The sequence below is a fragment of the Podarcis erhardii genome (genome assembly GCF_964252035.2).
Source record: "Podarcis erhardii genome assembly, chromosome: 1".
NCBI classification, from domain to species: domain Eukaryota; kingdom Metazoa; phylum Chordata; class Lepidosauria; order Squamata; family Lacertidae; genus Podarcis; species Podarcis erhardii.
The window spans coordinates 45,078,957-45,194,427 of NC_138497.1; the positions used below are offsets into that span (position 1 = coordinate 45,078,957).

General features: G+C 42.1%; 2 protein-coding genes across 3 annotated transcripts; both read right to left on the reverse strand.

Moving 5' to 3' along the window:
- Window positions 1-4,210: 4,210 nt before the first annotated feature.
- Window positions 4,211-43,403, reverse strand: LOC309340952 (cytosolic phospholipase A2 epsilon-like). Of its 2 annotated transcripts, none has more exons than XM_081860242.1 (20): window positions 43,241-43,403; window positions 39,827-39,899; window positions 38,290-38,426; window positions 37,031-37,159; window positions 34,839-34,879; window positions 34,137-34,179; window positions 32,662-32,719; window positions 31,612-31,754; window positions 30,698-30,784; window positions 28,536-28,573; window positions 27,883-28,018; window positions 24,421-24,557; window positions 23,478-23,700; window positions 22,188-22,302; window positions 20,572-20,709; window positions 16,032-16,139; window positions 15,427-15,618; window positions 14,217-14,386; window positions 6,844-7,027; window positions 4,211-4,969 (listed from the first exon to the last, which is right to left on the reverse strand). In XM_081860242.1, the coding sequence occupies exons 1-20, from the start codon at window positions 43,268-43,270 to the stop codon at window positions 4,752-4,754; spliced, it is 2,400 nt and encodes a 799-aa protein (XP_081716368.1). In that variant the 5' UTR covers window positions 43,271-43,403; the 3' UTR covers window positions 4,211-4,751. The 2 variants fall into 2 exon arrangements, with proteins under 2 accessions (XP_081716368.1, XP_081716369.1); XM_081860243.1 differs by having other exon boundaries at window positions 43,189-43,249.
- A 12,922-nt stretch (window positions 43,404-56,325) lies between these two features.
- Window positions 56,326-92,254, reverse strand: LOC309341030 (cytosolic phospholipase A2 epsilon-like). Its single transcript, XM_081860431.1, has 19 exons — window positions 92,183-92,254; window positions 86,110-86,246; window positions 84,174-84,305; window positions 83,087-83,127; window positions 81,636-81,678; window positions 80,173-80,230; window positions 78,289-78,455; window positions 77,860-77,946; window positions 75,511-75,548; window positions 74,179-74,326; window positions 72,717-72,853; window positions 71,846-72,068; window positions 70,200-70,314; window positions 67,626-67,763; window positions 62,655-62,762; window positions 61,364-61,555; window positions 59,900-60,066; window positions 58,224-58,410; window positions 56,326-56,734 (listed from the first exon to the last, which is right to left on the reverse strand). Exons 1-19 carry the CDS (start codon window positions 92,208-92,210, stop codon window positions 56,529-56,531), a joined length of 2,352 nt encoding a protein of 783 aa, XP_081716557.1. The 5' UTR covers window positions 92,211-92,254; the 3' UTR covers window positions 56,326-56,528.
- Between the last annotated feature and the right edge of the window lie 23,217 nt (window positions 92,255-115,471).

The window sequence follows — 115,471 nt, forward strand, 5'->3', positions numbered from 1 at the left end:
AGCTGTAACCAACAAATTTATGGGAATGTAATGAAGGGATTTAAATGGGTAATTTGACTAAAGGGTTGCTAAAAAATTCTTTTTAAAATAAGGATGCAGCGAAAGGGAGGTATGGGGAAGTCGACTGAAAGAAGTTACAGGAAAATAAGATTATGAAATTATATATGTTTAAATGTTTTGTATGTTTTTGTTTTGTGTTTTGTTTGTTCTTATTATGTGTTTGAAAAATGAATAAAAATTATTTAAAAAAAAATGTAAAGAAAAACCCTGATGGGCATGTTGGCCCCTCAAAAGAGGACATGAGGGCATGTCTGGGATTTCTTGGACACATGGCAACCCTACTCCAACGTAATCTTTGTAGAAGGAATCATATGCATTGCTGGGTTCAGGGCTAATAGTCTTTTCAAAATCGAAGAAGAAATGCATCCACCAGATTTAATTAGCAGATAGTAGGTGATGGGCATCTGCCAAATTAAATTAGGAAAAGTTGAGCGATTGAGTAGACATTTGTCCTGGGTAGAAAGGCTGAGGTGATACTGATGGATGAACATGAGACAGAGGCATGATTCTGTTGCACAACTGGAAATGGCGTCCTGAGAATAATTAAGCATTCTTAATTGGAAACATGGCTGCATCCAAGAGATTTTATTGACTTCCATTTTATTTGGCAGTAGTTATGTGATAGTACTCTGAGTACTCCGAGTCAGCTTTCAGGTTGCTCTGTTACTGCAATTGAATACTTGAAGAAAGCTGCTAGAAATATACTGCTCATAAGAACATAAGAAAAGCCCTCTTGATTCAGGCCAGTGGCCCATTTAGCCTAGCATCCTGTTTCCCCAGATGTTCATGCCCAAAAGCAGGAAGAGCATTTCTCAAGTCAGAAACTAGATACGCTCCATTACGCTCATCATTATTATAAAACTGAACCAACAGGTTTTATTTTTCTAATCTTACAAATAATAACTTGAGCCAACAAGCGTGTTTTCTTTAATATTGATGAATTAACCACAAAAGCCGAACAGAGCAGCAGCAGAAGCACAAGCCACACTGCTGAGTTCAGGCTGCTGTCAATAAATTAAGTATTAAAATAATCTAGTCGCGTTGACTTTGGAAATGCCATTTGCTACTTATAGATACAGAATTGTGTGTACAGTGCCAAGCCTTCCATTTTTCAGTTATGTGTTTCTAAATCATTACCAGAATTCACAGGATGTTCCAACGTTACAAACAAATTAGTTTTGTAAGATTGCCACCTTTGTTCTGGCAAAATACAGGATAGGGCAGGGCAGGATGGTTGGCGGCGATTCCCCCCCCCCAACCTGGTGCTGAAGTGACTCAAAAGCAATCCATTACAATCTATTGCAGCCTAAGTGGATGACCCCTCTGGAATTTAACACAAACGTACACATGTATGCACGCACATGCACATGCACACACACACACAAATTTGTAAATCTGTCTGTACACACACACACACACAGAGAGAGAGAGAGAGAGAGAGAGAAGACCTGAAATACAGGACAAAACTTGAAGGAAAGTATTTGTTTCTGCACAAATCGCTCCAAGCTGAAATATTCCTAGGATGTTCAGTTCACAGTTAGTTCACATAAACATGGCATTCTGACCTGTTCTTAATGCATAGTTGATCACATCTATGGAACGTGATTGATATGTCCTTTTAAGTCTTACATTATCAATCATTAAGTAATTGAACAGCTTAGAAAGGAACAGCAGCTTGAAGCAACCCCTAATAACTTGCTTTTGTGTCTCATCTCCTGTCTTAATATGAATTCCATGATAGTGCTCATTCTCAGTGTTTTGTTTTTGCCCCTTTCTGCTTCCGCTCCTAATAGCGGTGGTTCCACACCAATAAATGTGTGGGAATCTTTTGCTAAAACCCTCAATGTTTCTTCCTTTTGCCTAACCCAGCAGGTATCAATAGGTGAAATTCTTGGTTCCTGCCTTATCCCTGTTTGTCATGACCCCCTTGGCGTGCAAAATGATACCTGGTTTTATTCATCCCTACCCCAAAATGATTCTCTCCGCACCCTCGGTTATTCCGGTTACCATAACTGGGGTAACCAAGTGCGCCGCCGCCCATCTCTAGCCATTGATCTGTTGACCCCATATGTGGCTTCCTTTAATGTCACTTGTGCCCGTATGGTCAATTGCACAAAAACCAACTGTGTGGAGATGGGTAAGGATAATTTTAATTGCTCTAATTATGTAAATATTTCCTATGTATATAAATACACAGAGCTGCCTGAAGGCTGGTTCTGGTCGTGCCCAGGCTATACATTCAATTATATTCCAGCAAACATCAGCCATGGCACGCCCTGCTGCTTAAGCCGTTTGTCCATCATTTTACCCAAAAAGCAGCATTTTTCCCGCTCTAGATATCGCCGCTCTGTGGAATTGACTAATGATTGTGACGATTCTGTTTCTCTCCCTAGCAGATCTGAATATATTTCTCTAGCTGTCTCTCTCTTAGGAGTCCCTGGATTGGCTGTACGGAATAGCAGGAATATTAATTCTTTAGCTTGCTCTGCAGCAAAAGCCTTGAATACTACTTCACAAGCTCTTCACCTTTTGAATAAAGAACAGAGTGAATTGCGTCGCGGACTCTTACAAAACTGCGCTGCAATTGATTATTTACTAATGCTTCATCATTATGGTTGTGAACAAGTAAATGATATGTGTTGTTTCAATATTACTGATAACTCCAAAGCTATTCATACGCAAATCTCTCATCTGCAAAACCTCACACACCACATTAAACAGGACGTTGGATTTTCTGGCCTCTGGGATTCGTTTACCCAGTGGCTCACTAGTTGGTTACCAAATTTGAACTGGCTTCATAATCTTTTTCAATATGCTATTGTCGTAATATGTATATTAATTTTGTTATGTTGCTTCATCCAATGCATTCCTGGTCTCATACGCCTTTGGTCTCAGTGTTTTTCTCCTCCTTTGCCACCCAATAAAATTATTGCTGCCTACTTTGCGAAATGGCAACACCAACAGTAAATAATAGGGGAAAATGTGGGCAGACTTATTTCGGGCATGCGTTGGCAAACCACGTGTCCTGAAATACTTTTGTCCCATTCACCCTGAAGTCATATAACAACATCACTGGGCAGATTTATTTCGGGCATGCGCTGGCAAACCACGCATCCTGAAGTATATCTTGTCCCACTCACTTTTAAATAAAAGAAAAGGGGGAGATGAAGGAAAGTATTTGTTTCTGCACATGTTTCTGCACAAATCGCTCCAAGCTGAAATATTCCTAGGATGTTCAGTTCACAGTTAGTTCACATAAACATGGCATTCTGACCTGTTCTTAATGCATAGTTGATCACATCTATGGAACGTGATTGATATGTCCTTTTAAGTCTTACATTATCAATCATTAAGTAATTGTTTTAGGTCTTGTTCTATTAATCACCAGTTATAATTTAATTAGGAGGTTTCCATGCCTGTCTAGTTCTGTGCTCCCTTTCTCAGCCTTTAATCTAGCGGTGATTAATACCTATATGTAACCTTTGCTTTGTACTTGCTTTGTACTTGTGTTAACCAATCAGCAACAAGCACATATGTGGCAATGTTGTAATATTCAATAAAAGGGACTCCCCGAGACATGCTCAGGAGATGCCTCCCAGATGACACCCACTACTCGTCTGTCGTTTATTTCAACCCAACAAAAACTGTATCAATGCAGGACACAGCATTTTACATTGAAATACAGGGAAAATCCTGTATTATACAGGATAGGTGGCAACTCTAATGGTGCCAAGCACTGTGCATTCCCATGCAAAACACTGCTTTTCATGTGGCACAGTCTGAACCTGCCACTTAAAAGCCTCCTACAAAGCAGCTGCAGCCTCACATTGGCACCCAATTCCTTTTGTTATTGGACTATCTCAGAATAGGCAGGTTAAATAAACGCCACATCTATAGCAGTTGTTAAGGACAGGCTGGATGAGGAGGAGGGGTGGGAGCCTGCCTCCCAAAAGCCCCCTAGGAGGGCTCCAAAGATGATACCTTAGAGTCTCGAGCCTGGTGGTGGGATGAGCTGGGAGCTGCTAGAAACAGGAGACTTGAGTCATCAAGGGACCTCAGGAGAAGGAGGGCCCTCCAGGACAGGATTAGAAGCTGAGAGTCACAGCATGCACACAGACAGTCCCAGTCTGCTTTCTTGGTATGGCACAAGGATGTGCTGGGAGATCACTGAAGGTTGCTTTCAAATGTCAGCACCTCCCCTGTCCAATAGTAAATGCAAACCCAGAAATGAAATGTAACAGATGATACCTGTTACATAAGGGATCTGGAGCTATATTATAAGTTTTGCATGACAATTGGTTTGTTCCTGAGATAAGAACATAATAGTAGCCCTGCTGGATCAGAGCCAAAGTCCATCCAAGTCTGCCACCCTGTTCTCATCTTGGCTAACCAGATGTCCATGGGAAGTCCATGGACAGGATACGAACACAATAATCCTTAATCCTGCTAAGTACAGATAGATTCACAGCAACCAACTTGGGAGAATCAGCACAGCTGATGCTGAGTTTTCAAATAAGTGACATGCTGATTTAGAATCTCAGTCACTCAAAAAAGCACAAGCAGTCTTGGGAAAAGATAACTTTTGTTCACATCCTGAATTGCTTGGCTTATCCCGTAGGGCCCCTTGGTCCAAACCAAAGTTCAGTGAGATTTACGAGTGCTTAGAGAGCTTGGGTCCATATTCCAGCATCTCATTTCGTGCATTTCTTCAGTTTTTTTCTCTGTTCCACTGCCATATGCAAAGCTTCCAGGATCATATGTTGGTTATTCAGAATATTGTATTCACTCAGTTTCACTAGTTGATCGTACTCTTCGTCAGTGAATGTCAGGGAGTAAGTAGAGTAAGGGGTGCAGTTACTGGAGACATCGACTTTGCCTTCTTTCATTTCTGATGGAGAGCGTTTAACACCTATGAAAAAATTGCAGTAAGGTAGTGCTGTAAGAATGGGATTTACCAAAATTAAGTTCATACATGCATATTCAACAGCTGCTAAGGCACACAGATTTCCCGTTGAAATTGTTCTGTTTGACTGAAGACATGTTTTCTTCTCTGTGAACTGCCCTGAGACCTCCCAGTATAGGGTGGTATACAAATTCTACTACTACTACTACTACTACTGTTTAAAAACTGAATTTCTTGGATTGTATGCTACTGGTACTGTTATTGAGGCTTGATACATCAATGCTAGGAAATTAAGACCCTTCATATATTGTACAAGGGGCTTTTCTGCAGTGAATAGCAAGCAATTATCTCTCCCCCCTCTACTTATATCTATCTATCTATCTCTATCTATCTATCTATCTATCTATCTATCTATCATCTATCTATCTATCTCTATATATCTTTATCTAGAATTGTCATCAGGACCACAGCGCACAGGGAGAAGAGGTGTATTCCTTCCATCTTCAGCTACGCTCTGGACCAAAGTCCTTCTTGGCATGGCTATGAAGCTTAGGATAAAAATGGGAGCTTTCCCCCAAAGTCTTATAGACATCCCTGGGGGTGGGGGAAGGTTGTGGATTGTGGCTGAAAAAGGAACTGATGATTTGATGACAATCTGGGGTTCCTGTGCCTCTAGTTCATTAAATAAAGCAGGGGAAAGAAACCAGAATTAGTTGCACACTGTGCATTTTGTGAAATAACTAGTTTGGCCATTGCTGACAACCTTGAAGAAGAGGAGGTCCCATTCACAACTCTGCTATAGTGTTAAGAGAACAGTTTTATTCAACCAAAAACAAAACACAAAAAGTTGAAAGACAGTGAGATCTTGATGAAACAGCATGCCTCACCTCTGATCCAAGGAGATAAACAAGGCATTTTCAGGAATTGATCAGTCTAATGAGGAACTGAGGAGGTTAAGGGGTTCCATGAACCAAGTTTATGAGCATTACAAATGCAGAGTTGTTGAACAAGACGCCTGGTGCAAGGTGCCTGAGAATTATTAGTGTGCTGGTGGCTGACCAGCCACCACTATCAGATGATGAGCAAACTCTGCCACCTGCCAGTGCCAACCATCTGACTATCACACTGCCTCATGAACACAGATTTAACTTATTTATTTATTCAATGTATTTCTAGCGCACCTTTCTCCCGAGCTGGGATTCAATCAAGGTGGTTTACAACATTTTAGAAACATCCATTATAAAATACAGAATAATTAAAACAACAGACTAGTTAAAAACGATAATTAAAATACATCACAACATATCTAAAGCTAGCATTTTAAATATAATTTGCCCTGACAGCAGCCCAATGATCAGCATTATCTGCACCTTAGTTTCCAAAGGCCCGACCTAACAGGAAGGTGTTAGAGAACAATGGTGGGAAGGATTCTAGGAGGCAGGTCCATTCAACTTCAAAAGGCCAGTTTAAGCTCAGTCAGTCAGCTAGACTTCCCAGGGTAAGGCTGGCACTGGCAGTACTTCCTTTGAAACTAGACTTCCTTAGCTGTGCTAAAGAAGATGCACAACAGTGGGTCCTCATAAGATATATAACTGAGTCCAAATTTGCAGATTTTGTGATTTCTGAGGACAGACACTTGACTCTAGTGGTTTTTAGAGGAATTTATTTGCTTCCAAAATGTGTGTGTGTGGGGGGGGGGAATGGGTTTTCTGTGTGTCTCCCTTTCCTCTGTTATCCTCTTTCTCCTCATCTGTAAACATGTAGATAATAAACTACTAAACACAGAACTTTATAAGTATAATGTACAAATAATAGTAATAATAATAATAATAATAATAATAATAATAATAATAATAATAATAATAATAATAATGGCATACCGGGTGCTTTGTAGTAACGAAAGCTATCATTCACTTGTGGGAAAAATACTAATATTGGTGCTTCTGGATTCTCTGCATTGTCAAACAAATAGCATTCCTTCAAGTGTTTGTCATCTTCATGTATCACAGCTTTGGGAAATGGGATTCCTTCTTCTGCACAGTACTTGCATGTCTGTTCCAGGGGCTAGGTGGAAAAAAGTAGTTGTAGTAATAACTATTATTACTTATACTCCACCCATCTGACTGGGTCACTCCAGCGACTCTGGGTGGTTAGTAATACAATAGTATGCTAAATGTGGAAAGGCTTATTTTAAATTCAGTACTCCTCATTTCTCTGTACGATTTCCTTCCAAGAGCAGACACCTACCAGAACTCTCTTTGAAACTCCCTGGGCAAATGTTAGCTATTAAGAGGTAACACAAAGGACTCATATGTAGGTGAGGGATCAGGGGAAATTATTTCACCTTGTCTCTGCATAGCCTGTCCTACGAGAAACAATGTGTTCCTTGTGTCCTTAGGCTCTGTGTTAGTAGTTTCTACTGAACATTCTGTGACATCATAGCAATTCAGATGTCAGGGCAGGATGATTCACAGTCAGAGACATTTTTTTTAAAAGAAATATTTATTGAAATTTTACATAATGAAACAAATATTCAACATAGACATTTAAACACAATAAAAGGCATAACAGAAAAAACAAACAAAAAAACCATAAAAATCCAATTTTTTACTAACCATCTTCATAACCCTCTTTCCTGACTTCCTCACATCTCCCTTTTCTGCGTTCCCCTTTACACAATCAAATTCAGCAGTTCCTTACCCTCTTTCCAATCTTATTTAATATTATACATTTCAACCTATTATGTCTTCGGTTTTCCTTTCTTTTTAAATCCATTTTTACATGTTCTTTATAACTTAATCCCTTATATCATTTGTTTAGTTTCGACATAATTTTACTCTGGTCTTTTCACCCTTTTTTCTTAAAACATTTTTGCATACTTCTTTTTACTATGTCACTGATGCCAAATTATCTTTATGTCCAACATCATTTTAACATTCAAACATTTTACATTGTTTTTGGAGATATTCTTTGAACTTCTTCCAGTCCTCTTCCACTGACTCTTCTCCCAGGTCTCGGATTCTGCCAGTCATTTCTGCCAATTCCATATAGTCTATCACTTGCATCTGCCATTCTTCCAGAGTGGGCAAATCTTGTGTCTTCCAATACTTTGCGATGAGTATTCTTGCTGCGGTTGTTGCATACATAAAGAGTATTCTATCTTTCTTTGGCACCAATTGGCCGACGATGCCCAAAAGGAAGGCCTCTGGTTTCTTAGGAAAGGTATATTTAAATACCTTCTTTAGTTCATTATAGATCATTTCCCAGAAAGCCTTAACCCTTGGGCATGTCCACCAAAGATGAAAAAATGTTCCCTCAGTTTTTTTACATTTCCAACATTTATTATCAGGCAGGTGATAAATTTTTGCAAGCTTGACTGGGGTCATGTACCACCTATAGATCATTTTCATAATATTTTCTCTTAAGGCATTACATGTCGTAAACTTCATATCGGTGGTCCACAACTTTTCCCAGTCAGCAAACATAATGTTATGACCAATGTCCTGTGCCCATTTAATCATAGCTGATTTAACTGTTTCATCCTGAGTATTCCATTTTAACAGCAAGTTGTACATTCTCGAAAGTATCTTAGTTTTAGGTTCTAACAATTCTGTTTCTAATTTCGATTTTTCCACCTGGAAGCCTATTTTTTTATCCGAATTAAAGGCCTCTCTAATTTGATGATAGTGTAACCAATCTTGCACTTTATCTTTTAGTTTCTCAAAACTCTGCAATTTCAATGTGTCTCGATCTTGTTCTAATATCTCCCAATATTTCGGCCACTTGGCCTCCATATTGAGTTTTTTCAGAGCCTTAGCCTCCATAGGTGATAACCACCTTGGGGTCTTGTTTTCCAATAAGTCTTTATATCTTGTCCAGACATTAAACACAGCTTTCCTGACAATATGGTTTTTGAATGCTCTGTTAGCTTTTACCTTGTCGTACCACAAATATGCATGCCACCCAAAAGCATTGTTGACCCCTTCCAAGTCCAAAATGTCAGTGTTCTCAAGAAGTAGCCAATCTTTCAGCCAGCAAAATGCTGCTGATTCATAGTACAACTTCATATCTGGCAGGGCAAACCCCCCTCTTTCTTTAGCATCAGTCAATATTTTAAATTTTATTCTGGGCTTTTTGCCCTGCCAGACAAATTTAGAAATATCTCTTTGCCACCTCTTGAAACAGTCCATCTTGTCCACAATCTGCAAAGTTTGAAACAAAAACAACATTTTTGGCAATACATTCATCTTTATAGCAGCGATCCGACCCAACAAGGAAAGCTTCAATTTTGACCAAATTTCTGGATCTTTCTTAACTTCTGATCAACATTTCTCATATATAAATTCAAATTTTTAGCCGTCATGTTAATCCCTAGGTATTTCACTTTCTTAACCACAGTTAAATCTGTCTCCTTCTGAAACCTTTCTTTTTCCATTGTTGTCAATTTTTTCTCTAAAACCTTAGTTTTTTGCTTGTTCAATTTAAATCCTGCCACATGACCAAATTCTTGAATCAAATCTAACACCCTTTTCGTACTAGATTCTGGCTCCTGTAATGTTAAAACCAAATCATCTGCAAAAGCCTTCAGTTTGTATTGTTTAGCTCCGACCTTAATTCCTTGGATCATATTCAAGAGCACCTCCAGGACCGAAATAAATAACAATGGAGAGATAGGGCAGCCCTGTCGTGTTCCTTTTTCTATTCTAAATTCTTCTGACACCACATTATTAACTATCAATTTTGCTTTTTGTTCTGAATAAATTGCTTCTATACCATTTTCAAACCCCCGTCCCACTCCCATTCCCTTAAGATTTTTCTTCATAAAATTCCAAGAAATATTGTCAAAGGCCTTCTCTGCATCAATAAAAATTAAAACTGCTTTTGTATTAATGCTCATTTGCAATAACTCCAAAATGTCAATGATATTCCTTGTATTATCCGACAAATGTCTGCCTGGGAGAAAGCCTGCCTGATCTTTATGTATCACTTCATTTAAAACTCTTTTTAATCTATTAGCTAAAATATCTGCAAAAATTTTGTAATCCACATTTAAAAGGGATATGGGACGGTAGTTCTTAAGTTGTGTCTTTTCAAATTCAGATTTTGGTATAAGTGTGATGAAAGCTTCTTTCCACGATTCCGGCACCTTCTTTCCCTCCAGAATCTCGTTGCATACCTCCTTTAATGGTTGGATTAAATAGTCTTTCAAAGTCTTATAATACTTGGAGGTTAATCCGTCCGGCCCTGGAGACTTGCCCAATTGCATGTTCTGAATGGCACCTTCAATCTCCTGTTCTGTTATTTGGTAGTTCAATATTGTCTTGTTTTCTTGAGATATTTTTTGTAATCCATTAGTTCTTAAAAATTGGTCTATCTCAGTCTCTTTCTGTGGCCCCTGAGTGTAAAGTTGTTTGAAGTATCTCTGGAAGCATTTTCTAATCTCCACAGGATTCTGAATGTTTTTCCCTTCGACCTCAAGATTTGTAACCGTGTTCAACTTCTGTCTTTTTTTCAACTGCCACGCTAGCAGTTTTCCACATTTATTGGCTGATTCAAAAGTCTTTTGTCTCATTTGTTTAATTTTCCACTCAACTTCCTGATTTATCAATTTCATATATTGTACTTGATATAATTTAATTTCTCTCAGAATCTCCTGTGACTTTGGTTTCAATCTTATTTTTTTCTCTCCTTCTTTTATTTTCTCCAAGATTTTATCTTTTTTCTCATTTTGAGTTCTCTTTTTTATTGCATTCTGTTGAATCAGAAACCCCCTCATGACCGCTTTACTTGCATCCCAGATTACTTTTTTTTCAACTGTAGTTTTCAGATTTACTTCAAAATAGTCTCTCAAAGTCTTTTGGACCTTCTTAACAATCTCTTGATCTCTTAGTAAGGTGTCATTCATTTTCCATTTGAAGGAACCAGTTAATGTTAGTTTCATTTCCATCTTTACAGCATTATGGTCGGAGAAGGTTTTGGGGCAGATTTCCACCTTTCTAGTCTTAGGTGCCAGTCCTCTAGTTATCCATATTTGGTCAATTCTAGTCCATGTCATTTTGGCTTCAGAGAAGAATGTCCCTTCTCTTCCTAGGGGATTTTTTGTTCTCCAAATGTCGATCAAATCCATATTGTCAGTTAGATCAAAGAAAGTTTTAGGTAGCCTGCCCTCTTTTGTTATGCTTTGTCTTTGTGCTTTGTCCATATTTGTAGATACCACCCCATTCATATCGCCCATCATGATGATATTGTTATAGTCCATATAGTCCAACATTGTCTCATGCAACTTCTTGTAAAATTCCGACTTCCCCTCATTTGGTGCGTAAATTCCTAAAATCAGAAATTTTTCTCCTTGTATTTGAATTTCAATTGCCAAAATTCTTCCTTGCTCATCTTTAAAAAGGAACTTTGGTAATAGGCTTTCTTTTGCATAAATAACAACTCCTCTTTTCTTCACTCTATCCGATGAGATAAATTCTTGGCCCAATCTTTTATTAATCAAAACTTTCCTGTGAAGCCTAGTCACATGCGTTTCCTGTAAGCAAATTAAGTCTAATTGCTCCTTTTTTAATATATGAAAAATCCTCTTCCTCTTCTCAGGGGAGTTACAACCATGAATATTCCAACTTAATAGTTGCAGGGACATGTTGAAGTCAGTCTACTTTCCTCCTACAGCTCCCAAAAGATCTTCTCCCTTTGGCGGTGGTATCACTTTCTCCGGCTCGTCAAGACCCAAGGGTGTATGTAAAGAACTTAATGGTCCAGACCCTGGGGCTCTTGATTCTTTTTCAGTTTCCTTCTGAAGGTCTTCTCCGTAGTCACTCAAAAATTTTTCCTTATCTTCAACTGTTTTGATTTTGACTTTTTCCCCTCTAAAGTTGAAAGATAGTCCCTGGGGGAATTCCCATCTAAAGATGATTCTGTTGCTTCTTAGTAATGTCACCAAATCTCCGTAGTTAGATCTAAGCTCCAGTAGGTGTTTCGGGATGTCCTTGTAAATTTCCACTCTAAAGTCCTGAATCTCAAGAGTCTTTTGGAAATGCGCACTCAGAATCTTGTCTCTTTCTTCCTTCGTTCTGAGGGAGACCAGGCAATCTCTTGACCTGATCTTCCTCCCTCCCTTTCCAAGTCTGAATGCACTTATAATTTTAAAATCTTTATCCTCTTCCAAAAGCCAAAATTCTGCAAACTCTTTTGTCAGATACTTGATTAGATCTTCCTTTTCAAGTTCTGGAATCGACCTCAATCTTAAATTATTTTCCTTACTTTTTAATTCCAACATAGACAGATATGCCTGGTGTTCGCCAATCTGCTTGCGCATAGGTTTGATTTCCTCTTGCACGGCCTCAACTTTCTGTTTGGCCTCCTCAGCTGTCTTACGATTTATTGTAGTGGCCTCCAGCAATTTCCCAATAGATTGTGCATTTAAACCAACTTGTTGAGTCAAATTGTTAACACTGGCTGTATTTTGGTCAATTTTAGATGACTGTTCGGCCACTTGCTTGCTCAGGCCATCCAATTTTTCAAAGATTTTATCTAGCACTGAGGTAAAGTCTCCTCCTGCGGCCATTCCTTCAGGCCTTATTTGCTCCAAATCTTCCTCTTGTGACACAGGAATAGCAGGAACAGATGATCTGCGCAGCTGTGAGATTATGCTCGGCTGTTGTGTTTTGGCTTTACTTGATCTTGTCCTCCCTCTCATTCCACTGCTGTCTATGTTCCAAGGTCGGTCTCACGGTTTACAATTCCAATGGAAATCCCCAGATTCAGGAGTGGGAAAAAACCCCAGTAGTTGTACAACTTCAATATTCCACTAGAGGGACACAATGTTTTTCATAGAGAGACACAGTTTATAAAGTCTTATAGGATATAAAGTCTTTTTCCAAATTACAAAGTGTCCCCCTCCGATCTATAACAGTTACAAATCTCCAAAAGACCTTACAGATCCTTTACTTTGCAGAGTTGAGCATAAAAAGTTACAATATCTCCAAAAAGTGCTGGTTACAATGTGACAGTTCATGCAGCCTTAGAGCTCTAGTTACTTGGCAGCCCGATTGCCGGGAGTTCAATATATATTTCTTATAAGTCCACCCGTGGAGAGGGAAAGCCAAATTCTTCCTCTTCCACCTTAGATTTCAACAAGTTCTCTATCTGATGTTCAGATAGCAGTCTTTTAAAGCGCAATTTCTTAGGCAAGAGCAAATTGAATGTCGTTGCTTTAAATCTTTTAGCAGAGCCGGGAGACGGACTTCCTGGTTGCGTCTCCCATTTCAGTGTCAAATTAAGGCTTCTTTTTCAAAGACATAAATTCTTTAAACTTCACCTACTCACGGGTAGTTGTTTCTTAGCCAAATGATCCCAGGAAGAAAGGTCAGCGCTCACCGACAGCAGCTTCGCGGCTTCACTCCACGGAAAGAGTGATCGACCCACAGCACCACGCCAACCCCGTCACTTTCCGGAGCCCCTTGCGGGGTTCCTTTACAGTTTCAGGGGGCGCTGCTGGTGCCCGCCGGGTCCCACGACCACAGGCTTCGACTGCCTGTGGGTTTTCAACGGTGGTCTCCACTTCGCCGTAGCGGACGACCCGTTTCCGCGGAGCTCCCCCTTCACAGCAAGAAGAGGGCAGCCATTGCCGTTCGCGCCGCCTCCGGAAGTGACACAGTCAGAGACATTTACAGTAACCCCAGCCTCCAACTTATTCGAGGGCTTTCTCCTAGTTTTTTTCTTACTCCTGCAGTTTGTTTCCTGAATCAATCTTGCTCTCGTCTCTCAGCTTCCTCCCTACCTTCTTTTCTAGACCTCCTCTTTCCAGTACTTTTTCTCTTCTCTCTCCTCCCCCCACAACTGAAACTTGCCTTAGATATGTCCGAAGGAAGATAGGAGTTGGAGGGAAAGGATACAGGGCCCTTGGACTGTGATATAGGGACTGTGATATAGGGTACCTTGGAAGTCAAAGAGAATCCGTTCTGGAAGTCCTTTCGACTTCCAAAACATTTGGAAACCAAAGCACGGCTTCTGATTGGCTGCAGGAAGCACCTACAGCCAATCAGAAGCCATGGAAGCTGCGCCAGATATTCAGCTTCTGAAAATCGTTTGAAAATTGGAACACTCACTTCCAGGTTTCAATCATTCAGGAGCCAATTTGTTTGGGAGCCAAGGCATTTGGGATCCAAGTACGACTGTACTTAGCTATAGCCATCATTTATGATACTCATCATAAAGAGATGGGCAGAAATGGGAAAGATGCATTTCTCACCAACTTCTGTGATCCTGCACTGTAATTTAGATGTATGATAATGTCTGCCTTCCGCTCTTTTCTCAGTAAAGGTGCAACGCTTGTATTGATGAAGAATCCAGTATCTACTAGTGACAAGTACTCTTCTGTTTGAGTCAGCTGATTGGGTGAAGAAGCATCAAGTATAGTACCTAAATGGCAAAACAGAATCAGTTTTAAGTGGAACAGAGTAAGCTCGAGTTTTCATTGCCACAGAGGCAATCTGCTCCAACCTGGAGTTTTCTTTGTTCCTACTCAACTTTAAAGAGCTGTACTTAGAAATTTTCTCCTACAACTTCTCTTCTTCAGTTTCAGATGTTGAGTACTTTACAAATATTGTCTAAAGTTTCAATTATTTGCCTAAGGGTGGAACTATGCTTTGCTTTAATAAACACAGGCCCCCAAACTAGAGCTGTCCAGTAATGACTCCTAAAAATTCTCCACCTATTTTGGGGCAAAGAACTTCTCCAATGGTTTCTTGGGTGTGGGGGCTAAGCATTGGCAATTGCAATAGCACAGCTTCTATCTTTTTTCCTAAGATTTTTTGCTCTTGCGTAGATAGCAGTGGCAGCAATTGCATGGCAGCCTGGCCACCATTTTGCATCCTACAAAATGCCCTGGACCTAGCATCATTCCAGAGCACTGGGGTAGGAGGGAGATGGAGACTATTCAGAGAAAATTCTGCAAAGTGGCTATCCATTTCTAGAAGAGTGGTGGTGGCGGCGGGGGCGGGGGGGATCTCATTTATTTTTGAGAATATTTATATGATAATTACAGCTCTGCTCTTCATTAAAGGAAGCACTATAAGGTATATGGCAATTAAACAAATAATCAAAGAGGAACCACTAACAGCAGGGACAGCCAATGTAGTGCCCTCCAGATATCATTGGACTACAGCTCCCATCATCCTTGACCCTTGACCTCTCTGCCTGGGGCTCATGGGAGGGGCACAATAACTAGGCAAAGACCCATTGAAGCTCAGTTACCACACAGCCACTGCCACCTAATGCATTCAAGTCCATAGCATGATCTAGCATGTGCACAAACAATAACACGACATACCCATGGACTGGACATTTGGGTGGAATGTTGAGTGAGGAGCCTTGGCAAGCAGTGTGCTTATTCTAATTTCAGACTGAGCTCAGGTAGCATGTTTTTTACGTTAGAATATATATATCCCAAATGATAATACCATTCCATCTATGGAAACTGTCATTCTCAAGGTAGCCATTGTCCAGTTGGAGACCTCTGAGAAAATTGTGGTACTGGGCAACTGATAGGCGATCAGTAAGCACATCTCTAAATGCACTGGATAGCGGTCCAGCAGGGGTGTACAGATGTGTCTTTTGCTCATGTGGTCGAGGGGGTAGATGAGGCTCTGTATCTACAAAGGAAAAGCAGCAACAATGAATTTATAAAATGTATAAATTTCTGAAACTACAATCCTTTCCAAAATACAATCCTTTCCAAAAGAGAAATATTTTGTGGAAGTGTCTACTCAATCAGCAAAAGCAGAAAATCATTTTGAGCCCTCATTCAAAATCATCGTTTAACATTAAATACACACACACACACACACACACACACACACACAATTTAGAGCTTCAGTTGTCTAATACAAGGATGACTAAATCTGAAAACATTTAGACAAATCTGAAAACATTTAGACAAATGTGCTTACAAGGAGCCAACACTAACAATATACAGGCAGCAAAGTTCCAAAATATTTGTTCATTGCTCACAGATCAGTTTAGAACACAATCAATAGGTCAAAAGCCACTTAGGAAAATAACTAACCAATGTCAGCTATTTGGTCTTGTGTCCACTTGTGCCAGAAGTCCTCTGGGCTTTGAGAATCATTCCAGAAATACAGCAAATTCAGGGAAAATATACTACTCCACATGCCTGTACAGTGAGGGATAATCAATAACAATTTAGCATTATTCTACTGAAAAAATACTATTTATTTTTTGCAGTAAATTGAACTGTTTAATCAGAGCACACATTTGCAATCTCCATGTTCAAACAGACGCATGCTTAAGAAACTATGATGAAGGCAGAATGGTCCTTGCTTTTAGGAATTCCATTTGTGCCATTGTAGCTCATGCCCCAGAGCAGGCAGTCTGGCAGGCCCCCGGCAGGGCCCTCTGTCCAGCTTAGCCCCCCAAGACCTGGGGCAAGTGTGCACCTGGCTACCCCCCACTCTTCACAGGCCTGCCCTAGAGAACTGGGGCACAGCAGGAAACCTCCGCCACCATGTGGTCAGAAGAAGAGATTGATTGTGGGCTGCAAACTATTTGCCAAGGGTCCTGGAGGGCTTCTATACACTCTGCCATATGTGCTGTATCTTCTATGCACTGTGTTCAGTCTTCTCTTTGCATCACACAGCCACCCCTGTAGTAACCTCAGGCTAGGGTGGGGAGGCAGTTCTTCCTCCTCCGCCCTTCCAGTACTGCAGTCTTGCTCAACTCTGGGCATCTCCTTCCTGTCTGCAGCCTCATTGGCCTTAAATAGGCTACCACCGGCTGCACATGCTCCATGTCTTGAGACACCCAAGTCTTCTGATGCCTGGCATTGTGCTGACAATGTATCAATTGCCCTGCCACCATTTGCCTTTGCTGTACCTACCCTTGTGTCAGCAGATTATTTGTGGCTGCTTGCCCATTCTGCTTTAATGGGTTGGCTAAGGCAAGTACAGGGTGTATTCTTTCAGTTGTGTGGGTGTGTAAACTCAGAGCATGTTTGCCTTTCTTTCCACTAACCAGGGGACTCTGTGAGTGCTACTGTGATTATGAATCAGAGCCACACACCCACACAATTCACTGGTAGCATTGGACAAATCATTATCCCTTCGTAGATTATAAGCATTGTTTCAATCCTTACTTCATCTACGTTACCTTAGCATTCGTTACAATGGAAGGGATCCTGACATAACATATGCAAAGTTATTTTAACACTGAACAAATAATGCCAGACATCAGGGTGGTGGCCCAGAGTAGCTCCTGGTATAGGCCTCTGTCATGCACAAATACTCAGTGACTGAAGCTATGGGAGATTCTCTAGCCATCAAAAGCACTAGGCCTGCATCTCTTCTTTCTGCTGTGATATCATTGCATTGTGAATTTCCCTGCATCCAGAAATGCCAACCAATGAAGTTAGGTAGGGATAGAGAAATTCACCTGATGATATCTTGTTGGGCTACAAGGCAAAAAAGAGGAGCAGATTCAAGGCTGCTGTTTTCAGTGGCAGAGAACTTACTAACTAGTTTCTGCTTCAGTCTAATGAGGTCAATAGGGTTAAAGGCAGCACAGCAATCTTAGTGAAGTAGTCAGAGGCAAGAAAAATGAATGTGCTATGGTGAGTTAATGCTCCTCTCTCATTGCTTGTGAGCTATGAATTACAAAGCTCCTGGCTCTAATATCAGTTCTGCTATGAACTCACTAGGTAGTCACTGTTCTTCAGTTCCCAGTCCCATAGGAGGACAGCAGTACTGGCCCACCCTACAGTGTTGTTGAATTACTGAGATAATCTCTGTGTAGCATCCTGAGTGCTCTAAGGAGCTCTTAAGGATTACTTCTTCTTCTTCTTCTTCTTCTTCTTCTTCTTCTTCTTCTTCTTCTTCTTCATTTGTACCCCGCCCATGTGGCTGGGTTTCCCCAGCCACTCTGGATAGCTTCTAACAAAGATTTAAAATACTTTAAAATGTCACACATTAAAAACTTCCCTGAACAGGGCTGTCTTCAGATGTCATCTAAATGTCAGGTAGTTGTTTATCTCTTTGACATCTGATGGGAGGGGGTTCCACAGGGCGGGCGCCACTACCGAGAAGGCCTTCTGCCTGGTTCCCTTTAGCTTTGCTTTTCGCAGTGAGGGAACTGCCAGAAGGCCCTTGGTGCTGGACCTCAGTGTCCAGGCAGAACAATGGGGGTGGAGACACTCCTTCAGGTATACTGGGCCGAGGCCGTACAATTGGGGTACAATTGTATAGAGGTACTTGAACTATAGAAGATGGAGAAGCTCTATACAGTCAGCAAAAACAAGACCTGGAGCTGACTGTGGCTCAGATCATCAGCTTCTTATAGCAAAATTCAAGCTTAAACTGAAGAAAGTAGGAAAAACCACTGGGCCGGTAATATACAATCTAATTTAAATCCCTTATGAATACACAGTGGAAGTGAGGAACAGGTTTAAGGATTTAGATTTGGTGGACAGAGTGCCTGAAGAACTATGGATGGAGGCTCGTAACATTATACAGGAGGCAGCAAATAAAACCATCCCAATGAAAAGGAAATGCAAGAAAGCAAAGTGGCTGTCCAATGAGGCCTTACAAATAGCGGGAGAGAGAAGGCAAGCAAAATGTGAGGGAGATAGTGAAAGATACAGGAAACTGAATGCAGATTTCCAAAAAATAGCAAGGAGAGACAAGAAGGCCTTCTTAAACGAGCAATGCAAAGAAATAGAGGAAAACAATAGAATGGGAAAAACCAGAGATCTGTTCAAGAAAATTGGAGATATGAAAGGTACCGTATTTTTTGCTCTATAAGACTCACTTTTTCCCTCCTAAAAAGTAAGGGGAAATGTGTGTGTGTCTTATGGAGCGAATGCAGGCTGCGTAGCTATCCCAGAAGCCAGAACAGCAAGAGGGATTGCTGCTTTCACTGAGCAGCGATCCTCTTGCTGTTCTGGCTTCTGAGATTCAGAATATTTTTTTTCTTGTTTTTCTCCTCAAAAAACTAGATGCGTCTTGTGGTCTGGTGCGTCTTATAGAGCGAAAAATACGGTACATTTCGTACAAGATTACCATAATAAAAGACAAAAGTGGAAAGGACCTAACAGAAGCAGAAGACATCAAGAAGAGGTGGCAAGAATGCACAGAGGAACTATACCAGAAAGAAATGGATGTCTCATACACCCCAGGTAGTGTGGTTGCTGACCTTGAGCCAGACATCCTAGAGAGTGAAGTCAAATGGGGCTTAGAAAGCACTGCTAATAACAAGACCAGTGGAAGTGATGATATTCCAGCTGAACTATTTAAAATTTTAAAAGATGATGCTGTTAAGGTGCTACACTCAATATGCCAGCAAGTTTGGAAAACTCAGCAGTGGCCAGAGGATTGGAGAAGATCAGTCTACATCCCAATCCCAAAGAAGGGCAGTGCCAAAGAATGCTCCAACTACCGCACAATTGCACTCATTTCACACGTTAGCAAGGTTATACCTAAAATTCTACAAGGCAGGCTTAAGCATTATGTGGACCGAAGTGCAAGCTCCCAGAAGTGCAAGCTGGATTTCGAAGGGGCAGAGGAACCAGAGACCAAATTGCAAACATGTGCCAGATTATGGAGAAAGCTAGAGAGTTCCAGAAAGACATCTACTTCTGCTTCCTTGACTATGCAAAAGCCTTTGACTGTGATGTATAGAAGTGAGAGGTGGACCATAAAGAAGGCTGATCGCCGAAGAATTGATGCTTTTGAATTATGGTGCTGGAGGAGACTCTTGAGAGTCCCATGGATGGCAAGAAGATCAAACGTATCCATTCTTAAGGAAATCAGCCCTGAGTGCTCACTGGAAGGACAGGTCGTGAAGCTGAGGCTCCAATACTTTGGCCACCTCATGAGAAGAGAAGACTCCCTGGAAAAGACCCTGATGTTGGGAAAGATGGAGGGCACAAGGTGAAGGGGACGACAGAGGACGAGATGGTTGGACAGTGTTCTTGAAGCTACAAACTTGAGCCTGACCAAACTGCGGGAGGCAGTGGAAGACAGGAGCGCCTGGCGTGCTCTGGTCCATGGGGTCACGAAGAGTCGGACATGACTAAATGACTAAATAACAACAACAACAACCTGAACTATTGTACAAAGATTGTTGAACTTAACATTAAAGATAACAGTCTGTTATCCTTTCATTTCACACTGTCTTGACTAGTTCTACCAATACTAAACAATGACTGTGGAACTGGTTGAGTGACAATTTGGGCTACAGTTGTAGCTTATTGATATTTCTAGTTTCTGGGAATCACAATTGAGGAGAGTGCAGTTGTCCTCAGGTCCTGGTTTCAGGTTTTCCACAGGCCACAGTTGGCCACTGTGGGAACAGGCTGCCTCGTCCAGCAGGCCCTTCTTATGTTCCAGCTAGCATTTATGCCTTAAACTGACCTATTCATATAAAAGGTAATTCATTACAGTTTTGGTGTGGGTTTCAGATACCCTACATGCTCATGTACATCAATACGATTTTAGACAGGTCATACAGCTTGGTTACTACACATACTAAATGGACTTGATTGCTAAATCGGTTATATTATTGCTACTTCATTATTAAACAAAAATAATAAGAACCTTGCAGGTAACAGATCCGAGTCTCTGGAATCCTCTTCATCAGACGCCCCATAAAGAATTCACTTCCAAAATCTTCAGCACGGACAAAAGCTCCATATTTTAGTATCCCCACTTCATAGGGTGTGAACTCAACCCATTCTGCAGTTACAATCACATTTAGAAGAACATGAGCAAAGTTCTCTCTCCCTCTCTCTCTCTCTCTCTCTCTCTCTCTCTCTCTCCCTATCTATGAATTAAGACACATTTTCTTCTTTAGCTTAACTTATAGCTCCCCCTGTCCAAAGAGATCACAGTGTGCAGTAGCAAACTAGGTCATGGCATTATAAGGGCTTAGCCACAGTTACCTTTCTTTCCTCTGTGCTTTCTAGGCATGGTCTGTGGTTTAAAGCTCCATGTCCAAGCGCTCTATTTTTTAATTTTATTTTTATTTGCTTTGGAGCTTTCCCTACGAAAACCACTCTTTACTGCTCTACTGGAGCAAATGGCAATCCGCGGAAAGCCCAAATTGCCATTCGTTGTGCTCCAGCTTTAAAGAGCAGGTTTTTGTGGGGAAAGTTCTGGTGCAAAAAAAAAGAGATCACTCAGACATGGAGCTTTAAAGTGTGGACCTGTACCTGGAAAATATGGAGCAAAATGTAAGTGTGGAGAAGCCCCAGCTCTGAAGCAGACCTGTGGTGGAAACTGCAAGCCAGCTAGAGCAAACCCTCCAACATTCCTCAGATGAAAAGAAGGACATTTCTCACTCCCCCCAACTGACCCTCCTCAAGCACCCATTTTTGTCATCTCCACCACCACCACACCAAAGGAACACAGAACACATGCCCTCCACTGTCCTGAGACAACCCCTTAATCCCAGTTTTATTTTATTGTTTGGTAGATTTACAAAAAGAAAAAACACACATAAATAAATAAATTTTAGAAAGGGGCAAGATTAGACACAGACGCACAAAGCATCATCATCATCATCATCATCATCATCATCATTATTATTATTATTATTTGCTCCACTCCCCCTTTCTTCCTGCTCAGGGCAGCCCTGCCCTCGGCCGGCCCCTCAGAGCCAGCATGTCACACAGGGCTGGGCCTTGACAACAGCAGCAGCCTCTCCTCCTCCTCCTGGCCTGCTCTCCAGCAGCCGCTACAAGCTGTCCATGGGAGGAAGTTGGCAGCAGCAGCCATAGAGAGGCAAGAGGATGCTCCCCTCGCAGCTACAGCTGCTGTCGCTTGGCAGGAGGAGGTCTGGCTCACCCTCCTCTTTGAGCTCAGTTGCAGAGGAAATTCCGGGATCAGATCAGAAACTGGGATGGTTTTCAAAATTCCAGGATTGTCCCTTGAAAATCTGGGCAGTTTGAGGGTATGCTAGAGTGATCTCTTTTATGATTGCAGTACTTGTTTCTACGCATCTGCAGGGACAGCATTCTCAGTGGGGTTATGATACCCACATTGCCTCTGGACTTCATGTATTTATTACATTTGTACCCAACTTTTACATAGTTGTTTAAGGTGGCTTTCCAAACATGAGACAATACCAAACTCCTACTCCCTCATTTTTTCTCTCACAAAAAACAATTGGAGATGAGGATCTAGTGACAGATTAAGAAACAAAAATATCCTACCATTGAAATCCATAGTGCTGTACTTCTCTTTCACATTGATTGCAGTGTAGATTGGTAAAGGATTCTGCCCCTCATTAATTGCTTGCTGCTGATCAGACAGTTTATGGTTGTCTTTCTGTGTTGATTTAAAGACATATAAGATTGGCTCAGGAAAAAGAAAGTGGTCTAATGCAGAGGTTTTCAAACTTTTTGAGTCCACGGCTCCCTTAACCAACTACATTCTTTCTGCGGCACCCCTGTGGGGCTCAGGAGCCCAGTTTGGTCACCCCTTGGCTGCAGAGCTGGCAGCCCCTCACCCTTTTTCAAATACCCTCATGGAGTGTTTTCTCAGCCTCATCTCCTCTCCCCTCTTTTTGGGAGTCCTCCGGGCAGCCGCTGCTGCCATCCCTGGTCTCTGAGCTCGTCCCCCCCCCCTGCTCCAAGGAGAGGTGCCTCCTCACATTGCCCCACAGGGGCCTGGGACTTGTCTGTCCATTCCCAACATCAAGGGCTGGCAGACTGGCTGGCTGGGCTCCCTCCCCCACTTGCTTGCTTACTCCAAGGCCACCTCAGCTTCTGGCAACCAGGACCCCCCCCCCCCCCCCGGCCAGCTCCAGAGGCACCACTCCTCTGAGGAGCTTGTAGGCAAGGCTGCTGCAACAAACAACTGTGCAAGCCTTGAGGAGGCAGGGATGTGAGAGGGCACCAGAGGAGGGAGGCAAGGAAAGAGGGACAGGGGCCAGTGTTGCCTGTGGCACCCCTGGCCATCATTCAAGGCACCTCAGGGTGCCATGGAGCTCAGGTTGAAAACCACTGGTCCAATGTGATTCTGGCATCACACTGTGGGCCAAATAGACTGTTATACTGAGGAGCAACATCTCTGAGCATAATGAAGGTTTCATTTAAGCATCATATTAATTTGTTTATTTGTAGTTGTTTTTAATGCTGAGCCTGGAGGCAGATTATTTTTTGAGGCTGTTGAGTGCAAGGTGAAAGATTATTGTTCATGCCATATGCACTCACCCTACTTTCGCCTCTGGCACAACAGGCTTTGTGGGTTGGTTTTTGTTTTTTTCCGTATTCCGTATTCTTTCAATTATTCACAAAATTTATTTGATCACAAAATTGTGAGTGTACTATGATGGCAGCAGTGACCCTCTCAAACCCAGTTCCTGTCAGCCTAGCTTATCCACACTAGCATCCCTCCCAACTCAAAGGCCTAGATTTATAAATGTCTAAGTTATATCCAGTATGCCTGGATGATCTGTGCTATTTAACAGGCTAAAAATAAATGTAACAAAAGTACTGTACCCCATCATGTAACAAATATTCAATAAGGAGCCCCCATAGGTCTATACAGGATGTCTTTTGTCCCTCTTCTTTCCGCTCGCGCAGCTGTCTGTTGTAATATTTCAAACGCTCTATGGAAAAGCCATCCAGCTTGCACTTGGTCACATGTCTTTTCACCTCTTTGATTTGCTCATCCAAATCTTTTTTGGACCAACAAGCATCTCTGTACAAGTTCCCCATGGTCCTGAGAAAGGAAAGACATGGAAGGACAGTGTGAGAACATAAGCTTATACAGCTTGGTACCTTCCATTTGTTTTGCTTGAATGAGGGCTGCTATGGTGCTTGATCCTGGAATCCATTTGGATGTTGTTCCTTCTAGCAACACATCCTGTTTCCAATAGTGGTGCTAGACAGATGCCTCTAGGAAGTCCACAAGTCAACGGCTCTCCTATTGTACCCTAATGGTATTCTAAAGGTATGCTATCTCTCAACATGGGATTTCTATTTAGTGATCATAGCTTCTAGCTATTGATAAAGAGTCATGGAAAGAGGAACTTTCTTTTGTCTATTCCAAACCTACAAATACATTTAGTTGGCAACTTCAGATTCTAGTCTTATTTGCATCACTACAGATTCTTGGGGAATTGATGGCTTTTAATGAAAGGGCTGGTGCCATGCTATTTTTTATCACATTTAACTTCCAACATTAATTTCAGTGGGTCTACTGCAAGTTCACTGCAAATAAGTCTAGATCCAGCCAAGTATGTAAATGACTCTACTGGCTCCTGTGTCTTCAAGTTAGAACAGCACTGGAAAAGGTTCACAAACAATAGCAAGCCAGAGCTTTGATACTGATACAGATCAGCGATTCCGTTTTATGTTCAGCCAAGCAGTTAAGTAACCTACAGATCAAACAAGGCTAACTTTTATAACTCCACATAGAACCCAGTGTCTGTGTCCTTACCATGTTGTGCCAGACAAACCGGTTAAGTATGTAGCACAGTCTAAGAGATTTAACTTCTGAAGACCTCGTAGGCTTCCATAGAACGCAGTCAGTGATCTTGTACTGCCCCCTGTCGTCATAATTGCAACTACTGGAACCTGCAATGCATAAACAAGCAAGCTAGAGCACACGAAGATGCAGGGACACTTCACATATGGACACCATTATGACCTCTGTGCAGATGGCGGCCCCATGAACCCATGAAGGGTCTGGCCTCCCTGCTGTGGTATGATGGGATCTGGCAAAGTAAATCTGCAGCTAATCTATTTCTGGATTAGAAGAGACTGGCAGCAAGAAAGAAATGTGCTGTTAGGACCCATCATACTTGATGATGCAAAAGTGGAAACTGATAATTCACTGTTAATATTTTCTACTCCACAGAGCCTTTATAAAGGTGGTAATTAATTAATTAAGCAATATAATCAATAATAGAGATAAATTACAAACTGCAAAGAATGAATCAGCTGTTCTTCATTATTATTCAGGCAGTTATTCTGCCAGTTTGTGATATTAGTAAACAGTTGCCTCATACCCAGGTTGACAGCTAGCCTGTTTTTCTTTTAGACATTGCATATCAGTTCAGAGCATTCCATAACCAGGCTAACTGAAAATACGATCTCTCTCACATCCCTCTCATTCATTTGTTTTGGTCAATGCCTTCTTTAAAGTCTCCTCCGTCTCACAACTTCTCCTCCCCAACATAAGCCTATTTGCAGACCACAGTTTCATACACGTTTTACCAATTTGCATAGAAAATCTCATCTATGGTAATGTATGAAGTGTGGCATGACTATACATATTTGGACAGCTGTCTGAAATATGTAATCATGACATGCAACACACATGTCACACATCTCATAATATGCATGCCCCCTTTGAAATTAATTTGCATGTAAGCAATATATTACTTTAAAAAACAAACAAACTAGAGATGACTGTGGAAAAGCAGGCTAATGCACAAGAAACTGAAGTATTTTAATTATGGCTGTCAATCAATAAAATAAATTGCAGAATCTGCTTTTTAACCAGTGAACTGATTATTCTGTTTGAAGACATTTGCACATTACGAACACCTTAGTAGGGATGGGGTTTTTTAGATCCTGAAGCAATCTAAACTTGGAATATAACTTGTAATTTTGGGAAACAACAGCTACCACTCCTGAATGGAAGGTCACTTTCAACAACTTCATTCTCTGCCCCACACCCCAATCTGGTCCAGAGAGTTGGGGGTGGGGGAAACAACCCAGAACAGATTTAAGGGAGGAGTGGGAGAAGGAGTGGGGAGAAACTTCCATTGCCCAAGTGTATATCCTTGTGCTGATGGGATGTTTACTTAGTGCTCCACTGGTTTCGAGCAGTCATGTGCTCTTAAAAATCTCAACCCTAGTAATCATCACTGCTCCTTCCTGCACTGATTAAAATTCAAAGAGAACACAGTTGGCTAAGCAGTATAAAAGTATAATGAATCAAATAAATAAAATTGCTCTCTGTGCCACAACTGATGAAAACTTTAGCTGACTACTGATTTAAACCCCTCATTTTTAATTAAGTCTTGCTGATTTCAATGGGAGAGTTTAGTGCATGCTTAAGCAATTACTTTAACAGCTGCTTTACTAATTGCATGCTTAACTCATTACTTGGGTCTGAAGCCTGGGAAACCTGATAGATAATAACTATTATTAAACGTCACCACCACTGGTGTTGTCGAGATCAGCAGAACATGCAAAGGAAGGGGCAACAACAAGAAGCCGAAAAAGTCAAAGGAAAAATGGGAAGCCTCCAATTGATGCTAAAAGTGGAAATGTTTATTGAAACATTCAATATGCCCAATGTGTCAGGAATATCAAAACATATCAATCATTGGAGAGTCCCTGTCAGTCAAGGTAGAAAATACTGAGCTCAATGGGCCCATGGTATTTCTCTCTGTGGTTTCAGACTGGGGACACTCCCAGTACTATTTGTGGAATGCCCTTCCCAGATAGGCTCGCCAGGAACCTGCCTTGAATATTTCTCAGTGCCATGCAAAAACGTTTCTCATCTACGCGGCTTTTGGCTGAATAACATTCCATGGCTTTTAAAATGTGTTTGTGGGAGGGAGGTTATTGTTTCATTTTTATTATGTACTGTATTTTTCGCTCTATAAGACGCACCAGACCACAAGACACACCTAGTTTTTCGAGGAGGAAAACAAGAAAAAAAAAATTCTGAATCTCAGAAGCCAGAACAGCTAGAGGGATCGTTGCGCAGTGAAAGCAGCAATCCCTCTTGCTGTTCTGGCTTCTGGGATAGCTGTGCAGCCTGCATTTGCTCCATAAGACGCACACACATTTCCCCTTACTTTTTAGGAGGGAAAAAGTGAGTCTTATAGAGCAAAAAATACGGTATTTTGAATTCTCATTGTGTATTTTTCTGTTGTGAACCACTGTGGGATCTTTGGGATCTGTGGGATCTTTGGGATCCCACTGTGGGATTTATTATTTATACTCCACCCATCTGGCTGGGTTTCCCCAGCCACTCTGGGCAGCTCCCAACAGAAAATTAAAAACACGATAAAGTGTCACAAGGCAAAAAAGAGGAGAAAAAGAGGAGCAGATTCAAGGCTGCTGTTTTCAGTGGCGGAGAACTTACTAACTAGTTTCTTCTTCAGTCTAATGAGGTCAATAGGGTTAAAGGCAGCACAGCAATCTGAGCGAAGTAGTCAGATGCAAGAAAAATACGTGTGCTATGGTGAGCTAATGCTCCTCTCATTGCTTGTGATACTACCGAGAAGGCCCTCTGCCTTTGCCTTTGCCCAGCAAAGCGGGAGGAGAAATGGAAGGGGCTCCATTTCTCCTGCCACTTTGCTGAAGGGGCGCTGCGCAGAGAGGGAGATATTTTTTTTCCTTGTTCTCTCCCTCTAAAACTAGGTGCGTCTTATGGTCCAGTGTGTCCCATACAGCAAAAAATACAGTACTTGGAAATGCCAAGGACTGAACCTGGGAACTTCTGCAGGCAAGCAGATGTTGTACTATTGAGCTACAGCCCTTTTAGCCTGCATTTTATTATGCTCGCCTTCATCTCAGAGGATGAGAAAATAGAACGGGTGACAATTTCAGCAGGGCACATGAATGAATAATGGCATGAATGTGATACCGCTTTGGGCAGTTGCTTGGAAAGTTCAGCGCTCACTCAAGCCTTGGAAAAGATGGCATTGTTGGTGAATTCTTCCTCGTGCGCACAGTGGCCAGTTCAGATGCAGCACTCTGACAACGTAACACTAAATCACTGCAGAGAACAGGAAAGCAACTTTGTATGGGAGGCTACCACAGCGCTGTGCTGACCATGACACGCATTATTCTTGCTCCCAGACTCTCTCTGCAATTTCCGTTCCACATATTGTGATAATTCATACAGCAGCGATAGCCAGAGTTCTGCATCACGTACCTCATGATCCTGCAGATCCTTTTCTAGTTTGAGGACATTTTTCAACGCCCCAGCAACAATCTTCTGCCTTTTGCACAAGAAATCTTGCTCCTGTGTACAAAGGCCATATCCCAAGCGCACATCTAGGTCAGTCTGGCTGGAATAGCCACACAGAAGGTGGTAGGGGGAACACAGGCATATTGTATCTCAGAATCTGTTTCAGAACTTTTAAAAGGTGCTACTCATCCAAGAGTCAAGCTTAGAGACTGCTTGCCAACATCCCTGAGCTGACCAGTTAACAAAATGTGTGGCAGGCGAAGCCTCACGGGGCATGAAGTCATTTGCTTTCACAAGGCAGCAAGGTTTATGTGGTGGTTTTTACACAGCAGTGATTTCGATTAAAAAGACTAAGCAGAACGACACCACAAAAGTGTGGCTTACTAGAACTCTAAAACTATAGGGTACATCAGCCCTCTCTGTATAAAATGTGACTCTTGTTATATAGATGTAAACTCTGATTATTCAATAAATGTTAGGTACAGTGCTCATACTGCATACAAATGACTAATATCCTGAACACATGGCTAATCTCCTGTAAGAATATTTCTCCGACAGACAGACAAGTAGAAAAATAGTTAAGATTATAGCTATCCAACACAGGAAGGATCTCTTACCAGACTTCTGTTTTCACATGCAATGCAATTTTTTTATTCTGAAAAAACAAAAACAGAATACAAATGCAAATTTCACTCCTAGGAATGCTTTGCCTCCCTTTGAAACATGGTACATAGATGCCCTGAGTCAGTTCTGAAGATGCATGCATGTAAACAGAATTCTTTTGGAAGATTCAAGAAAGAGGGAAAAAATACATATTCAGTATGACATTCACTCACACATGATGTAGTGATGGGCCACCATCAGTGCTATTCTTTTAGAAAAATAGGCACCAGAATTCACCAACATCCTGTGTGGCTTTAAAAGAGGATTAGAGAATTCCTTGAGAATAAGCCTATCACTTGCTCTTAACCATGTTCCATCTTCAGTGTACCAGTTTCTGGGCATCACAAATGGGGAGAATGTGGTTGCACTTAGGTCCTAAGAACATAAGAAGAGCCTGCTGGATTGAGCCAATGGCCTGTCTAATCCAGCGTCCTGTTTTTACCATGACCAATCAGATGCCCGAAAGCAGCACCTGAGCACAACAGTGCATTCCCCACCTGTGAGTGGGCTTCCCATCAGAATCTGGTTGGCCACTGTGAGAACAGAATGCTGTGTTCTTTGGTTTGTTTCGGCAGGGGTTCTTAGGTTCACACGTTCCACTTACTGGATTGGAAACCTTGGGCGTAAATCTTAACACAAATTCAGATAAATAATGAAAGGAGGATACAGGGGTGAGGAACTTTTTCCAGCCTCAGAGTCACATTGCCTCATGAACAACCTTCTATATGGCCTAGAAGCCAACAGCGGATGCAGCAATTGACATAGCCTTTGTACAGTAGGCTACATTATGCAAAAGTGAACCATTTACACCCACACACCCCTCTCTGTCCTTCATCTAGATAAGAGGCATTACCACAGTTACAGAACACATTCCATACAAGAAGATACTGTACTTGAGGATAATAAGGCCTGTGAGGTGCACAGCCTGGGGAGAGTCCCACAGGCTGAACAGAGAGACCTGGAGGGCCGTACTTGAGATTTCCCATCCCTCTTCTATACAGGCTATATTACTTTGAATGGGATACACATTCCAATGCAAATCCCCTTCTATGTTCTCAAGCAGCTAAGCAAACGTTAGCATCTTGATTATGCATGACTAGAGCTAGATAAAGGGTGAAAGAAATGCTATAATTTCTAACAATTATTTCAATTGGCTAGGCAGCCCACTTTATGACATAACAGGGATGGATCAGTCTATTGCTGATCTGTGTGAGTATCCCATGTGGTTAGTCACAAATCCATTCCATCCCATTTCCAGATTAAGATGCGATCCCCTCTTAAAATCTGCATTGAAATTAATATTTAAATATGCATTTTATCACAAAATACCTTTTTGCATACTCCCCCCCTGCCCCCAATGTACACATTTTAATACATGGAAGTGAGAAAACTGAAGGTTAATTATATTCTGATCAGTGCATTAATCCAGGAGGTGTAAATTGGTTTGGTTTCCTTAATATTGAAGACCAAATGAAACCGTACTACAGTGTCTATCAACCAATTAAGACTGTAACAATCAATAAACTGGCTTCTGGGTGACTCATGAATTAATTGATTAAATTTATATTCACCCCCATATTGAAACATGTCGATAAATTTGCCCTTCTGGGAACCATAAATAAAGGGGAAGTTCTTCCTTCTTTCTACAATTTCTACTCAGAATTTAGATTTTTTTTTTAATTAAAAAAAGGACTTTTATCATATTTGTTAGTTAAGCAATACTGTATGTTAAAAGATTTAAAACTGCCAGAGCAAAGATGCATAAATAGTTATAAATAGTTAGATCCTTTTACATTGTTTCATTATTCCTCAAAAGCAACAAAATAAAAAGCAAGTGATTCAATAAGCCATAAATCAATAATTGATTCAGACTGAAGGATTTAGATAGCTTTGGAATTTTACTTTGGAATTGAAATCTTTTTTACTGCGTTGTACATATGGCCTTGTCCATGATGCAGAGGCCACAGTCTACCTAATCATTATATTAACAATTAACAATGACAACGATAAACTGGCCCCTTACGCTGTAGATTATGGAAGCAAGCAATGATGGCTATTTCTCTTCCAAAAGAATCCATTCAAAGCAATATTCAGGAGGACAGCAACTGATTCTCACCTCTGCGAGCCCTATTTTCTTGCTGGTAGGAAGTGAATTTATATTGACTCTGAGGGATCTTTCTTTCCTGTTATAAGAGCTTGGCCCCTGGAAGAAGAAGAAAACCCACATGTTTCTATGAGAAAGAGTGCAAAGTTGCATGTCTAGGATTTTATCCAATGCTGTTTGCACCTGAGGAGAAAGAACTTCCACATATGCAACAGGATTTCAGTTTCCACTTCTCCCTCCGGTAGGGTGGTCAATCAGTGTCTGGGTGAAAATCGGTAAAATGTCTGGGAAAGTCCATATGGCAGGCCATGTTGGCAGTGCTCCACAGCTTTTCTGTCTGGATTTTCACTGTTTGAAATATGGCAACTCCACCCTCCAGCGTCCTTCTGCACACCTTTATATTCTGCTCCGGAGGGTTGGGGGAAGTCCACTCACAAAGTCTGCTCATCCGTATCTTTTTATTTTAAAAAAACTGTATGCTTCTCCCTTTAGTATACACATTATATATATTCTCAGAGTGGCTTTCACAATTAATCCCCTGTCCTCCCCCCTCCCGGAAATAAAACATCAATGAAAAAAAGGAACCTTTTTATCATTAGGGTTTATGTACACTTACATTTCCTCCTCTCTTTCTAGGCATGGTCTGAGCTCCATGTCTGAGCACATCTCTCCCCCCCCCCCTTTTTTTGCTCTGCAGCTTTCCCCATTAAAACCCACTCTTTAAAGCTCAATTGGAGCAAATGACAATCCATGCAAAATCTGAATGGATGTTTGCTCCAATTGAGCAGGTTATAATGGGGGAAAGCTCTGGGACAAAACAAACACAAAACCACTCAGACACAGAGATTTTAAGTGCAGGCCCAGAAAGAGTGGGACCAATTGGAAGTGTGGATAAGCCCTTAGTGTTCAGCTGATGAATAACGTACAAAGGCATAATCTAGATCCTTCTTCGGTAGTTTAACATCCATTGTTGGGTGCTTATATTTGGCATAGTGGAATGAGGACCGGCCTGAACTAAGCTCCTGGTATCCTTCATGGGATCCTTTCATCATAAGGGATAGTTCACGTTCTGAAAGAAAGAAGGGAAAATGTTCATGACAGGTCTGTTGCTTGCAATAACTTTTTGTGCTAAACTCAAAGTGGGCCTCTGCAAAAATCAGATTTCTTAATGGCATCCACATCACTAATTTATATATTACTTGACTTGCTCCGTTAGTTAACTTGGCCTTGTTATTGCACCATGCTAAGACTCTGAACAAAAGCTATACTTTTGAGGAAATCAAATATGAACAGTGAAATATCTATACAGTTCCTTATTGAACTTGTCTTGCTCATTGCATTCCCATCCATCATAAATATTCATCACCCAGCAGGTAAGCAATACTCTTTGAATGCAAAGGCACATTCACAGCACAATCCTCTCCCTGTATACTCAGAGGCAGTGATCTTTTTCTAAGAAAAATATGTTTAGGGGTACTCTCATTTTCCTACGCATATTGAAATACTGCCCCTCAATGAGGCCAATCTTGGATTCATAAAATGTTTAGGGGTATGCGTACCACCATAAAAAAAAGCTCTGCTCAGAGGTGTCAATGAGTTCAGTGGGACTTGATCTCAAGTAAGTGTGCATAGGTTTGTAGTCTTAGAGGTGAATCTTCATTTGTGCACAGCCTGTATATACAAAGCTCCCTTGCTGGATCAAGAGAAATATGTATGGGATATATTAGCCTTGCAAAAGTTGGAGTGTGTGATGTGGCTAATCAAGGAGAAATGTAATGATCAGAATATATTGATGAAAGATACAGTATGAAGAAATATCAACTTAAGAGAACTAGGCTTTATATAAGATTAGGTAAGTTTTACTAGGCATTCTATATATTTAAAACAATGGTGTTAATTCATTTTAAGCATTCTTCAAAATAATTATTACTGGTTGAAAACTAGAGAAACCATTATTACTATGATGAAAATCTTACTTGATTTCTGTCTTTTTTTCTTCTCTACTTCAAATTCCAAACAACAAACTTCACGAGCCTGTAGGCATACAAGAAGACAGAAGAACATTGAAAGTTTAGAATCTAGTTGAAACTTCCTTTTATTACTTTCTTTGCCATCTAAAAGTTAGCATTTGGAGGGGGGGCATAATAATCAATCCCTTTCAAAACTGAATGACTGAATCACAAATACAGTACAGTACAGTACAAAAATACAAGGATTCCGAAATAATTTTATATAGTGTTTGATTACAATTCAGACTTAAACGTAAAAGTAAAGGTACCAGTCACAGACGACTCTGAGGTTGCAGTGTTCATTTCGCTTTACAGGCCGAGGGAGCAGGCGTTTGTCCACAGACAGCTTCCGGGTCATGTGGCCAGCATGCCTAAGCCACTTCTGGCGAAACCAGAGCAGCGCACGGAAACACCGTTTACCTTCCCGCCCAGAGTGGTACCTATTTATCTACTTGCACTTTCAAAGTGCTAGGTGAGCAGGAATTGGGACCGAACAACGGGAGCTCACCCCGTCGCGGGGATTCGAACTGCCGACCTTCTGATCGGCAAGCTCTAGGCTCAGTGGTTTACACCACAGCGCCACTTAATTAAACCCATTTTAAAATTACTATTATTTATTAAATTTGTTAGTCACTTCATCTTGCCCAAGGCTAGCCAAAGCAATTTACAACCAAACTCATTGAAATTAATGAGCCTACACACCTACAACTTAGTTTGGATCCAATGTATTGATTTAAGTTTTTTTTAACAAGAAGAGCATTTTTTTAAAAGGAAGCAAGTAAGAAAGTTGTGGCCATAGGCTTGCCACCTGGATCACAATTTTTATGGAATGTTTAATTTCAGAACCTCAATCCATGAAGAACAGACAAATGTATTATGGATGGTATTTATATTTGCCCATATTTTAAATTCTCAAAGGAACAAAAACCCAATGTCTGTGGTTAAAGCAACAGGGAATACATCCAATAGGGCTAAGCTGGGTTCTTCTGGGACCTATTCAGTCAGGCTCAAATCCAAATGGACAGTAAATTTATCAGGAATGACAAATGACATATTACCTACACTTGACTGGATTAAAAATAATGATTGGATTTATCAATATATTGTCACATTTAGTAACCTGTTTCTTAGATTATATATTTTTACTAGGGCTGCAATAAACCTCTTTCAACTGGACTTATTCCAGAAATAAGTATCCATAGGGTTTATCACATGCTTGGAAAGGCCATGATAACTTCAACTGAACCCTCAAGTAATTAAGCATCCCATACAGGAGAAGATGCCTGATGGCTCAGTAGGAAAATTATGTTCAGTTTTATACTATTCCTGTCTCAGAGAGTATATAATAATTCATTAACTTTGATATAATTTAGAATCTCTTTGTTTCCCTTGCACTGTATATCTAAAGTACAAGAAAGCAGACAGAAAATAACAAAAATTACCACAAGAGTTCCATTCGTAACAATGGTTTCAGGAACACTCAAACTGAAAAATAAATGGAATATAAATGAATATACATTCATGTAATAAAATGTTTATGTTCCTCTTGAAAATGGAACTATTGCTGAGGTGCTGTCAGTGTTCAACAGCAGAGAGAGCAAGAGGGGTCCTTGAAGGCTGTGAGGGCAAGTTTGCTGCCATACTTATTTTCCCTTCAGAAAATCTTTTTATTTTCAATGCTGGCAGAAGGAGAAAAAAATAAAGAAAAATACACTTTCCAGTCCTGTACTGTTGAAACGGCAACGAGACCACACTGGCCTATTTATTCTGTTTGTATTCTGAATGTTCCTATGTGATGCCAATAAAGGTTACTTGACTTGACTTGACTTGACTTTCCAGTCTGCTGGCATGAGCTTTGAATTTGACAACTTCTCTGCTTTTGATTCTCCTTCCCCATACCAGATACCATAGCTTTGCTGTTGTAGCCTGGGAAATTAAAAAATACAACATTTCTTATGGGGCTTTGTCAAAATGCTGGCCAGGCCTAGAGCATTAATACATGTTTCTTTTGCTGTCATTGGGAGAAATGTTGACAATGTTCCCTGAGTTCTAATAATTAACTTATTTTTATGGATTTACATTCTGGTTATCAGAAGGGTAAGGCATGTTGCTTTAAGTAATCTGTAGTATCTGAATTTACTCACCTGTTTCGTAACTCAAATTCCACCTCCAGCTCCTCTTGATCCTGAAATAAGAGGGTGGTCAGTGAATTAAACCCTTTTAATAACAGATTCTGCACTGCTAGACTACAAAATACTTGGTTTTCGAACCTTGGTTTTCGAACGTCTTGGAAGTCGAACGTTTTGGTTTTCGAACACTGAAAACCTGGAAGTAAATGCTTCTGTTTTTGAATGCACCTCGGAAGTTGAACGGCTTCCACTGGGGGTCCCCCTCCCCAATTTTCTCTATTAAATTTGCAGACCGCCCTTTATGCCTTGGCTTTTGAACGTTTCAGAACTCGAATGGTCTTCCAGAACAGATTATGTCTGAAAACCAAGGTACCACTGTGTGTAACTGCAGACTAGTGAGACCTGACATATACTGCCAGCAATTCCTCATAGCCACACGTGTGACAGTTGTCATGGAAAATTAGAAGGGGGAATGATGAGGTTGGGAAAAGGCATGGGAATTATAATCATGTTTTCCTCTTTTGATCACCATTTATTTTCTATATACCAAAATTCTTTAGTTTGACAATGTTTCCTTTCTCACCAACTTTTTAGGTGCAACCTAGTTCCATTAAAATCAGTTAAACTTTCCCATGGGTTACTTTGGCTAGTATGTTGTTGTTGTCGTTTTATTAGATTTATTAAATTTTGATCTTCATCAAAAGATCTCAGTGTGGTTCACAAGAAAAAAATACAAGATAACCCCCCCTCCCGCAAACACATATTTTATTTAGTACTATGCACCCCTGAACTTCCCTGATTGCCAAGGCCCAAATCTCTCTATCAGTTCTTGTTGGGGAAGGAGAGCTGTGGTGGATGAAGGACTGAATCCAGTTCTAGTTTTCTCTCCAGAACAGCTGATAGCTGGAAATTTAGCTTCTTTAAAGGTATGCATGCATACAGCACAAGACTCTGGATTAAAGAAGAAAACTGCATGTACCTCATCTTGCTTGACAAACTGTTTCTTATCCAGCTAGGAGAGCCAACTTCCTTGTGAATGGTACCAGAGCTGGATTGGGGCAATGGGTTTTGTGTGTGTGTGTGTGTTTTGCATTTGTATTGCAAGAGAGCACTATAAAACCAAACTACATGTAGTACAGATATGGATGTACACCTGTTCATAAACATGAGAAACTCTTATGTTTACTTTGCCCTATTTCTGTATTATCCTGTGATTTTTCGTTGCTGAAAATTTGTCAGCGTTGAATTTTTTTCAGCATTTTGTATGATTTCTCCCATTATACATATTTATGTATGCAATTTTACCCAATATACTCATCTTTGTAAGCAATTTCCCCTAATACAACCCATTTTTGTACATTATTTTCACAAATATAGGCATTTTTATGCCCCCTTTCCCTATATGCACATTTCTGCATCAATATCTTACTGGAGAACTGATTCACAAAATTCTGAGAAGTGTGAATTTCAAAGGATAGGTGCATTTTGGTTCAAGTATTGTTTCAGAAAGTGCCAATTAGGTGGGTTCATATTAAAATACGATCCAAATCAAAATCCCTCGTATCCCTAAATAACACACACATTAAAGGTAAAGGGTAAAGGGATCCCTGACCATTAGGTCCAGTCGTGACCGACTCTGGGGTTGTGGCGCTCATCTCGCTCTATAGGCCGAGGGAGCCGGCGTTTGTCCACAGACAGCTTCCAGGTCATGTGGCCAGCATGCCTAAGCCACTTCTGGCAAACCAGAGCAGCGCATGGAAACGCGGTTTACCTTCCTGCCAGAGCGGTACCTATTTATCTACTTGCACTTTGAGGTGCTTTCGAACTGCTAGGTTGGCAGGAGCAGGGACCGAACAACAGGAGCTCACCCCGTCGCGGGGATTCGAACCGCCGACCTTCTGATCGGCAAGTCCTAGGCTCTGTGGTTTAACCCACAGTGCCACCCGTGTCCCTAATACACACATTACAGCTAAGCTAAGTTACCTACCAAGATTGTGAGTTCTGGAACTTAGACATTTCAGGCAACAAATACTATTCACATCACAGTACAATCTTAAACATGTTTACTCAGAAACAAGTTCCACTTAATAATAATACTTCCTTTCTCATTGGGCTAAACCAGCTTATTGGTGAGTAATTTTTTACTGAACTTCTGAGTGAACATGCATAGGATTGCCCTGTTAAACATTCTTTCTGCTTATACAGACCTTTGGATTGGACTTAAAGGACAAGAGCACTTTTTCACTTAGTGGGAGTCCAGCTATATCAAAGCGAATCGTGAAAAGTTGTTCGTCTTGGCAGACATCCTCATCGAAGACACTCAGCTCCAGCATGTTCTGATAGGAGAGAAAAGACCTATAAATAAATGCTAAAAGAACTGTACAGCTTTCCTACAGTTCTGTATACCCCAGACCGAAAAGGAAAACATTTTACAATGGCATGGAATTCCATGCAAGAAGAGACCAAACATGTTCAATTTAGAAAAGAGTTGGATAATTGGGAATATAAATTAGGCATGGGGTACATTTACCTTCAATTCCCTGCTCTTTCAAAAATAGGCATGTATTCCATCAACAGCTTCATTGCTTCTGTGGTCTTTGGACCTTGGGAAACTGCTGACCCACGCCTTCCCCACTTGACCTATGGCATATCTAAGGACTGTTCTAAATGAGGTGGCAATCATGTAAGGTGGAATTTCCTTGTGTACTGACTCATCCCATTCATATGCAACAGTCTTGCACTAATGATGTATAATGAAGTTGTGTAGTAGACATTTCATGCATGTAGCCAGTGCGTGGGATAAAGCATTTTAAATGTTAAACCAACTGTGTGCATAACCTGAATAAGTACTTTTGGGATCTTCTTTAGGGCCCCTGGTAGAGGAAGAGGAGTGCAGGGGGAGTGCACTGCCCCCGCAGCATGATCTCGGTGGGGTGCCATCGCGGCTGCCACCCCGCCCACGCTGGGCGCCACACTCCTGTGGCGGCGTGCCATGCCCCTGGGACGCAAGCCAGCCCCGCCCCAGCCTGCATGAAGCTCCGCCACTGTTTAGGGCTACTGTCAAATTTAAATCAGTCCTGGAAGCAAATTCAAATATTTATGTGAGCCTATGTGCGTGAGCGACTGCTCATCTGAAATCATCCATGCATCCAAATTTCCCTGCACATGGAAAACTCACACATTAGGGAGAAGACTGATGATTCTTTCAAAGAAGCAATCATTTGCATACAATAGGATTTGTGGAAGACTGTATGCATATATTAGAATTGGCGCAAAGCCGCAACAGGCACAGCAACACCAACTGCCCTATTGTGCCAGGTTGTGTCATGACACTAATGTCGGAACTCTACTGCTCAGTTCTGTGAGCTGGTGATCTTCTACAAATCAAGGCATGTTTCAAATTCACAAGAAATCACTTTCAGTGAGATTATGATATAGCAACAAGGAGTGACCATCGGTTTCTGACCTTCACTTTGCTCTGGACCATGAAATGGAAAGTTTCGTTCCAGACTGGGTCTTTAGAATTTTGAACAGTCTTTGTCTGGAACCTTTCAGAAGAAGCCGTTGGCAGCCATAGGGTCAAATAGCAATCAGTATGGCTTACTGTTGGGAGAGAAAGTAGCACTTTAACTGTGTGATAGCTGATATAATACAGTGGTACCTCGGGTTACGTATTTAATTCGCTCCAGAGGTCCATTCTTAACCTGAAACTGTTCTTAACCTGAAGCACCACTTTAGCTAAAGGGGCCTCCTGCTGCCGCTGCGCCGCCAGCCAGCGATTTCTGTTCTCATCCTGAAGCAAAGTTATTAACCCGAGGTACTATTTCTGGGTTAGCGGAGTCTGTAACCTGAAGTGTATGTAACCTGAAGCGTATGCAACCTGAGGTACCACTATATACCTTGCAACTATTTTTTTAACAGGTATATATATATCACTTTGTGCATTGGGCTGATATCTGTACAGAATTAATTCATACCCAATGTTGGCAAATATCCTTTCAAAAAATTCTCTGTTTGAACACGGGTAGGGATTCTGTGGCCTTCCAGATGTCACTGTATTACAACTCCTTTTTATAGGTTTTTTTATTTATACTTTTCAAATTTATACATTTTATTTATTTTACAATTCATTTAACATTTCAAAATTTGACTTCCTTCCCCTTCTTTCTGCGATTCCTTAAATTTATTTTTTAGTATCTTCTGCAGATCCAAATTCATTTAACTTGCTCATTTAATTATCTACTGTAAATATATACTCTTATAAAACTGCAGGTTATTACAATATGTAATCCTGCTAATGTTTTTATCTGTTTACAATTTATATGCAAATATTCAATAAACCATTTCCATTCTTTTATAAAAAGTTTGTTATTTTGATTTCTTATTCTTCCAGTAGGTTCCACCATTTCTACATAGTCCATAAGTTTTTGTATCCATTCTTTGTTTACTGGGACTTCTGTTTCTTTCCATGTATTACACCTCCTATTATCCCTGATTATTTAAAGTGCAGCATGCAGATTTACTTAATAAGAATTTGTAGAAAATTCACAACATCATATTAAGTGAAATGTCCAGTATCAATATTCCAACACAGGGATGAGGAACCAGTGGCTGTTTGAAAGTTGTTGGACTCCAGTTCCCATCAGCCCCAGCCAGCATGACCATGGGTCAGGATAATTGCCTTTCCTTTTCAGTACAGTGGTACCTCTGGTTAAGAACTTAATTGGTTCCAGAGGTCTGTTCTTAACCTGAAACTGTTCTTAACCTGAAGTACCACTTTAGCTAATGGCTAAATGGCCTCCTGCTGCCGCCGCACGATTTCTGTTCTCATCCTGAAGCAAAGTTCTAAACCCGAGGCACTATATCTGAGTTAGCGGAGTCTGTAACCTGAAGTGTCTGTAACCTGAGGTACCACTGTAAAAGACTGGCCTGTGAAAGCCTTACTGGGCACCATAGTCTCATTGCATTCCAGCCCACCACAAAGGAATAGGAAAGCTACTTACGGGTATCTGCTCTCCGGAGATTCTTTGCTCTGATCACTCTTACACTAAGCAGACAACAAGGTGATGTTTCTACCTGCATGCAAATCGTGTACAAAAGTCAACATGAAAATGTGGATTGAAAGCAGGGAAAGAAGAACTGAGCAGGCGAAAACCATAGACGACTATTAAAGTGTGCTTAATGGCTATTGGGGGAGGCATACAACTGCCCCATCTCTGGCTAGAATTCAATGGTATAAACATTAATGGTCTCATCCTCTGTATTCTGAGAGCAGGTATGTACACCAATGCAAGGAAGTGGGGCATTGGATGTGAGTTATCTTGAACAGTGAATGGTTTGGGCATAGTTTTGTCTACAACTCTGGGGGTGAATCATAGAGTCGAAGGGACCCTGAAAGTCATCCAGGCCAATCCTCTCAATATAGGATCCCCTCCAGCTTCTAGCCATGTCCCCAGTCTGTTCCACTGCTGGTCAGCTTTTACTGTTAGGAAGCCTCTTGTAATGTTAAGCTGAAATTGACTTTCTTGCAATACCTGACCGATCTTTCTAGTCCTGCCCTGGAGCAATAGAAGACAAATCTCACTCCACCTACTTAGTGGCTGACACCTTTTCAGATATTTGAAGGCAGCTATTGCACGCAACATGGTTCCCTTCTGATGTTGTTGGACTATAATTCCCATCATTCATTGGCCATGCTGCATGTTTGAATCCAAGAACAGCTGGAGATCATGATGCAAGCTACCCCTGAGCTAGGCTGTAGAAATCTCACCCCTAGGAGACGAGAGCCCTGCTCATGAGAGCAAATTTTCCTATACAACTGGGGATTACATGTAAGTAATTTTCTTCCCCTAGATTGTAATGCACAGAAGCCTGTACTAGTGCAGAATAGGATTGAAGTGCCCGTAGTCTGAGGGCTTACCCACACTTACATTTTGCCCCATGCTTTTCTGGCACAGGTCTGTGCTGTAAAGCTCTTTTCTTTGCCCCAGAGCACTTATTGCAAAAACCCACGCAACAAATGGCAATTTGGGTTTTCTGTGGATTACTTTGATTCAGCACTAAAAAGAGCTCTCAAATAGGGAGCTTTAAAGCATGGACTGTGCCTGGGAAGCCTCCAGGAAAGGTAAGGGTGGATAAGCTCCAAGTCCCTGCTAAGAAGAAAGTGTATCCACTTGTTGCACTTAGGAACAACTAGTGCCTCAATTATGAAATAATTATAAAATTGCTAGCATTTAGAGTAAGACGCAGGAGTGGCAAGTGCAAATAAAAGTGTAATTTTACTCAACAGATCTTTGCTATTTGTCCCCAGTGGCATAATTCAAAATAACGTTTTTGAAACATCTTTGACCAGGGCAAGCGCAACAACAAATGGTCCTTGGTTTGAAATTGTTGCCACTACGTTTCACTCATATATTTTCATCAATTAGGGTTGCCGTGTGTCCGTTTTTTCCTGGACATGTCCTCTTTTTCAGGGCTAAAATTTCTGTCCAGGTGAATTTTTTAAATTTGGCAGAATGGCCAGGGTTTTTTGGTTTTTTAACTTAAAGAGAAAGGCAGCACCCAAATTAAACATGGCCCCTTTCCCTGTTCCTCAACTAACCGTCCCACACAAGCACTCCTTTGTGACAAGGACACTACATGCATCTGAGCATCATGCCAGACACCCACTCATGGCTGCTGCGGGGAGCCAATCTGAGTCTGTGAGGTAGCAACGTTAGCACGGCCCCCTTTAGCGTGAGGGCCTCCTTGAACTTTGAAGCAAACAGACGCTGGGGATCCGGCCCTCCTCCGTTCATCAGAGCAAAGGGAGCTCACTCTTGTTCTTCCTCCTCACTCCTCACCCCCCTCTTTCTCCCAGATCTCCCTTTTACTGTTACCGTGAGTAACAGTACAGCACTGTTCGGCACGCATGCTAATCCTCTTGTGCGCGCCCCCTGCCTCGCCAGGTTCCATCCCCACCTCAGGGAAGAGCACCATGTGGAGCCACACTCTCTCACCCTGCCCCATGCCATCCTTCCTCAACGCTTCCCCCTCACCCGCCACTGCACACAGCACTGGACAATGTGGAGCCAGCGGGACAAACCCGCCACTGCTTTAGGATATTTCAGAGACAAAGGGGCTCTTAAATATGCAGGATTCCATTTCGTCAAGTAGCCGCCTGCCCGCCTGCCTGCCTTTCTGGAGGATTGTGGAGGGCCTGGCCAGGGAGTTTTGGTGCTGACCCTCCTGTCTTGCATTGTGGCTGAGGGCTTGCGACAGGAAAGAGAAGCCTCACGAATGTTGCTGCTCTGAGACGGCCTCTCAAGACAAGAGAAGGGGCAGCAGCTAGCTAATAATAATAATAATAATAATAATAATAATAGTAATAATAATAATTTATTATTCATACCCTGCCCGTCTGACTGAGTTTCCCCAGCCACTCTGGGCGGCTTCCAATCGAGTGTTAAAAACAATACAGCATTAAATAATAAAAACTTCCCTAAACAGGGCTGCCTTCACAGGATTCTTTTTTTTCTTTTGCAGGAGTGCTTTAAATGTATTTTGTATATGTAGTCTTTCTCCTCCCCACTCTTCTAAAATGTTCTAGAAAACAGCCTCTGATTTTTTCTTGTTTTTGATGTCATCTAGAAAAAAGATCTCAAAGCTAGAATGGTCTACACAGAGGAGATCCTGCTTCTGGCATCCTAGGCTCAGACCATTTAGCAGTTTAAACGCCACACTCAAAGCCAATACTTTACGTACTTTCTATCCAAGGGGGGGGGGGACCCATTCCCCACTATCCTAATTTATTTATGATTTGTATCCCACCCTTTCACACACAATGCCTAGACTGCTAATGACTTTAAAGATAACAAAATCGCAGAATCAAACATTTGGAAGGGACCACGAGGGTCATCTACTCCAAACCTGAGATTAAGAGTCTCGTGTCCTCCTGATTGAGCTGAGCAGCTGCCCCACTATTCAAAGAAAATACAATAAAAACTAAAAAGAACAAAGACAAAAGAACCAAAATAAAAACAAGCATCTTCACTGTGAAATACCTTGAGACTTAAAGCATGAATTGGTTGAATAATTATTTTCTGTCCCCAAGGAATATTGCAAACTGTAATCTGGGGGGCAGGGAAACGCTCGTGGAACAGAATCCTCAGCCATAAGAAGAGCCCTGCTGAATCAGACCAAAGACCAGCATCCCATAATGAAACATGCCTCTAGAACACCATGCAGGAGAATGTGAGCACAACAAGTTTCTCCTGCTGTCATTCCCTAGATAATTGGTACAAAACCAATGTCATTTTGTAGTGTGTATATGCTAACAAACAACAACAAATGCACCACAATTTTATAATGAAAGAAAAGAACATACACAATCTGCTTTTTGCTCCGCCTAGCTGAACCGGAATACCCATGACGCTTACCAGATGTGATAAACTTCCACATGCTTCCATTATTGTTTTCCGTGCAAGTTTGTGCAGGCTAAATGTTCTCAATGGAGCCAAGGATAAGACTAAATATTCACACACATTTTTCAGGCTTTAAACCGGCAGAGGTGGATAAACACCTGTTTCAAAAGTGATTCAGAGCCACACACCCCTCTCGTTTCAGAAACAAAAAAATATTCCCTCCCACCTCTTTTGCTACGTTGCTATGCGGAACAAGTGTCAGCGTGAAGTGTCTTTAAATGTGCTAGAGCTGGTGCAATGAAGTTGCTTAGAACAGGTGTTCCTTTTCCTTCTAAACTACGCTATTGCATCTCCCTCCACCCTCCAGTTTTCTTTTGAAATACAATATGCATGTGTTTTCCTAACACAGATTTGGATCAGAAATGAATGTCCTCTCTCCCGGGTTAAACTGGCTGAAACTATGTCCTCAAGAGCTGTCCTTTTTATTTAAATATATTTGTTTATTATTGCATGTCTCTTATATGCCACCTTTCCTCCAAGAAACTCAAGGCGGCTCTCTCCATCCCCATATCACCCTTACAACCCTGTGAGGTAAGTTAGACTGAGAGTTGGCAAGTGGTTCAAGGCTCCCCTGTGAACTTCATGGTGGAGTGAGGATTTGAACCCTAGATCCTATTCTAACTCTCTAACCACTATGCCATACTGGCTCTGAGCAGCAGGGTCTGGAAGGGTGAGCATTGTTAGTCATGTAAAAAGGTAAAGGGACCCCTGACCATTAGGTCCAGTCGTGGACGACTCTGAGGTTGCGGCGCTCATCTCGCGCTATAGGCCAAGGGAGCCGGCGTACAGCTTCCGGGTCATGTGGCCAGCATAACTAAGCCGCTTCTGGCGAACCACAGCAGCGCACGGAAACGCTGTTTACCTTCCCGCTGGAGCGGTCCCTATTTATCTACTTGCACTTTGACGTGCTTTAGAACTGCTAGGTGGGCAGGAGCAGGGACCAAGCAATGGGAGCTCACCCTGTCACGGGGATTCAAACCGCCGACCTTCTGACTGGCAAGTCCCAGGCTCTGTGGTTTAACCCACATCGCCACCCAATGCTATAAATGAACACCTCCCCTGGCTCTATGCATGGATTTCCCTTGCTGGAGGGTCATCTTTCCATGTCAAAGTATCTGTATGCATGTGCCAGGCAGGAGGAGGGAATCTCTTAATTCCAGTCTTATAATAATAATTTATTATTTATACCCTTCCCATCCGGCTGGGTTTCCGCCATTCTGGGTGGCTCCGAACAGAATATAAAAAACACAACAAAACTTCAAACATTAAAAACTTCTTTAAACAGGGTTGCCTTCAAATGTCTTCTAAAAGTCAAATAGTTGTTTATTTCCTTGACATCTGATAGGAGGGCAATCCACAAGGCAGGGGCCACTGCTGAGAAGGCCCTCTGCCTGGTTCCCTGTAACCTCACTTCTCACGGTGAGGGAACCACCAGAAGGCCCTCGGAGTCTTCTAAAATATGTTGTTCAGAACCCATTGTAAGTTCTGGGCAGTGGGCATGGTGGGAGAAGTGATATCCCCCCTTTTCCCTATAGCCTTCCCCCCCCATCCCTGTAGGTTGGAGATCCTTCCAGTATAGCTGGTGGTATCAAAGGATGCAAGGGGAAGGTTAGACTGGGAAAAATGGCCTTTCCCACTTCCGCTGGAAGGAATCTCCACTAGATAAGAGGCGATGGTTTTGTCATAGAAGAATGTATTTTTGAAACAAATTGATTGAGTTTTGAAGATTTTTGTTCCTGTTCTATCCTGTATTTTATGTTACAGAAATTCTAGCAGGATAATATGCATTACTGGCAAGAATAGTTGCGTGTTGAGGTCCCCAAGCCACTCCTCAAATAACTTACAACTCACACATGATTTTTGTTTAAGGTTTTTGGCATAATTTTGGCCACAACTTTATTAAAATACATATCTGTGAGTGGTTGCTTAGGCATTGGTTAAGAATATCTGTCCCCCCCCCCCGCCTGGGGACAGAACTGACCTCCAAACTCCCTTATTGGGGAGCAATGGAGCTGAGTCACAGGCCCTCAGCACTCACCCGCATGCTTCCCGGGGCTAGCCCCATTCCAGGGATTCGGACGAAATCGTGGCAAGCCCCTGGATTCCTTTAATGGAATTCCATTCCACAGCAGCATTGGAGGGGCAGGCCCAGCCAATCCTTACCCCTCCTCCAACCAATTTGAAAACCAATGCCTAACCGCAACCTTACAAGTTGTGACGATTTGCTACGCAGTAGGCAAAAACCAAATGGCCCAGCCAATCGGCCAGATGGACAAAATTCCTACCAGGCCCTGCCCCAATGGCAGATGACCCCATGACAGGCATAGCAAGGTCAAAGTAAAACCCTCGAGACACAGGGCGGGTGCACAGGTGATCCGGTTCACACGGCAAAAGAGAAAGCACCAAGCTGCGCACCCAGAATTTAAAAGGTACGATCCCTTCCACCAAAATTGCAACAAGTAAATTTCCCCAGCAATCCAGCCAACCAATCAATTGCCAGGGGGCAGTTTGGGCCACCCTGCCTGGCAACAGAGGGGTGACTCAGCGGACCCCACCGCAACACATGCTCTCCTTTCAGGGAGAACATGCTATGTAATTAACTGAAACACACCTATGTCCTGCTTGACTAGGAGTTACTAAAGTGAGCAGGACATAGGAACAAATAGGTGTACGTTAGGAGAGTGGGCAGTTGGCAAATTCTACATGAAACTAGAGAAGTAGGGTTTGTTAATCATTCAGATCACAAGGCCAAAGAACTGAGTGTGTGGAAGATGATGTACCAATCTGAGTTTGAGTTCTGCATGCACAATAACTTCAAAATGAGAAGAATCACCTGCTTCAGATTCATCTGTTAATACCTGTATAACAGGTTTGGGGCACCTCAAATACCACAATAGAGACATAATCTTAGTGTGTTCTCTAGACATGCAAGCAATTGCAATTACAGCTTACTTTTAAAAGCTAATTTGAAAAGAGTGGCTATAACAAAGTCATCCTGGGTCACAGGAATTGGAAAGGAGAGTTTAGACACATGATGGAGAAGGCAGAGATGGCTCAGGCCAGCATGTGCCCAACAGAGCCATCTCTCTATATGAATGGATGGTTCTGATGCTAGAATTGCCTTAATTTTCACAATCTGTTTTGCCTTCAGCCTTTGGAGTAATATCACAGCAAAGTAATCTATGTATGGAAGTGCATCACAGGTTGATGTGGCTTTGAAACACAAAACCTGGTTAAAATCACATCACTTGTTTTATTCTCAGTTGTGCCTGAGCCACAGTACCAGTAGGCATACCTGGAGATTTCTAAAATCAGACTTAGCATAACTTCTTTTTGATTCAGGGTGCTTCTGTTTATTCATCCTGATCCCCCCCCCACCAAGCAGCTGGACAATGCTGCATCAGAGTTTTGTCACACTTTCCACTGCATTTCCCAGCTGATTTCCTTTATTTCAAAAAGGCAAATATTAGGGGGAATTGAATTTGCTGCACAAGACCTCCCGTAAACTTTAACTGTACAACCTAAGTTTACCAGTATGTGATTGACTCCCACCCATAGGAGCCAACTCTTAGGGGAGATGGAGGTTTAGGCCCCCACAATAAAATATTTGAGGGGGCCAGGCCCCCACATACTTAATGGGTATTCCCATTCAAATGATGTGTGTGCACTGCATCATGTGAACGATTATGTGGGGCGGGCCTTACCTGGGCCCCCACAATATTTTATTCAAGTTGGCACCCCTGCTCCCACCCCAAAATAGAGAGTCTGGAAAGTACCCTAAGGGGTACTTAGAGGTAATTACTATAGGAAAATCAGAATGATGCAGGCTGAACGGTAGTTCGTGCTCCATAAGGTCCACAGGATCATTAGAGCCCCAGGTTTTCTCTTCTTATCTTTTTTTAAAAAATCATTTTTATTAAATTTTCCACTTTAACAATCCAATCAAATCACATTAAATATTCCAAATTATACATATACATATCAAATAATCCAAATATTCTTACAAATTATAAATTTTTTAATGGGACTTCCCATGCTTCAAGTTTGGAGGGTTCTGATCATCTCATATCTTTACTGCTTTTCATAGTCATTTCCGATGGTTCCTCTAATTCTTCCTGTTGTTAACCTTCCTTCTTTCACGGCCTCTGAGTTGTTCCCACAAGCAAGTTGAAACAAACAATGATGTATTTCTGTGTGGATTTTATGTCTATGATTCCCCTCTATAAGTTTGCAGCATCTCCTCACACTCTGGTGTTTCTGCTGAATCAATCCAAAAGTCTTTTCGCTGCTGGCAGCCGCCATCTTCACTCAGTTCCGATGAAATCAAGTCTAGGCATCGGCTCATTAATTTTCCAGACCGGTTGCATCAAACATTAGCCTTTCCAGAGGAGGTTTACCAAATCAAACTGGAAATACAAATATAATGTCATATTAAAGGCTCATCTCCCCCATGGCTATTTATAATTCTGCAGTTCGGTCTTGACTTCCATCATGGCAGATTTCCAAATTAAAAATGCGACACAGCTCCCACACAGTTCTAGGGAACCGTCCAACTGGCAGGAATCTTTACGAAGATTTTTAACCAGTCTATGGCACAAGCCACTGTTCCACTGTCTGAAATCCGCTACCATTATACCCCTGCCAAAAACATCGAAGATAGACAGTCTGAATGATTTTCGTCCTGTGGCGTTGACACCCATTATAATGAAATGTTTCGAAAAACTGGTGAGGAAGCGCATCTTATCTTGTCTGCCAGTGGGACGTGACCCTTACCAGTTTGCGTACAAGGCAAAGAGATCCACAGAGGATGCTGTGGCAATGGCTTTACATGCTGTCCTGACTCATTTGGAGAAGCAAGGGAACTACGCGAGACTGTTATTTGTAGACTTTAGTTCTGCATTTAATACTATTCTTCCAAATAGATTGGTGCCCAAATTCTTAGACCTGGGACTTCCACCATGTTTGTGCAGGTGGATACTAGATTTTCTATCAAATCATTCCCAAAGGGTCAGGTTGGGTTCCCACGTCTTTGCGGATCTCATCACGAATATGGGGACGCCGCAGGGGTGCGTGTTGAGCCCGCTTTTATATACACTCTATACAGCTGACTGTGGCCCCAAATAGGTAAAGGTAAAGGTACCCCTGCCCGTTCGGGCCAGTCTTGCCAGACTCTAGGGTTGTGCGCTCATCTCACTCTATAGGCCGGGAGCCAGCGCTGTCTGCAGACATTTCCGGGTCACGTGGCCAGCGTGACAAGCTGCATCTGGCGAGCCAGCGCAGCACACAGAACGCCGTTTACCTTCCCGCTGGTAAGCGGTCCCTATTTATCTACTTGCACCCAGAGGTGCTTTCGAACTGCTAGGTTGGCAGAGGCTGGGACCGAACGACGGGAGCGCACCCCGCCGTGGGGATTCGAACCGCCAACCATGCGATCGGCAAGTCCTAGGCGCTGAGGTTTTACCTACAGTGCCACCTGCGTCCCCGTGCCCCCAAATACCCCAGTAATAAGATCATTAAGTTCGCAGATGATACAACGGTGGTTGGTTTCATCACGGCTGGAGAGGGGGAGGCGGCCTATAGGAAGGAAGTTGAGCAGTTGGGGGAGTGGTGCAGGAAAAACAACTTACTCCTTAACTTAAAGAAAACAAAAGAGATCATTGTGGCCTTAGGAAATGTAAATTGAATATTCAGCCACTTATTATTGAGGGGAAGTGCGTGGAACAGATCTCAGTGTTTCGATTTCTGGGAATGGAGTTGAGAGACGACCTAACCTGGGGAGAAAACAGCAAAGACCTGGTGAAGAGAGCACAACAGAGGTTATATTTTCTGAGAATCCTCTGGAAAAACAATCTCTCAAAGGACCTGTTGATGGCATTTTACCATTGCACTGTGGAGAGCGTATTAACTTATGGTCTGTGTGTGTGGTTTGGGAGCTGCACAGCCAGGGAAAAAACAATGCTATCCAGGGTTCTAAAGACAGCAGAGAGAATAATTAGGTGCACTCTTCCCACCTTAGATCAAATCTATGCTGCCAGGTGCCATAAGAAAGCTGCAGAGATAGCGCAGGATAGTATGCACCCCGGAAATTATCTCTTTCAGCTTCTGCCTTCTGGAAGAAGGTATAGGGTTATAAAGGCCAGGACTAGCTGCCTGAGAAACAGTTTCTACACAAATGCAATTCTGGTTCTAAACGCAACATAAGGGTGTCAGTATATGGAAACATCACCGCTGCAGACAGCCAGATTGTTGACACCACATGAGGCGCTTAACTGTGGGAAAGAAGATTTTCCCAGGACGTTCACAGGCTGGATAAGTCTTTGTGAAGAGTGTAACTTGAAACCTTCCGCTTGCGTTTGTACAGGAAGTTTGTCTGACTTGCTGGAAGAACTGAACTGAAAGGACGTGTTTTTCTCTAGTGCTGTAATGTCAGAAATAAACATATAAATAGATTTCTGACTTATTTTCTTTCCCCTGTGGAAGCAGGAGGAAGGGGTTGTGCATTTTGCCTATGCTTGGGAAAATGTCGCCTATCAAAATCTCCCTGGTCTGTCTGGATATCAGCCAGAGGAGGTTACCGGTAAGCAAGCTCCGAGGACAGTGAGAGGGGCCAGCCTCTATGGAGGGGGCTTGCAAATCCACACAAAGGGGTCTCTATAGTATAGTGTATTTTAATATGGTGTTTTTAGGGGTTTTTGAATGTTTTGTGTAGTTTTTATGTAGTTTTATGTAGTTTTTCAATTTCATTGTTCTGCATGGTACAATGACAATAAAGATATCGTATATCGTATTGTATATCATAAAGTTTTTTAACATCTCCCCCATGGCTAATGAGATCCTGCTGGCTATAGATAATATAAATGGTTCTTCGGGGTGGGGGTGGTTTGCTGAATATTATTATGAAGCAAAGTACAATAGTAGGAAAGGCTTACCCCCCCCCTTTCCATTCCGTTCCAACATACCAACTTAGATGTTAAGCCTTCTTCCACTCAGTCTTTTTTTTGGGGGGGCACCTCAGTGGCTGGCTTAATTGGCAGAGTAATTTCACCCTCCTCGCTCGAAGCAGTTCCAAAACTTAAATCCAATTTTTCATCTTAAGAAATGGAACTTGATGCGCTCGCAGAGACAGCGTCCAGGAAAGCCAGACTCTCTCGGGGGCTTCCATCCAGTTCCCCCAGCCACTCTTTCCTTACGAAATTGAGACTGGTTTATCGGGCATCCGCGGATCAGACTGTGTCTTCCCATACCCCGGGAAGATTTTGGGAGGCTGATTACTCCCATCTCAGCCTCTAATTACCCCGTGGGAGCTGGAGCGATGGAATTTTCAGCCATCTTCCATGGTGCCTCAAGCGGAAGTTCAGGTTGTCTCTTCTTCACCAGTTGGGATTCGGTACCCTTTTCATCACAGGAAGCTGCAAGCTACCCTCTTTTCCACCTTGTAGCTCTTTCCATCCACAGCCCATGCGGTGCATAGTGGTTTTCTCCCACCACCACCCATGCTTCTCCTCCACTCTCTCCTAACTTGTTTCCTTACCTTTGACCTTTAACATTATATCACCTTGCAATCTGACGTTTTCTTCCCAAGTTTCTTTGTTTCTGTTGCCTTGCTCTGTAGCCTTTCTATGGTCTATAAATCCTTTGAATATCTGTCTGTTCTCTGTCCCTACATTTCAGCATCCTGCCTTTCGTGTCACCGCTGTGGGTATCTGTATAATCCTTGACAGCCACTGCCATCCTTTCACATCGTGCCCAGCTCACCTGTATCTTCATTTGAGCTATCAGGGATAGTGCTCAGCTGGGATAGCTCAGCTGGTAGAGCATGAGACTCTTAATCTCAGGATTGTGAGTTCGAGCCACATGCTGAGCAAAAGATACCTTCATCGCAGGGGTTTGGACTAGATGACACTCATGGTCCCAACTCTCCAATTCTACGATTCTATGAAAGATTCTATGAAAGGTAACACTAACTCCTGTATCCGTCTGAAGATCCCATTTGGGACTTTCTATTAAATTATCACAAGCCATGATCACCTATGACATCACTTTTGCACCGGAATATAAATCCAATTGCCTACTCCTCTGGGGAATGATGGTCAATTCTGCATGTTGATTCAGGACCTTAAACTGAGTTTTGTGCTTACAGTTGCCTACTTCTCAACCTGGGTTAATTCCAGAGTCATGTGCCTATGTACTTTGCAATAGTGGAAAGGTATCATTTCATTCATCCTGAAGAAGTTCCAGTTTCAGAAATCATTAATGATGCAGCACTAACTCATCCCTAGGCTGGTTTAGCAGCCTTGGCTGAAACGTATCCCAGCATTGCCTTACTAGTGACTGTTCTGAAGTAATACTGCAATCAAAGTACATGAGACACTGTCTGAAAATATTGCAGTCATTCTGAAAATTCCATTTCCAAGTCTATATAATTGCAGTCAAGGGCACAGCTAAGAGCAGGGCTTCTTATTCTACTGTGTTGTCTGGCTAGGAATGAGAGAACATCATTTTGCACCATCTTCTTCCCTAACATTTTCCAACACTTTGCCAGCAGGGGAAGTCTCTAGGTAGTTTTTAAAATGTACTAGCCACTGACCATGACAAATCTGAATAAAAAATAAATACACATAAAGGGATGCCATGCCACGAATAATAGTCTCTATTTAGATCTCTCCCTTACTCTATTTAGATCTCTCCAATGCTATATTGTCCAGGGTCTTCTTTCTGATCTTTCTGGCCACCAGAGCAAAAAGGGTGACTTTGTGAGTCACCGAAATGTTAATATCGATAAGAAGCAATAGACCTTCTCTGGCAGGGAGAGACATCTTTCTTGTACTGGCTGTCAGGTGAGAAATGGTCTCTTGGGTCATATGTATAGGGAAGCCTCTAGGTGAGAAATCCAAAATCAGACAAGAATAGCGAAATTAACCTCTGAACAACAATTGATAGTCATCCCTAGGCAAACACAGTGGAATCACTATTTAAAATGGGGACTTGGATATAATTAGAGGTGTTGAGAATGAGAGAATAACTTTTATGCTTTCGCTTTTACAGTGGTACCTCTGGTTACGAACTTAATTTGCTCTGGAAGTCCGTTCTCAACCTGAAACCATTCTTAACCTGAGGTACCACTTTAGCTAATGGGGCCTCCTGCAGCTGGCGTGCAATTTCTGTTCTCATCCTGAGGTAAAGTTCTTAACCTGAGGTACTATTTCTGGGTTAGCAGAGTCTGTAACCTGAAGTCTTTATAACCCGAGGTGTTTGTAACCTGAGGTACCACTGTATTTAGATCGGAGAGGTGGAGAGAACACAACCTGGGAAGTTGTGTCAGGTTCATACTGAGAAGTATGTCCTCTGTTGCCTGTTTTGCCACAGCAAATGTCTTATATGATACATTATATAAAGATATTCCCAAAGCCTTCCCAAATTTAATTCCTGAAACACTAATTATTGCAGCATGATTCTGAAAAGCTGTGGAACACAGAGTATCACTTTATTGTGCAATCATTTTGTGACTGTGCTGCAGTAGTGGCATGATGATGATTCCCAGGTAAGATCCTCCCTCTATTGTGTGGGCAGGTAGTCCCTCCCCTACGTGGCCTGGTCTCCTTGGCAACGCTTCCCCCAGGCGGGATTGGACAACTGACTGAGGTAGGCAGAGACCTCCAGGTATCCCACCTGGGGGAAGGCGAAGCCAAGCCCGTGTTGATGGAGCCGCTCAAGATCCAGGGGCTGCGCATGTCCATGCAAAGGTCGCCCCCCGTTTTATGTGGGGAGCGGTCATTATTGTGCAATCATTTTGTGACTGTGCTGCAGTAGTGGCATGATGATATTTGTGTTGCAGATACGTTGTGAAATCACTGCTGTTAGGGGAACAGATTTGTCCTCAATGCTATGCACAAGGTGAATCCTTTTCTGGATGCAGCAGAGACCTGCATAGGGTCAATAAACTGAGGCTGAACCCTGCTAAGACAGAGATGCTGGGGGGGGGGGTGCGTAAGTGAGTCCCAGGTTCAAGAACTGGGGGGTTTGCTTGTTCTAGATAGGGTTGCACTCCCTCTGAAGGAAACAGGTATGTAATTTTGCATTGCTCTTGAAACCTTCTTTGTCCTTGAAGGACTTGGTGATCTCCAGAGCCAAGAGAGCCTATTACCAGTTTCAGACGGCAAATCGACTACACCCTTTCTGGACAGAGATAGTTTTGCCACTGTGACACATGCACTGGTAACTGCAGCTGGTGTAAGAATGCTGTGTTCTATATGCTGAGTGGTACATCAAGTTCAGCAAATGGAGCCTCATTAGTCTTGCAGAAACCTAACGATCATTGGCACAGGGATGGGTCTCTTTGCTAGCAGCGCTGGCATTATGGGATGCACTTCCTGCTTGGCATTCTGCCAGCTTTTGAAGACACACCTGTTTACATAGAAATTCCCTCCATCTCTTGACCAGAGTCACCTCTTTTAATTACTGTGTTCTTTTAATGGGACTGTTTTATTGCATGTTTGTGTACTTTAATTATGGTTGTTTATATTTCAGTGCTTCTGCAATTTGTTTTTTTATAATTGTAAATTGCTTATTTTGGCATTAAGCAGTGCATGCATTAATAAATAACATCAAGATTTATAGGGCCACAAATTATGTGGTAACACGTTAGGAAGAATTCAGTGTCCTTTCCCACTAATTATTCCATCAGTGTAAGCTTGCCAAATGGAACGATGTTCCCCTCTCTTTTCCATGTGCACTATTCTAGGGGTTCTCCTGACCCCTCAAGCCAATTATGGGCTGCATGGGGGAGGAGAAAGGGGGAGCCCCATTGCACAAGCCGAAGTCTTTGTGCAGGCCTTCTGCTGAGAACACTCACTTGATGAATCCCACCCATTGTTTACTGTGCTATGATTTACATAGCCCTTATATAGTAGCATAAGCCAGTGACTCCCAACCTCCCCCCCCCCCACCATGGACCACTTAAAAATTGCTGAGGGTCTTGGTGGACCCTCTATGTAACACACTATGCTAGATGATGTTTGGTTTTTAAATATATATATTTTTCCGATGTGCTATTGACCACCTGAAATGAAGTTCATCCGCAGACCACAGTTTGGGGACCCCTGACCTAAGCAAAAGGCAAGTATTTGTCCCAGGTCTAAACTAACACTGAGGGAGGGGAGGAAGGCAAGGGTGAGTAAACCCATTTACTTAGGCTTTCTTTCAGTTTTAGATGAAGATGAATGCATTAAGCCAATAGCTTCATAGAAGCAGATCCCCGCCCCCCCCCCCCCGCAGCTGGGCTGGTGTTTGAAGTAAAAGGGGTGGTATCCTGTAGGTGTTCCTCTTCTTTCTAAAAATTGATACTGTCAACATCTCCACCTAATTACCACTTCTCACAGGGCTAAACAGCCACAAGTTCTATGATTCCATGAAGTTTCTTCACCTAACAAATAAATAATGTGTCCTTCTTGTCCCTTGATCTCTGCACATTCCTCCATGGGCTTTCTAACCTGGCTGGTATTCAGAGCTGAGGTCCAATGATTCAATCAGGGCACTGGCATAGCTGAGCCCTCCTACTAAGATGCTTGCAGGTAGGACTGAAGTGAACACAGTTATGTTTGAGGCTCATTGCAAGCAAAATAAGTAGGACTATGCTCCCTTGGATCCTATGGGCTCCTGCTGCTTCACCCCAAAGTGTGCATTTAGATGGGAAAAGGTGGAGGATGTTCCTAGGCCTTGGTAGAACAACTTTTCCTGCTGCCTACAAGTCCCAGAAATCCCAATAGGATTTGCATGTTATTTTGAAGGAGAATCTCCAGTGTACAGTGGGAAAAGATACTCCACCGGGGCCTGGCTTGCAACTGCATGCAAGTAGTCCAAACTTTTGTACTCAGAAATATGCAGAACACCCCAGGAAAAATTCTCTAAGCTTATTGAAACTCTGCTTTCTTCTGTTTTGTCAGCTTTTTGCATGAGTAGGAGGAGCCCTCATGTCCACATTGAAATTTTGCCTAAATATTTTCCTCATTTTTACCTTAACACTGCTTGACATTTTATCTTCTCCTGTTCCAGGTTTACACTGTCATATATCCTGCTCAACTGTCCTGATTTAAGCAGGACATCCCAGAATTACAAAAACCATCCTGGCTACTGATTAAATCAGGCAAAGGCAAACTCCGGCCCTCCAGATGTTTGGGACTACAATTCCCATCATCCCTGGCCACTGGTCCTGTTAGCTAGGGATGATGGGAATTGTTGTCGCAAAACATCTGGAGGGCCGGAGTTTGCCTATGCCTGGATTAGATCCTGGGATGTCACATTTTGGGGGGCCATGTTCTTGCACAAGTCACTTGACTCGTTCAGGAGCATGGCCCCGAAAGACACATATCCCAGTTTTCCTCTGGGACATGTTGGAGGATATGCAATTGTAGGTCCGCATGAACCTCCAATGATTCATTTTGTCACAAATTGCTGCACATTTAAGAAGAGTGTAAAGTCAGCCTCTAGGATGCCTAGTGGCTTTGTGTTCTGCTTTACAGAGGGCAGTCCTCTGTTTGAAGTCCCAGTTCAAAGATAAAAAAAAAACCATAAGAAGCAAGAGCAAGGATCTTGGAGCTGCCCATCAGTAGTTAACATCTGAACAGCAGAATAAGAAGCACACTGGTCAGCTTGTCACAGTTATCCCCAGTATGAGGAAATCTGTATACATTTCTGTATACATTATAGTAATTATTTCTAAATTTACACCTAGATATACACATTGGCACATACTAATTTTATGCAAATCTGTGTATTCTTTTGCCCTCATTTTTAATGTGTAACTATATCCATAACATTACCCTCTCCCCCATTCTATATTTCGGTGTCTATCTCTCAGGAGCATTTATATCTCTGGCCAAACCAGAGGTTTTGGAAAAAAATATGTTGGTATTAAAACAACCCTTTCCCTTTGCTTTACAGATGTAGGTTTGTATGTGTGCAACAGATTGACCTGTGCTGATCATTCTGCCATAGAATTGTGTGTGCGTTCAGTAGACAGAACATGCATTCTTAAAATACACTGCTTTTCCCCATTTTTTTATTAAATATATCCAGAAGTGGGCCTTTGTAGCTTGCCGTGCCCCTGCTGAAATATGAAACAGTCATCATAAGAGAGATGAAATAAATTCCACTGAAGCCTTCAGATTAATCAGTAATTGTAGCCAACCATTACTTGATCTTCTGCCTTCCCCACATGCTCCCCAGTCAATCTATACTGTCTCCATCAATGCCGCCTTTTCCGTTCTACAGCAGAACGCAAAGCCTGCAGAATCAGGTGCTCGTTATTCAAGATGTTGTATTCACTCAGGTTTACTAGCTTGTCAAAATCTTCATCGCTGTATGTGAGGAAGTAAGTATTGTATGGTGTCTTCCAGGTGGAAACATCAACATCTCCTGCAGCCATCTCTGCTTCACCATAGCGTTTCTCGCCTGGGATAAAGAAACGACGAGTTATTAATGGTTAGATATTTGGCTTATTTCAAAAGCATACATGTGTATTAATCCAATGAGAACATTCTTAGAATGGTTCATTTACAATTTTGGTTTTGTGTTTTATATATATATATATATATAATAATAATAATAAATCTACCCCAATTTGAATGCCCTATTCTGATTTGATTTATCAGGCTTGGATATCTCTTTATACTTAAGAGGGTCTCAAAGTAGTTGAGTGTATATAATATAATGAAGTTAATAAAGTATATTAAATAACGCACAATATCATTGTAATTATAAGAACATACACTCAAGGCTGGATTAGTATTTGTTGGCACAATCTTATTCTGACCATGCTAAAGCATGAACAAAAGAAGCAAAAGACTTAGTCATGCTTAGAGGGCTTTTATTTTAATCAGTGGGATTTACGTTAGTGACTAACTTAAGTATCATTGATTTCAGTGGGTCTGCTCTTAAGCATGACTAAGTCTGGACCCTGGATCCATTCCAGTGCCTTAGAGCTGCTTGTAGTCAGTCAAGACTCAGAGGTTGAAGCTTCAGGGTTGTTACCACAGAGATTTGGTATTTTATTTTAAATATTTCATTTTTAAGATTCATACGCTGCCTTTCAATCAAGTGATTTGCACAATGGCTTACAACAGATTGTAACAATTCAGTTCAGAGGAATTAATTGATTTCTCGGTAGTGGGAAAGTCCAGCAAAAATCTCCCCACCTCCAGGAATTGCCTGACAGCACTGGATATAATAATAATAATAATAATAATAATAATAATAATAATAATAATAATAATATATTAGTTATACCCCGCCCATCTGGCTGGGCTTCCCCAGCCACTCTGGGCGGTCCCCCCCCCAAAAAAAATTAAAATACTGTAATACATCAAACATTAAAAGCTTCCCTAAACAGGGCTGCCTTCAGATGTCTTCTAAAAGTCTGATAGTTGTTGTTCTCTTTGACATCTGGTGGGAGGGCATTCCACAGGGAGGGTGCCACTACCGAGAAGGCCCTCTGCCTGGTTCCCTGTAGCTTTGCTTCTCGCAGTGAGGGAACCGCCAGAAAGCCCTTGGTGCTGGACCTCAATGTCCGGGTAGAACGATGGGGGTGGAGATGCTCCTTCAGATATACTGGACCGAGACCATTTAGGGCTTTAAAGGTCAGCACCAACACTTTGAATTGTGCTCGGAAACGTACTGGGAGCCAATGTAGGTCTTTCAAGACCAGTGTTATATGGTCTCTGAGGCCTCTCCCCGTCACCAGTCTGGCTGCCGCGTTCTGGATTAGTTGTAGTTTCCGGGTCAGCTTCAAAGGTAGCCCCATGTAGAGCGCATTGCAGTAGTCCAAGCGGGAGATAACCAGAGCATGCACCACTCTGGCGAGGCAGTCCGCAGGCAGATAGGGTCTCTTAGGCAGATAACTGTCACTTAGGGTGGAGTTTATTAGCTATTGTCAGTAACTTACCAGGTGCTTTGTAATAACGGAAGGTATCATTCACTAATGGGAAGAAAACCAGGATTGGACAACCAAGGACATCTGATTGATCAAAGTAGTAGCATTCCTTTAGATGTTTCTTGTCTTCTTCCGTAAGGACAACATGTGGAAATGGGATACCTTGCTGGATATAGTACTTGCAAGCTTGCTCTAGGGGCTTCATTCACATGAAAGTTAAAACAAGAGAGGACAAGAAATGTATGTTTAAAAGCAATCATATGCCACTAAAAAAAAATCTATGTGGAAAACTGAGATACCCAGGAAGCACAAGGTAGGAATTAATGAACAGTTCCTTGAATGGGGGAAGTAGAAAGCAGAGTCCCTGCTTTTTAACTTGTTCATAAACCATCTAGAGTTAGGAGTGAGCAGTGAGGCGGCCAGGTTTGCTGATGATACTAAGGTGTTCAGGTTCATTAAAAGAAAAAAGCAGGCAACAAAATCTGGCTAAATGACATCGTAGAAGCTATCAGGGATTGGTTGCAGGCGTGAGTGGTTTGGCAGTGAGCTGATTTCAGCTTGGGTGATGGTTAGGCATTAAGTAAGTTGCATGGAGGGGAGGTTGTAGCCTCTGCCTGCCCCTCCTTGGTAATGAGTATCCAAAAGGATCCACGAGGAATGGTTTCTGTCTAATGCCTAGGCGGGAGCTAGGGCCATACCACTCCTCCAACAGAGACCCCAGGTAGGGGGTATCCCTATTTGATGTAGGTCATAGGCACCCCTTCCAAGATGTGGTTTACGCTTAAATGCACTTCCAGCAGATGTGCTGGAGTGGAATAGCAATGGCTTTACTCAAGGCCTATGCCAAACCATTCACTGCTGAAACCAATGAAGCTTTGGCGTTATTCAAACCCCAAACCCAATGTGCTGTTGTCCAGTGTGGTTATTCGTTTCCCTCAGCTAGGTCATAGGGCCTTGGCACATGGATCCTATAAATTAATATTATCTAAGCTTGGGAATTAATGACTTAAAGAGGAGGAGCAGACTAAAATTTATGTGAGATGAATTCCAAGGAATTGCCTTGATAAGATTTTACTTCCATCAACAGAATGTATTTTCTTTCATTGCATTAGTCATTGTTTTTTATCTAACTACCTACTGGAGAATAAAATTTGCATTTAGGATTTTTTTTAAAAAAAGAAAAAACCTGTGGTAATGTTTTAAACTTGCTGCAACTCAAAGGAAAAAAAACTGCTGCAGGTTGGTAGATCAGCCATATATTTTATGCTATTATAAACCTCGTAGCAGTTTTATTACATTCAAGTGGTATGTATTTTTTGTTTGTTAAATAGGTAAATAAATATATTATTGTCTTTTATAAGTTCTCACCAGAACGTGCTCAAGGTGAGATTCAGATATTTTAGAGCAGGAGTTGCCAGGCTGGTACCCACCAGATGTTGGACTCCAACTTCCATCTGCTCCAACCAACATGGCCAATGGTTAGGGGCGATGGGCACTATATTCCAACAACATTGGGAGGATACCCCTGATTTATAGTTAGGTGAGGAATCTGTGGCCTTCTGGCTACAGACAGTTAATTAGAGAGGTGACCTTGGGCAATATGTCGCAATGCTTCCACATAAACCTGAAATATATCGCTTAAACAAACAAACAAACAAACAAACAAACAACAACACAAAACCTATTACCAGTGTTTGTGAGCCTGCACTGTAACTCAGATGCACAATGACATCAACTTTCCTCTCTGGCCTTAAAAGTGGTGGGCAACTTGTATTGATGAAAAATCCAGCGTCCACCAGTCCTATAGAGTCTGCATGTTCCGTTAGTTGATTTGGGCATCCGTCTAACACCGTAGCTGGAAAGGAAATATATTTTTTGCCATCAGAAAATAATATTTCTGCCTAATGTGGAACCCAATTAAATTAAAATACATAGGGCATTTTTACCTATGACATTATGGCTGCAGTCATATGCCGCTTACGTAGGAGTAAATTGCACTGGATTAAGGAGAATTCAAATATCACTTAGAGCAGAGTGTGTGGTCTGCTTTCCATAATGGTGGAGAATTGTAGTCCAACCAGGTTTCCTGTCCTATGGGCTTTGGAACCTGTCAGAACCATAGAACTTCACCAACCCTCTTTTGACCTCTCAAAATATTTGTGGGTAAAGCTTCCTAACACAGAAGATAGCCTGCTACCTTGTCCTTTCTTACTAGGTATATGAATTTAGGATGCAAGCCTACACCAAGTTATCTGGGAATAAAATGAACTCAGTGGGACTTAGTTCTGAGTATTATTATTATTATTATTATTATTATTATTATTATTATTATTAATTTAGATCAACAAGATTGAGCCAAATGCTGATGGGGTGGGGGTGGGATTGCTCCTTTTCTGGAATACTGGGGTATGTTATGAAATTAAACCACACTGGGGTCAAACCATCTTTCTTGATCTGTCCAGGTGTCAACTGTAGTTTGTTTGTTAATCTCTCAAGAAGAGCTGTTTCTCAAACTGTTTCATACCAATTGTCTATTGTTGTGCCATAGAAAAGAAATTCCAGTGTCTGGTTATGTTGCATCTCACTACTTGTAATAACTGGCTTATTAATTCTTTATTATGTAAATCCAGATGGGTGTCTTGAAATATATTTAATAAAGCTAATTCTGGTTTGACTTCCAATTTTTTATTGTTATTTTATTAATTTCTTGTAATATCAAATTCCAGAAAGGTTGGATTTTGTACATTGCCACCTTCTGAGTATTATTATTATTATTATTATTATTATTATTATTATTATTAATTCCATTTATAGGCATCATAATAAAACTGTGAAATAGAACACTGTGAATATAACCAATAAAACAAAACACTAAGTCATTGGGCAGTATAATCTAAAACATCTGGAGTCTGGAGAAGTCTGGACTACAACTCCCATCAACCCCAGCCAGCATGGATCATGGTCAGGAAAAATGGAAATTGTAGTCCAAAACAGATGGAAGGCACCCAGTAGAGCTATCTAGTTTCATACTGTCAGCGTCAACTGTGTCTGGAAGTGTCTCTCCATGCTCAGGCAGAGGTCCTTGATTATGGAAAGCAAGTGTTCTAATACTGAACAGTGGCTTCAATAGACAACTATATAAACCTGTTTACCTTTCCATCTATTGAAATTTTCATTCTCCAAGTAGTAGTTATGCATCTGAAAACCCTTCAGAAAATTGTGATATTGGGCAACAGAAAAGCGATCAGTCAAGACCCCTCGGAGCTTATTGGCAAGTTCTCCGGCTGGGACGTACATACGGCTCCTTATTTCATATGGCCTTGTAGGTAAATAAGGCTCTTCCTCTGCAACAAGATACAAAAGGTGACAAAATAAGCAGTCACTAACTATGCTTTGATTTGCTGCTAAGCCGAATCTTAGACAACTCAGTTACCGGACAGCTATATAGTAGCAAACCCGCTGCAATAACACTGTAAAAGACAACGTATGGCCCAATCCTAAGCGTATTAACTTGGAAGTAAATCCCATTGAGTTTAACGAGATTTGCTTCCTAACAGAGCACTGTAACTTCATACATGTGTCCATATAGGTGCATAACAGTCTCCGACCTTCATCACTACTGACAGCATTGAACCAGATTGCTTTGATATTGTTTTGGCTTCACATTTTCGGCTGAAGTGTCAAAATGATTAGGCAGTTCAGATACCATGCCAGCAATTCACCTGGCGTGTAACCTCCCTTTAAGACTATACATTGTCAAGTTGTCTTCCGAGGTGGACCATGCTATGCACCTCTGAGACAAATCAAAAGCGAAAGGCATTTTATCCAAAGGTATGGGCACACAACCTTTAACAGGTGGCATGGTAGGATGTTACTCGCCTGACCTCCCACTTACTTGGAGGTAGAAGGGGAGGCAGTTGCAATGTTGGCACAGTGCAAACACGCTAGCAGCAGCACAGCACCATGCCAAACTCTCTGCACCCCTCTACCTCCCAGTAAGCAGCAACAACATGACTGGCCAGAGATCAGTTGAGGTAGCAGCACCCCACTGTACCCAGCTGCTATTGCATACAGCTATGAGGCTAGTGGCTTCCTTGTTTTCCAGTCTTGCTATATCAAATGCATCGTGGCTCATCAGAGACAGGCACCGTCAGTATGCCTTATGTTTTGGCATGTCGCTATTCCACCCATTTAAAGAAGGCTTGCTGCGATGCATACACACACACACACACACACACACACACACACCCCGACTGTGCTTACAGTAAATTATTCAGAAGACCCACAGAGAATGAAAATTGTGTGTCCAAATCGACACCCAATGGTTGCTGTTTTTAAAGGAAAAATAACTCCCAACCTCCATCTCTTAAAGTAGCATATTGGGTCAACCAATTTAACAGCAGAGAAATGGAGGAATCAGATGCATGAAGAGGAAAAGCTCACCAATATCTATTAATTTGTCTTGAGTCCATCTGTGCCAGAATTCCTCTGAATCATTAACTCTGTTCCAGATATACAACAAGTTTAAAGAAAATATGCTACTCCACATACCTACGAGGGGGGGGGGAGAGAGACGGGGAACAAGAAAAGTGAGTTCACACGAATAAATTTAAGTAAGACCTCAAGGCAAACCAGTTGAGAATGACTCTTATTTTCAGCTTGCTTGGTTCTTCTCAGTCAACCATGAATGCATGAATATGAGCATATTTAACTCAAAACATAGTCTAAACTTCTGTTTTTAATGCCCGGGAAGATATACATCAGGCAGATTAACATCTATAAACTGAGCAAATGAATCAAGCTGGGGGATACAGCACAGTCACAACTTTTACTGCTACACTCTCAATGGATTAAATTGTCAGGAGCTCGTCCTACACTCAAGTAGGACCCTGGGAGAGACACATGCCCAGCTGGCATGTTCTCTCCCTCCTGGTCGATCGTTCAGGTGCTTCAAAAGCTTTCTTCAGCTCGAACATCACAGCGACCGATGCCAACAGACATCGGCACACTTAGGGATCCACAGAGTCTTCACAGCTTGCATGACAGACCTCAGCAACTCAGCATTTTGGCTAATCTACTTTATTTACATATAAACACACATGGAGCACTGCAACATGGCTCCCTCTCTCTCTAGCATCAGACAGCAAAGAGAAAAGGAACAAGGGACAATAGTCCCACTTCACGGAACACAGTAACACAAACATCCTGTCTCCATCACTTCCCACTTTGTGGAGTCAAAAGACAACAATCCCATGACTGCAGTCATGGAGCAGGAATTCTAACAGAAATATCAGTCTGCACTTGCTTTTGGTTTGCAATCTTGAATGCTGAGTCTGATAAGATATACAAAGAGCAGCATAATTTGAGACTGCTCTTTATATGAAGCTGTGCAGAAATTAAGATGAGCTCACTGTTGGGCATGGGGGTGCTAGGAAACAATAGACAGCGGGTTGACTCTGAATGCTCTTCAAGGCAGGAAAGAAGCTCCAGAGTTTATAAAGAATGACCATGAGTTATCTCTGTCAAGGTAGAAAGGAGGGTGCATTGTGGTTGGTCCTTCTCTTTCTGCCAGAAAGTAAAGAAAGCAGAAAGTAATGAAGAAAGCAAAAAGTAAAGCAGAAAGAGTTGTGTTTTCCTTGGATTGTCATTTCTTCCAATTTGGCAGTAGACAGCAGGTTTTCCTGGGAAAAGTGGCAGGACAAAAGGAAAAAGGAAAATGCTCAGACATGGACCTGTGCCTATACAGTGTGGCATAAAAGGAAATGGGGGTGAGCCCCATTGCTGGATGTTTTGCTGGGCAAGCAGATCCAAGTTGCATGATGATATTATTATCTCAGGATGCAGCATGACAAAAGCAGTCATTTAAACATGCCCCAGGAAGATGTAGCCCTAAAGCTTGATATGCTCTTTTAAGATGGACCAGATTCTTGGCTGATTAGAGCGTGTCCAGACGAGGTGCGGGCCCTCCTGGTGGATATCATCAATTTGCCCCTTGGCACGGGGACATTCCCAGGGGAACTGAAGGAGTCAGTGGTGTGCCCGCTCTTAAAGAAAACATCATTAGATCCTTTAGATCTATCCAATTACCGCCCGGTTTCGAATCTTCCGTTCCTGGGTAAGGTGATTGAGAGAGCGGTTGCTGAACAGCTTGGTGGGTTTCTGGATGAAACATCAGCTCTGGATCCATTCCAGTCCGGCTTCCGCGCTGGTCATGGGACCGAGACGGCTCTGGTTGCCCTAACAGATGATCTTCATAGACAGCTGGATCGAGGCGGGTCGGGGCTGCTGATTCTTCTAGATCTGTCAGCAGCTTTCGACATGGTCGATCACAAACTCCTGGACCACCGCCTTGCCGACGTGGGGATCCAGGGCACAGTCCTTCAATGGCTGCGCTCGTTTCTTTCTGGTCGGGGACAGAGGGTGGCGCTTGGGAGGGAATTGTCATCGCGCCACTCCTTGGTGTGTGGAGTGCCTCAGGGTGCGATACTCTCCTCGATGCTTTTCAACATCTTTATGCGCCCCCTCGCCCAGCTTGTCCGGAGTTTTGGGCTGGGTTGCCATCAGTATGCTGATGACACCCAACTCTATCTGTTGATGGATGGCCATCCTGACTCGGCCCCAGACACACTGACCAGATGTTTGGAAGCTGTGGCTGGATGGTTACGTGGGAGCCAGTTGAAGCTAAATCCTTCGAAGACAGAGCTCCTGTGGCTGGGACGGGACGATATGGGATTGGGTAGGCAACTCCCATCTCTTGCGGGGGTGCAATTAGTGCCAGCACCGTCCGTTAAGAGTTTGGGTGGGTCTGACCTGGCTAAAAGAATGGATCAAATTAGATGACTCAGATGTACTGGATTTAGAGGGAGTAGAGACAAGATTTGGATGGCATGCCTATCTAATAGATGAAAAAGTCAAAGGCTTCCTAGGGTATATAGTTAGAAAGTCTATATATATAATATGGGAGAAATATAAAAGAATCCTAGAACCAAAAACTCCTTGGTGGGCATCGCCAGCAGAAATTGTCACAGTGAAAAAAATTAATATGAAAGAAAACTGGGCTACCTATAAAATGGTGTTAAAGGAAGAAAATGGAGAATTGGAATTAAAGGATTATACAGAAATTAAAGCTCATATTAGTGATTGGTTTCTATATATTCAAATTAAGTACAGATTAGCGAAAGACAAAAAGTTAGGATTTGAAAAAGAAATATCAAAATTCGATAAATACTTAATACAAGAAAAATCAAAAAATATATCTAAATTGTATAATCTGATTTTAGAGTGGGAAACTAAGGATGAATTGGTTAAAGCATCAATGATCAAATGGGCGCAAGATATTGGGGAAAATATTATGTTTGAACAATGGGAAAAATTGTGGAAGGAAGATATGAAATTCACTATGTGTTATATATTGAAAGAAAATTATCTCAAAATGCAACACAGATGGTATTTAACACCTGAAAGAATAGCAAAAATGAATAAAAATTGTAGCAATGTCTGCTGGCGATGCAACAATGGAAAAGGTACTATGATATATATAGGGTGGAATTGCTTAAACATCAAACAATTTTGGGAAACAGTATATAACGAAATGAAAAAAAATGTTCAGATATTCATTTAGGAAAACACCAGAAGGTTTTTTATTAGGAATAGTACCAGGAAGCCTAAAGGAAGAAAACAAGACTTTATATTTGTACGCAACAGTAGCCGCAAGGCTATTGATTGCGAAAAATTGGAAAAGTGGTACTGTACCAACAAAGATAGAGTGGCTTGCCAAATTATTAGAGTACTACAATATATCCAAAACAATGGGAGAAATTGGAAGGATCTCAAAAGAGAAGGCAGACAAGGACTGGAAGTTACAGATAGGTAGCCGTGTTGGTCTGCCATAGTCAAAACAAAACAAATTCCTTCCAGTAGCACCTTAAAGACCAACTAAGTCAGTTCTTGGTATGAGCTTTCGTGTGCATGCACACTGTGTATCTGAAGAAGTGTGCATGCACACGAAAGCTCATACCAAGAACTGACTTAGTTGGTCTTTAAGGTGCTACTGGAAGGACTGGAAGGTGTTTGAAAGATACTTGCAAAACTACATCGAAAAATCAGAACTCCTATTAGAATAAACAAGTCTCGTTTCAAATATTGGAATACTAAATAAGATGGATAACAATGTGTAATAGAAAAAGAAATATGAAATTAGGTTAAAGGTGTGTGAAAGAAAGTAATAGAAGTAGAAAGAAATTGCAATTGAGTAGATTGGAAGTCTAACACAAAGGGTGAGGGGTGGTGGATGGTGATGGGAATTATCTGTGGGATTGAGTGTAGGTATGTTGTATGTATGTAGGTATGTTGTATGAAATGTATGTTTGTATGTTTGTATGTGTATTAATGTTGAATTAAAATTATAATAAAAAAAGAAAAAAAAAGAGTTTGGGTGTAATCTCCGAAACCTCCCTTTCCATAGAGGCACAGATTGCAGCTATAACAAAGGCGGCATTTTTCCATCTCCGCCAAGCTAAGCAGTTGGCCCCTTATCTCTCTTGCCCTGACCTAGCCACTGTGATCCACGCGACGGTCACCTCCAGACTGGATTACTGTAACTCGCTCTACGTGGGGCTGCCCTTGAGACTGACCCAGAAACTCCAGCGGGTGCAGAATGCCGCAGCGAGACTCCTTACGGGGTCTTGGCTGCTAGATCACATTCACCTGGTGCTATACCAGCTGCACTGGCTCCCAGTGGAGTACAGGATCAGGTTTAAGGTCTGGTTTTAAAGGATCAGGATCAGGTTTAAGGTCTGGTTTTAAAGCCCTATACGGCCTAGGACCCTCGTACCTATGGGACCGCCTCTCCTGGTATGTCCCACAGAGAAACTTACAGTCTTCAAATAAAAACATCTTGAAGGTACCAGGCCACAGAGAGGTTAGGCTGGACTCAACTAGAGCCAGGGCTTTTTCGGCTGTGGCTCCGATCTGGTGGAACACTCTGTCACAAGAGACTAGGGCGCTGCGGGACTTGACATCTTTCCGCAGGGCCTGCAAGACAGAGCTGTTCCACCAGGCCTTTGGCCAGGGCACAGCCTGACTCCCTCCCTTGGCAATCTTCGCGGAGCTCTGGCCCAATGGTTGCCAGTGGCTTGATTTGAATTAATTTTATAATGAATGATTTTAGAGTGTTGTGTTGTGTTGTGTTGTGTTGTGTTGTGTTGTATTTTTGTACTGTTTTATTGTTGTTAGCCGCCTGGAGCCCGGCTTCGGCTGGGGAGGGCGAGATATAAATAAAATTTATTATTATTATTATTCAAACCTTTTTCCTTCGCTACAGAAGGGGAACAGAGATGACACAACAGTAACTACTCCTGCTAATGAGGTTATCACAATACTTTGACATTCCCATAAGGCAGTTAAATACATTACCATGGAGATAGCATATTCGGCTTTCTGGAAGTTTCTTGATCATGTGGCCCATGAAGAATTCACTTCCAAAGTTTTCTGAAGGCACAAATGCTCCGTATTTCAGGAACCCCACCTCATAGGGAGTGAACTCCATCCATTCTACAATCAGAGGAAATAAAATACTGTAAAAGCAGAGAAGGTGACTTTGAAACTAAAGGCTTACACACACTTAACTTTCCACCGCTTTTCCAAGGCATGGTCTGTACCTTAGAATGCTGTGTTCAAGCAACCCCCCCCTTTTTTTTGCCTTGTAAAAACCTGCTCTTTAAAGCTCAAGTGGAGCAAACGGCAATCTGCAGACAACTAGAATTGATGCTTGCTCCGAATGAGCTCGGACATGGAGCTTTCAAGTATGGACTTGTGCCTGGAAAGAGCAGTGCAAAAGGAAAGTGTGGATTCGCTCTCAATGGGCCTCTGCAGCTCATGTAAGACCAGCTTCCCATTCTCTGTGTTGTCCCAAGTGCATGATCTGCCTGTATGTGCAGCAGGAGGAGAGAAACAGATCCCTGCTGAGCCCAGAGGGCATCACACAGGTGCTGCACCCACACTAGGTAAAAAAAACAACCTACCCCCTTGGTTTCTTTCTGATTCTTATTAACCAGGTAAGATTTGTCAGAGAACTTCTTTTAAACCAAAAATTTCAATCAAATAGCTTCACACATAGAGACTAGTCTAAGTGAGAATACGTGGGATGCGGGTGGCACTGTGGTCTAAACCACTGAGCTTCTTGGGCTTGCTGACCAGAAGGTCAGCGGTTCGAATCCCCACGTCGGGGTGAGCTCCCGTTGCTCTGTCCCAGCTCCTGCCAACCTAGCAGTTCGAAAGCATGCCAGTGCAAGTAGATAAATAGGTACCACTGCGGCGGGAAGGTAAATGGTGTTTCTGTGCACTCTGGCACTCATCACGGTCCTCCGTACGCCAGTAGCAGTTTAGTCATGCTGGCCACATGACCTGGAAAACTGTCTGTGGACAAACGCTGGTTCCCTTGACCTGAAAGCGAGATGAGGGTCACAACCCCATAGTCGCCTTTGAGTGGACTTAACCATTCAGGTGTCCTTTACCTTTTACCTTATGTGAGAATAAGTGGTTAAGCAAACACTGGCTAGTACTCTGGCTAGTTTAAGAATGGAATTTTTTTACTCCCCTAATTCTAAGCGGGACTTGGGGAATCCCGGGGTCATTAAGATTCATCATTCACCGCGCCAGCCAATCGGCTGGTGGAGGGGGGCGGTACTTGTAAGGGGCATTTAAGGTCGGGGCAGCCCACGCTCGCCCTTTTCTTTTCTTTCAGCAGCTGCGGTTTCCCACCCTCCCACCCTTTATGTTCTCATCTGGACTTTGCTATGGGCTTCGGCTGGTCAATTAGCCAAATGGAAAAACTCCTAATTGGCTATATTTTGGAAGCCACTTGGTTTTTTCGCCTACCTCGTAGCACAACGTCACAACACCTTTGGATTGGGCGGTTAGGCATTGGCAGGGGTATTATTATGCAAATGAGATGGGGGAGGAACGCCATCACCTCCCCCAAATGTTGAAGGGTAGTTCGTTAAAGGACCCCGGGGGGGGGCATCGCCTCGTCCGAAACCTATGGAGGCTAGGGCCTAAAGCGTGCCCCCGAGCGGTAACCCCTTGGGGAGCGCAAAGGGATGTGCATCTCGGGGGCTCCCCCTGTTGGTGCTTAACCCTTCCCGGTTATACCGGTTAGTCTGATAGGGCCAATGCCTAAAGCCAATACCGCTCTTACCTGTAATCAATAAAGTTGTGGCCATTTTTCGCCCATTAACCTAAATTCTGGTGTCCTGTGTCTTTATTTATTCCATCTTGGTAGGGGGCGGGAATCGCCATGCAATGGGACTTCTGAGTATACAGCTGCATTGCAAGGGCCATTGGATTTGTGGACCTAACTGTGTAATGGTTTGGTTCTCGGGTATTATTTTCTGCTAATTTTCCCAAGATGTTTACTCGCTGCAGCATAAATGTAATAAAATGGCACAGAATCGTATAAACTCATAAAGCAGTCAAAAACACTCACTGCAATCAGCTGCCCACAGTATCACACAAAACAGAAGGTTTGACCCACCTATTTCCATCTCAGACCAAATGAGCCTTTTTACAAGTATAAAAGGGAGCTATGTTCTTCTCACAGATATACCACATGCAAGCGTATATATTTGCACATGTATAGGAAACTTGAATTCAGATTAAATGTTAAAAATAAAATGCTAAGCAGTTAGAAGAACTGACCTCCGATTTTGATGCCAACTTTTGAGTATTTTAAATATTTGATTAGCTCTGAAAAGATAGTGGAATATTGACTAAGAGGCGACCATGACCCTATTATAGCCTAGGGTACCAGATATAATGCTAAATTTCTAGGCTATGGCTTTGTAAATGGGTCAAGTTTCAGCCTAAAACCAGTATTTTATTTCTATGAGGATATGCAAAATATTTGATTTTTGTCATTCACATGTCATGGATTCTAAAGAGCTTCAAATGCAGAACAAGTTATTTGATTTCCTTACTCTTTCCCCTCACCTTTGAAATCTTGAGTGCTGTATTTGTCCTTAATGTTGATGGTCACATAGATGGGCAATGGATTCTGTCCATCTGTCAAAGATTCCCTCTGGTCCGAAAGCCTGTGGCAATCTTTCTAATTGTGAAGGGAGGGGGAAAACGTCACTTATAAAGCCATGGAACAGACACATACAGTAACAACTAGCAAATCATCTTAGTGTTTAAACCAATGCCTAATATAAACCTAAATCATAAAATATTAAAAGTTGAATGGGAATCCTGAGCTCATCTAGTCCAATTCCTACTCTGGGTAGGAATCTTGTGACAACAGCATCCTTGGCAGATGGACAACTGAGATCTAGTTCTAGTTCTGGAGCAACAGATGAACAAACCCTGTCCCATCTTCGACAGGGCAGGACAGGATATTTGTGAACAATTATCCTATATCCACATAGGATAATTATCCTTCTCCAGGCTAGGTATACCCAGCTTTTTCAAACTGTTCCTCACAGTATTTGGATTCCAGATTCCTCATCATACTGGTTGCCCTCCTCTAAATGCACTGCAGTTTTCAAAGTCTTTCTTAAAATGTGCTGCCCAGTATTCCAGATGCTCTGACCAGTACAGAACAGAGTGGGGTGATTGCTTCTTGACGGCTGGACACCGTGCTTCTGTTAATGCAGACCAACATCTTAATATCACCTGATTACCCCCCTGGCCATGGGTGGCTAAATCAGACACTTTATCCCAATAGAAGTGATGGTACAACAAGCCTTAGGTTATTGAAATTTGTTCAGAAATGAAACCTGGCTATATGTCTGTGCTACACCCCTCACTCTGACCTCAACACATTTATTGTAAATTCTGTTGAGATATTCCAGGAAATATATGGAGATCTGGGGCGCCAGTAGCAATCCTGAGTATATGCAAACATGTCACATTAATAAGGTTATTGGGACATAGATTTGAACCGCCCCCCCCTTTAGCATTTACATTACTGACATTCCACCCTGGAATGATCATCCTATAGATATTTTAAGTGCCTACCACCCTAATAATTTAACCTTAATATTTATCGCATTAGAGTCTCCTGGGGCGATTTTCAGCTACCATGTCCCTGTCAGTATAAGGATTTCCATTTGCATAACAGGAATCTCCCTCCACAATAATAATAATAATCCCCATGTGTGCCCTTCCCAGATCTACTCCAGGGGGTTGGGAGAGCTCCTAGAACAGATTTTGGAATGTGGAAGAACTCCTTGCAATGAAAGAACATTTAGAAGAGTTTGGATTTGATATCCCACTTTATCACTACCCTAAGGAGTCTCAAAGCAGCTAACAATCTCCTTTCCCTTCCTCCCCCACAAAAAACACTCTGTGAGGTGAGTGAGGCTGAGAAACTTCAGAGAAGTGTGACTAGCCCAAGGTCACCCAGCAGCTGCATGTGGAGGAGAAGGGACACGAACCTGGTTCACCAGATTAGGAGTCCACCGCTCTTAACCACTACACCACGCTGGCTTTAATTGATGTTACATTGGATTCCACCCCTGGTACCCCTGTACTATTTGCAGTTTCCTCCAGAATTCTCATAGCAATGTTGCCCTGCATTTTTTATAATGCAGGTATTGGCAATTGTTTAGAACTAAAAGAAAGATTTGTTACTGTACCCCATCATTTATCAAATACTCTATGACAAGCCCCCAGAGATCTATAAATGTTGTATTGTATCCTTCTTGTTTCCGTTGACTCAGCTGTTGATAATAATATTTAATGCGCTCCATGGTAAACATCTCCATCTTGCTCTTGGTCACTTGTTTCTTAGCTTCATTTATTTTTTCATCAAGATCTTTCTGGGACCAATAAGCATCTCTGTACAGGTGTGTCATGGCCCTGGGGAAAAACAAAACAAAAAGATGTACACTTTTTATGACCTAAGCTATTAATAATAGTCATACTGTTATTGATAATAATTATGAATAATAATATTTTTGATATTATAAGGCATGGGTAGGCAAACTAAGGCCCAGAGGCCGGATCCAGCCCAATCATCTTCTAAATCCAGCCCGTGGACGGTCCGGGAATCAGTGTGTTTTTACATGAGTAGAATGTGTGCTTTTATTTAAAAAGCATCTCTGGGTTATTTGTGAGGCATAGGAATTTATTCATTTTTTCTTCTTCAAAATATAGTCCACCCCCCACAAGGTCTGAGGGACAGTGGACTAGCCCCCTGCTGAAAAAGTTTGCTGACCCTTGTTATAAGGCATTGATATGAAATTAAAAGCAGTGTGTTTGTGGCCTAAACTTTCAAGGGCAAAAAAGAAAAAGTAAGCATGCAACCACACATATATGAAATACTATATTCCACAGGTCAAAAATACTAAGTCCAGGGCTAGGAGATCCATGCGTGCTGCACTTGGGTTCACACCACAGATTTGTATAAAGGCACTATGGTATTGGCAGGTGTGATCAGTATGTCATTTCTTCATTCATTAACAGTTCTAATTGATTTAAAAGACTCCACATGACAGTTCCACTTACCACGAAGTGCCAGACAAGCCAGACATGTACGTTACACAGTCTAGAAGATTTAATTTTTTTAGGCCCCTTATGCAGCCATATGTTGTTGTGAATGACCTTGTCCCACCTCCTGTTGTCATGACTGCCACCACTGGAACCTGTATGGCACACAGGCATAAGAAATCAATATACAGCTACCGCAAGATGAAACATTTAGGAGGACGGAAGTTAAAACACAGCGGCTTACAATACAGTTGTTGTATTAATGGCGTACCTTCTACACAGGGGAGAAGATGAACGGTTGCAATTTAAGGCTGCATATCTATGCATGTTTATGTGGAAGAAGGTTCCACAGAAGCCATGTTTAATGAGTTTACTCTCAGGAAAATGTGCATAGGTTTATGGCCTTAGGAACTGTAGTGTTTAATTCACTATCACAAAGGGGTTTCAAAAGAGCTAAACCCTGGAAGAATAATGTTGGCCTACTTGACAAAGATATCTGTAACTATTTTAGCTCAGTGGAGAAACGTGTTTAGGATTATAGCCTAAGCCATAATGACAGTTCTTGGCTAGTGTTAGTCCTGGCAAACTGCCAATTGTTAGGGCTTGCATAGCTCAAGCCCTGAGGATCAGCTGATAGCTGGGACTTGCAGAACTCAATGTGTGTTACTTTGCAAACCTAGATAACCAGCTTGTGCTTTTTAAACCCTGATGACAGGCTGATTGGCTGTGTGGGTACTAGGAGACTTAAATATCTACTTCACCCATCACTGGCTTAAGCTATTGTAGAATGTGGCCAATCTACTTTATTTAGTTAATGTGCTTTTATCTCCCTTCAAAAAATTTAAAACCCCCACACATTTTTAGGGCAGTGATACATGGTACATACCATTCGGTAAGCCAAGAATTAGAATATTGCATTCACAGTTGGCAGTGGGTGGCATTACCCCGTTTGGAAATTCTATGGTGGTGAAATGATGGCCAGAGATGCTTTATACAACTTAGGCAGCTACTTGTGAGATATTCCAGTCATCTGCTGGAAACAATGAATGCACCAGTACACCAAAACACCAGCACTGGACAAAATTTGCGAAACACTTGCCGGCGAGTGCTCCAGTTGGAGAACAGCCTTTACCAAAGGTGTCATGGGCTTTGAAGACACTCAAACTCAGGACGCAAGGGGAAAACGTGCTAAGAGGAAGGCACGCTTGGCAAATCCACACCGTGATCAACTCCCGCCTGGGAACCAATGTCCCCACTGGAAGGACATGTGGATCCAGAATTGGCCTCCACAGTCACTTACAGACTCATTGTTAAAACCATGTTTGTGGAAGATAATGTTACTCGGCTACGAGTGATCGCCAAAGAAGAAGAAGAACATAAAATACAATGGTCTCACACAAAGGTGGAATGTGGCAAGATAATAAATTCCACAAGATAATGAATTCACCCTTAGCATAAATCAGCATCCCATTTCACATACCTCATGATCTTGCAAGTCATAATTTAGCTGAAGAACCTGCTTCAGAGCCTGAGCAACATGTCTCCTCCGTTTGTGTAAGAACTCTTCTTCCTGTGGGCATATGTCATATCCCAAGCGCACATCGAGGTCTGCTGGGCAGGAACAATGACTAGGACATACACAGGCATTATATATAGATATCTTATCCAAATATATGAGAAATCTTAGGATTTTATCAAGCAAAAATATAACAGAATAGATTACTGCTTGGGATCATTCAGCATCATTTTATGGGAAATAACCATAGACAATTCAGTTATTGTCCTGCCCCAACTGCACATTGTGTTATTTGATAGATTGGCCCCTGGTCTCCATATTTAAAACTGGTCTACTTTTCACATTGTTGAGAAACTGATTAAACCTTAGTATCTATTATCAGGTATTAATGCTGAATCCTAATCCTGTTTAGGTCAATTTCAGCAGAAGGTGGAGGGGGGAAGGAGCCCCCACATAGCTTTGTTGCCATTCCATAACATTTATTTTATCTTGCTCATATTCAAACTTCTATACACCTAAGTATTTGATCACCTGCTTTTGTAAGTTGTTTGCTGTCCACGATATTAATAAAGTTGGGTTATTTGAGTTTATCTGGTATAGATAGACACATAACCTAATGTGTGTTGAGGCTATTTCACACAATATCATACTGAATGCCCAGAAAGGTTTTTTAGAATACTGCTTTATTGTTTATATAACTTTTAAAATTTATAAGAATATTTTTATTTTCTGATGACTGCATATCAACAAATAAAACTTATGTTTTATTTTTGTTTTGTTTTGTATTTTATTCTGTGAACTGCCCTGAAATCTTTTGGGGTAGGAGGGTATATAAATTTAATAAATAAATAAACAAGGTAGCTTGCCGTTAAAACTACAGTTTCGCAGTAAAACCACAGCTTCAGTCAAAGGTAATAGACACAAGTATGGCAGATACCATTCTAAACAAATCTTAAAATGAAAGCATTATTTACTTGGCAGGAAGTGGGGTGTTAGGATTGCTCTAAAACATTACCCTGTGTTGCATATTTTATTCCCTGGATTCCCTTTATAGGGCTAATAAAATGAATACAATATTCTAATCATGTTCTGGCAACTGTCATAGATCAAATGTGGTGTTTAAATACCTTTTCCCCCTCAAAAACCCACTTGTAACTGGATTTGTAATGGCTTTTAGTCAAGTGCAATAAATGATTGATTGATTGGGGGGGGGGACCACATAAGAGCATACAAAATTATGAGAGGCAACTTATTTCATATTGTCACTACAAAAAATTAAGCATTAAGGATGCTTACCAGTCATCTACTTGCACGTGCAAATTGTACTTTTTCTTCTGAAAAGCAGGAAGTAAATATCACATAGGGCAGTCATAATTTAATATTACTACACAGCTAAATGACTAAACAACAACAACAACTCTCATTCCAATTGTCTGAAGTGAAGGACTAGATGTAAAAACCCCACCCTCTCTCTCACACACAGAAGTTGACTGAAGTTGTGATTAAATATTACTTCAGCACTGAAGTAATTTACACTGTTGTGGAGAAAACTGTCCTGATTATGTGGTGAGCCACTTCACATAAACAGGCTACCATATGATAATATGGTATTCATCACATGAAGAAAAAACTCTGGGAAATGGCTCCACATAGTGGCCACAGACTGCTTAAGGAACTGAATTTCTGAGAACTCTACTGTGAATGAACTTGATCTGCACCTCCTAGACTAATGCGAAGATCAGAACATAATTATTCTCAATTGTCATAATTATGGTTCTCATACACACACACACACACACACACACACACACACACACACTGGCCACATGACCCGGAAGCTGTCTGCGGACAAACGCCGGCTCCCTTGGCCTATAGAGCAAGATGAGCGCCGCAACCCCAGAGTCGTCTGCGACTGGCCCAGCGGTCAGGGGCACCTTTACATACACACACACATGTTAAAGTGTGCATTTTTGGATACAGTATATTTAGAAATTCATACACTGAAATAAATACATATTTAAATTTGGATTTTAGTACAGTTTTTTAAAACCACAACAACAAACAAACAAACAAACAAACAAACAAACAAACAAACAAACCACAAATTGATGGAGAAATGGGGTGAATGCACACATGCAAAACTAACTAGAAATGGCTTCATTTTTTCAACCTGAATATGTAAGCTGCTCTCCTTTTCCTGCCTCACACTGGGAAGGGGGACACGATGCGGCTTCAGGTCAATTTCAGCCCGCAACTTGCAGCCAATTTTGCATGAATATGGCTTAGATGTGCTTCCTTATGGGGAGCAGGGTATGGCTTTAGGTCAGTGGGACCATGCATACCTGCGGCATTTACTACTTGCAGCACACCACAATACTGTTTGCTGCTGGTTAATGTTAAAATGCACTTGTGAAATCACTTACATTTACTCAGAGACTTAATCAATATATTCACATGGGATGGAGAAACAATTTTGGTTGCCGCTCCCCCCTTCCCAAGAGAGTGTGTGCTTACTTTTTGCTGCCTTGCAAATGTGACACATACAGAGTTAATATCCCTTTGCTGCCTTGCAAATGTGACACATACAGAGTTAATGTTGTTGTTGTTGTTGTTTAAAAAAACTCTGGCCCAATGGTTTCCTTCCATAGATTTAATTTTTTGTTACCTAGACAAAAAAGTGTATGTGCACACATCATTTTCTCTTGGGGAGGAGGAATGCACTTGTATTTTGTTTTGTGATGTAACTGATGCCCTCTATCCCAATTTGCTTTTCAATCCATCTCATAATTCTCAACTTCTCCTTATATATTCCAACTATGTAAGGGAGTGTGGGGACCTCTGTGAGAGAGATTGCCCAGGGTAGGTTTATTTGCAGCTGTGGATTGCGATTGCCCCCACCCATCTCAGTGTAACAGTGCCCCTGTTGCGATAGCTGAGACTTGTACACTTTAAAAAAAGTTGGAGGTTGTTAGCTTTTCCTAAAATAAAATAATCCAGAAAGTTCTTGTGTCAAAGCTCAAAGGAGAAAACAGGCAGAGCGCTTGATGACAAAAAGTACTTGAAACTTGTTGCTGTACAGAAAGGGGGATGTAATCTGCCATCTTACTGCAGCCCTGCCCTAAGCTGTTAAGCTGCAGCAATGAAGCTACAGAGTCCAGAGGGCCTCTCCATGGTTCCTCCTTATCACAAAGACCACTACTGAAACTGAAGCATTAATCTTTGGACTCAGCCCTGGTATGAACCAAGTCTTATAAAAGTTACTATTAAAAGGGACTTAAAGGGGATGGCAAGTTCAGAAGACCCTGCATTTTAATACTTGGGAGTTTGTTCATTCATACATTCCACAAGGTAGAACAATGGAAGCACCCAGAATGTACTATGCTATTCCCATGGGATTCTCTAGGATTTAAAGTGGACAGAAGAAAGCTTGCTTCAAGAAGAACAAGTCGTGTCTTCAATAAGAACCTATAAAGTGCTTTCCAGAATCCTCAGATTCTGGGGAGGCAGATAGAATTACCTCAGGGTTTGATTGTAATGAGCCATCCTTGTTTTCCACCATAGTTGTTGCCATATCAACTCAGTCTAGGAATTATTTGCTACTGGTTTAATACTTTCAGAATGCTACTAGTGAAAAATGGCACTCACCTCCACTATTGGTACTTTCTCTCCCATGGGCAGGGAATTCAACATGACAGGTAGAACATTGGTTTTGGTGCTATAAGAGCAGGTAATCTGAGGAAAAGGAAAAATATTGGGTGAAATTGAATGCAGCACTAAATAGGGTATGCACACGGATTGGGGTCCAGTAGCACAACATGACTTTCTCACCTCTCCTCCTGTATCCCCCAAACCTATTCTTTGGTTCCCTCACCATCCAGAGCAGATTTAGGGCATGGGGGGGGGGCAGAGGAGGGAGGCAAGGAGGAAATGTCTTGTGGTGCCAGCAGACCTTTTTCTGTGCATTCAACAATTTAGCTGAATCCCACCTGATCATCCCGGGTCAGAAAAGCCTTATACTGTTTTCTTCTGAAGGGAAACTTTTATGGTTTCAATTATTAAAGTCAGTTGACTTACAGGATTATAGTGTGTCTTCTTTGGTAGCATAATGTCCATTGCCGGATCCTTGTACTTGACATAGTGGAACGTAGTGGGGCATGGCGGTATAATGAGAGCATCTGAACCCATCTTAAAACAGTGAGTGCCTTCGCAGGAACCTTTCACTGAAAGCGCAAGGTCTTTCTCTAAAGACAGGGGACAAAGCATGAAGAGAAACCTGCCATTGCATTTGTTTCCATAATGAACAATTTTGGATGAACACAATTAATTTTAAAAGAAACCACTTGGGAAAGGGAAAGCATTAGCTCTCAAACCACTCAGCACATCAGTGTAAACATTACCATTTTGAGGAAAGTACACTGTGAAGTTCTCCAACATGTGGACTAGGATTAGTCATTAAATCAAGGATGGGTAATCTGTGGCCATCCAGATGCTGTTGGAACTCCCATTATCCCTGGTCATTAGCCATGCTGGCTTGGGCTGAGGAGAGTTGGCGTCCAACAACACTGGAAGGGCCCCAGTTCCCTATCCCTGCTTTAAATGGATCTGACAATGTGCATCTGTCTTCAGGGCTACCATGGTATTCCCAGATATTATGCTGGAAAACTAATTTCGGTCTGGAGGAAAGTGTTGCATTGTGTTCATGAACATTTGCTTGGATTAAGTGTTCTACTGACCACCAAAAGAGAATAGAAAATTATAATACTGCAAGCCTCCTTGAGATTTGCTTTTGTCTATTGTTTTTGTCCAAACAGATAGAATTCAAGTAGATCATCTTGCTCATTAGTTGAAGAAGGGGGCAGGAAAAAGGCAGGGCACATACCTGAGGGCTATGTTCTACCTCCACAGTTGAAGGAAGCATGCTTCTGAATACCAGTTAATGTAACTGCAGAAACAGAGAGTGCCGTCGCACTCAGGTCCTGCTTGCAGGCTTCCCATTGGAAGCTGGTTGACCACTGTGAGAACAGGTTGCAGTACTGGAAGGGCCACTGGCCCAATTCAGCAGACTCTTATTACCCTCTTCTTATATCCACCCTCCACTTCACACTCCTGTTTGGCATAGCAAAAACATTCTGCTCATCCCCTCCCCACAAAGCAGCCAGGTTCTGGACAGCCTCCTTCAAGTCACTGTATCCCATCTTTAGTACACCTCCATTTTGGAACAGCAATAATTCACTGACCTGATTGGCTGTCAGCTTGCAAGATAATGGCCAGTAATGATAGGATCAGCACCATAATGACTGGAAAGTACCTCATAAAGCAAGGACAACTTCCCAGACAATGCTGTCCTCATTTGTTCTCCTCTATAATGTTAGTGAAATGCCCACAAAGAGGCTGGAATATTGTAATGTGCTCATAAAGATGGGCTGTACCCACTATTGAGTGAGCAGTGGTCCAACTGTCCTTCTCAGGTGACTTTGCCCCACTTTTCCCTCAGCTCCTCCTTACTGTCTAGTAGGTGTCCCAGGCCTGCTAAAGATGCCTAGCAGGCTGAATTGCTGTTTTGAAATCTGAAACCTGGGACAGTTTGGGAAGCTGGAGCATGACATTTTCAGGCAAAAGTCAATAGGGTAAAGGGAAATGATTGTTCTACTCTAGCTTGTAATACTATAGCAGCCATTCATTCTGAACTACAAGATCCTTCCCCCCCCCCCCATTTTTTTACTGCTGTCCCTATGGAAATGTAGCATTGCACTCCAATGCAAGATCACAGTTTTTTCAAGTAGGGTCTATTACCTTCTTCTTGTGCTTCTCAGCTTTCAGAAAGCACTTCCATGGTGGTGAAGAGATTGAGGAAAGCAGAATTTGCTAGACTTGCTTGCATTGGGTCTGGTTTAGTCTGTATATCAGTATCAGAGCTTAATAAATTCCCCTCCTTTACCACAACACAAATAAACTCACTTGATTTACGGGGCTTCTTCTGGTCCACCTCTGCTTTCAATTCACAAACCTCACGACACTGTAGCAGAAATGAGCAACAAACAAAATTAACAGGGATCAGCTGGAATTGACAGTTTTTGTTACACTGCATGTTATACTTGAGGTTCAGCTAATTTATATCCAAACATCGCTCTTGCTTGAGTACGGTTAAAAGCCAATATAGGAACCTTCAATTACTATTGGGCATTATAATTTTACACTGATCATTGTAAATTTTTGCAAACCTGTACTCACTGAAGATGTTGGATTTTAACCCTGTCTCAAACAACATTTGGATATCAATTGGCTGAACTCTTAGAAGACGTTGCATAAGAAAATAGGCTACTAAAGAAGGCTGGCAAGCTGAAATGTGTTTGGCACTGGCATTCCAGAAAATCTGACTGATGAACATTAGGAAGATCATATATTAGCATTTTTGTTATCTAAAGAGCAGCATTGAAGAAGCATAAGCACAACCCATGTACAGTATAGAGAGGGTTTCCTCTTGGGTCATATCTCAGGTTACAGATGCTCCAGGTTACGTTTTTCCGGGTTACGGATGCGCCAAAACCTGGAAGTACCAGAATGGGTTACTTCTGGGTTTTGGGGGTCGCACATGCGCAGAAGCGCTAAATCGCAACCTGTGCATGTGCAGACATGACGCTGCTGGTTGCGAACGCTGTGGGTTGTGAACGTGCCTCCTGCATGGATTACGTTCGCAACCCGAGTGTCCACTGTATATCCATATTATTGTATGGTTCTCCATATGTTGTGGTAATGTTATTTTGAGTTATGGTATCTTTATAGATTTATCTGCTTTAGTTATTGTGTTGCAGAGTTCTTATATTTGCTATTCAGATTTCTGGAATTTTGTACCCCCCCATCTTTTTTACTAGGAGCAGGTGGTCCTTAAGAGTTGTTTAGAAGCAATCCCGCTTAATAGGATCTTGAAGGGCTTGAGTGTTGATTTTGTGCCTTGGTTTCCTTCCTTGAAGCCTGCGTTGAGGTATAATCTTGATAGCCATCGTGGAGCGTATTAGTCGGTGATCTGTCCAGCAGTCGGCTCTCAATATAACCAATGTCCCCACTGTGGAAGGACGTGTGGGTCCAGAATTGGCCTCCACAGTCACTTACGGTTGTTGTTTAGTCGTTTAGTCGTGTCCGACTCTTTGTGACCCCATGGACCAGAACACGCCAGAGTCACTTACGGACTGATTGTTAAAATTGTCTTTATGGAAGACAATCTTACTCGGCTACGAATGATCGCCAAAGAAAGAAAAGAGATCTTTTTTACTGAAAGATTCAGCTCCATTTTTAGGTAGTAAAATTTAACACATTTGAGGCTGATGTAGCAGAGCACTCTCAGCGGTTGAGCTAGGAACCAATAGTTTCTTAGATTACACAGGTATTATCAGCATTGATAAATTGCAGAAATAAAAAATTACCACTAGAACGCCATTTGTTATGATGGTTTCAGGTGGGCCAGGCCTAGGAAACAAATATAAGAGTATAGGTACTTTCAAATGATAAAATATTACACCTGCAGGGCAAACAAAAGTTTCTTTCCAGTCTGATCCTAAATAATGGGCTCCCTTCAAAGAAAATGCAAGTTACCAACAGACCCATTTACCCTAGTGTTTTAACACTGCTTTAGCTTCCATGAACCTAAATTGTAGCCCAATTCTTACTTTTAAGTTGCAACATGGTTGCTGCTTCTTGAGGGCTCCAGCATACACTAGTCTGGTAAATGTAGGCATGAACACCAAAACCATACAGCAGAGGTGGATGGCCAATACTTGTGCTGCTTCCCAACCAGATTCCTTACATTGACAGGATCAAGCCCTTCCCATATGGCTCCATGTCACATAAAGTCAATGTTACCAAATGGTCAATTATTACTTTTCTGGAGGTTTGATGTCTGAGAAATCTATTTTTATTAATAATGGAATTCTTAAAGGGTAAATTGCCCAGATCAAGTGAATTCTGGCTTTGTGCCTGCACAGATAATTCTTAACCAAGCTGATGGTTGGTGTCGATCACCTCTTTGGGAGGGAGAGAGAAGGTCATTTGGCTCCAGTATCCTTCAAGCAAGGGATCAGCAGCAACCATCAGTTTATAGGAGATGGAAGTGAGGCATCCTTCCCCATGTGAGAAAGAGTGGGGGGTGGGAACAAAGGGAACATTTGCAAGCAATATTCATGTTGGTGATAATAATGTGAGTAAAGCTGAAACCAACTAGAGATAACTATGTTTTCAACTAAACAGTTTTGCTCAGTTTGCTCACCAAATTTTCCATTTGTATCCAACTAATTCAGCAGCATTGTATACATTTATATCCCACCTTTCTTCCATTGCACAACTCAAGGGACATGTATCAGATTCTCAAGTAATGCCGACTAGACTCAAACCTTCTTAACTTCAATTATCATATTCTTCTAGATCTAATAAATCTGTGTTCTCCAATAATATCCACTCCCTCAGTCAGCAGAGGCAGGATGCCTCATAGTATAATTTCAAATCTGGCAGCAAGAATCCACCTCTTTCCTTTGTATCTGTAAGTAGTTTATATTTAATTCTTGGTCCCCGTCCCCCCACCCGCTAAACTTCAATAATGTATTTTGCCAATCTTTGAATTGTCCCACCTCACTGTTCACTGGGATTGTTTGAAATAAAAACATTTTTGGTAGCACATTCATCTTTACAGCAGATATTCTTCCTGCTTCTTAACTTCAGTAAGTAAGGTTGTTCTATAGTATGCTTTTGAGTTAATACATAGAACTCTTTTGTCCTAACATTTCTCAACAAAATTTATTTATTGTCTTTGAAATAAATGCACATTTTTTTTTTTAAAAAAAGCAAAAGCAATGTAGAAAATTTAAGCGTTTAACATACTTACGCAGGTTCCACCAAAAATTCAATTTCCAGCTCTTCTTGTTTCTATTTCCAAGAAGAAAGAAAAGGAAAAAGAAGAAATGGTTGCACACAATTCCTTTCTTTCTCAAATTAAAATTAACACATTGCAGAGTTGCTGGGGGAAACACATAGGAACATAGGGTGCTGCCTTATAGTGAGTCAGACCATTGGCTCATCCAGCTCAATATTGGCTATACTGTGATTTGCCGCCTCACATAGAATCCCTTGATCCTTTGTTCTTCTTAATGGCTCATCACCCAAGCCTATCACCTCAACACAGAAATATTAAGGTAAAAGGTAATGGTACCCCTGCCCGTGCGGGCCAGTCTTGACAGACTCTGGGGTTGGTGCGCCCATCTCACTCAAGAGGCCGGGGGCCAGCGCTGTCCGGAGACACTTCCGGGTCATGTGGCCAGCGTGACAAAGCTGCATCTGGCGAGCCAGCGCAGCACACGGAAACGCCGTTTACCTTCCCACAATTAAGCGGTCCCTATTTATCTACTTGCACCCGGGGGTGCTTTCGAACTGCTAAGTTGGCAGGCACTGGGACCGAGCAGCGGGAGCGCACCCCACCGTGGGGATTCGAACCACCGACCTTTTTGATCGGCAAGCCCTAGGCGCTGAGGCTTTTACCCACAGCGCCACCCGCGTCCCTACAGAAATATTAGCCTAGCTTAATTAGCTTTTAATTCTTGCTGATTCCAGGGGAGTAAAAGTGTCTAGCACACAGCCTAATACACATTGGTCTGGCTAAATACACACAGTCTAGCACAAAGTCTTAACACTCCAAACATTGGTTAAAATCGAACACTAGCTTCATCCGGACATAATGATGAGGGTGGTGGTGGTGGTGGTGGTGGTGATAATATTTATACTCCACCCAGCTGGCTGTGTTTCCCCATCCACTCTGAGCAGCTTACAACACATTAAAAAAACCATAAAGGTAAAGGGACCCCTGACCATTAGGTCCAGTCGTGGCCGACTCTGGGGTTGCGGCGCTAGAGATCTAGTACCCACAAATTCACAACAGTATCTTGTTCTTACAAGCCAATTTGGTGTCCAGATCTCACCTGTGGTTCAGGCTTAAAATACATGAGAACTCTTTCACCAAGTGGAAGCCGAGCAACATCAAAGGATATAGTGAAGAGGAGCTCATCTGGAGTGAAAAGATCTTCGTCAAAGACAGACATCTCTAACAAATTCTGTGAGAATCAGTTAAATATATTAGATGCAGGATATAATCTGTGTCTATAAAAGCAGGCTTCATCTGCCCCACCTGCAAAAAAATCATGTCTCTCCCATATCGTCCTGTACAGCCACATCAGGCACTATAACTACAATGGTAGGACTTCACCCCAAAGCTACAGTTTTCTGTTGTCTCCCAAGACAGATGCCAACCATAAGAGCAGTGAGGTACTTGGAATCGTCTTCTAAGTCTGGAGTGGGAAACCTTTTTTCACTCCCAGGGTGTCATTCACTTCTGGGCAGCCTTCCAAAGGATGGGTTAGTGATGGGCAGTGTCAGAGGCAACAGTGGACAAACCAATAAATGCAATATGTACTCTAGTTTCTCCACAAATTCCATCCTCCATTTAGGCAAAGAAGAAGCGTTATGGGCAGCAGTGTCCAGTTGTGTGGCAATGTAGATGAGAGTTCATTGCTTCCCTGGCTTTTGAACCCAGCACATGACTGAAGATTACTGGAGGAACAGGGGCAAGGGGAGAGAGAGCTCAGTGCTGTGCAGCACAGCCAATCTTACACACTTAACCGTTATTTTCAGGGACTGGACATTTGAGGAATGGTGCACTTCCCAGAGAAGAGGGAGACAATATAGATTTACAAGAGTGGTTTGCTGAAGGTCATAGTTCAGAGGTTGCAGAGAGGAGAAGCTGGGAAATATTGGGAGAGAAGCAGGAAGAAGAAGAAGCACCACCAGGGAGAGACAGCTGACAGACTCAGTATCTTTAGAAAGCATTCCAGATCCCCCCTCTCCCAGGACCCGGCGGGCATGGAAAGTAGGAGAACAGAAAGCTCAGAGGCAGAAAGCACAGATCAGCCAACGCAGGGATGACGTATAATAGGAGGGATGGAGGGGATAGGGATTTTACTCAGAGCAATGCCATTATCTAAGAGGCAACGTCCTACATCTCTGTGAATATTGAATAAAATACCTTGCTAAGAGCTTCTTGGGTTTTTCCCCATTACTGGCAGCCTGCCCTGAGGGAGGAGAGTTGGATTCCCTGAAGCCTGTCATTATGTAGCTGCACAGTGCTGAGTTCCCCACACCTTGCCCCCTCCCTCCAGTGATGCCTTGCACAAACACAATAGCAGTCAGTGGGGTGCCATGGGTGGGGCTGCATTGCTCTCCCATCTTCCCAATGCCATGGCCTGCTGCCAGTACCAAAGGGGGGGGGGATGGCAAGACAACCAGGAGCTCAGGATGGTGCAGGCTGGGCAACAGAGTCAAGTGGAGGTTGTCAGTGTTGCACCCACAACATGCCAAGCTCCACTGCCCCTGCCCCTCCCAGTCCTGGCAGCAGCATGTTGTGTTGGGGAGACAGGAGAGCAATGCAGCCTTGCTTGCATTGCCCTACTGATAGATACTGCCCATCCACACATATGCAGATGTCTTGCAATCAAAAACAGGCAAAGGATCCTGTATACAGTGGTACCTTGGTTTACGAACTTAATCTGTTCCGTTCTTAAACCAAAGCATGCTTAAACCAAGGCATGCTTTCCCATAGCAGCGGGGGACTCAATTTACAAATGGAACACTCAACAGGAAGCGAAACATGTTTTGCTTCCAAGGCAAAGTTCACAAACCAAAACACCACCTTCCGAGTTTGCAGCATTCTTTATCCAAGTTGTTCATAAACTAAGCTGTTCTTAAACCAAGGTACCACCGTATTAGGAGCAGGAGAAGAATGCACATGTGATGGTATTATCTTGTTGAAAAAGCCAGCTCAGAACAGTGCACAATTGAAAGGGGAATAGCTCAATTTCTCACCTTGACTTGGTTTTGAATCCTATAATAAAACGTTTCATTCCAAACAGGGTTCTTGCTATTATTAACAGTTTTGGTCCGCACTTTTTCACATGAAGAAGTAGGTAACCAGAGGGTCACGTAACAGTCAGACTGGCTTACTGTGTAAAAGAAGAATAGCATAGTAAGTAGTGTTGTCAGCATTTGTTGTCCCTTTCAATGCACTTTGATCTGGAGCCACTAGCACAGAAATCTGATTCTTTCCTCTCACAAGTTTCTATTTCTTCATTACGAGCTGCAAAGCTTGCATTTTGTCCATATCCTCACTGCGTGGTAGTAACTCAGAAGTGACAGAGAAAAAGAGTTTGGTTGAGACTCCTTTCCAATATTTGCCAAAACATGGTTTGGAAATCAGGGCGAATTCACCTTAAATGGTTTTGCTAAAGTGAGATCACTTTGGCACACATCTCAAACCCCACTCCTGTCATTGAATGAAACCATTCAACAATTTTCTAATTATGTTGCCGAAACTCATAACTGCCTAGTTCAGAACACAAATTTGTGAGCTTATTAGATATAATATGAATTGAACTGCAGACAGCTACCACAGATAACAATTTAAATTCCGTATTTTTTGCTCTATAAGACTCACTCTCCTAAAAAGTAAGGGGAAATGTGTGTGCGTCTTATGGAGCGAATGCAGGCTGTGCAGCTACCCCAGAAGCCAGAACAGCAAGAGGGATTGCTGCTTTCACTGCGCAGCGATCCCTCTTGCTGTTCTGGCTTCTGAGATTCAGAATATTTTTCTTTTTGTATTCCTCCTCCAAAAACTAGGTGCGTCTTGTGGTCTGGTGCGTCTTATAGAGCGAAAAATACGGTAAATCTCTACACTGTGACCAATTGATGTATGTTATTCCTTTTTCATTGGCCTTGACAATGAGAAAGTGTTACATTTTACAGTGTGCAGTCCTGATTTATGTTGTTGGATGGGTAATTCAAATAGAGGCAACACTGGCTACATTTGGATGTCATGGTAAACCATGGTTTCAGATTGGCTTGCCTCAAACAACATTATGATGTTTCAGATTCATTTACATCAAGCACAGTTAGTTGATTTGCAAATTAAAGGACAAATTGTGGTTAAACAGAAACAACAGAAACAAACGCTTCTAGACTTCTCCTTACAGCAATACTGAAGAAGACATGAGACAGAAGAACCACACAAGGCTCATTGCATCTCAGCTCAATTCATTTATTATGATAATGTGGCCACATTATATAAAGCAATGTAGGAAGCTTTATGACAGTTTTGTTGTATCCACCCTAACATTAATGCCAAGCTACTTAAACCACAATCACAGAGACATAAACCATTAATTTGGGAACACCCAAAACAAAAATAAACCAACTGCAACTCCTGTTCATATGACCATTTCCAATATATTGACAAATACATTTGTTGCAAATCTATTCAGAAGTTCCTAAACTGTATTTATGTGGGTGGTGGGGGGGGGGTTGCATGTCAGCCTTTCATATGGGAAAGTCTGAAGAGGGGTTGTAAGTAGGAATGTAAGGGAATTTTAATGAAAACAAACATTGGAAAACAGACTGCATATTTGTTTGCTTATTTGTCCCCTGTCCAGAACAGAAATAAATCCTACAGATACAATTGATATTTGCAGCTGCTGTTGTTTTCGGTCCACAAATGTAATTGGTTACAACCCCTTCCAATTTGCATTGTGTTTCCTTTGTGCTGAAATGAATGGGGTGGAATAAGATCCAACACACATTTAAAGCATTTGACTTCCCCCAAAGAATCTTGGGAACTGTAGCTTCCACTTCACAGAGCTATAGTTCCCAGTACCCTTGACAAACTATAGTGTGGATGATTTTGCCACAGAGGACAGTGAGACAAATAACAGAAGACAAACTGCAGCAGAATGGAAAACAGCGCTGCATGTTGCAAATGCAGGGTGGAATGGGGAGAACTGCCTTGTAAGCACTTCAGCTGAACATCATGTGGTTGTTCCTGTAATCAGGAGCCTTGCATAATCTCCTTACTGCGGGGAGGAGCAAAACTGTATCATTCCTATTCATACCTTCCATGGGAAGGGGGGAGGGAGAGGGAGAGCAGGGCTGGGATGCCTCTTCTTATGCTCCCCACATCAAATGGGGGCGCCTTTTGCATGGTAGCACGCAGCCAGTGCGACTCCTGGTAGTTTGGCCTGGCTTCATCCTCCCCAGGCTGGATACCTGGAGGTCTCCGCCTACCTCAGCCAATCGCCCAATCCTGCCTGGGGAGGCGTTGCCAGGGGATTGGCCACGTAGGGGGAGGGACCGTCCTACCCACACAACAGAAGGTGAATCTTACCTGCGAAGTGGCAGTCGGCTCCAGAGCTTCTCCCACCCTCCCCTCCCTCAGTTAAGTCTTCTTTTGCAGGTTAACCTCTTTTCCACAGGTACACAGGCACTGCTATGTCAGGGTCGCTGTTGAAGGGCCGGAAAGGAATTTTCCTGCATTGCCAGGTTTTGCCTTTCCCGTAGCAAAATGTCACAACTTTGCTGGTTTCAGGCCTTGGGCGGAATCCTTTAGTCTAGCTTCCTAAATGGGTGTGTGTGAGAAGCAGTGATCCATGCCCCCTTGCAGCGGTGATACCAGGGTTCCCTGTTAAAGGGGTCTTGAGGGGAGGCATTGGCCATACACCAAGAGGTTGTCAATGCTCTCCCCTCCAGAGCCAGCCCAATCCACACACATTCTGGATAACCCTGAAATCTCCCAGATCCCTGGCTGGGGACTGGGAAGGATAAATGCCCAATGCCTGAGCCAAGGTCTCCCTACATCTGAAACTTAATAAAGTTGTGGCCAATTTTAATCCCATAGCACATTGTCTTGAGTCATTATTCTGCTCGGGGGTCGCCTGGGGTTGGGGAGACTCCACCTGTCCAGGCAATTCCTGAATGTGACTTTGGTAATGTTCTCTAGCCAGTGGGTTGTCAGCACCCGGGGCAAGGCAAGTAATTTGCGCCCCCTAACTGAGAGAGAGTGAGTGAGCCAGGTAGGGGCAGAGAGCTGCGAGTGCGAGCGCATCCCCCCCCCCGATGTTGCGCCCGGTGCGGCCGGGGCCCCCTGCACCCCCCACGCTACGCCACTGTCTCTAGCTGGAACATTATTTCTATCGCCAGTCCACAAGTAGCAAACTAGGTTCACTGGTATTCAACATGTGATTGTAGGCGTCATCAAGCCAGCAAATATGCCTTTGTGCTGTCTCAATCCACCTGTGCAACCTGTTTGTACAACCTTTTTTATTTGTGGTTATATCATGCTGTCCTATGCACATTGTTCCCTATGAACTACTATTTTATTTCAGAAACCTGAAGTAAATTATAAAGACAGTAGCAATGTTCAGATGTTTGCCTAATGCATGAAGAGTTATGCTGGGGGTGGGGACAGAATTCACATGCAAGGTCCACCTCCGATGTATTGTGACACACTAACTGCTCTTTTGGATCTTTGCACAATTAGCTCAAATGTCTGAAGAGGGTTTTTCAATATGTTTGACTGAATTTGCTTGGAAATTCTCCCTGATAAGCCAGGGTTCTCACTTGTGTGTCCTTAAGCAAATTCAACTCAAAACTGAGTGCTCACTAATGGTTCTTCCTCATCCTTAGAAAAATGTGACAAGTGGAGTGCCACAGGGTTCTGTCCTGGGCCTGCCGTTGTTTAACATCTTTATAAACAACATGGACAAAGGAATTGAGAGGACATCAAACTGGGAGGAGTAGCTAATGTTGCAGAAGACGGAACCAGAAGATTGGAGAACTGGGCACAAACTAATAAAATGAATTTCAAAAGGGACAAGTGCATGGTTCTAGATTTAGGCAGGAAGAACCAGCTGTACAGATATAAATGGGGGATACCTGACTTTCCAGTAATACATGTGAAAAGGACTTAGGGGTCTTAGTATACCACAAGCTTAACATGAGTCAACAGTGTGATGCAGCAGCAGCAACAAAACAAAGACAAAAAAAACCCCCAATGTTATCCGAGGCTGCATCAACAGAATGGCCCAATAAAAGGAATAGCACTGTTCTAGTCTGCTTTGGTCAGACCACACCTGGAGTACTGTATCCAGTTCTGGGTACCACAATTTAAGAAGGATGTTGACAAGCTGGAACATGTGCGGAGGGCGGCAACCAAAATGATCAAGGGTCTGGAAATCAAGCTTTAGAAGGAGCACTTGAAGGAACTGGGTATGTTTAGCCTGGAAAAGAGGAGACTGAGAGGAGATATGATAGCCATCTTCAAATATCTCAAGGGCTGTCACATGGGAGAGGGAACAAGCTTGTTTTCTCCTGCTCTGGAGAGTAGGACTTGAACTAATGGCTTCAAGTTATAAGAAAGGAGATTCCAGCTAAACATCAGGAAGAACTTCCTGTCATTAAGAGCTGTTTGACTGTGGAACAGTCTCCCACAGGAGGTGGTGAACTCTCCTTCCTTGGAGGTTTTTAAGCAGAGGTTGGATGGTCATTCACCATGCAGAAGATTTCTGCAAAGCAGCGAGTTGGGTTAGATGTTTTTCAGGGTCCCTTCTACATGGGCATTGCCCTCACGCAAGTGATGTCACATTTATAAACTGGTACTCCATGCATAGAGCCCTCCTTTTGGTGTCAATGGCTCCCAGGGACATGCAGAACTGGATAGAATATCTCCATATGATTGGGCTGAACATTGTGTGGTGCACTACCTCCTGGATTCAGGCTTCTGGTGACTTCTCCATAAGGGCAGGAGGAAACAAAGCCCATAATTACCACTTTAGGTTATTTGAGATTGACATCTCAGATATCCCTTAGATCTGTGGGTTATGTGACAGTTCACTACTCCATAAAGCAGGGCGGGCTTCAGGTCCACATTAGTATAGTGGTCAGTATTCATGCCTGTCATATAGGTGGCTAGAGACTGATTTATTCATGGAGAGCCCCTCTCTTGAGATAGAGGACATAGCCTAATGGCAGAGCATGTGCTTTGCATGCACAATTCCTCAGGTTCAATTTGTAGCATCTTCAGTTAAAAGAAAGATTAGGTTGCAGGTGATGGAAAAGGCCTTTGCTTAAGACGCTGGTAAGGATGGAAGGATCTGCCAATACCTGTTATTTCAGTTTCTCGTTTTCCCAATCCTAAAACCTGATCTTCCCGTTTCTGCTGCAATTTGCAGTTTTTAAAAAGAGGTTCGGGAAAATTCTTTAGCATTTTAGTGTGAATTTCTCCTAACAAACATGTTTTTGTACACAGTTTTGACTAATGTAAGCATTTTGGCAAGCAGTTTCTCCTAATATAATGTTGTTTTGTCTGCCATTTTCACTAATGGCACGAAATCCAGATAAGTGTGAATTTTGAAGGCTGTTTGATAAATTCAGCTTTATATGTGAATGGCATTGAATTTCTTCCCCATCCTTAGACTGGAGAGCTGTTGCCAGTCAGATTAGATAATACTGGCCTGGACATTACCTGATATAAGTTCTCTGAGGAAAAGTGATTGTTAGAATATCTGAGGGCTCTTTCTCCTTTACTAAGGAATCTCCATATATTAAAGAGACCAATTTGGTGGACATTTCAAATAAACATGGGGACTACTCAAATGCCTTTAGCATCACCATATGACATCGACCTGTTTGTGATTAATGGTGCAATCCTATGCATGCCAACTCAGAAATAAGCCCCATTAAATTCAATGGGATTTACTCTTAGGTAAATGTGTAGAGGTTGCAGCCTAAGCCAAAACAATCCCTACCACTCTGCTTCCACCCCCACCCCCCACCCCCCGTTCCATATTTTCACCAGATCTTTTGCAAGGCAAACCAGGCAAACCAGTTTATTCTCCTGTTCTCCTTTCCACCCACAAACAGTGCAAATAGTTATCTTACCCAACTTAAGAGTTTATGAGCAAGCCATACTTGGGCACTGATATAAATACAGTTTCCTATGCAATTTATCTTGTCAGCTATGAACTCCTGCAGCGCATATGAAGCTAGATGTGCAAACTAGCAAGAGTGAGTGAACTTTAAAAGCAATATGAAACAGGAACGGAAGAACACTCACAGACATCAGCTTGGCGAAGATTTCTCATTCGTATGACTCTTACAGTAAGCAAGTTGCAAGGAAATTCTTCCAGTTGCTGAAAAACAGCAAAGCAAAGGAAAGGATGAATATTAAATTGTGTTTGGATAAAACAAAATAAAAAAATTCCTTCCAGTAGCACCTTAAAGACCAACTGAGTTAGTTCTAGGTATGAGCTTTCGTGTGCATGCACACTTCTTCAGATACACCCTGAAGAAGTATCTGAAGAAGAATCTGAAGTGTATCTGAAGAAGTGTATCTGAAGAAGTGTATCTGAAGAAGTGTGCATGCACACGAAAGCTCATACCTAGAACTAACTCAGTTGGTCTTTAAGGTGCTACTGGAAGGAATTTTTTTATTTTGTTTTGACCATGGCAGACCAACACGGCTACCTATCTGTAACTGTGTTTGGATAATCAAGTACCTAGCAGAGCAGCAACCTAACCAATGTTTAATAATTCTGCAAAACAACATATAAGTAATTGTCTAGGCCAGGGGAAGTCAACCTTTTTATACCTACCACCTACTAATGCATCTTTCTTGATGGCAAAATTTCCTTATTGCCCACCAGAACTCAATGGAAGAAGGATTCAGCTTGTGCCCACCTAAATCACCCACTAGTGGGCAGTAGGGACCAGGTTGACAACCTCTGGTCTAGGCTAAAGAATGAAGCGCACATTTTCCATGTCCTTGGTGTGTTCAGATCACCAAGTGGCATCAGTTTTCAATAGCAAATAATAACGAAAGCTCTGAAAGATGGAATTAACCACCATTACTCCCAGGTTATTCGCTGATTTCCAAATAGTGAATTCTGTTTGGACCACTTTCTTCCATTATAACTGAACAAACACCATTTGACCCTAAAGCAAATACATAACAACAACAAGAAGAAGAAGAAGAAGAAGAAGAAGAAGAAGAAGAAGAAGAAGAAGAAGAAGAAGCAAGAATGAATTCAACACTATGGAAGTATCTTTTCTTTCGGGTATTAAATTCATTTTAATACTCCACAGTTTTGTTTTGTTTTGTTTTGTTTCACTTTTAAATAACACCCAGCACTGATGCTTCAAGCAACTGGACAACTGAAGGATGCCTGCTTCAGCTGACATTTATTCCCTGTCTTCTGCTCTCAGAGGTTTAGGGACATTCTTTAGTTGATATCAGGGTGCATCGTATGAGAAGTCATGCAATTCCTTTATTTTTCCTGTTCACTCTAAATGTCACATGGAATTCAGCTGCAAGCTATGACGTAATTTCTCATGTAATATTACTCTTTTTAAATTAATGTCCAAAAGAAAGTGCCTCCTACACCCTTAATGTGTGTTTTTTATATATAAAAAAATTGCTGCAGATATCTAGCCATCCTAGATATGAAATGGCATTCATCATTTCCTGTAGGAAAGGTGTTTGATCATAACCCTCGTCATCAGAACTAAGCATTCCCAAGCACTTCTCCTAACTGTTCTTTCCTGTGGGTGGGGTTCTGAGTGAAGTTGATGGGCAGGTTGCTGCTGGCATAATTGTTATTTATCACTTATATAGCACTTCAAATGGGGGAGATGATTTATAGTCCCTATCTGGTTTGTCTTCATAACATCTCTATGAGCTGGGCCACTAATCTTCTGCATATGAGGAATTGCAGTTGAAAGACAATACTTTGCCCGTATCTAATCTCTTCCATCTATGGCTCATCAGGCACATGGAACAAGGTGTTTCCAGTTCAACTTCATTTCTGTGTCATTTGGACTCTCATGGTTTTCAGGTTGGACCTAATTTTTCATCAATGGGTACAAAACTGACACCAATGTAGTGAATTGCAGCACAATAGAGTCACTGGCAGGATTTAAATAAACATTTGCAATTTTATTTGTAAAGAACAAAGAACATAATACAGTGGTACCTCAGGTTACATACGCTTGAGGTTACATATGCTTCAGGTTACAGACTCTGCTGGAAATATTACCTCGGGTTAGAAATATTACCTCGGGTTAAGAACTTTGCTTGAGGATGAGAACAGAAATTGTACAGCAACGGCAGAGCAGCAGCTGGAGGCCCCATTAGCTAAAGTGGTGCTTCAGGTTAAGAACAGTTTCAGGTTAAGAACAGACCTCCAGAACGAATTAAGTTCTTAACCACTGTAGTATGACAATATGGAAGTAAATACAAACAGCAGATTGTAATATGAGAGGTAATAAACCAAGGGCGGAAGTTGAGGGAAGTCAGTAGGGAAAGGGGGAAAGTGAAACTTGAATGTAATGTAATGATTGCATATATTGTTATAAGAGAAAAAACTCAATAAAAATGATTTTTAAAAAGAGAGAATAGAAGCACATTAGCTAATGGGGAGAAGTCTGATAAAAATAAATCCCTGGAATAACTATACTTATTTATTTTACTTAACAAGATGTATCTACCACTTGATTATAGTAAAACCTCTACAGTAATCAGTTTACAAGTACATTATAAATAAAACAGTTTGGAACAGTTAAAAACATTTGAACATCATTCAACTTAACAGTAAAAGAAATTAAAACACAACAAAATATATGTGTCTGGGTAGGTTTGCATAAATAAAAATGTTTTAAGCAGGCATCAAAAAACATACAGAGACCAGGGTGCCTGCCTGATATCACTAGCCAGGGAGTTGTCTGGGAAACCAAAATAAATCTGGCATATATTGAGTGTCAGTATTTGATGTATTAGTGTACTACAAATGGTTGTAATTCTGATTAGAGATGGAAAGGCCGGGGGGGCGGAAAAATTGGAGTGGGGGGACAAGGTTTTTTCCCCATTTTCTTCCCAAAGCCATTTTTTTCTGGAAGAAATGGGGGGGTGTGGAATATTCAAACCATATCAAACTGGTTTTTTTTTCAATTTTTCTGGGGGGAAAACGGCTTTGGGGGAAAAACAGGGGGAAACGGGGGGGGACAGGGGAAATGGGGGGAGAGGGGAAATGGGAAAAATGAGGGGAAAGAGGAATAAAATTGGTGTTCTCCCTCATTTTTCTGGTTTCCCCCTCAGGCCTTCCCATCTCTAATTCTGATCTTACTTTTATTATTGTTTTTATTGTTTCTTTAATCTGTAATTGCTGAATGTGTAATTGTTGTCATACTTTTTTGTGTTTTTTTTTTTTAAGGCAGGGAGTTCCAAAGTATAGTTGCTGCTAAACTAAAAAATGATTTCTTATAAATGCTGAATCGCATTATGTGGCATCTGTAGCAGTGCCAGTTCCTCAGATCAAAGTTGGGGAGTGGGCACAAATGGAGCTGCAAAACTGATTCCATGCCCTAACTTTGGACATTTCTTGGCCAGAGTAGCAATAACAGTAGTTGCAAACTCCAGAACACACTGAAGTGCCAATGGAAAGTATAGTGTACAGAATGATTCCTGTCACTCTGAGGGGAACAGAGGTATCAGTGTGTGGATGAAAGTCTCATGGTTTCAGTTGTCTCTATACTAATGCAGAGTATGAGAAGCAAGCAAGAAGAATTTGAGCTCTTAATCAAGGTTGCCAATATGGCCTAATAGGTATTACTGAAACCTCATGGGATGATACTCATGACTGGAATGTAGAAACTGAGGGGTATAACCTGTTCCAATGGAATAGACCAAACAGGAAGAGAGGAAGAGTACCATTGTATGCAAATGATATGTACACTTGCGAATAGATCAATGACTTGAAGTATGGAAGGCAGAGTGAGAGTATAAGAGTAAAAAAATGGAGAAGATGGAAACAAGAGTCGCCTTTCTGCTACAGACCTCCAAGCCAAACTGAAGACTTGGATGATGCCTTCCAACAGCAGACTACCAAACATTAAAAACTTGAGCTACTGTGGTATATCTGTTGGAATGCAAACTCTGCCAAGAATGTAAGGTCCAACAAATTCTTCAATTGCCTCACTGACAATTGTGCTTCCCAGAAGCTGGGAAATATAACAAGGGGGTCATCTCTCTTGGACTTGGTCCTCACTAGCAGAGAGGAACTGACTGACAAAGTGAAAGTACTGGGAACCTTGGGAGGAAGTGATCAAGACCTCTAGTATTTAATTATACAAAGGCAAGGGAAAACTGAGTGCAGTCGGACTTGCACTCTGGACTTTAAGAAAGTTGATTTCAAAAAGGTTAAGGAACTACTGGGTGAGATCCCATGGTTAGAAATAGGCAAAGAGAAGGGAGTCCAAGAAGGGTCGGAGTTTCTTAAAGGTGAAATACTGAAGACATAAAGGCAGACAATTCCAACAAGAAAGAAATGTAAGAAGCACTGAAAGAAACCAGTGTGGATGCATAAGGAGCTTACAGATGAGCTGAGTTGTAAGAAGGGGAAGTGTAAGAAACTGAAGAAAGGAGAAATAAGAAAGGAAGAGTATACATAAGTAGCCAACAATTGCAGGGAGAAGGTCAGGCAGGCCAAAGCTCAGAATGAACTCAGGCTTGCAAGAGATGTTAAAAATACCGGTAATTTTAAAATGTTTATTTGGCTATGTTCGAAGCAAGAGGAAGAATAAGCAAGGAGTAGGTCGTCTGCATGGAAAAGATGGAGAAATGCTATTGGGTGACAGAGAGAAGGTGGAACACCCAACATCTACTTCGTCTCTGTCTTCACCCCCAAAAAAGCAGTGCCCAAACTGGTGGTATCAGAATTAACAATGCAAGGATGGAACTGCAGCCCAAGATAGGAAAAGAGATGATAAAGGATCACCTAGCTACTTTAAATGAATTCAAATCTCCAGGGCCTGATGAACTGCACTCAAGGGTACTAAAGGAGTTTGTGGATGTCATCTCAGAGACTCTGTCTATAATCTTTGAGAATTCTTGGAGATCAAGTGGGGTTCCTGCAGACTGAAAGTGAGCAAATGCTGTCCCCATCTTCAAGGTGGGAGGGGGAAGAAAACCCAGGTAACTACTGACCGGTGAGTTTGATACCAGGAAAGGTCCTGGAATAGATCATTCAACTGTCGGTCTGTGAGCACCTAGAAAAGGATGCTGTGATTATTAAGACTCAGTATGGATTTCTCAAAAACAAGACACCCACCTTCCTTCCTTCCTTCCTTCCTTCCTTCCTTCCTTCCTTCCTTCCTTCCCCAATTTATCTGAAACACTTACCTACATTGCCTCTATCTTGGCAGTATTCAAACTCAGCTTATCTTCCACACACACCCCCTACTGCATCCAGGCAGCAGCCTAGGAACCGCACAGCCTCTCCCAATTCTCCTGAACAATTCCAGGGATAACCACAATGGACAACAGGGTAGTCATATATTACTTTTTATTTGTTTAATATTTTACTTTTGTTTTTTCTAAAGTATCACTGTGAATTTTTCTTGATTTTCTTGTTTTATCTTTTTGTAAGCCACTTTGAGGGTGCTGCTGCTGTTTACAATCAAGCAGTCTATTAAATAAATACTTCCTCTCAGTTCCCCACAGCAGTATTAGTATTACTGGGCTACTTCACAAGGTGGCATAACCCACACTTTCTTAACCATTATAACACACACACACAGGCGGCCACTAGGGGCGCATTGGAAGATGGCCGACAATACCATCTCTCCGGACCACACGGGGTAATTAAGAGGCTGTTATGGGAGTAAGCAGCCTCCCTTGTTGCCCCAAGGGAATGGGGAACACTGCCCTTGCCTGCTGTGCCCATAAATCACCCCCAAATTCGAAAGAAGGGGGTGAGGGCACTAGGCAGAATGCCCCCGTGTGGACCCCAGTTCTCCTAGACGCTGTCTCTGATCGCGCACTAGCTGCAGCAATTTGGAATAATTAATTACAAAAGAAGCAAATGCACATATTTCAAGTGAAGAAAGGAAGTGAATACTGCTAACAGAAGGGGCCTCTGTGAAAGAAGACGATGGGTTGAAGCAACAGGAATATTTTACGAAGAAGACATCAAAGGCTGGGTATGTCAGCAACGGGACTGGATGGGGGGGAACCTTTTTTTATTTTCTTCTATGTGATTAACCAAGACCCCCCCCCCCGTTAGAACCGTCGGTTAACTGACCCAAGCAGGATGATTAAGGACTGTGTGGAAATAAACTTTAACCAAAAGTATGCTTTATGGAGACTGAGTAAAGAACAAGAGCTTTTGGAATGGCGCAGCAATAAATACAGAATCGCCATCTTGGCAGGTCTTGCCGAAGGATTTATAATCGGGAGGAGGAATGGATTTGTTTTCAGACTGCATTCCTGGAGAATCTCCTCAGAGGTTGAGAAAGGCAACAGATCTGTGAAGATTAACGACGCTAAGACTGTTTTGAGTTATGGAAGTGATGTTATACGGAAAACGTCTGGATATGGCTATTGGATAATATATATATATATATATCTACACAGGATTACAAACTGTTTTAACCCACTTGTGGAGACTATCAGAGGTCAGAAAGAGAAAGGAAAAATATATGAAAATATATATATATAATATATGAAAAAATATATATAAAATATATGAAAAATATATAAAAATATATGAAAATAACAAGAAGAGATGTGGAAAAACAATAAGAAAGGACTGGACAGTACTGTGAACATCAAATGGTCAGATTTGTGGATATTAAAAGCAGCAATAAGAAGCAAGAAGATGATTGGATCCCCTTCGGAACTTGAAATATGGGTACCCCCAACAAAAATTTAAAATTCGGCTTTGTAATTTGGAATTTATGTAATTTGGTTTGATTTGATGTGATTGGTCGGTTAATAAAAATTATTCTTAAACACACACACACACCAGATTGATTGATTTGTACTTGCAGGTTTTGTTTTCATACTATAAGAATGTTCAGAATTTATTTAACAGTTAGAGCATGAAATCCTTTCATCTTTGCATCATTTTGCTTTTGAGTGGATTTCTCATTTCTTTTCTACTGGCAACAACCACATCTCAACTAGGGTAAGCAAAAGAAAGTTTTGAAGAAACTTCAAAATGAACCGGAAAGTCCTCCTGCATTATCTGAATGCAGAGGAAAAAATCATGTGAGGTCGCTTCCAGACAACCTGTTTATTGAGCATTCATCCCGATTTGCAGGGGAAATTGATGATGTTGACTATTTAACGAAGAAGAAGAAGAGTTTGAATTTGATATCCCACTTTATCACTACCCGAAGGAGTCGCAAAGCAGCTAACATTCTTCTTTCCCTTCCTCCCCCACAACAAACACTCTGTGAGGTGAGTGGGGCTGAGAGACTTCAAAGAAGTGTGACTGGCCCAAGGTCACCCAGCAGCTGCATGTGGAGGAGCGGAGACGCGAACCGGGTTCCCCAGATTACGAGTCCACTGCTCTTAACCACTACACCACACTGGCTCTTTCATCCTGATTTGTTGCATCAAAGCAAGCATGATCCCACACTTTCCATTGCCTTTCCCCAACACTTTCCTTATTGCAGAAGCCTTATTGTTTGGGGAATTCTCTGGGAACCTCCTGGGGTGAGGGAAGCCCAGCTAGATAGGACAAGAGACAGGGCCTTCTTAGTGACTGCAACATCTGAAGTACAGGTTGCCCTTCCTTCACTGTTTTTTTCACCAGCTACTGAATACCTTTTTATTCCAGAAGAGTTTTATTTTATGTGGCGGACAATGTTTCTACGGTTTTTTAACTGCTGGTCACTGTAGGTATGTGTGTGTGTGTGTGTGTGTGTAGTATTATAAATGTTTCATCTTGAAAAATACAAAGAGTGATATTTTTACATGAGAAGGATGAAATATAAATGTCTTAATAAATGAGTAAATAAATCAATGGGGAAATACGGCCCCTTATCTTCCTTTAAACTGCCCCCACTTTAACTAACTTATCGTGTGTACACATTGAACATGTGCCCAAAGTGAGCTTACAGGATACGGCCCAGATTACTATGGTAAGAATCCTAATGACACAAATTGAAATATAATAGAAGTTTCAACACATAAACTTCAGAACAGCAGATTCTAAAGTTATGGGACAATTGCAACAGATTAAAATCTACAGAGACTATATAAATAAGGCAAACCAATTCAAAGGTACCACATCCAAAACTGCTTATCATTCATGTGTTCAGATACTTAGTAAGTAGCTTTCATCCTTTACCCTTCTTTGATTCTTTCATTTCAGAGATGACATACAAGCGCCCCTGCCCCAATTCTAAATGCCCACCATACCTTGTATTGAGAATTACAGTGCACTTCATTGCACAGGTTCCTGGGTTCATTTCCCAAGCTTTCCACAGGATATGCATTTATACTGAAGTCCTGTGAGGGAGGCAAAGGGACAGAAAGGAGACAACGTTCAAAGATATAAACTGTGTATGTAAACCAACAACTTTATCATGTTGCAATAGCATGCACTTCAAAAAGAAAGAAATGTTGAAATTCTGAAGTAGAGGTGTTGGTAATTAAATACCTGGTTTAGCCAGTAGTGAGAGCCAACACTAAAAAAAACTAATCAGTGGATGATTTGGGGCACATATTCTTGACTGGGAATGCCAAGTTGCAGGAAAAGGTCAAAAGAATGTAAATGACACCCTTCCCTTTGGCATAATGCCATCTTTTCAATTTATGGTGCAGTCACTTGTCTACTCAGAAGTAAATCCAAGAAGCTTGCTTGCAGGTAAGTGCATAAAAGGTAAAAGGTAAAGGTAAAGGACCCCTGGAGCGTTAAGTCCAGTCGAAGTCGACTATGGGGTGTGGCACTCATCTCCGCTTTCAGGCCGAGGGAGCTGGTGTTTGTCCACAGCAAGACTAATCCGCTTCTGGCGCAACAGAACACTGTGATGGAAGCCAGAGTGCATAGAAACACTGTTTACATCCCCATCGCAGCGGTACCTACTTGTGCTGGTATGCTTTCAAACTGTTAGGTTGGCAGGAGCTGTAACAAAGCAACAGGAGCTCACCCTATCATGTGGATTCAAACTGCCGAGCTTATGATCAGTAAGTTCAAGAGGGTCAGTGGTTTAGACCACAGTGCCACCCACGTCTCAGGTAAGTGTGTATAGGCTTGCAGTCTAAGCCATCAAAGCATGAATGCTTGGGTTGTTGATTTTGAATACCGTAAATCTTTGCATTTAAAACTTTCCATCTGGATTCCCACCACTGTGGTACCTACTCACTCTCTCTATTTAAACTATGGGAGAAATGAATGAAACACAGTATGGAAGAACTGATGCATCTGTAGAGAAATGTTGCATTCCACTGAAGCCTTATGGTTCCCCTCCTGCTTCTCTGGCATGAAAGCCAAGCCAGGACCTAACGGGGTTACTTTCCTCCTAGTTCTCAAAGCCCCAATTGGCAAGTCTAAGGAATCTTGGTGTTCCCAAGCATTCAGTAATGACTGTACAGTGGACCCTTGGGTTACGTAACTTTCGGGTTGCAAATGTGGCAAACCTAGAAGTTGGTTTGCTGCTCACGCTCACGCAGAAGTGCTCTGTGTGCCTCGCACATGCGCAGAAGAGGCACCTCCAGTTACGAAGATTTCATGATATGGCCAGGCCTCCGAAATGGATCCCGTTCATAACCGGAGGTACCACTGTATTTGTAACCTACTTTCCCAGACAGCCTTGTTCAGAGAATGTAGTGTTTTGTAATGTACTATATTTTTCCGTGTATAAGATGCCCTCCTGTATAAGACAACCCCTATTTTTTTTTAACCCCAAATTAAGAAATCAATATTTTCAGCATCACACAGAACAATCTTGGTATTTTATTAAATATTCAAAGCACTGGTATATTTAGTACCATATATTTAAACATCAGTGGTGGAATGGTTGGTGGAAGTGGTAAGCAGCAGAGCATGACCCTCTGGCACAGGGGGCGGACAAGCGGGCACCAGAGGGACACAACTTGAGTTGTTGAGCAACTCCACCCATGCCCGTGCCAGAGAGTGAACCCCAACCTGAACCTGAGATCAGGCCACCTGGGCCACCCGCCCCAGAGCCCAAGCCCAAACCCCTGTGCATTCACCATCCCCATATAAGATGACCTCCAATTTCTGACTCGTGTGTGTGTGTGTGTGTGTGTGTGTGCGCAAAAATGTTGTGTTATACACGGAAAAATACAGGTTTATAAAACAGAGAGAACAATTATAACAAAGCAATGAAAAGGAAAATATCGAGAACAAAACCATAAAATCAGTTCTTGGGTGGCTCAAATAACAGAAAGTCAACCACCCTCAATAAAATATCCCGAGTTGGGTAGGGGGTCGACCCATATACTTTTTTCTTTTATAGAATGCCTACCTGACATGAACTGGAGCAGCATGTTGTTTTGGTCGGCACATTGAAGGCATGTTTAGCTGGGAAAGGCAGTTGAGCTGGAAGGTGCTCCTGAAACATCCTTACAGCCTGTTGTGCTGGCAACAGTAATTGAGGAGGCATCTAAAAACTAAACTCAAGGCCCGCCCTTTAGGAATGTAAATGCCAGCCCATTTTCTCCTACTCAGGTAGAAGAGGAAGTTCATAAGATAGCTACAAAAGGAAGAGGTTCATTGTCTAGAGGAATGGAGTTGTGAAAGGTACTTTCTTAATCTCCCTCCCTCCCATTTCTGTTTACAGTCAAGCAGTAGTTATTTGAGATCTCTTGATTTGTGCTGGATAAAGAATTTAACTTGAGCAACTTCTCTCAAGGCTGGAATACTCCCTCAGGTAGCAGCTGTTTTCTGAGCGATTTCAAAGCAGTATTTTCCCTAATTCTAGTGACCCAATTCAGATGAAGAGAAGGAGAAAAGAACACTAATTACGAAGGAGGCTCTGCCTAGAGATGTTTCTCCATCGCCATCTCACCTCCTTTCCCCCAATTTGTGCTAGATAACAATAGCATCAGGTGTTGTTTTCCTGTGAGATAATTTTTTGTGGTTTAATTTAAAACTTTTACCCCACAACATGCACAGACTCAAGACACCTTACAACAGTAATCTAAAAGAGGTGATGAAGCTATCCAATTATATGATAATTAGTAGGCTGACAGACAGATTGTGAATCATCGGAACCAACTCCTAGGGGCCGAGGTCCCTTCAGTCCCCTATAAAATATTAGAGGGCCGCCCCCCCCCATTGATGGGCATTGCCATTCAAATGGTGTGCATGCACTGTGTCTTGTGATCAATTATGTGGGTGGGGCTTACCTGCCCCCCCATATTTTATTGAAATTGGCACCCCTGTTGTGAATCAAAAATATTAAAAGCACAGACAAAACTTTAAAAATCAATGAGCAGACATAGATTTGTACTCGAGTCAGTCATGCTCAGAAAAGACCCACTGAAATCAGTGAACTTAAGTTAGTCAAAACTGGAGTTGCGTACACATTACCAGCTTAAACTGAAGGGAAGTCATCCAGCACCCAGACCCTGCATCTCAAATAGCATTTGCATGTCATTGCAAGCATAGGTACTTTTGATGCATTTCCAAGTTGCCCACTGCCCACACCTGTGGGTGGAGAGGGGGCATGGATGTCTACATATGGCTTGGCTACAAATCTAATCTGTTGCGGGCAGGTGGAGAGAGACACATCAACGTGCAGTATTTCTTGGTAGACTACAGGATAGATATGGATTGTGGCTAATATAATGCATACATGGCTTCACAAGGCAATGGTGGAAGCATGTTGGATGCAGAATAGATGGGAATGTGTACACAGTCCAAATATGCCTGGTCTAAAGCATCATTGTATCAACAATGCCAATACTACACAGATAATAGTTACACTTAAAATATCTTGCTGGTTCAGTTGAAAATTGTTCCAATTAGCCAATGTGTCAAAAGTTAGGCTTATTTTGCTTTAACAAGGCTATCCAGAAGTTACTGAAAAGAGTTGCTACTTTCTTAACAGCACTAGCCAGGGCATGAGCTAAACTGTGTAACACTTTTGCAAAACTTGGATTATAAGTTTCAGTTATTTTGATATTATGTTTGTACATTATATCATGATTAATTGTTGCTCACAGAAACTAAATCTGAAAACTAATACAATGCTATTTTAAATCTAGGGACACAATTACTTCATTCAAACCAGGGGTTGGCAAGGCTTACTGGGCAGGGGTTGGATCACTCCCGTAGAGATCCTCAACAGGCCGAGCCAGTGCAGTGCTGGAAATCGCGTCTGCACATGTCCGCAGTGCCGGAAATCGCTTCTGCGCATGCCCAGATGCCACAAATCGCGCCTGCGGAGAAGCAATTTCCATCATCTGGGCATGCGCAGAAATGATTTCTGGCACTGCGCACGTGCAGATATGATTTCCAGGATCTGGGCATACGCAGAAGCAATTTCCGGAGCCGCAAAAGAGAGTCCCCGCACCACGCCATGCTGGTTTAGCACAGCGGCAGGGACTTGCCAAGTGGGCGGCTCGGTTTGGGGATGGCTCATGGGTCGGTTAAGAGAACCTCATGGGCCACTTCTGGCCCTTGGGCCTTAGGTTGCCAACCTCTGGTTCAAACTAAGTAATTATGTCATTTGTTGGCTCGACTGCCAGGTTTTAATTAAGTTGGTTTTATTTATTTATGTTTAATTTTCCTTTATTTCTCACCACATTTGTTATATCATTTCGTCTGTTCTGTTTTATATTATGATGATTTATGGCACTCGTTCCCATTTTTCTCTTCCGTGGACCTCTTGAAAATTGCTGGGGGTTTTGGCATATCTCTTACTGATTTTTAATTGCAATGTGCTGTGGTAGATGCAGCATGATTTTTAGTTGCATTTTTACATTCATGCCACGGAACAGCTGAAAGTAGCTCATGGATTTGCATATCCTCTAGCTAGGATTATGTATTCAGTAGTTCACTTTAATTGCATGAAACTTGAGTAATTTCAGACAGGGCTTGCCAGCATCCCTAGGGTTGCCAGGGATGCAGAACACTGCCTTACACCCAACCAGGCAGCTGGTTGGGTATTCAATTCAGTATTGGCTACATCTGACTTGTCCTTGGAAACTTCCCAGGGCTTTCTTCATTTGAAAAATTAGCAATGGAGGTGACACCTCTGGCATTATTGATCTCATAAGAATACTGAAATGGCAACCACAGAGGAGGGCCAGGTGTGTTTTAGGTCACACTCTCAGTTTATTCTGGGCTTCAGTGAGAATCCCCTGCATCAGGGCTGGAGGACCTGTCACCCTCCAGATGTTGTTGGCTGCCATCTCTCATCAGCAACAGTTGGGGATGATGAAGGTTGTTGTTGTCTAGAAGCATCTGGAGGGCCACAGGTTCACTATTCCTGCCCTGCTCTGAACCAAGCAAACACCACAATTCTCTCCCAGAATCCTCTGGAATGTGCAGGGATTCTGTAGTAAAAAGCACAGGTGTTAAATATATATATAGAAACAGTTCCATGATATGAACAAGTTTGAAAACCACAGTACAGTGGTACCTTGGTTCTCAAATGCCTTGGTACTCAAACAACTTGGAACCCAAACACTGCAAATCTGGAAGTAAGTGTTCTGGTTTGCGAACTTTTTTCGGAAGCCGAACATGCTCCGCTTTGAGTGTCACACTTCCCATTTGAGTATTACACTGAGGTCTGTCTGTTTTTGCTATTTATTTTGCGTTTTTGTTTTAGCGGCTCTTTTGTTTTTTTTGTGTGACTGTGTGGAACCAAATTCAGCTGCTGATTGATTGATTGATTGATTGATTGATTGTGTGACTGCAGTACATTGTTTATGGCTTTCATTTTCTGGATCAATGGTCTCATTAGATAGTTAAAATTCATGTTAAATTGCTGTTTTAGGGGTTGTTTTTAAAAGTCTGGAACGGATTAATCCATTCTGCATTACTTTCTATGGGAAAGCGCGCCTTGGTTTTGGAACGCTTTGATTTTGGAACGGACTTCCGGAACAGATTATGTTTGAGAACCAAGGTACCACTGTATTAACACACTGACACAAGCTTCACCAGCTGAACATTACTTCATCAGAATGGGAGGGTGAAAATTAAAGTTATGTTAGCTTAAACGAAAGACATTTTTATTGAGTAAACAGTGGGTTTGTCCTATTACATGGTTCATTAAACGAAAAAGTATGTAAAGCCACTTCTGTTTTACTACAAAAATTTCATGGCAGGTGATGATCACCTGTTGTTTTACATTTTACATTGACTGATTATGATGATTAGGAGTCATTCCCGCCCGCTTTATGTGTAATGACATTATCAGAGTTTGCAGTGTTAATGCTGCAAATATATCTGAATCACTCTGCTGAGTTGATGGAGTAACTTCAAATGCAAGTGTTAACAAGCATACCATGCAAACCATACAACAATCTAATGAGACGGGATTTGCATCTTGGCCAGCATCCTACACGGTAGGGAGGTATCCCATATCTAAACTATCTCATATCTAAACAAACCTGATGGATTAGCCCAAGATTACTCAGATGTTAGTATGTCACATGCATAAAGCAGGAAGTCTTGGGAAAATTAAATGTACTACAGAACAAAATGACAAGTAAACGGTCACATTCTTATTCTTACAACAAATCCAGGAAAAAATACATAGAATAGAGGAATGTGACCATACTTCATGGGAAAAGACTGGTGAATTTTGAGGAAAATAATCAGGCAAAAACAAAGTTTCATAGAACAACGTGACAAGGGTGGATGGGCCCTTTACTCATCGACATTGTCACAATATTACTTTGAAGATGCCCAGACTTCCCTGGTACACTTTTTCATCAGAAACAGGGTTTTTGAGGTAGATTCTCATGAAAATATTCCTGCCAATCAAGTGTTTTCTCCTTGGTTTAAGTTTTAATGAGGAGAGATCAGTATTTTCTAGACCTAGCTTTCATTGCCTTAGAAAAGTTTTCACTGTCCTGTGTTTCCAAACAATGCCTTCAGCCTTTTTAGGGGATTCCTAATGCACAGCGAGTGTTTGTGTTAATAAGGAGGTGAAAGATGTCATACATTAGTGTTTGCACTGTCCCTTGTATAGAGATCTCAGAGTTCATTTTTCCAGAGACCTTTTGAGAACAAGAGCTGACTGGACCCAGAATTGTAGATAGATGGTCTTGCATCCCTGGCAGAACTGTCACCCCTGGCCCTGACTGGACCCTAACAGATATGACTTGTGATCTGTTGGCAGACCATAATAAAGCTATTACAAGCAAGGTGGCAACCACTTTTGCAGTAGCAGCTCCAAAAATTTGCTTCTCTGGTGTTTGTCCTAGCAGGAATCTATATTTGCTGCTAATTTTTTGATTGTAGGTATCTGTACTATCCCTATGCTTTGCATAAGACACAAATAAAATCAATCTATCCATCTAAACTGTGGAATTCACTGTCACAAGTCAGTTACAGTTAAATACATTCTTCTGAACAATGATCTCGAGGTTGGCAGAAACAGCATTCTTCAGCCACCCAAGGCCTGGTTAAACAGGAATGTTTTACAAATCCATACTGAAAGTTAATAATGGTGCAAACAGGCACACTTCACCGGGGATGGCATCCCACAACTGGAGAACCACCACTGAAAAGACCCTGTTGTGGGGCAACGTCAGCCATACAGTTCCCAGTGGTCACACCACTTTTGAGCTTGGGAGAAGGTGTTCTTTTGTATGCTGCTTCCAGGGTTAAGCAGCTTGCCCCTGAATATCTGTTGTGGGAAATAGGAGTGGTAGAGGGTTATTGTCTTCACATTTTGCTTGTGAGCAACCCAGAGGCATCTGGTTGGATGCTATGGGGAAAGGATGTTGAGTTAGATAGCCCTTTGGTTCTTAAATGACTAGCATACTTGTCCCACTAAGAATTATGGTTTGACTGTTATACTTTCCTTCCTATCATATTAGGTGCCTCATAATTCTAAGTTCATGCATTCCAATGAGTCATTGGTATAAAGGGATATCCTGCACCCACATAGAGGCAATTTAGCAGAGGGAGCGGTTAGTGACATGAAACAAGATTTCAAACACATTAATTAGTTGCTATTTGCAATGTATGTCATGGCAATTAACTATTCTTTTAAAAAAGATTTTTCAAAAAGGCAAATTAGACCTGCAACACTGTCAAAAGGAACAGCACACTCTCTGCCTAACCTGGATTAGGTTATGATAGCAATTCATTACAATGAATTCAAATTGAATGCCATTGTTTTTTCGAAATATTTCCTGCTAGATAAGGAGAATTCTCCTGTGCTCCTATTGACACTATACATTTAAGGCAGTATCATACCAATTTAAACAGTCATTAATCCAAAGAATCCTGGGAACCTGGGAAAGATCAAGGGACACTTGTGGGTGAGGGTTGTTGCTGGTATAAATACAGTGTTACCTCAGGTTACAGACACTTCAGGTTACAGACTCCGCTAACCCAGAAATAATACCTTGGGTTAAGAATTTTGCTTCAGGATGAGAACAGAAATCACATGGTGGCAGCGCAGCAGCAGCAGGAGGACCCATTAGCTGAAGTGGTACCTCAGGTTAAGAACAGTTTCAGGTTAAGAACAGACCTCAGGAACTAATTAAGTTCTTAACCCGAGGTACCACTGTACTTAAATGGTAAAGGTAAAAATAGGGACATGGGTGGCACTGTGGTCTAAACCACTGAGCTTCTTGGGCTTGCCAATCAGAAGGTTGGTGGTTCAAATCCCCACAACGGGGTGAGCTCCCGTTGCTCTGTCCCAGCTCCTGCCAACCTAGCAGTTTGAAAGCATGCCAGTGCAAGTAGATAAATAGGTACCACTGTGGTGGGAAGGTAAACAGCATTTCTGTGCGCTCTGGCTTCTGTCCTGGTGTTCCATTGCACCAGAAGCGGTAAGTCATGCTGGCCACATGACCTGGAAAGCTGTCTGTGGACAAACACTAGCTCCCTTGGCCTGAAAGTGGGATGAACACTGCAACCCCATAGTCGCCTTTGACTGGACTTAACCGTCCAGGGGTCCTTTACCTTTACCTTTTACGTTAAATACTAAAATGCCTATAAGCATGTCAAAGTCTCAGATCCTATTTAGCTCAAAAAGAAAAAGATGACTGACGTGTGTTGACAACATTGTTATAGTTAGGGCTTTTGTGTGTGATAATGGGTCAGTGTGTCTGGCTGTTAACTGGAAGTTTGGTGGTTTGAGGCCACCGAAGGACGGCTGTGGACAGGATTCCTACATTGCGAGAGGTTGAATTAGACAACTCTCAGGGTCCCTTGCAAGTCTATATTCTATTATTCTTTGATTCTGCAATGGACCAGTCCACCATTTTCCATGGTTGAGTTGCCTGTTTATTATTTGTTTATAAAATTAATATTCCACCCGTCATCACATGTAAGCTCAGACTAGGTCATGACAATTTACTGAATAAACAATAAAAGGGACAATATAATATACTTCAAAATGCAACCATTCCCAGCCAATTAACTCTCAGGCAAATAATGATCCTTTCAGAAGATCTAACAGAAGGGGAGAGTCTTCAGTTGATCCTGAAAATAAAGTTGGTTCCGCCTTCAGTGATGAGGGTATTTAAGTACTGTGGCATTATCACTAAGAAAGCCTTCCAGGCAGCCACATCTCCTCTTCTGTATCCAGGGAATTATCCTTTTATACACCTGTATTTTTCCTTCTCATACCAGCACTTCACATTAGACAACTTGCATGTATGTGTGACAGAAGAGATAGCAAAAGTGCAGTTGGTAGTGGGTGAGTGGGATGGAATATTGGATACAGTTAGAAGGAATGACTGGGTGTTGGTTGGGAAACAAGAGCCATAGTGGGGAGAGTGGGGCTGTGGGAGACCGAGAGGCTGAGGGGATATGAGGCAAGAGGGATAAGGAAAGCACCCGTGAGAGTTAAGATAGCTGTTATGAATATGAGAAGTGTGGAGGGAAAATAGATCTTACCCACGTATGGGTAATTAACAAAAGAATCATCTGGGTGCCGAGATTCAAAGCGTGGGGCTTTGCACACTCTCCAGTGGGACAGAGCCCCAAGCAGTTAAAAACACACTCAAAATTAAGCAGCAGTTCAGCATGGAATACTGGCTATTAGACCCTTTTCATATAACAATTAATTTCTTACAGCGCTTGTCCTCCCTCTCTACCCCTCTTGCAATGAACAGATCACAAACTGTACAGTTTAAAATGCTTTATTTACTAAATCCAAAGGTCTGATTCATGCATTGTTCCATGCATCAGCAAGGAGAACACAGGTAGAATACTCTTGGGTGTAAACTGGAGAGCATAGTTTCAAACATGCGGTTCAAACATTGGAGCAAGTTCAGACGTATCTGTCCTGGTCAGTTACATGGTGTGGAGAGAAGTGTGAGAGGAAGAAAAGTAGCTTCACTTTCTTCCTCATGAAAGTATGGGGGTGTGACCTAGCTGAGTCTAGGAATGGACCTCCCTGGCCTTAACCCCTTCATGCACATATTCAAGCACATATTCATAGTTACGTTTGACTGCAATTTCTCACAAGTAGGGCAGTCAAGTATGTTATGTCGGAACACCAGAGCAACTCTCTATATAATGACTCCTTGTGAAGCAAATGGGTACTCGCGATGTGTTAAAAATAGATCAGCCAGACAGCAATGGAGAATAAGAAGGTGAGGTTTATTGCCAGGCAATAAGGTACCCAGTTGGAATATTTTCCAAAGAACTGGGAACCCCGATTGACAGAAATCCAGAGGTCTTTATACCTGAGCAGAACACAGCAAATCATTGATCATGAGACAATCAGGAAGGATTCACAATATTGTCAGCGAGAATCAGCCAATCAGCAAGCGGTTGTCACGCTACTTGACCCCCGGTCAAACCTTGGTCAGCACCGGATTCTAGTTCTGCTTTCCGATGCCCGCAGTGACGCTCTGTCTAACCTTTCCCCAGTTATGACAGGACAGGGAGCTTGGACATTTTGTGGTTTTGCTCTTCCTGTTCTGTGGATTAATTTAGCCTGTATTTGAGGGGATTTTGTACCAGAATCTCTGATTCATGTCTTTTCCCCTTGTCCGGGGTGCACAGATATTTAGGGGAAAGGTCGGCTCTAACTTTTTGTCGTTTCAAGCAGTTTGCAGCACAGCTTCCCTTTTGATTCAAAATGGATTATAAAGTACTGTAATCCTTGATTTGTATAAGCATATGTGGATATATATTGAATATATTGAATATATTGGTTTCTGATAACTGATTATGTGGATAGCATAGGGGTAGCCCTTCTCCCTTGCCTCACTTGTTCTGGAAGTTTCTTAATTAAGAACAAGTTTGTGTTTTAACCATTGATGTTCTGGTCTGGCTGGATTCCTTTGGGTGGATTCCAAAGAAAATAATCTTGCACCACTTATCTAGTGTAGATGTAGGAATATAAAGGGAGAGTCCTACTGCTCTCTACATGGCAGTAGGTGGTTGCTGGCATCCGTCTGTCTCAAGAGATAATGGAAGAGTGTGCTATCAGCAGTAAAGTCAAACTCTTTGCTTTGCTTTGCTGACTAGTGCAGTAGACCGGTCCACTTGTCAAGTGCTTCTCTGAGCTCCCAGAATCCACTGAAGCAGGAAGACAGTGGTAGGTCAGCACCTTATTGATTGGGGTAGCTGACCAGTGAGGCACAATGATCTCTCCCATCATCAAAATCTACCGTACGCCTATCAGGTTGAGCTTATAACATGTAACTGTTGCTTCCCATGTTGTTTATGCTGCATTAGCAGCACTGAATGACCTCTCCTGGGGCCCAAGACTGGACAGTTTGCCACCTTAGGGACTCCACTCTGGATTTGTGCAGGGTTTAGTCAATGGTCTTTTCTTCTCCAGAAGATGTTCCGCAAGGCAGCAAAGAGAGATTATTCCTCAGGGTTTACTCCTGAAGCCTCTCTCACAGATAAGTATAGCCACAGGGCAGTGGCTAGATTTTCCTAGATGGGCTATCTTCCCAGGTTGATGAGGCCCACCTGCCCCTCATTTCCCTCTACAGCACATTAAGTTGTTAATTTATCTCCTTGGTGTTATGTTGCTATAAATGCAGCGCAGTCTACAAGCATTACCAGCACAGAAAGAAACTGCTTTTCTTCAGTATTATTTATTCAGTATCACAGTAAAAGTTCTACTGAATTATGAAATTATTTGTCTGCAAAATTTCAAACATTTAAACAGTAACAGACATTTTATTTCAGTTGTCTGCAGTAGGTCACTTGATGGTGCACTGACCTCTAGAGGCTATTCTACAGAATAGAAAAAGAGCGGGGAAACCCAACAGAGGATTTATGGGCTAAGCCTGTGTTGTGAGGTTTTAACCACCACTTTGCTTACTTTCAAGCCTGGCAAGTTTCTAACAGCACACCGGCTATTCTCCATGTTTCCCCTCAACACCACCGGGTGAAAACTTAAGGTCTCATCCTGCTTTCCTGATATTAGACCACTTTTTTCCAATTTCCCAAGAAAACAGAAAACTATTGACAGAGCAAGTCTGTCATGTTCTCTCTCAAAAAGTTTCAAACAGGGGGGAAATGTATAATCATAAGAAGCTGTGATGGTAAAACCACCCAAAGAGCCCGGTGGTGTGGGTGGTATACAAATATAATAAATAATACAGTGGTACCTCAGCTTAAGTACTTAATTCATTCCGGAGGTCCGTTCTTAACCTGAAACTGTTCTTAACCTGAAGCACCACTTTAGCTAATGGGGCCTCCTGCTGCCGCCGCGCCGCCAGAGCCCAATTTCTGTTCTTATCCTGAAGCAAAGTTCTCAACCTGAAGCACTATTTCTCGGTTAGCGGAGTGTGTAACCTGAAGCGTATGTAACCTGAAGCGTATGTAACCTGAGGTACCACTGTATAGAACTAAACCATCAACAGAGTGTTATTAGTTTGTGCATGAGCTGCCAGTTGGTGAAAGCAGCTTGTGCAGTCCCTCCTTCTTGCCAGTCGGGGAAGCAAGGAAGCAGCAGAAAACTACAAATTGGCTTAGCAGTTCATCCAGATATTTTGAGGGAAATCTGGAACTCAGGAGAGTAGCTGAGGTATTGGCTCAGTATCGCCCAGAAACAGGCTGTGGGGAATGTATTAGCACGTTTGCTCAGAAACTTCTTGCAGTGTTTTCAATTGGGCATATCTAGTTAGTAAATTGCATTTGGAATTGAGGCTGTATTATGACATTCTTTCCCTAGGGAAATCCAGCAGGCCTTGCTCTCTTGAAATCCGAGGTTAAGAACAGTTCTATCTCATAATCTTTGTCACCATACTCTTTCTGTTTACCCCTTCAGAGTTTCTAGATTGTGGCTGAGCTGATTTTTTATCATGGCAGCCTTGCGTAAAAGAAAAAGAAAAACTCACACACCGTTTTGAGGTCAGTAGCAGCCTGCAAGTTTAATTGTTAATAAATAATATGCTACCAGTTCCCTGAAGAATCACTCCATATGTAAAACTACTGGAGGAAAAAGAGTAAACATAAATTATTGCCTTATATTGATAATTTACAATCTGTTTCATAAAGACAAAAGTGTACTGGCTTCAAAAGAGACACACAAATATTTAGCCAATGATTATTCAGAATTTAAAACTTTAGCCAAATGAATTGTATGCTCATAGATCTATAGTTATGACACATAAATTACTAAGATGCAATTAAAAACTATTATTTCAGCAAAGCATTATTTTTAACTTCTAACTGTAGTTAGCATTTGAGAAATTCACATTTGATTTCAAATTCATTATTTGCTTTCCCTGGCCTATAAGATTGCCTCCTGCTTTATGTGTTTGAATCCCCTAAGTCCTGTTCAATCTGCTTTTAGATTGCTGTTATATTGGTTTTAGGCTGCATTTTTCTTAATGATATTGGGTTTGAAAGAAAAAATGGGGTGGGGAGGGGTGAGGAATGCACTGCTGAGAGAGTCTAGATGGAATTCAATGCCGTGCTCTTCCAGTCATTCTGTCTGCACAAGTATTTCACCTCTCTAGACAGAATGATACCCTCACCTCTCCTCTCCGCCCAGGTGCGCTGTTCTGGATGTTCTCCCACCATCTTCTCCAAAATCACAGCTAAGGTTACGGGCACAGGAAGGAGTGGGGGAGCCCATTTCTGCAAGTGAAAGTCCTTGTGTTGGGCTTCCACTGACAGGGATGCTTAGTCGACTCCCACCCATTAAAAATATTCAGCAGGCTATAACTACTTCTAAATAAATACATACATTTTAAACCAGTGCTTGCGATTCTATAGTGCAATTACAGTGGTACCTCTGGTTACGAACTCAATTCGTTCCGGAGGTCTGTTCTTAACCCGAAACCGTTCATAACCTGAGGCGCACTTTTGCTAATGGGGCCTCCCACTGCGGTCGCACTGCTAGCGCGCAATTTCTGTTCTCATCCTGAGGTAAAGTTCTCAACCCGAGGTACTACTTCTGAGTTAGTGGAGTTTGTCACCCGAAGTGTTTGTAACCCGAAGCGTTTGTAACCCGAGGTACCACTGTACGTAACAGGGGGCACAGGGAAGTCCTGAGTAGCAGTTAAGTCAAATTATTTTAGGTTTCCAGAGCAAATGTGTAATGGTTCTAGGGGTTGCGCGTGTGTAAATCGGCACCACACTTGGCTGGGTTACCTGGGTGAACCCTTTCTGTCTGGACAGCCACCCATCCGTGGCTGCCACAAATCGCTGGCAGAATCCGTCAGTGGGCGTTTCTTGAACTTCTTCCAGCAAAGAAGCTCTTTGACGCCTAGTCTCCGCCTACTCTCCCTGCGCGGAAGTCTTCTGCACAGGGAGGGTGTGGGCAGCGGAGGACCCATGCTCTCCCCGCTGGTCTCCAGTGAGGAGTCATGGAGCCCCCTCACCAATTCCCCCATCTGCCCCCCTTCTCCACTGGTGCTACGCTGATTTCCTTCCCCAGCAGATGGGCTGCCTCTCTCCCTCCTGGGACACTCTCCGGCATCCCTCTGGAGCCCTCCCTCCTCCTCTGGCTCCGATGGCAGTTCCCTGACAAAATGCTTTGCAAACTACTGGGCTACAAACATTTTCAAAGTGCAGTAAGACTATTTTAAGCTGAGGTAGCCAGTGAAGATTTGTATAGTTAAAGCTAGGGTTTTCCCAGTAGTGATTATGGAAGTGAGAGCTGGACCATAAAGAAGATTGATTACCAAAGAATTGATTCTTTTGAATTATGGTGCTGGAGGAGACTCTTGAGAGTCCCATGGACTGCAAGAAGATCAAACCTATCCATTCTTAAGGAAATCAGCCCTGAGTGCTCACTGGAAGGACAGATCATGAAGCTGAGGCTCCAATACTTTGGCCAACTCATGAGAAGAGAAGACCCCCTGGAAAAGACCCTGATGTTGGGAAAGATGGAGGGTACAAGGAGAAGGGGGTGACAGAGGACGAGATGGTTGGACAGTGTTCTCGAAGCTACCAGCATGAGTTTGACCAAACTGCGG

Excerpts from the sequence above, each read along its gene's own strand:
- LOC309340952 (XM_081860242.1), bottom strand. The coding sequence starts at position 43,270 with ATGGAAGCATGTGGAAGTTTATCACATCTG. Across the intron at positions 32,720-34,136 it reads TTACGAATGGAACTCTTGTG|GCTCGTGAAGTTTGTTGTTT; the intron begins GTAATTTTTGTT and ends GTATGCCTACAG. Across the intron at positions 15,619-16,031 it reads AGACCAAATAGCTGACATTG|ATACAGAGCCTCATCTACCC; the intron begins GTTAGTTATTTT and ends TTTCCTTTGTAG.
- LOC309341030 (XM_081860431.1), bottom strand. The coding sequence starts at position 92,210 with ATGAGAAATCTTCGCCAAGCTGATGTCT. Across the intron at positions 83,128-84,173 it reads ATTTTAAGCCTGAACCACAG|AAACAAGAAGAGCTGGAAAT; the intron begins GTGAGATCTGGA and ends TCTTGGAAATAG. Across the intron at positions 77,947-78,288 it reads AGAAGACACACTATAATCCT|ATTACCTGCTCTTATAGCAC; the intron begins GTAAGTCAACTG and ends CCTTTTCCTCAG.